A 143,229-nucleotide genomic window follows, 5' to 3' on the forward strand; every position below is an offset into this window, starting at 1 on the left:
GAATCTTTATTGGCTACTAGCTGTGTTTGATATTCTAAGTGCTTATTCTTGCTGGTTTATGGTTACTTGAAATGATCAGTTTCCCAAGAATACAATTATAGCCTACCCTTTCACCATGGATAGACATGTATAGATTTTTGTCAGCTTTTGCAGGAAGGTATTTTCCCATTTCTTTTACATCTTCTCATTCCATTCTGACAGAATAAAATAGCCATGTAGCTGTCATTCTCATTTTGTGTGACGACATCTGTGGACATATTGCAGTCTTCCTGCAAGTGGAATTGTGTCACAGAGAATGCATGGGTATGATGCTTGAGTACTTTTCATTTGCTTTGGGTTTTACCTCTGGGGATTTTTTTGCACAGCACCTGTCACTTTTGCTCACTGCAGAAGGTCTTGAACCTGCCTGACCTCAACTGACCACTGTAATTTCCTCTGTTTATTTGAACCTCCATGATAGTCCTTTTTCACAGAATCACAGAATCACCAAGGTTGGAAGAGACCTCAAAGATCATCAAGTCCAACCTGTTTTAATTCATTTAAAACATATGTAAAGAATCCACCCTGTCCTGCCCAAATTACAGTCTCTCGTCCTTCTGATTCCTCAGACCAGATTCTTTCTTTTCCTTTTGCTATCACATCAAATTCAAGTCTATTCTCCCTGCATGGCTTTGTATGATTGAGATCCTGCCAGTTTACCCTTTTTTGCTCTCCTCTATCAACAGGGCCGTCAGAACGAAGACAATTTGGTTTGTATCCTGAAACAGTGGAGTGAAGCAGGTGTTTCAGGAAAAAGAGCAAAGGACATTCAGAATCATATAACTGCCCCTCTTCATGCTTTCCTCTAACTGGTTGCCTTGTACACCAGCCACATGAGTGTCACAGCAGAAGCAAAGCTGGGCTGAAGCTGTGTAGAACAGGAATGCTGCCAGCAGGCAAGGAGATTGTGAGCGACAGATGCTCCTGCTGCTGCAGAAAGAGCCCCTTTCCCCACTGAAGCCACTGCCCCATGCCCCTCAGTCTTCCTAGATAACACTTTATCCATAGCTTTCCAGTATTCTGGCTTAAGTCATGGAATTATTGAGGCCATGGTGTTCTGGCAGCCTTGAGGGTGTCCTGCTTTACTTTTCTTACTGCTGATTTGTTGTTGCTTCCCACCTGCAGTGGGCTGTTCTGGTTTGGGCCTGCCCCTGCAGAGAGTTTGTGTGTAGCACACTGACTGGATTCAACAGATATCCCCAAAAAGATCTGTCATTTTCCTCTGGTGCATTTTCAGGTTAGGACCTTGCCTATTTTGTTCATAAAACATTAAGTGATCTATACATTATTATAATAAACTTCTGCAAAATACTGCCTGAAATGTCTTGAGAACTATAGTGAAATTTAATATATGCCTGAAAAATGGGAATACACTCAGATTTACAGCTTTGACTATTTTAAAATTGTAATTCTGTTTCAGTTAAGGAAAATGAGAGTAATTCACTCAGAATGCTGACCATAAAGGAAGGCAGACAGCAGTAATACACTTTGAATGCTAGCCTACAGAGATTTTTTAAATTGCTGTACTGTACACAGCAGCATAACTGTTCTATACTAAAAGTGTGTAAGGTTTATAAATGGAGTTCAGCTCAAAGCTGACTTGAAAATTCTAGAAGGCTGGTTACAAATACTAGCTGCAGAAAAAAATATAACCATGTGCTACTGTGATTGCCTTGTTTTTGCAGATCTACAGATTCCTTTTTTTTTTTTTTTTATTATCATACCCCTGTTCAAAGCATAGATCCTCCCTCTTGGGAATCTTTCCAGATGGTTTGAATTTGGCTCTCCAGATCACTCCTGCATTAGTAAACTGCATGATTTACAGAGAGAAAGTTTATTTCCATTGATACTGGAGTAGTTTGTTTACAGAAACATACTTTACTAAGTCATTCTCAGAATATTATTGCTGTTTGCCTCAGAAGACACCACCTGTGTAGTTACCTTTATTAATGGAAAGTGAGCATGATGGCAGTTTCAAATGAAAATGGCTTCAGAGAATGAAAGGAGGGAACCTTGATCTCCTATAGACCTAGTTAGCTATTCCCCAGTGCAGCCACAGAGATGGAAAATCTTTAGTGGATTTGTCTGTGAAATACTTGAGCACCGGAGTCTTAGTAGAGGCCCTGGGCATTTTGCTAACTACACCACAGTTAAGTAGCTTGGATGAGCAGTAAAGAGTGATGTCGGTGTCTCAAATGATTTCTATTTATTAATGCCAGTTTACTTTGGTCTGAACACAGGATGGGGGAAAAGAATTGCTACCTGAGAAGATACCACATCAGAATCCTTCATTATTAAGCCTGCAGAGTAGTATGATGTCCCAGAAAAAAAATGCAGTAGCTCAGCGAATATCATCAGCAAAAGTTCACAAAATTAAAGAGCTGAAGAATGAAATATTTGATTTACAACAGAAATTAGAAGCATCAAGCTTAGAAAAATCACATTTTGAAACAGATTCAGTGTCGCCACTCAAAAGCAATACCTGGCTATGAAAATTCAGAAAGTAACTTGCTGGATCTTTTAGCATGTCATTCTAATGAGGCAACAACTTTAAGGAAACACCTGAGGATATCTCAGAAGAATGAGAGGAATACATCCAGGAAGCTCAGAGAAGTTGAAGCAGAGCTTCAAAGCACTAAAGAAGCTTTGCAGAACTTACGTATGCTTTCAGAAGACAAAGCTCTTGCAGAGAGAGAGGAACTCCATCACAGATTATCAGTCCTTACAGAAAAAATGGAAGTGAATGCTAGGAGGATACAGGTAATATGTGTGTATCCTTGTGTTCACAAACAGTAATAGACGAGGTTTCTGTGCAAGAACAATGGAAAGGTTTTAGCTACTTCTTGTTGAATCCTGATACAATCCTGTAATACTGAAAATTCTTTTTAACCCAGTGCAGACCTCAATGTGAAGTACTAAGAATGGTAGGAGTACCTCCTTTCAGTATTTTAAAACCTGGCAGAAATGTGTGTGTAGATTAAGTTTGTCAATAAAGATCTTTTAGGAATTAAGTCATATGCTTTATCCCTGCTAGGCCAGAAGTGTTGCCTATAGCTGGAGAGTGTCCTTCAGCAGAAGGCCTATGCTGCTGCCTGCCAGCTGCATGGGGTAGTCAGGCTTGCTGGGGCCCTCTGGCCACAATAGCATGGACCCTAATTAATACTGGCAAAGCACAGGATTAGTCATACTTGGAGACCACTAGGCTGCTGCTGATCTACTTCTCTGAACAACCAAATCTGTCTCATCCAGAACTAGCACTGTCATTTTCATGTGGTGCTGGTGGGCACTATGGACATACCTACAGCTCCTGTTCACTAATTACTGTCAGTCACTGCATCTGGCTACAGGGCAGCTCCTGAATTAAGCAGTAGTCAGGTGTCCTAGATTTTAGGGTTGGTTCTACTGTTGGGTTTTTTTATGCAACTGTAGTAAATGCCTAGTGGGAGTTCAAGAGGAGATGATTCAGCTCATTTTAATATCTCATGCTTCTGTACTCATATTGAACTTTCCACAGAAAGACAGGAATACAATTTTTTATACAAAATTGGAAGACTGAGATTCCCACTGTCCTCAAGGAATTAATTTCTATTTTCTATGGGGATATTATGCATACAATGTAATAAAGAGCCAGGTAATCTTGGAGGCATTTCACCATCTGAACAGCTACATCTCAAATGCATTTGTTATATGAAAGAAATGAGTGTCAACAGCTAAATTCAGACTCCTTTTTGAAAACATTCTATTTACATAAATCTAGTGAGAAGCTATGGAAAGCATGTGGCAATGGCTGCTCACTTTACAGTTTTAGTAACTATAATTTCAGTGCATGGCACTGGATTCTAATGACAATATACTTGAAAAAGTACTCCATAAATTACCTAGTTTACATTTACACAAGGCATCCTTATGCTGCTGCAGTTACTAGATCTCAGTGTGAACAGAAGGGTTGTCATAACATTTCTCAAAGATGATTGTAGAGAGGTAATGTACAGTCTTATTTTTTGTGTTAGAATGCCAAATAAACTTCTGTGTATGTTTAGTAAAATTAGGTTTAAGACCAGTTTTTGCTCTTTTGAAAAATAATTTTTCAGAGACTTCATCATAATTTTATGTATTGTTTGCAATAAAATACAATCATTAGAAGCTTACTTTTCATTCTATTAGCATGCTTTTGTTAAAATCTGGTAAGAACAGGAATTTCTCAACACTCATACTGAGTACATCCATATGGTAAAATATGCCTGCCTTTTTTTTTTTAAAGAGCTTAGAAAAGCAGCTGAAGTTGAACAATAGCACCTTAAGTCATCAGCTGGCAAATGAGAACAAAAAAGCTGTGGAAGCTGGGATAATTACAAAGAACTTGCAAATGGAAATTAACTCTCTTCACCAAAAAAATCAAGGTATTCAAGCTTTTAAATAGGTTTCTGTTCCTAAGAGAAAAAAATCAAGTATTTAATGTTGTTTATTCCTTTTGCTTCTTTTATATTATGTAGTAATGGAACTTTTATTTCCTAGTTGAAGCTACAGTCTACCAAAAAAAAAAAGTCTTGTCAAATGATAAATTATTGCAGGTCCTATTTGTCAAAAGCTTGAAGTAGATCAGTAACTAATCAGCACAGAAATTAACATATCACAGTTTGAGCAAACAATTCACACCAACTTATTACCATTCTGATAGATCTAGGTCAATATGTTCATCTACTCACATTTCAAATGAGCTCCCTCACCAAAAAACATTCAAACCAAAATGAGCCAAATATTATAATCTGCAAAACTGGAGTTGAACAAAAAGACTTAATGTGAATGTTTCAACAGTTTGTTTAAACTCCAGCTTGGTTTTTAGACAAAAATTTTGGGGACAAATACGTACAGTTCAACACTTACTGTAATGCCTGCAAGCCAAAGATACAAGAAAACTCAAAAGTGACAACTACATAGAAACAGAAACACAACTGCCGTGAATGGTATGTCATATGAGCTGTAAACAAGAAAAACAGCACATGTTCCAGAAAACATTAAAACATTTGCAACTGTAACAGTTAAAATATACCCCTTTTTTTTTCTCTTTAACTTCTGTGTGAAGTAAACTAAGGAGCTTTGCACTAAGGAGCTTCCTCTTTCTAAACAGAAACAAATATCTGTGAAAGATGTTTTTAAGGGAATTTTCCCCAGACATTGAGAAGGGCAGAACAAGCAAATCCTGAGGATTCATAGAAATTTGAATTTCTGTGCAGGGGCATTGTTTGTTCCTGTTACCCGTGCAGCAGCTGTAGAAACTCTCCTCCTGATAGTTGGCAGCAGCCAGGCTGCCAGCTGCAAAATCCCAGTGAGCTGTTGGGAAAGCATAACAGTATAGTGCACTTCCTGGGCCCTGTATCAGAGGGCTGGTGTGGCCACGTCTTGAGTGTTGTGTTCAGTTCTGGGCCCCTCACTACAAGAAGGACACTGAGGTGCTGGAGCGTGTCCAGAGAAGGGCAATGAGGCTGGTGAAGGGCCTGGAGCACATGGCCTACAAGGAGCATTTGAGGGAGCTTGGGTTGCTCGGTCTGGAGAAGAGAAGGCTGAGAGGAGACCTCACCGCTCTCTACAACTACCTGAAGGGGGTTTGGAGCAAGGAGGGGGCAGCCTCTTCTTGGTGTCAACAAGACTAGAGGAAATGGTTTTGAGCTGTGCCAGGGGAGGTTCAGTCTGGATATTAGGAAATAGTTCTTCACAGAGAGGGTTATCAAACATTGGAATAGTCTGCCCAGGGAGTGGTGGAGATATGTTCGTAGCCTCAAAGAGGGAGAATTTTGTTTGGCTCACAAATGAAAATGACAGAGTCCTATTGATGTAAATGACAAAGTTACCACGTGGCCTGGCACAAAGGAAGATCACTGACAATGTTTTCCCAGGACAAGAAAATTAAATTGGTTAAAAGTAACTCAACACATTATAGAAGTTTAATAGTGTTCATTTCTTCTTAGGAAAAGGATTGGCAACTTAGTATAAAAAACATCTATGCAAATTGGATGTTTAAAGTCCCCAAAGACAAAAGTGATTCAGCACCTCATGAAAAAAGTAAGTGTACATTCATTTTTCTTTCTGTTAATTATGTTGCATTGTTTTATAACTGGGACATATATTCCAAAATAAAAGCCAATATAGTACTTCATAGGCTCAACAATATTCTGTCACGTGTCATTAAAGAAAAGTAATTGGGGTTTTTTGCTCATCCATTTTATGGCTACAAATACTCGACTTAGTTACAGCATTTAATCCAATTTTCATCATGAGTAGTGTTTAACATACTTAGCTTTAGTATACTAACAGTGACACTGAAGTAGCACTGCCATTTAAAGTGACTATTTGCCTTTGTTGTTCTTTGCCTATTTGTTTTTTAACAAAGTGAAGTTCTCAGTCCACAAAGCTTTTGCAGACTGATTTTTGTTCAGGCTGTTTTGTTTGACTTGACCTGGAGAAATGGCCACCTTATGATTCCCACAGTATGGCTCACTAACTCAAAGCACCACACAAACAACCCTCCTGTAGGAAGTTCCTAGTTTCAGTACAGAGTTCCGAAGTGCTATTATATGAACAAAAAACATGCATTGGGTCTTTAAAAACTGTTTTTTTTCATTTTCAAAGTCAGTAGACCCTGTAACTTAAAAATAGCAGAGATGTTTCAATATCCTTTATTGAAGCTCTTGCAATTTGTATTTTGTTGGGGTGAAATGAGAAGAGAAGTTTTCAGATACAAGGTTTAGGAATTTCAAAGTGCAGTCTGATGATCATACTGCTGAGAGAAGAGTTTTCATCCTTGGTTATCCTTTCTCAGTATAAGTAAGTTTAAATGGGTAACCAGAGATTGTAGTAACCTAGTTATTGTATATGCTCTCAACTAATTACATCTACTGAATTGATGCTGTTTAGAATAATATAAGAAAATGATAGAAAAGAACAACAGCAAGTTAATTCTATCAAGGAAGAAAAAAGTCTTTAGTAAAGAGCATTTCTCTCCAGTATTGGAGAGAAATATCTGTTACATGCAATCTTGTCTAGCAAACATTCCCAGAGTAGCTACCTTGTGTGAGATTCAGCTGCCTAGTTACAGGCATCCAGTGCCATTTGAGATGTGCTAGCACATTCTGCCTGGCCCTGTAGTTGTTGTTCCAGAAGGACACAGGTTTCCCATCAGTGCTATGTAACATTGGTCAGCCTTATGGGATACCTTGAGTACTTGAGGGCATCTCAAATGGCAGGAGGTACCTGTGTTCAGACACGTGGATTGCACCCTTTGAATAGAGGCAGCAATAGCTAAAACCAGCTCAAAGTCATACAAACCAAGAACTGTTAGAGAATAGAATAAACCAGGTTGGAAGAGACCTCCAAGATCATCATGTCCAACCCATGATCCAACCCACCCAATCAACTAAACCATGCAACCAAGCACCCTATCAAGTGTTGCAGTTTGAGCTGGGTGCCCCCCTGGGGTGTTCACTTCCTGTGTCCAGAAGTCCAGCCCAGAGGGATGGACACAGGAAATTGTGTATTTCCTACCATAATTCTTTGCACCACTATAAGATCCAGTGCGGAGTCTGGCACTTCCTCTTTCCTTCCCTCTCCGAGACTTGGTAACTGGGCGAGAGATCTCCTGGCCATGGGCCTGATTGGGCCCAAGGCCACAGGGGGATGGGCAGTCTCAGGCCTGGCCAGCTGAGACTAGCCCAGCAGAGGGAGGGGGAAGAAGGAGCCCTGGGGGTTTTGCATGCACCCTCAGGTGGGGATGGGATCTTTCTTTGTCACTGCGCTTTGGGTTTTCTGTAACATTCACTGCTTTCTATTTAAACTTTCATCACTTTTGCAATCCGTTTGCCTGAGTCGTTATTTCTGCCTGTGGTGGGGAGGGGATCTGACCCAACCCATTACATCAAGTCTCCTCCTGAACACCTCCAGTGATGGTGACTCCACCACCTCCCTGGGCAGCCCATTCCAATGGGCAATAACTCTCTCTGTGTAGAACTTCTTCCTAACCTCCAGCCTAAACCTCCCCTGGCGCAGCTTGATGTTACCCATGTGCTCACTACATTAGTCAGGGCCAAAAAAATTGAGTAATATAGTTTTCGTGAAGCTCTTACAAACACCTAATTGTCATATGCTTTAGATGTGGTGTCTAAAATTTGCTAATAATTTTGTTGCATACAGAAACTAATAAACAGATTTCAAGTACTCTCCCCACACTGAAAGTAGTATTTTGCCTATTATTCAGGATCATAAACATACAGGGGAAAGGTTGGTAATTCAAGCGGTAAAATTAAGAAACACAAATTCCAAACCAGACACAGGATTTTTTTCAATGAAATTCTGAATTCCAGTTTTAGTTAAGTCACATAACCAGCTGTGAGTTTGGTTTGTTGTTTGGGGTTTTTTTAAATTTATTTTTCTCACATATGGACTCGTACAATGTTGTTACTGAAATTACAGTACTTAAATCACTGTTTATTATTGACGTTCTTCTTTTCTTTAAGCAAAATACAGGAGTTGGAGAGAGCCCTGGTGTTTTGTAATGAAAAGGTTCCAAGCATACTTGTCTGATCTTTTGGTATTTTGGGCCAGTAAAGGTTTCATTCTCTGCCATGATGATGATTTAGAAATCTAGAACTGGAGTTAATGGAAACTGTTTTTCCTTTTCACTACTGACTTCACTTTTCCTATAACAGGCTTAGAAAGAACGATTTCTTCCAGAGATATTTCCTGTTCTGGTTTTCCCAACATTTTTACCCAGCAGGAAAGTAAAAACAGAAGTGTGAGGCAGCAATTTTTAACACTCCTGACAGCTGCAGGTAGACTTGCTTAGGTAATCAGAAAGCTCTATGTACATAAATAAACCTGATCTATTGAGCGAAGCCATTAATTTCATAAGCTTTTAATGAGAGCAGTTTGCTCAGCTGTGGGACAATCACACCCGCTCATCTAGAGGTACAGCTCCCCCTAGTTCTCAATCTGAAGAACGCTCTGATTTCTGTTGAAAAGCTGAAGAATCTTCCTGATGGTTACCTTTCAAAAGGGAAAACTAATTCCCGCCCCATCACCACAGCTAGTCCTTCAAGAGTAATACTCAAATTGTTTATTAACATCCTTTTCAACACAGAACTGCAAATATTTGAAAATCACCATTTTTAGGGAGAGTCTTCCTCTGACTTCAGAGATCAAGCCTGAGAATAAGGTTGAATGTTGACTTAAGATTGATCATATTTTTCCTGTAGAGCTAGCAACTTTCTCAGCTACTGTGCACATAGCATAATTATTCTAAAGATAGAAGAAAAGAACAATATACTCACCTACCCCAACTCATCTCCATTCAACTGTTTCTTTAAATGTCTCATTCAATCACTCCCTTGGAATCTCATTTCAAAGATCACAGACATTTCAGTGTTGAGCATTTCTTCAGAAGAGGCTGGTTCCATAAAGCCTTATATAAGCACTCAGCTTTGGGAAAGGTGAGTAACAGAGTCAGAGGGCATGAAAGCAAAACCCTTTATTGTACTCTGTAAGATCCAAATTTAGGAACCTGGGAACTGAGGCCTCACACCAGATCTCTTAAATTTACATCAGAATGTTACCACACAAACTAAACTCATGTAGGTTCTAGAGTATAAACATATTTGTCTGACTTTGCATGTTCTAGCTGAAAGGAATTTTGTATATCTAAAACTTAGGTGTATTTATGAGGTACTGATGTAAGACATGGAGCTGGTCCAGAGAGACACAAAAACGATCAGGGGGTTGGAGAACCTCTGCTACGAGGACAGGCTGACAGAGCTAGGGTTGTTCAGCCTGGAGGAGGCTCTAAGGAGACCTAATAATAACCTTCCACTACCTGAAGGGGGCCTACAAGAAAGATGGAGAGAAACTGTTTACAAAGGCCTGTAGTGATAGGGCAAGGGGCAATGGCTTCAGACTAGAGAAGAGCAGATTTAGATTAGATGTTAGGAACAAGTTCTTTACCGTGAGGGTAGTGGAACACTGGAACAGGTTGCCCAGGGAGGTGGTTGAGGCCCCATCCCTGGAGATATTCCAGGTGAGGCTTGGCAGGGCTCTGGACAACCAGATCTAATTGAGGATGCCTCTGCTTACTGCAGAGAGGTTTGAGCTAGATGACCTTTGGAGTTCCTTTCCAACCCAGACCCTTTCATGATCCTAAGTATAAAATGTCCAGAAGTTCAAGTAGGTATGTTTGTGTTCCAGTTTCAGCATTTATCAGGCAGAACAAAGAATTTCTTTAATAAAGGGCATTAAGATACGGGAGGGTAGCAGGGGAAATAAAGAAGTTTAAATCCTAGGCCAAATACCAGTACTATCAGTCATCAAAGATATCTTTTGTTTATACCAACAATATAGTTCCAGAAACTACTGTATTACTAATGATTGTCCTTTTTCAATAGGTCTTAGTATAAACAGATCAGTACAAGTAGATAAACACAGTTTTAGATCACTGCTGCTGTCACAGCATCAAACATGGGAAGCAGAAAAAAGTGCAGTTCAGCTAGCAAAGGTATGAAGTATTTGTATCCAGTCCCTTGTTTAAACTCTCAGCTAAACTGTATGTTATTCTGTGAATTTCAGTAATATGCCTGAATGGCTCAATCCCTCCTCTACAATGTGGATTGTGTGTGAATGTAATCATATTACAGAAAATATGTAGGACAAACTTTGTGATACAAAATAAGAATATCATAGTAACTGAAATTACTAATCTTCTTATAAGCATATCACTGCCTGTGTGCTTTTAAAAGTCACTAAGCAAGTGTTCCTTCATTATTTTTACTTTAAATTGCTAATTATAGGAGAAAAACTCTTCAGAAGATAAGAACCAAAAACATAAATCGAATTATGCAGATGCCCATTGTAGAACACAAAACTCATCAATGAAGAAAATACCAGAGCCAGAAACATTTACCAGAGCAGGTAGAGACATATTTTAATATTTTTCTCAGAAACTCTTTTTATAAGTTGAATGAACTGATGGTATCAGTCATTTACGTGGGTCTGACAGCCATTAAGCTGGCACCTGACCGACAGGAACTGGTTCAAGAGATTAAGAGTCACTGAAATCCAGCTGCTGGTGGAGGTGTGCTGACAGCAAAGCAACTCTACGCTACAAGACATCTCCATACTGCTGTACCTCTAAAAACAGTTCCTGGACATGTTGGTAAAAACCTGGTGCTTTATGTGCAAAAATGTGCTTAATAGTTTAATTCTACACTAATCAAATACTGATTTCAAATTGTTGGTTGTAAATCTTAATCATAGCTGAAGTCAAAACAGATTTCTGGCCTAGGATCTATTGCTGAGAAAGCAAAAGGGCTTCTTCAGGGGCTGGGAGTATCTCCTCATTACAATGATTACTGGAAATAGATTTTATGTAAATCTTGGCCATCAGCTGTATTCTTATACAAAAGTTACTTGCAGAGGACTAATCTATAAACATCTTTATTTTGAAGAAATTATATAGAGCATAAGAAAAGAGTCAGTGCATCTACTCCTTTATCTTACTTCTTTCTAAAAATATTCATGTTATATTCATTATACTAAGACTTGTAGAAAGAACTAAGATCTGAATGCCATCATGCTAAACACTTCAGAAATGGTGGGAAACATTACATGACCTAAAGGTCAGACATTTACAGAGGTGAAATGGGCTGCTGACGTCACTTACTAGATCAGTAACAGAACTAGTAATCTGGAACGTGTTAACTCCTGTGCTTTGTACTCCTTTACAGCCTGCAGTGTTCCAGACCCCACCAGATAACCCAAGTCACCATTTGTCTTCGAATCCCCTTTTAAACTGACAGAAAACATGGGTCGTCTTCTGATTCTGCCTGCAAATCACTCTCTTCTCTCTGACAGACTCTCATTTTCTTCTGGCTTTCACCCACTGCCTTAGACTTAGCTACTGAAGTCTTATTTAGCTATTTTAGTTATTGCAACTTCATACTTCTGCCTTAAGCTTGTGCTCTCTCTCATTTTGGAGATATTCTGTGTGTCTCTCCAAAACACAGGATCTATTACAATTTGTCCCCTGCAGCAGACAAATAGATTTACTGTAGGCATTCAGTACACACATACCTTTTTCTACTAAAGAGTGGAGTCAATTCTTTTACAGGCTGGAGAGTTTCAGTATATTCTGCTCCATGCAACAAACACCTGTGTTGTCAAGGGGAAGAAAATCATACACCTATTTTAAGTTCCATTTAAAAGCAAGAAAATTACAATTAGAGTTCAGCTCTCATGTAGTTTCTCTGTGTGTTGTACATGACTTTTCTGGCCCTATCTTTACTCATTACTGATTATATTTGCATGCTAATTCATTTAATAAATATCATGAAAAAGGTAAAAATAAAGCTATTTAGCTGCATTCAGTAGCACGATGATCTTGTTTAAATCTTACTTTGTCCTATTTGTTAGTAAATGAAATTGTCATGAAGGTGGAAATACCATCAATAGTAACAACTGAAGCAATTAAATAAGGAAGCAGAACCTGCTCTCATTAATGCTTCATGACTCTATGTTCTTAGGCAATTTAAGGACATTCCTAAAACTTACAATATTTCATTTTAGAGCACTTATGGGAGGACACACTACTGATGGAAGAATGCACTGGTTTGAAATTTATGGAAGAAGGAAAAAAGACAGATTTACTTAAACAGGAGCTGAAAAACTTGATGAGGAACGAACAAACTCCTTCAAGTGACAGTGTAAAAGAGAACAACCGTGAGGAAGATGCAGTAGAAAAATATGAAAAAGAAGAAAAAAGTCCAGATGAACAGCTAAATAACAGGGAGAAAGCAGGGAGTAAATGTGCAACTTCAGACCCAAGAGACAAAATATCCATTAGAGTGAAAAAAAAAAATACACATTCTCAGAAGCCACTGAGAATTTGCATCACAGGCTTTTTACATCGTGTCCACAATCAAGAAAAGGAAGTCTCTGCAACTACAGACATGCAGCTCAGGACTACAGTAAAACAGGTGACTCGAAAGTGAAAATCTCCTTTGGGCTATATGAACCATTTTTTTGCTAAAGTTACCAAAGCAAGGCAGGACAGCTCCACTGAAATGGAAGGCTGTACTCATATGGCATTTGCTGAAAGAAGTCTGACTAAAGAATTCTTTGGATCAGGCTGTGCTTGAAGAGATAGTCATTCAAGTTCTAACATGAGAGAAATGAAGAATGAGAAGTGAAAGGACGTGGGATTACACAAGCCAAATTTCAAACCACGGCTACTACTAGTTCATAATGTAAAGGATCTAACACCGATGAAATTGTTACAAATAACCCCATAAGAATACACAAATTAGTTTAGATAGTGATCAGGTTTTTACTCTAGAATTACAGATCATTTAAAACATTCTTTTAAAAATACCAATGGTTTTGCCTTTAGTAAATGCATATAAAAACTTACTGAGAATTTGTTTTTCCAAAATGATAGTCAAATCAGTTGTCACAACGAAACATTATCCTGTTCTTGGTCTGTGCACGTGATGCATCTTTCCAAAAGTGCTTTAACAATGCTGACTCTTTTACTTGTTACCAGTTGTCCAGGTTAGTCCTTGTGTTGTAATGTTCAGCTTTTTGCATTCTCTCTGCAGTTTGAAATTTGGAGCTGATTATTTCTTAGCTAGCTGAAGCGAGGAACCTACTTTCGTAAGATTCATCATTGGGTTAGTACCAACAATGCAGTAAAAGAAAACAATTTATTTTCTTCACTCCTGAAACAGCTTCCAGAATTCACACATAATAAAAACAATTTGCTATTACATTGTTTTCACTGGCCTTATAAAGCTCTAAAGCTTCATTCTTTTCCACTGTTAGAATTTATCAAAGCAGCTTGCCTGGTAGCTTCCAAAGCTGACATCCAAAGATGAATGTGCAAGAGCAAACTATTGTTTTGGAGAAGTCAGGCATATCCAGTTCTCAAAAAGCCTTTAAAAAAAAATCCTGCATTTAAGGTTATGTAAGCAAGGGTACAAAGATTATGTTTTGTTCCTCGCAGTAATTGATGAAATGCTTGCTTAAAATGATGTGAAGTTCAGGAAAGTTGTATTAAAAAAAAGCTTCAGAAATGTAGTACTGTAAAAGCTTTTCATGGTGATTAAGACATTTAGATTCTAACCTACTTGTGGCTTATTTATTTTTCAAATTTCAAAGGTGTTTTTTTTTTGAAGTAGTGCTTCAACTGTACAGGGGACAGGTTTCAAAGCATGACTTTGTGCACTCCTCTATGAACTACTACTTCCAAAGCTAAGAGCAAACAAGCATACATAATTCAGCATTCCTATTGGTACTTTCATACATAATCCAACATTCTTATTGGTACTTTGGTACTGACTAGGTGACCAAAAGCCTTTTTTCTTTGGCTCACCCAAATGTTTTGACTGGAGCAATCTGCATATTTGGTGCCCCCATGCTAAGTGTGGATAAACAGCAAACTCCACTGTGAAGATGTTAAATTGTGTTCCAACAGCATCTCCTCATGCAAGAACATGAAGGGAGGGTGTGGTTGATTTGAGTTTAGTTTTGAGTTTGTTTTTTTTTTTCTTAGGGAAACTAACATTGAAAAATGGGTTAGAAAACCTGAAGTGGGTTGAAAAGCTTTATTAAATAAAACCAAAATTACACAACATTCAGTCCCAACATATTATTACATACAGTACATCTATTTTGGTTTTCATGTTGGTCCATAATATTAAAACTTTTATTAATTAACATTAAAAAACAAAATAAAACATTTTGTGTTTACATACACATACTTTTGAAATTATTTCTACATGCAGTGCTACCTATGGAGGGGCCCTAGCCCCTTCCTTGCTAAATGATGGCAAAGGATCTGAAATAAAAGATGCATTCCACTGCAGAATTGGAAGCTGAACAAGAACGGTGAAAGCCCAACAGAGGAGGTAAAGGCATCCACTAGAGATTTGTTTAGGCTAATGTCAAAAACCCCAAGGATATCTGAATAGTAACTTTATAAACCCACCCATTTGCCTGATGGGGCACCAATCATCAAGGCTGCAGATCACAGAAGATAATACAACTTTGTCACTGTTCTACAGGTACAGTACTAAGATTTCTGTCCTTTAAATTCAAAGCATTGTGGCCGTTCCCTGTACCTAAAACACAGCAAGAAGCATTTATTCCAAACCATGTTTTTTCTCCTCCTCCTCCTGCTTGCTACTATTCTGTTTCTAGGTTTTTACATTTACATAGCTGTTTTGAAATATCCTGGACTGTCATTAATGTATGCTAAAGCCCTTAGAAATGTAGCCCTCTGAAGGAACATCACTGTCTTCTACTTTCTTTTTATTAACATGGAGCTTGAGAAGGTTGACCAGACCTTTCCTTCCAAAACATGGAAGGAAATTGATCCTCACTCAGTTTGGGAAGCAAGGAAAATGTCAAGAAAGGAAAGGTCAGTTGTCAATAAAAGTAAGAGAAAATTCAAGAGTTCAATTAATCTTAAAAATCAGGGAGAAAAAAGTATCCAGCTGTCTTGTATTTGGCCATTGAGTGTGTTTCTTATGAGATAAAAAGTTGATTCTCTGTACATAACAACATTATCTAAGACAGACCAGGAATGCACCAATTATAGTGTAAAAAAATAACAAGGAGGAGCCTCAATCTTTTTTACCCTAAGACACACAAACCACCTGCCTCCACTTGTCCATAAGTATAATCTCACTTTTGGGTGAAACTAACATCATACAGCAAAGAAACAGCAAAGCTCCCTAATTAATTCCTAATGCCAGTGTATTTCCAGCTCAAAAATAAAAATCCAATACTTCTAGATTTTGGTAAATACATGTCACAATAAAGTCTCACAGTTTTGCTTTCAATCAATGTTCATCCTTGTCAAAATAGACACAAAATGAGGTTCTACAAACAGCAATGCTGTTCTTTAAAAACTGACCACCAAATTGGCAAATAAATCCAAAGAAATACTGACTGAAGTAACCAAGATCACAAAAGACAACTGGTTTTTTTTTCCCCCCTTTTTCTTTTTATTAATGTAAAGTAGTGATAATTAAAACGTAGTTGAGGACTCTGTGGACTACCGGGTTTCCTTCAGCTGAAAGGGTGCAGCATGATAGCTACAACCTTATTACAAACCACAAGCCAACATGTAATGCCAACACCACCTGAAAGAGATTTAGAACACGGTTTAAGTCATTGCACCAGTAACTCTGAAGCACTCGTGTGTCTGAAAACAACTTTGCAAGTGTAAAAAACCCTTTAAAGTTGTGAGGTGAGCAAGAACAAAACATCTTTTTATATACAAAGTGATGGCAACTAACCCTACACCAGTCCCAAGAAAATCTGAAGACTGTCCAGGGAAGAGTACCAAATAAATGAGTATGAGCTAAAGCACAGCATACAGAACCCACAGCTAAAAACATTTGCTATGTGTCTAACAGGAAATGTCTAAGGTGCTGACACTAAAGGTTTGGCAAGTAACAGCATACTTTGTTAGAATCTAAATTCAAGATTTAAGAGAGGTAAAAAGCAAATTTCCTCTGAAATTCAGATCAGTCTTTTAAAAAGTATTAAATCCGTACTTCACTCTTTTCCCCTTGCTCCCCACAGAGTCGTATCAAGAAAGACCTTTGCTAGTGACCCAGATGCTTTGTGCCACTGCTGCTGAAAAGGGTCCTGCCATTCCAACTAGCAGCACAGAAATCTGTAGTGCTGTGATGGAACAGAGGGTGTGCCCAGGCCATTAACACTTGGCACTTTCCTACTGCAGACTACATAGTACCACAAAAACTACATTTTTGGTGATTTTGGGACTTTTTTTTTTATCACCTAGAACTCACAAGTGATCACTTTAGTGTGATTATCAGCCAGTACAAAAAAAGAAGGCAGACATGGATGTGAACCTTTTTCAATCCCTTCAAATGCCACCTAAATAAGCCTCTTCCAAACACTATTCTCCTACCCTGCATAGAAGCAGAGACTCTTCTCTTGTCCAGGAAGCATGCTGGATACAACCCATTCTCCTGACAGCTATTAAAGACACAACATACAATTCCAACAACATACTTTGGAATTCCTTCTAAGGCAATTAAGACTTAAACCTAACAAAGATTGACCAGCAGCATTTTAGCTTGGAAGTTGATTGTCACACTACATTGCCCTGTTACCACAGAGCCAGCTCACTTTTCACTCAGAAACACCCTGGGATATTGTTTCTACCATAAGTAATATTATAACAAAATATCACCATTTAGTTAAACTGCCCAAAAGAGAAAGGATTTACATAGGTAGAAATGCAACAGAAGTGTGATCTGAAAAGGGGTGGGAGCAGATGAGACAAAATGCCAAGAAAAAGCACACTTACATCATTCTGAAATTACAGTATTACAAAATCTTAGCAATCTGTAGGAAACACCTGTAAGCAATACAGATCTTTGAAGTATTTACCCACTTTTAAAACTAATTCTACTATTTCAGTGCACTCCTTAAGATAAAATATTTCTGATTTGAAATCTTCACCAGGGTCTGTTCAATATAGATAAAGACAAAGCTGCCTTGTTTGAGAAGAAATAAAGACGACCAATAGCCCATTTCATGGCCAGTTAAATAAACAAGAATGGAATACCCGTGAAACAGCTAATGCCATGTCTGAAACTCATCCTTGTGCTAATGGAGGTAAAAGGAAAATACAGAAGCAGTGCTTTTAATCTAGGTTTTCTCTTTATTACCACAGTGTTAGCATCTGCATGGGCTGGGGAAACATATTTTTCCAACGTTCAGTCCTTACCTGCCACCCCAGTAGGAAAAGCTACCAAGCGCTCCAGTGGAGCAAGCCATTTGCTTGGAAGCACTGTAACGGGCTCAGAATAGTACTTCCAAATCAGAGAGATCATCAAAGCAGCCTAGAATAGAAATTTTTATTAGCTTGGATAATAATACACATCAAAGTACACAGCCATCACTACTCTGAAACAATAAATAACAAACTCTAATTAAAGAGAACAGTTCCTTTGTCATTTTACACTGTTCTTAAGCAAGTCAACAATATTTTTTTAATCAGTATGACCTTAAAATTAATACACAATGCTAAAAGGCAGCAATGAGATGCCAGAAAATACTGCTTATTTCTGAGACCCTGGTTCCAATCTAGAATGGAAAAACATAATAGCTAAATTCTGATAACTGTTTTTAGCCATAATCTTTGTCTGCTAGGAATCCAACTCACTTTAACATTAGCCTGAGGACATCTTCACACTGACCACTGTCATCCTGATTAACAGATAATTGTTTGGCATCAAGTCTGAGCTACAAAGACAATCTGATGAGGCACCGTGGGGAAGCGTGTGACAGCTGTAAGTAGAGATTTGAATCCTCAGCAAAAGCATATTTTGTTTTCAAAAACATAAGTAAAAAGCATTTACATGTATTCTTGGGTCTAGTGCCATATATAAACAAACAAACTCTGATTCAAGAGCTAAGACAAACTCCTATCTTGCAATCTCAAAACCAGCAACAGAGCTAAAATGAAACACAGAACTCCTTCCATCCACAACTACCAGACCTTATCAGCAACATCTCTCCCTTCCATTTCAAGAATCTCTTTCAGTTTGGCATGCACTAGAATTGGAATGTCAAACACCTGTGTGACTAATCATCAAACATTAAATGCAGGAGAGAATTGTAACACTTCTGAGGATTTGGTTTAGTAATTTGCAGTCATAATTAAATATTTACTTACTTGTAAGATGTAGAATACAATATTTATAACCCACTTTATTTTGGCTAATTGGGCAGTGCGTGCTTTCACTGTTAAAAAGAAAAAAATTACCCTGTATTATTTATATTAATGAGTTATACTTACATAAAACTAAGCACTTATTAATATTTCACTCTTCAAATAAAGACATTACACTATTTAAAAACCTCTTTTCAAATGACTCATAGCTATATTGAAAGCATCCTTCTACAAGAGAGTGCTAGGCTCCTATCACACTTCAGTTCCTTGTGAACTCTACTCAGAAAACTTGCAAAATACTGATATCCCAGACAGAAATTTCACACAGAATCAAGAACACTATTCCCAAACAAGAACAGTCACTGTGGTTACTGATTTAGACAAAGCATAAAGTAAATTTTTCCCTCTTCTAAAAGGAGAGAATGATGGCTTTAGCAGATGCACTTTTTGCCTTATTTAGGAACACAGTTAAGACTATTCTTTCACTGAATGAATTGTGGTCAGGTTCAGTATCAAAACTTCTCATGCCAGTTTTCCTTGTTGCAGTATCTCAGACCAATATAAAGAAGGCCCGTGAAGACAGCCTATGTTCCAACATAACAGTGGCCTAAGTTGTCTAAAACAACGTTATTAGTTGCCAAGTAAACTACTCAAATACAGTTTAATTGAAATTATTAAGAATGATACTACTAAAAACAATCAATTGAAATTATTGCGTTAAGAATTATACTACTAAAAGCAATCTAAACCTGCTAATCGTAAATATTTTCCCTTCTCCAAGCAAGGAGCCTATAAACATGCACCCAAATGAGTGCAGTCTCCTATACTATTAGGATCAGTTAGTAAGTTTGGGCAAAGACAGGAGCAAAAGCACTGGTGCCAAAGGTTTACGTGTACTTTCTACCATAAGACGATAGATACTACTATAAAATCCAAATTGAGGCAAAGCATTACAGCTTTATGGCAAAAGCTGCTACATAAGATCAGACAGGATAGCAAAATGACACAAAAGATCTCATCTGCTACCTTATAGGCCAACACTTGCTGTCTAGCATTTTGTAATACACCAACCAAATAGCCCCAAACGAGCAATGCATCCTTTTGCAGCAAGGATACACAGCAGAGGACTTCCTCAACTTACTAAAAACATGATTCAGAGATAAGAATCACTGAGAAAGAATAAATAATTACACACTGAAGCCCAGGAAATTCCTCCTTTTTTTTTTTTTAATCTAAATCACTCTCTTATCAGTGTGTGCAGAACAATGCACAACTGAAAGACAAGTAAGCTCTTAGAAAAGTTTTAATAAGAAAGAGAAAGACAGAAACACACACACACACACAAAGTAGATAAAAGGGAGAAGAAAATAGTTGATGGAGAAATATACTTAAAATTGAAAGCCCTCCTTGCAAGATGTTTTTCAGAACCCAGAAGAGGGAATAAACATTGAATGCACTCTACCGTGAGTTTTAAGCTTGTCAGTCATTTTGTTAATCTTTCTTTCCAGGCGGGCATATCTAGCAAACTCATCCATCATACTAATGGTTGAGAGTTCTTGCTTCATAGTCTGAATTTCAGCTCTCATTTGGGATTCCTGCTCTGCATCCTTTTGTAACAATCTGGATATCTAAGAAGTAAAGAAATAGTATCAGTTATTTATCCAGAAATTCACAGACTTTATTTTCCATACGTATGAAGTATGACCTCCTGCTTCCACACTCAAAACCCTCCCATTAAAAAAGGTCCTTTCATTAAGGCACATGAAAACCTTGGCCTTAACATCTGCAACATGCTCTAAAAGTCGAAGAATTTTTACCCTCACTGTGACTGAAACAAACCGAAGAGGGTTTTAGCCTCCCTGCAGGGCAGCAATGGTCAGCTTTACTAACTATGGTTAACAGCCTTAGCCTTCTCCGCTTTTGCTTTCATTTCCTCACTCTCAGTGATGCTGCCTTCTGAGACCTTTCAAACCTCCCAAGCGCTGCCTACTGCCGCATCCTGGGTCGATCTGCTGTCCTCCCTCCTCGCAGTTCTAATCATGCACTGCTTGGGTGACAGGAGAGGAAGGAACAAGGAAACACCCCTTCTTATCGCTGCTCTTTCCAGTTCCAGCAAGGCCCCGTACTTTGCGATTTCCAGCATTAGCAGCTTTAGCAAGGGTCTAAACTAACACAGAAAGTTTTATTCACTGACGTCCAATTTTAGACATCACCAATGAAGTACAACTCACCAGCCAGGAATCACTCCTCTAGAGCCTAGTCCAGGCTGTTAAGAAATACATGAAATGCCACACTGGCCGAGAGCTGGTGACCCCTCTAAGGGTAGTAACTTAGCCCTGCCTCAAAACCACCAAAACAAATTTGCATTAGTTGTTTTTCTTACAACTCACGCATGCATTTAAATGTGGTTTTCTTACAACAACTTATTGGTTTCTTGGCTACAATTATTTCTTCCCGACAGAGACATAAAGAGGTGTGTTAGGAAACATTTTCTTCCCTTCATTTTTTCCTTTCATGAGGAACCACCTGTGTTTAAGCTCATCAATTCCTTCTACCACAGAAATGAAAATATAAAGAACATAAAATCTTCTTCTTGCTGTTCCTTAGCAGATCTTTCTAGCTTTCCCCCCCCCACAAATAGTGTCAGTACTGCAATCAATAAGAACATTACACTATTGTTGTGAACTGCAGCAGAACACTGAGCAGAGATTTTCACTTATCTACAGTCACATAGAATTCACCTTTCCAAATTGCTAAGAGTAATTTATATTTTAAAAGATTTTTATCCATTATCAAGCAGTGCACACTGATCTGTGTGGCAGTGAAGTTGTTCAGATGGAAGGCAGGCGTTGTAGCATGTCTCTCACACGTGAGCTTCCTTGGCAGACACAGGGTTTACTATTTCATTATTCTGTTATCTGTGTTTTCACAGAAATATTTCACATCAGAGCTGTGGGCATCCTGATTAATAACTCTAACATAAGGTTTACTCCTATGATGCCCAACATTTTAATCTCTATACCCACTGACCTCCCTTCTCAACAACGATGATGGCTGTTGAAAACATGGAAGACTGAGCAGAGCTCTCCTTTATTCTTCTGCAGTATCCCCAAGTGCAGTAACCTCAGGAGCATCATCAAGAACAGTGGTAACTCATTACTCAGAACTCTGCATCAAAGACGTTCTTAATCGAGGCTGCTGGAGGCACCCACTGTCACTGTTGGGTTTCACGAAGTCCAGTTCTTCCCACCCTCAGCCTCTCAAGCTTTTCTTCGAAAGCAAGGCGCAGGAACAGGCCCTGCTAGTAACAGCAAGGGATGCGTTACGGGTACAGCGGGACACGGGGAACCCCCTGAATGCGGCACCGCTCTACCTCCACTGCCCCGCTTCACCTCATCTCTCAGCTGCCAGGGGGGCGTGACGCCACCTCTGCAAACACTGGGTGCGGCGAAAGCGCCCCCCTGCCTCGCCGCCTCACCCCCTCCTCAAACACCCAAGCGCCCAGCTTGCCCACCACACTTTGTCTCAGAGTCTAGGTAGGAAAACCTGGGCTAGACCAGGCCCTCAACTACCCAGGAAAATGCGAGAATGGCAAAGGGCGCTCGACCGCAGCCACGACACACTACCAGCCACTGTCGCCCCCCTCCCCGGGCTGGCAGGGGGGCGTGTCTGGCGCAGTGACGTCACTTACAATGGAGGAACAGGAGGGTAGCAGTATCTTGAGAGCATTGCAGAGGAAGACCGAGCTCAGCACCAGCAGCCAGGCGCCGCTCTCCGCCATGCCGCGCGGCTACGCCCCCTCTCGCCCGTCCCTCTTCGGCACTCCCGCGCGGCTAGCACCACGTCGGGGCGGCGACCCCTCACGCGTGAGGAGGCAGGAGGGCGGGCGGGGGCCCGCCTGAGGGAAACCGGGGACAGGTGCGGCCATGTGACGGCGGCTGACCAATCAAGAGGCCGCCACCTCCCCTTCCCCTTGCTGGGGGAGGCGATGGTTAGGTGAGAGGTCCCGCCTCGCGCGAGACGGGGTGCCAGTGCGCGCGCGCGCAGTGGGGCAGCTGGCGACGGCGGGTCCCGCCTCGCGGTGGCGCCCCTCAGGCGGGCGGGGCCGGCGGCCGCCGGAGAACGGGGAGCGTCCCCCTGCCATCGCCCCCTCCCACTACCACCCCCCCACCCCCCTCCAATCCGGCTGGATCCTGTTGCGGTGCCGCTGGCGCTGCTGGGATGAGGGGGGGGTGTGGGGGGGGGGGGCGGTTATCCTACGCAGTGAGGCTGGCTAGCAGGCAGCCGCTCGCCGTGAGGCACCCAGCGCACACAGCAGTCGGGTGAAAAGCCGCCGCAGCACCTGGGATCGCGGCCGAGAGCCGCCGCCGCACAACTTCGCCATGCCGAAGAGAAAGGTGAAGCGAATGGGAGAGAGCAGAGCTCCCGATGGGCAATCGCACTACCCGCGGCGGCCCCGCGCCACCACCGCAGGGGAGGTTGAGGGAAAGAGGGCGGTCGACCGCGCTGGGATTGGAATTCGGAGGGAAGCGGACGCTCCGCGGACACTGGTGGCCGCGGCCGAGAAGGCTGGCTGGGGCCGGCATCTTTTTGTCAACCATCTCCGTATTGCCTGACGGGGAGCCTGCTAGGGGATGGGGGGAGCGGGCACGGGCAGACGGCGGTGGTGTCGTCTGGAAGGTTCCGTGAGGTCTCGCCGGACGCTTCGCCTCCAGGGCTCTAAATCCGAATGCAGCGGCGGCGGCGGGAAGGGGCGGGCGGGGGGACGGGCGAGCGACGGCGTCACGTGTCTGCCCTTCCTCCTTCCCGCCCCGACGCGACTCCAGGCGCCTGCGCCGCCTGACGCGCGCTGTTTGTGTTGGCAGGTGACGGTAGCGGACGGGGAGGCCCCAGAGGAGGTAAGTGACAAGGGCAGGGCGGCGGCGAGCCATCTGGGGCCCGCCTTTGGCCGATCCTGGCATGCCCGCCCGTTCGATGACGCCGTTTCTCTCTCTTTTCCCTGTCTAGCCGAAGAGGCGATCGGCGCGACTGTCCGCTGTAAGTAGAGTTGTGAGAGGAGGGGTCTTCTGCTGAACGAGGCGGGAAGGGGGGGTCATCCTGCATCAAAAAGTGAATTATCCAGGCTAAATCTCTCTCCATTGTTTGTTCTTTTTTCTTAGAAACCTGCTCCTGCCAAAGCAGAGCCGAAACAAAAAAAAATAGCGGCAAAGGTGAGAGTCACTGGCAGGAGGGGAGGGAGACGAGGTGGTCGAGTTCGTTTGTAAATGCCTGCTTGCAGCCCATTTTGTATATTCAATCCACGGTGTCACAACGTTTTACTCAAGGAACTCTTGCATAGGTGAAGTGTCCATTTCAGATGCTTCTGCCTGCTGTAAATACTTCTGCAGGTGCATTCCACCACTGAGTAGATCTTTAAGCATTCAAATCATTGTGTACGAAGTGAGGATGCTGATTTGTAGGTGTTAGACGGTGGTTTGGTACTGACCAGAACTACCTTGAATGTTGAAGCAGCTGTACATAAGACTGTATTTTATCATTGTAACAAAGATGGTACAATACAACAACTTAATGCAGTGTGTTAGGACAGGAAAAAATACTTGAATTAATTTGGACAGCCATTGAGAAAGGTCTGAGTTTCTCTTTGTACAGAGTAGCTTTCAGGTCTTTCTATGTATAAGTAAGCATTTAGTATTATCTTTGGTTTTTCACTATACATTTCACAGTGACAATAATTGAGGTGTAAAAGTCTTTGTTTCTTGGGAGAAACAAAAGGGGCTGTGTACCTGTTGACTTGTCGGTATATGTATTTTTAAGTGTTCCTTTTTGCTATAAACTTGTTAATGCTAGATTAAGAGCATTACAAATACAGTAGTCTAGAACTTTACAGACTTCTTGATGTTTCCATTTATTAATCTAACTAAACATTTACTTACCAGTAATGCACTTCCATTCAAATGGTTTTCAGTATCAGTGCATTCTCATTCTCAGAGCTGTAAACCTACACAATTTGTGGAAACTTTCCAATTCTATTTCAGTTGTGATTCTCTTTTTGTAGTGTCTTTGATCCATCTAATTCTTCATGATGCTAATTGATGCTGACTGACACACGTGATGCAGTCTTGCTTCCTGAAACTGCATTAGAGAAAGAAACATTTCGACAATGCATAGCTAGGAACATAGTCCTGTGAACCAAGTACATCACAAAGAAGCATCATCTTAGAATATTAAGTCTTGCATAAGGCCCCCATGGAATGCTGCTGTAATGTGAATATGTGAACAGTTGGATTGGTTTTTTAATTGCTACTGCTATTGGTAATTCAAATAAATGTGTAACTTGTTTTACATTCAGTCCTCTCTGTTGTAAAACTTAAGACTGTCACTACAATATTTTGTCATTAGGAAACTTTCTCATTGTTAATGTAAAAATGCCTTTTGTTCTGACTGCATTTTACTTCTCCAGCTTCAGTATTGTCTCATTTTACCATTCTCTGGACTTTCTTTAAGTAGGTTGCAGAAGTATTTCACTTTTACATGCCAGTGTTTTTTCTGTATTTGATCCACCAAAGGATGGGGTTTGTAACGTTTTAAACTTTTCTGACAGTGTTATTTCTGTTTGGGAGAAGTTTGTTTGTTGTGGAGTTACTCAGTGGGGCTTTTAAAAATAAATATTGGTGAAGAAAAATAAGTTGTCGACAATCAGAACACAGAAGTCTACGTGTTGTGAAATTCTCTGTTACCTGAACATGTAATAACAGAGTTTAGCCTTTATAAGAAAAGGGATTTTTTTTTCCCGTTAGCATGCTTCAACTATTTACTCTGTGCTTTTGAGGAGTGAAAAACTGTTTTCTTCTAGAATAAGAGCAAAGAAGCTGTGAAGTTCATGCACATTGGTTATTTAGTTACATGGCACAGTATGCTACAGCATTGGGTTTCTTAAAATTCTATTAATTTTGTTTTTGAATCTTGCTTTTCTTGTGTGAGCAATGTGATTTACTGTGTGTTTGTATCCAGTGGTTTAAAACACTTAAATTTTGCTTAATAGTTGCAGTTGGGTGACAAAAGTGTACTGTCATGAGAACACTGTTCATGTGAGCATTCATGCAGAACAAGAAGTGTATTTAGATAGTTATTAAGAAGTTGCATGTGTGAAGTAAGGAAGTGACATGGTTTTTCTAAGGAAGAAAGCTCAGAGTGAAGATACTATGTATGGTACTTGTAACCAAAAGAGTTCTAGATACACATGTCTACAATACCTAAGATATGCACAAATGAGAACTTTATTTCTTTGAGTAAGTTTTAGATCAGAGACTACTCAGGACATAATTTGAAGAACATGTTTATGAAATACATACATGATTTTTAATGAGATCAGACACATTTTAAGGTAGGTCAGTGTAGTGGTCCTCTGCTTAGAGATGTATGGTGTAAATGTATTGTGTTCTTTTGCTGTTTACATTGTACCTGCTGAGAAAAAGTGTTTGTCGTTTATTGAATATTTTTGTCAGTATCATCATGTCTGACAGAGGATGCCAAAACCAATGTATTTATGTAATTCTGAATTGATAGAACTGTTTCTGTAAGTAGTGGGATCAGCTGGAGGACAGGCAGACTTTTTAGTGTTTGGTTGCTGTAAGGAATGTCTGGAAGGATGTATTGAATATTTTTATGAAAGTAGCTCATGAACAAATACTTATTCCATACATATTTAAAAACAATTATAGGTACAGAGCATGTGACTGAGATACTAAGGAGCACTGAACATGATACTTTTCTGTGATGCATTTATTTAGGTTAGGGTACTGAATTTCCCACCTATCAGTATTACTAAGAGGAAAAAGATGGCTTGAAGTTCTTTGTATTTACAAAGTGAAAGGACTGCATTACTACTTTTTTTTGCCCCACTAAGTTGAAACATGTAATACAAATTGCTCTGTCTGACCACTGGAACCTATTATCTTCTCATTGCAGTTTGGTTCTCGCTTTACTGGCTATCTGAAACTCATTGTTCGTTTATATAATAGTTCGGAAAACTTTTTTGGCAGCTGAACTACGTTTTGGCTCACTGGTGGTTGATAGCAGCTCTTGCTGTTCAGCAAGTCTTGGTTTTGTGTTGTTTTTCTTATTTTTAGAGTTTATCTAGTAGGTCACAGGAATTTACTTACCGGAAATGTACTTCATTGTAGGATAAATCTGAGGACAAGAAAGCTCCATCAAAAGGGAGAAAGGGGCCTAAAGGAAAACAGACAGAAGAGACAAACCAAGAACAGACAAAGGACAACTTGCCTGCAGAAAATGGGGAGGCTAAAACTGAGGAGGTAAAGTTGTCTGTATTCACTGGTGCAGAAGAGCTAGATAACTCACTGCACTATATCACAAATGTACACAGTTCTTAGAGTAGAATCTCTCAAAAGAAAGATGTAAGTTATTGAAACATTAGTAACTATACCTGGAAAATTCAAGTTGCCCCCAAAACAGTTGAATTGATGCAATAACAGTCCTGAAATAAGGAAAAAGGTGAGACTTCTATCAAAGTTGTGATACAGCATGGGGCTGTTTTCTTTGTGATCTTGTCAAAATCCATACAAAATGCATGGAGGGGGTATTGTGCTAGGAGGGTTGGGAGGATCAAGGGGGTCTGTCTTTGGAACTTTGGTCTGGATTTTAGTTTACTGTTGCTGGCAGAGAGGTTACTTCATGCTATAAACGTTTTTTGACAAGTGCAGTATTAATTTTCCTGGGACTGGAGCAGTTTTCACTGAAAAGCCAAAGTTGAAATGATTTAACCAAAGATGAGATAACATTTATAGAAGTCACAGATACAGACACTGCAGATAGAAGGAACAAGTTGGTTCAGGGATGGAAGAGAGTGCAAGATGGATGTCGTTGCTGAAGAAACGAACATGCCAGATCAGTCATGGCTGTAATACGGTGTTAAAATGGCCACGTTGCTGGAGATTTTTGAGTCACTAATCACCTTAACTCCACACTGTATTCTTTTTCTGGAATGTGGACATAATTCAGTTTTAAATTTAGGACAAGATCTGTAGGGAGAGAAGCAGTGCCTCTTAATAAGGCAACTTAACAGCTAGACAAAACACAAGTTTTCAGGTGGTAACAGGCTTAGAATTAGTCTCTGGTTTCTGCAATATTGTTCATCTCATTTTAATTAGTTCAGTGGAGTTTGCAGATCACGTAGGTGATTTTTTTTTTTTTTATTTAAATAATTCATGCTTCCTGTTTACTTGGATTGAGAATTAGGGGGTTTTTAAAGATAGAAAAAGGTGTGTCTGAATTCTGTCGCACTGATCTATTAGTATGCAGATAGGCCTTCCAAGTAGAGGAAAGAGAGTATTTTAGTTTTAGGAAAATGATGGGTTTTGGTGCATGAGGAAGGTACAGCATGATACTTTGGGATAACAGGTGTTCATTTGCAAGCTTACAATGTGCTCTTTGTGACAAAATTCTAGGAATCCTTTACCTTGCTTAACATTCTGTGTAGCTCTGGCTCTGTATTACTATTGTATAATTTGGTCTTTTAATTTGTGCTTGTAGTATTTCAGCAATACCAGCAATAGTTAAATGTGGCAGTATTTCTCAACTGAGATCTGTTTAATACACTAGTGTAGAGATGATGTAAATTTACAAGGAATGGATAATGACTTGCAGGTCTCATCAGCCAAAGCTGCAGGTTTAATAGAATACCTAAGTCTAGAAGAGGCAGAGATGTATAGTCTGCCCTGTTGGACGTTACTGTTTTTCAGTCAGGACAATAGGGTCACCAGTGCTGTTGTTAATCCACAACCTGGTGACAGGCCAGTGATAACTTCTGGTGGTAGTCAAAGAGAATGGGAATGGAAATAGCTTCCATGCTTCATCCTTCAAAAGCTTCCCCCAGGTGGCAGTAAAGACTAGAAGGGATGTTAGGGTTCCTTTGCAGGTACTGCTGTGATTAAACTATTTATCCTGCTGGTGACGCTGCAAAACTTTTGGAATAATTAAATACAATTCTTATGTTCATACATGTTACAGTGCTTTTTTTTAATCTACATTACAAGTGCAGTGAGTTTTCTGATCTGAACCGAGTTGTAATTTTAATCAATGAAGTTTGTATGAACTTGTTGGGAAGTTGAGGCACAGCATATAGAGACTTGTCTTGAAAACAGCTGCTCTACAGTTCAGCTTCACTGAATGTGTTTTTGCAAAGTTATGTTTAATGCAATACTGTTTTGAAATCTTCATTACTTTAAAACATGACAGGATTTCAGAATATTATTAACTGTCCTGCACTGAAATTTAAATGCATGAAGTGTATCTATTAGTGGCTTTCCTAAACACCCTGTATGCACAGGTCTCAGATTAGTAGATTAGAGCAACTCACCTTTTCCTGTCGCAGACAGTAATTATTGAAATGGGCTTTGTTAAAATCCTTGCAGTGTGTATTGAGTAGTAACAATAGCAACATTCTGAAATTCATGCTGAGGCATCTGAGGAGACAGAAGCGTTTTCAAGACAGTTGGTCAGTTGGTATCCAAGAGAAACAAGCAGATTATGACACCAGTTTATTAAGACTGTAAATCATGGTATGTAGAAACAAGTCCTAGTTGTTGTGTATATCGGGTTACCTAACTTGTGCATTAAAAGTACTACAAACTAAGAAGCTGAGTCACTTAGAAACTTCCTGCACTGAAGTGTTCTGATTTTTGTCTTCTTTTCAGACCCCAGCATCTGATGCAGCAGTAGAGAAAGAAGCAAAGCCTGAGTAACATCTGGTACTAAGTCTTTAATTGGTGGTCCTTATACCTTTCTTCTTGTACAATTCAGAGGAATATTTTTATCAACTATTTTGTAAATGCAAGTTTTTTAGTAGTTCTAGAAAACACATTTTTAAAAAGGAGAGAATCGCAACTCAACCCATTTTTTTACATATTTAGATAAGTGTAAATGCTTTTTTTAAGTGGTAAAATCATGTACTGGTTGTCTGTTTTCTATGAAACCAGAAATTAATGGCATGTTACATTAAGGAGAGGATGGCTCTGAAGCCTTGACTAGGCTTCAGATTCCACAGACTGTGAGGGACAGTTTTTGTATCCTATTAAATTAAGCATAACACAGATTTGACTTTGGAATTCACAATGATATGTTGAGAATGTCTTAACATTTTGGTTATTTATCTATGGCTGTACCATCAGTAGAAATGCTTATCTAATAAAACTGCTCCCTAGTGTTGGATTTGTTGCTGAGTGACCTATATCTGTGACAAAGTTAATTTTGGTAGTTGCAGCTTTATTTTTTCCAACAACTTTGTAGCTGTGATGCAAAAAAGATAGACTGAAAGTTTCCAGTCTAAATACTGACTAAGTAAGAGTTTCTGCTTGGCAGGCGTAACTTGTTATGTCAGTATTTGAGACACTGGAACTTCACGTCCAATTTTAAAGGACATCTTGTCTATAAAAATGAAATTAAAAATATTTGAAATGGTCTTAGGAAAAAAACCCTAGAATTACAGTTTTTAGAATAAAAAAAAGTGAATAAAAACAACTGTAAAATTGTTCATAGTGTCTGTGATCACCAAATAAATCTTGATTATGAAAGGATGTTTCTGTAGCTTCTGCATTGAGTATGACAACTTGCAGTGGTGTAGTTCTTGATTCTTAAACATGTTCATAACGTTGTTAAAAATGTACTTAGCAAGAGATAGGTGGTAATGCACGGAGTGAGCAGCAAGTAGAAAACTAGTTGCAGTCTTAATCTGGACTTCCAGTTTGAAAGATGATAGCCTAGTGCTGCTGCTTGTTACCTTAACAACAAAAAAGTCAATATATCAGTAAGCATCAGATGTTCTCATCTTTTTGTTACCTAAGAGTCTGCATATGTAGACTCTTGTATAAAGAAGTGCTTTAAAGAAGATGCACAAAGCAGTCCTCTTCAATGGTAACTGATCAGATGGTGTTGCTGTTGTGTTGGAACCTTATTGGAATTTCCCCAAATACTGTCTTAAAATCAATGACACTTCAGATGTCTGGGGAGAGATGAACCTACGCTGTGAATCTGCCCAGGTAGCTCAGCCTGTGCAATGGAACCTATAGAGGATGAACTGTGGAAGAGCCTGGGCAGGAACAGGGAGAGAAGCAGCCGAAAACTTCCCTGTTGCTGATGATGAGCAACTGTAAGGTGAGCTCACCACGCTGTGACCAGATGCAGATGCAGGGTGCAGATTTACAGACAGTTGTTTCAAGTAAAACATACTTGTGCACAGAGATAATTCATGTAGCACAAACCTGTCCTGTTCTTCCTTGCTATATTAATGAAAATTAGATCAATCTTGTTTAAGATTTAACAGCCTTTCATCAGAAGTGAGGCATGTTAAGTGTATATTACTTAAGCTTAAAAGAAACACTTAAATCTAGTACAGCATTACTTCATCTCTCCCAGAGTGCAGCATCGTTTTGGATTGTTGGCTATTTTTCCATTTCATGATGTTTTGCTGAATTGCAGCAGGTAGTAGCATGGTTTTATCTTACCAGTTTATTTGATGCCAGTCAGCTGTCAACCTTGGTGTGGGAGGACTCAAGACCAAAAAGTAACATTTGTTATTTTTTTCCTACTTCACTGAGAACTTGTTTATGATCTGAAGTAACACCTGCAAGTACCGTATCTACTTCCTGTATGTTTCTGGTATGTTTTGGAAATTGTCATAGTTACTTTTAACACTTCAGTTTCACCTCTCATTTTCTTAAACAATGCTTTCATTTGAGAAAGCATTTTACTATTTTTACTTCTTCCATATTTAAGTAATGTTTAGCTTACTGTAGGATGTCCTCCAACACTGAAGCACAGTAAGCTTCTGGTCTATTTCCACCACAGCAACATTCCCAGCAGAGCACATCTGGCTTTGACAACAGCTTTGGCTTCAAGTTCTTGGATATTCTGAAGCTGTAAATGTATACCACTTTTTCTAACTCCCTGCTGTTCCCCCCCAAATCCCCTCTAGTTACCTTATTTATTGGTTTAACTTGGTAGCAGTATGACATTAGCTACATGACATTCTTTCTGGATTTAGCAAGTCAAAGCCACCAGTTAAATGACTAATAAACTTGCAGGTAAATAGCCCAAAATAGCCTTTCTTACCTCATTTTATTGATTGCCCATATTCTGTGTGTTTTGAGTCTCCAGTATTGAGATCCTGTTGACTTTCAACATCATCTCTAATATTATCCACTGTTTATTTTACAGTAACTGCTCCCTAATATTTACTGTTGGGGACAAAGACTTACTTATTACAGAATTGAAAGGACTCGGTAAGGGTAAATCAGTGGCAAATTCTCTTACAGGACGGGAATTTTCATGCTGGAAGAAGGAAAGGACAAAGGTAGTTGCATCAGGAGCCCTAGATCAGCTTTGAGCAGGACACAGCAAGCTTGAAGTGAAGGACGAAAGAGGCTTATGCCTATTTAATAAGTAGGTGAATCAGCTGTGAATTTTGATTGATTCTGCTGTAGACATTGCCTTTCTCCACAAAGCATGAAATGGTGACATGTAACCATAAAAACCCTACCAATTTGTCTACTGGGAAAATGAGGAATTATGTGTATTTGCACTAGATGTTAATTCCACCTGTGCCGAAGTGGGAGTGGAGGGCATTTAAACTTGATTGACAAGAATTTCCATGGGCGTGATAGAGAAAAATCATTCTTACCTGTACAACACCAGATATATTTGCTCTGTGCAGCTAAGGAATGGAGTAACAGCTAATAGAGACTTGCATACAGCACTACAGGAATGCACACATAACAGAATTTCAAAATATGAAGAGAACAAAGCATGTTTCTCTGAAGTTAACTCATTCATATTTGTATGCTGCTGCTAGTGGTCCTGCCTAAGAGAGTGCTGTTTCATACAAGTTCATGCTGCAGCTTTGTGGAATTAATTTTGTAGCATCAACTGTTATCACAGCTCTTCAAAACATCAACACCTCCAGGATGCTAAAGTGCATCTGTGCTTAGCTAATGAATGCTGATTTGTTTGGCAGTGAAATCTACAGGAACACAGGTGGCCTTCAGGAATGATGCAGCTGAAGCTTATGATAATAGAGGAAGCATAAACTCACAAATCTCTTACAGTGATTTTTAATGGACAGGATACCTGTTTGTGTCTTCTACCTGACCTGAAAGGCAGCATTAACCAGGCAGGAGGTGCTGAAGGGCAGGAAGCAGCAGTCTGCCTTCAGGGACGGGTCTGGGGACACTGCCTGCTGCTAAGCTTGTATCTGAGGGGTACAAAAGCTTTTTGTCATAAAATGAAAGCACGCCTGAGAGAGAGTAATAAAATACACATGTATTTCTACAATGAAGTGTAAAAATACTTTATGTCAAAGCTTCTAAAAATGCATACCACACCACCACCACAGGTGGGGAATACAAAAGCAATCAGCACAGCTTTAGAATACAACAGGAGTGCAACCATTGCTTACATCTCCATTAGAATTCATGCTGAGCAGAGGGAGAAACAACTGAGAAGGCAAAAAAGTCCCTCATTAACAGGCTCCCAAAGCCGACATGGGGTGGGGGCGGTGCTAGCACTCTTCCAGAGGTATGCAGAGGGTACTGGGGCAAAGCTGGTAATTTTGGCAAGGCAATGCAAATGAAGTTAGGCTTTCCTCTGGAGATAGGGGGGAAATGACTTTCCCTAAACCAAAGTTTTGGGTAGCTGAGGTGCCCCCAGGTACCACATCCACAGACCCTTGGCATTATCGGAGACCTCTTGCGTCCAGTTTTGGGCTCCCCAGTTTAAGAGGGGCAGGGATCTGCTGGAGAGAGTCCAACAGAGAGCTACCAGGGTTGTTAAGGGGTTGGAGCAGGTGCCCTATGAGGAGAGGCTGAGAGACGTGGGGCTGTTTAGTCCTAGAAGACTGAGGGGGTTTCATAGATGTCTATAAATATCTGAGGACTGGGTGTAAGAAGGAGGGGACAGGCTCCTCTCTGTTGCACCCTGTTACAGGACAAGGGGCAATGGATTCATACATTCATACAGCACAGGAGGTTCCACCTCAACATGAGGAGGAACTTCTTCACTGTGAGGGTCACAGAGCATTACAACAGGCTTCCCAGAGAGCTTGTGGAGTCTCCTTCTCTGGAGACTTTTAAGACTCATCTGGATGTGTTCCTGTAAGACCTGTGCTAGATGGAGCGGTCCTGCTCTGGCAGGGGGATTGGGCTTGATCTTTGAAGGTCCCTTCCAACCCTTAACATCCTGTGATCCTATAAACCTCTTCTGTGCGAGGAGTTGGGAAATCTGCCTGAAGTGGCAGACAGGAGCCAAAAAAACATTCGGTCACGTGTAAAAACACTGTATTTGGTAACGTGGTGGTTACAAACGCTCTTGTGCAGAGGGGGGCCACTACCAAACTTTCCCAAGGCATGCCTGGGAACCTGCAAGGCAACGTGCTTTAAAACGGAGGTTTGGGCCCCGCTTCGTCCCCTTGGTTCCACATCGTTCCAAGGCACCGGCGGCCCGTCAGCCGGTTCCCGGCGGCATGCTGCAAGCTCTAACTTGTCCTTGTCGGTCCCCGGCCTAGCCGCAGGAAGGGTCGCCAGGCGGGCTGGCCTGACCCGGCCTGGGCGGAAGCAGCTCCCGCGGCGCGCGCGCGCGCTCCCGCCTCCCCACTGCAAACGAACGGCCGCGCCGCACGCGCCTCGTAACACCGCCCTCACCTCACCGAGGGGGCCCGCCCACTAGTGTTCGTCACCCCCTGCCTTCCTCGAACAATCCTCCGCGGCAGGACCTCTCTTTCCCCTACCGGTCCACTTCTCCCCCGTCTACTGTACTCGCCCCGTCCTCGCTGCACATTTCCCGCGGACACAAACGTACCCTCTTCTCGGGGGCCCCTTAGGTGGTTTCCAGGCCTTTGGGCCGGGGGACTACTTTTTTAGGTCCGCCCACCCTGGGGGCGTGGCGGGCGCAGGTAGCAGCGGCAGCGCCGTGGCCGGCAGCGCGGCATCAATGGCGACAGCGCGGAGGCTGTGTTAGCTCCAGTGCGAGGGGGAGGGGAGCCGGAGCGCGAGAGCGAGCGCGGCGTCCGGCGGGGGGCGGGGGCGGCTCGCTCCCGCGCGCGGAGGAGAAGGGAGGGGGGACGGTTGGTGGTGGGGGAGGGGCGGCGCTGACAGGGCTATGCCGAGCCGGGCCCTGCCCGCGCCAGCCGCTGCCTGAGCTCTAATCCCCGTCCGGGCAGCAACGGCCGCCGCCAGCAGCGATTGTGCCGAGCGAGCGAACAAGCGAGCGGCAGTCGCCGGGCCAGGGCCGCTATGGCTGAGCCCTCGGCCTCATCCAACTCCGGTGGCGGCGTGTCCCTGTCGCTCATTGAATCAGGTAAAACCACAGGGGTGCGAGCGGCCGCGGGCCAGGGCGAGAGCTGCTGCCGGTGCCGCCGCCGCTCCCTGCCGCCATCTTCCTGACCGTAATAATGAATTACAGTCACTTCAGGGGCTACTCCCCCCAGACCCAGCCAGCCCCGGACTCATCCCCAGTCTCTCCCCGTGTCTCTTGCAGAGCTCTACTTCCTCATAGCTCGGTTTCTGACCACCGGGCCCTGCAGGAGAGCGCTGAAGGTGAGTACAGGGGTGCCGCACACTCACCTGGGCGCACAGGCTCTGACCCCCAGCCATTCGCTGGCGCAAAGAGGATTGAAAGGGGAGGTGTGAACAGCCGGTCCCCCCGGCCCCCCTCCCTAGTTCTTTTGCGGCAGCAGCCGCTTGAGAAGCCAAAGGCTCGCTCACTCCTAACTCTAATCTTTCCCTTTTCTCTGCAGGTGCTGGTGCAGGAGCTGGAGCAGTACCAGGTCTGTGTGGGCTCTGATGAAATCACTGCGCTTGCCGTAGTCAAAAGTTTCTTTTGCTTTTCAAGTCATTCAAGTTTCTGCTACTCCACTGTCTCAACTTTTTTCTCTCAACACGTTGTTGGGGATGCGATCTGTTTCTCGTTCCCTTTTAATTCACTTTGTTTTTCTCTCTTCCGTTTAGTTGCTTCCTAAAAGGTTGGATTGGCAAGGAAACGAGCATTACAGGAGTTATGAAGAATTGGTGAGACTTGTTTTTTTTCCTAAGGAAAAAACTTTTAATTAGGATAAGAACATTGATGATAGAGCCCTTATCTTTAAAAGTAGGCCCAAGCTTTACCTTCCAGTTTCATTCTGGCTTTTAAGACATTGGAGCTATTTTGGGAAGGGCCTTAAATTTCTTTATATTAGACTAACAAAAACATAAGTGATGTTTTAAATTGAGGATATTGTTTACATAGCCGAGGTGGAGCCTGGTGTTGTGCATTGGTACATGCCACTGCCTACGTATAGGGAAGAACCAATCTGAGGCAAGGTTTCATTTCGGAGTTGCATGAGCAAGTTTGTTACGTGCGTTTTGATTTGACGGTATTTATTTTCTGGTTGGCTTCCTTCATCGGTCCCCTTCCACAGATTAGGAAATGAAATCGCTGTTCAGAAATCAAGGGTTGCCAATTCTAGTGCCCATGATTATGCTCTTTATCTCTGGCTACTCACTGCTCATAGCTTTGTTTTTAAATATTAGAAAGATTTGAGTGTTCTCTCAACAGACTGTACTTTATGCCTTCTATGGCCGATGTTTGCTTGAAATGTTTTAACTTCTGTGTGTTTCAGAATGAAAGGCTGTCTTTCTCTTGGTGTTTTATTTTACTGCTTCTTAAATAGCAAAATATATTTGGCAGTTGAATCTTGTGAAGTGATGGCCTGGTGGTGCCTCCCAGTGAGGTTTTATCCTGCTTTATTGTAGTGGATCATGTTGTCTTTGAACAGATGCTTATTCTTGGTGGGTTTTTTTGTCCTCCTAAGATTCAGGCATTCCAGGTTAATTGTCTCACTTCTTCCTTACCTATCAGTCTATGCATTTTATAGTTAAATCCCCTTGTTCCTCTTGTGTAGCACGTAAAGATCTCTGATAATTGTGTACAAAAGAAATGAAATTTTAAGTAATTTCTTAATTATTTAAGTACTGCTTAAAATGATAAACTGAATTCCATTTCTTGTACTTGTCAGAGTGATCAGCTGAACAAATGAGATTTTAAATTAATGCTTTTAAGTCCCTAAAAAGCCTAGTCTGGCTAAACAGGAATACTTTCAAGCTCTGACTTGAATCTAGCAAACCTGAAAGTAGTGTTAAGATTAAAAAGGATTATTTATTCTTTCTTGGTTGATTGGTTGTTGGTTTGTTAGTGTTTTTTCCCCCCCCCCCCAGTTGTTCTGGTAAAAAGTGGTGATATTGGGAGCTGTCATGTGTGGATTCTTCTGACTCAAGTACAGTTTTTTCAACCGTGCTTATTATGCATATGCAGTTGTCAGATTAATTCTTTAATGTGTGCTGCTTCTACCTCCTTTTCTGACACAGTTTAAAAGAAATCTCTGCACAGGGTAGTAGTATTTCAGAACATCCAAATTAATCTTCTGAAGGCTTTAGTTCATGCTTTCAAGGGGCTTTGGGAGCCTCTTGTTTTCCCACTGGTTTCACTTTGAATTTGCAGAGACCACAGACAAATGTGGTCATGCAGTGCATATATTTATTTTCCTCTTTGTTCATCGTGGAATTGGAGCAAGACTTTAAAATCACCATTCCTTCTGAAATTTGAGCATAACTAAAGGAAATGAGTTGCAAGGTTTTGTATGCACTTCTCTATTGGGGATTGTGTTTAGAACATATACTTCCTGATGAAACATGCAAACAAAATGGTTTATAATGCATGGCATAAAGTGTGCTGAGCTTTCTGTCTTGAGTGTTGTGGCAGGTACTGCTCTATTCCAATTCAAGAGGTCAACTTTGTAAAGAAATTAAGAAAAAATAAATTTTGTGATCTTTCTCATAATCAGCCCTAAGTGTCTGATGAGCTGACTTGCTTGGATATGTTTGGCTGTGAGGTAATGTCAACTATTTGAGTGATATTACCACCTTCCCATGTCCCCCCTGGAGTGCAAGCTAACCCCCTCCAATCTTTTATACATTACTTGGATTTTTATAATTAAAACACATACTGGATTATGTCTTAACATCATTCTTTCGTGATACTTGGTGTGCATTTGGGAAACTTTTTACTGAACAGATCTTACATGACAGCATGTGGTATTTTTATTCCCACTGTTCTGATGATATCAGCCTTGTCCTCATCTAAGTTCAGTCAGTAGGCTGAGGGAGTATCAGCATAAGCACAAGCTACTTCTGTCTGTGTTCTGAGCTACGTGGGCAAGAGGCCACATACCTTTGTTGGTGTGGCCCTGTGCCTCTCCTGGATGTATTGGTTGAGAATATTCTGACTGCTGAAGTAGCAGTACGGCTTCTGTGTCTAACTGGTTTTTATGTGGCCAGATCAGAGAGTGGAGTAAGCATGGGGCTGTGTGTGCCTGCTGATTCAGACCTCCCCAATAGTTTAAATTTATAGCTCTGAAGGTTTGGTTTACCTGAGTCTGTATAAAATCTACGGTACGTATTTAACTACTTCCTTATTGTGATTGACTTTATAGTTAGACAAGATTATATTATTTTTTGTATTGAATTCCCAGAAGTGTGGGGGAAGGGAGGAGTAATCAAAAACTGCACAAATCTGTGTATGACTTGAGACATTTGAATGTGTGTATTTTTATTTTTACAGTGTTAGATGTAGACAGTATGGAATCCTTCCTGAATGGGCAGATGACTGTTTTGATCCTTTTGGTTAAAGGAAGTAGGGCAGTCCTGTGCTGTGTAGCACTGGTTCTTCAAGGAAATTATTTTCACAGTGATTGTACTCAAACCTACTAGTTTGCAGCTCACTGAGCAAGGGCTGTGTGAGTGAAGTACTAGTTGTGGAAATTCTTGTGCACGATTACAAAATTCTCCATGACCTTGAGTTATGAGAGTTTGAATTTTATTTTTAATTATTTTTTTTTTTTTTTAATGAATCTTTGCCCAGTTCACCTAGAGTGCTGCAAGAATGGATGCTGTGAATGTGAATACTGCAGGCTTCCAGCAGTAAAACACTAATGTGCAGTAAATACTTTTACTGGAGTTAGTTTTACTACAGCTTGCTCAGTGGTTTTACTAGATTGGAGCTTAACAGAATTGATTTTGTTTTATAAGTTAGAATTAGAAACATTTAAACACTGTTTAATATTGCTGCTTTTAGATTCATCTGTTCTGGATGTAGCATATCTATTTTTAAAACTTGAATTTCTGTCAGGTGCTGTCCAACAAACATGTGGCTCCAGACCATTTGTTACAAATTTGCAAGCGTATTGGCCCTATACTGGATAAGGAGATTCCACCCAGCATTTCGAGAGTGAATTCCTTACTTGGTGCAGGGAGACAGTCATTGTTACGTACAGCAAAAGGTATGGTTTGTTTATTAATTCAAATGGGTATGATACTTTTTCATAAGCATGGGATAAAGCCTTAAGTGGTGAGATTTCACCAAAACTGGTCTCTACCTCTGTACTGTGTTTAATCAACCAAAGCACCAGCAATCTGTGTATTAGTGGTGTAACTTTGTATTAATTGTTGTGAAGAGAAGGTTTTAAGTTGCATCACAAGAATACTGTTATACTGAGTGCTGAGGCTGCTCAACATAGCCACTGTTACTGCAATATAATGAATCATCTGGACACAGGTGCTACTTCTCTTACAGCTCCCAACACTCCCAGTAGTATGTTAGCCCGTGTTGGTAGCTGTTGTACTCAGTTCAGTGCAAATGTGGTAACACTGGTTTATGCAAGTTTTCTTGGTTAATGCATATGGCATCAAAAATAGTAGCTGTGAATTCTGTACATACACAGGAGAACTAACTTAAAGGAAATGTTTTGCAATGCATAAGCATTTCAAACTTTATTTGATAGATTTAGGCTTTAGATTTACCTCTTTGTATTTGCCTAGGAGGGAGGTGTTCATGGGTTCATATGAAGTTTCGGTGGGTAGCTGGATGCTATGATGTGGGACTGGTTTATGAGATGCTGTTGTGTTTCCAGTTATCTGCCCTAACTGCTGTAAAGGGTAGATGCTGAATGACAGTGACTGCTCTATCCTGGAAATCAGGATTGCAGTTGTTTCGGTGTGAATGTGTCAAAAACAACTGTCAATGTGGGAGACGTTTGAAGAATCAGGGGATTTAGGTCATCTACTTAAGTAGCTTCATACTAATATATAATAAATGTTTATACTATTTATGAACAAATATTCATGAAACAGTTAAAAATTGTAAAATGTTTTGCACTGAGAATGAATGGGAAAGCTTCAGTTGAAAGGTTAGTTTTGTCTCATGTAGACTGCAGAGGCATCACCATTTAGAAGTAATTTCAATGTTTGGTGGTTGCTTGTGTTGGAATTTGTTCCTCCTTCTGTTACTACATTAAATGGATTTTTGTCTTCTCAGATGCTACACTGTCCATGAAAAGTTTTGGGGGCATTAAGTGTTCCTATATTTGTAGTTGTTTCAGTGCTGTGTTTGAGAACACCTACAGATACATTCTTTACTGTGGTTTGGAACTGCAACTCTCTTGGCATTTTTAACATGTACTTCTTATGAGCTTCAACCAATTGGTTTTAAAGATTGCAGGAACACTGTTTGGAAGGGCTCTGCATTTGCTGCTCTTCATAGAGGAAGACCACCTGAATTTCCTGTGAACTATGGCTCACCACCAAATCTTGGTAAGCTCTCTTCAGTGCTCATGGTCACTGTTGTGAACATACAATGTGTATCTTGATACTGGCCTTGCTATGACGCTGAAAATTGCACCTCAGGGCTGGATCTGGAGACCTATCTGGAGAATGTCGTGTGACTCGCTGGAGTTACGTATTGGGTGCAAAGGTCTATTTACAGCATTAGTGAGACAGTAGCCTCTAGCTACTCTTATTTTATAAACCTGTAAACCTACAGAAAATACAGATCCTCCTTTTTCTTGAGGGTCTCCTTCATGATTCAAGGAGCAGAAAGCCATGGGAAGATAAAGATAGCATTTAGCACTTCGTATTTAGGGAACGAATTTTTGGTTGGAGCAAGTTTAGAATGCTGTCTTGGTTTCATACATTGGGAAAATTGCAGATACAAAAAAGCCTGACTGCTTGAAATATGAATGTTATTTCCAGTGAGTGCTCAAGTAATATATTAATGGAAATTAAATAAAATAATGTTTTTGAATGGATTTGTTTTAAACATCAGTACATTCATTTTTTTATTTCTTGATGTTCTAGTGGAAGTGTATCGAGCAAAGCAGTTAACTGGATATGCAAAGTTCAGTACTTCATTTCCAGGAAGTATGTATCAGCATGTCAAGATGCACAGACGAATTCTTGGCCACCTTTCTTCTGTATATTGTGTTGCATTCGACAGGACTGGACACAGAATATTTACTGTGAGTTGATGAAATAGATCTGAAACTCAATGTTGTTCTAGATAGCTACAAGGGAAAAAAAATTGAAATTTGTTAGGCTAAAACTTCTGGAGATGGTTATCATTAGTGTTAAAATGTATCTGATTAGCTCCAACATCAGGTCATGCTACTTAAGCATGGTGAGATTTAAGGGTTGGAATCATGTAAGAAATTGTTGATTACCCGGTTGGATGTTGACATTGGTGTAGGAGCTTTATTCAGAGATACAGTTCAATGTTAAGTATGCTTCACATTCTTTATGAGGTAGCATAGAAGAGATTGATTTCACAGAACAGTACATTCTTGGCCCTTACCATTACTGTAAGAAATCCCTTCAAATGTATCCTAGACTTTTTGCATTCTATGGTATAGGTATGTGGTGGTTGCAGTGTAATCCTGATCCATAAGTGAATATTTTGGATTTTTTTTAATCCTGGCTGTATGACTTATTTCACTCAACCTAAGTAATGTACAGAAGTTCAAAACAGAAGCATGATTTACCAAATTGTTGCAAAACATAGCTATGTTCTATGTCCTCAATGTCTTTGAAATCCTTGCTGAACATAATCAATATTTCTTTCTAGGGCTCAGACGACTGCTTAGTAAAGATTTGGTCAACTCATAATGGCAGGTTGTTTGCCACATTACGAGGACATTCAGCAGAGATTTCTGATATGGCTGTTAATTATGAAAACACCATGATAGCAGCTGGAAGCTGTGATAAAATGATCAGAGTGTGGTGTCTGAGAACCTGTGCACCAGTTGCAGTCCTCCATGGACACACAGGGTCCATTACCTCATTACAGGTATGAGTTTTTAAGTGTTTGTATATATTGAAGTACAAGTAATGTGGATGGATTATAAGAAGCAGGCAGTCTGCAAAACACAAAAACATAAGCTTGTAGGTATTTTAATAGTAAAAACAGGAAATAATTTTGAGGAAAGAAAAGGTGCAGTTGCACCTGATTCAAAAGAGTCTGCTTTAGTAGTAGGATCAATTGATGTGACACCCTAAGATTAGCTAGGTATCTCATTTGTAAGAAAACAGTTTCCTTAGTTGCTTGTGGCAGCTGAGAAGCATAGTTGCGTGAATGGTCTACACCAATGGAGTGCTCTGTCCATTGTAACTTCTTGAAAAAGCAGATTAGTACCACTCTTTGTGGAGAAAAGTAGTGGTTGCTGTTACTAGATTAAGAAGTAATTTGCTGAGTGTACATCTTACTTTTGCATGTCCAAGTGCAAGGAACTGATGTTCTGTTTCCCATGAAGACTGACACATGAATAGCAAATAACTTTCACTGTGCCTGTCATTGTGGTTTTCACATGACTGAAATTATGTCTGTGTGACTGCCTGTGGGAATATTAAAATCTGAACATTTAAATCTCTGTCAAAAATTAGTCAAAGCCGCAAGAGAAACCTACTTTAAAAAGAACAAACCAAACCAAGCCCCCAAAAACCTGCAACAACAAAAACAAAAGGGGGAGGAAAAAAAAAAGGTTCATTGCCACCCTGAGGTCTCTGAGTATTCAACTGAAGATAATGACAGTGACAGGACCACTTCACTAATAGTAATAATTAAGCTTTTACAACCAGAGGGTGTTTCTGGGAAATACCTTGTCCTCCTATTGCCTATTACTGGAGATACATGCTGTTTTATGTGGGTGAGTGTTCTGGTCCAGTGTGTGATTCTTACAACTTTGGTCATTTGGGTGTTTGCCTTACTCTCAAAACACAAGTTATTTCAAATATGCATAGATGTTCAATGTAATATATTACATATTTAAATAGGAAGATGTGATGCTTTATGCACTGTTGGTAGTCCTTCTGGATTCAGTCTCATTTTGGCTTCTGTAATTCCTTATTTAACAGATAAGCTGGTAGTTCATTATCCAGATTTGCAGTGTTTTCCAGTGAGACAAACTTATTTTGAGGGGTGAAGAATGGCTACCTGCCAGCTTCTGAAGTTCAGTATGAAAAACAATCTTGCAGTGCTCTCAAAATTATTACCTCCGAGAGTAATCTTCATATTTGCAGTTTCTGTGGCATTCACTGCAGGGTTCTTTTTGTTTCTTTGTTTTTTAGTGACAAAGCACTTTTTTTGTGGTAGGTGGTATGGTTGATAGTGGGTTTGGGTTTTTTTAAGCGTTTTTATTGCAGTTATAGTGTCCATATGTACAACTTCAATTCCAACAGCAGTCGTAATTGGTGAACAATTTAATCAACTTGTGTAACTTGTGTTTTACAAAGTTTTCTGAAGGATAGCTTTGTACATAGTAATAAATCTGTGTCTTAAAAGAAGTATGTGTGAGGACTTGCTGTAATTTCCTGTGCGATGCTGGGTTACACATGCTGATGCCCTGCTTAATTATACCATTAAAAAAACTGAGCCTGTGAACTTTAAAAAAAAAAACAACAAAACCTTTTCTTTCTTTTTTTTTTTCAGCCTGCCCTGCTCGTTATTTCATTCATTGACAAAAGTTTTAAGTGAAAGACTGTGGCTAGTTTAGACTTCAAAGCAAAGCAGTAAATTAATTGGTTTTTATATAATGCAATCATTGAAACTTGGACCACAAACTTACTTTAAAGTATAAGATGATGATTATTTTTTTTTAAACATGAAAATGAAAGTTACTGACAGCTGCTTCAGCAGTTCCAGTTCAAAAAATACAAAGTAAATCAAGATTTTACATAAACATTTTTAGCACTTAATAGGCAGTTTTTAAATATCTTTTTGTGTGTCTTATTTTGCTGTCTTTTCTGTAGTTTAGTCCAATGGTGAAAGGCGCCATGCGATACATGGTCTCTACTGGTGCAGATGGAACTGTTTGCTTTTGGCAATGGGATACAGATTCCATGAAATTCAAGTATGTGAATGGGTTGCTGATTATCTCTGTCATGCTATGGCCAATTAAAATGAATGTATTTAACTAGCTTAAAAAAAAAAAAAAGGTTTGGTTTGGGGTTTATTTTGGTGATGATAAAAATGTTGTGGAAACAATCGATTACATAATTATTTTAAAGCACCATCATTAGCTGTATTCTTCACAGATTTACATTATTCTGTCATCCTGGGGGTTTTAATCAGGAAGTACATTAACTTCTTACTACTAAAATTACAAATACAGGACAACTAGAATTGTTGCAAACATCACTATGTTGGAACATTTCAATAAAGCTTTTCATGTTGAGCTTTCAACCCCCCTGTAGGTTTAGGATTTCTTTTGCAGAATTTGCATGCAGGGTGTGTTCAGGTTAATTTTGGAATGTTCTATGTGTGATTGCTGCTTATCTGTTTAAAAAAAAAAAATAAAGAAAGAATTAGGTTAATATTGTAAAGAAGAGACCTGGCTTGATCAGTCTGTATCTAGTATTGTGCCATATACTCATAGTTGGTATGAAATGATCCATTTTATATTGGGGAAGCTATTTTTTTAAAAAATCAATACTTTAGAAAGCAGAAGATTAGCTTACTTTGTAATTCAAACTTGTGGTAGAATTGCAGCAATGATAATTATGAAAGGCATCATTTCAACTGAATAATTTTTTTTAGGGTTGCAAGCTATAGGAGGACAGTGTTTAAACTGGATCCTTACTTAGTCTCCTTCTAAAATTAATTTAGAGGACTTTGAGATGTAAATATTGTTTAAGTTTATGCATAGACTTAAATGGATTTAATCATTGACAAGTCTCAAAGCAGCATTCTTTGAATCCTTGGACTATGTGTCATGCAAACCTGGGAATTACACTGAGGGTCTCAACATTTCCTTTTAAAAACAGAAAACATTTGAACAGAAAAGCAGAAGAATGAGGAGAAACCTGTATGCCTGTAAATGACACATTTTGCTGACTTTCTCCTTAATGTAATTCTCCATAGGTACTTACTGTGAGATTATGGCCATCTCAACTGAAAGAGTGCATACATGACTTACAGAACAGGAAACTAGTCTTTTAAATCCCCACTTTGCAAAACTTTTATATGATGTGAGAGCAGGAGTTCAGTATTTTGTGGATATTTTATGGAGAGAGTAAATCATACTTGCTGCAGGATGACAAAGAATGCTAGTTCTCTTTCATGCCATTTTATCCTTGGTAGGCAATAACATCTTGCAGGAAAAGTTAGAAGCTGCGTGGGCTTCAGATACCATTTGTGTATGTGTGTACAGTAATTTTAAAAAGTAGGCCTTATTGCTCATCCTCCTGCACAAGATTTACAGATGTAACTAGGTATTTAAGAACTACCTATTGATGCAGGTGTTTGAAGAAATGTACTGTTATGTTTTGAAATGTTGATGAAAAGCCAAGTTCTGTGGCATGTCTTGTTACAAACATTTTTTTCTTTTTAAGCAATCGGCCAGTGAAATTCACAGAGAAACCCAGACCAGGGGTTCAGATGCTTTGTTCTTCATTCAGTGTAGGTAAGTCATGTACAGATGGAGATTAGCATTGTGATTTCTTATCTTTCTTTGTAAGTGGTTATTATGATACTCTGGTTCTGAGAGCTTTATCATCTATGAAAACAGTAGCTGTCTAGTTGGTAAGTCATCGTATCTATGTGTTTTGTTACTCTCTAAGGTAAATAATGTGATTTAACCTTAGCTAACAGCAAGACAGCTAAGTGGTGCTCTGTTCCTTTTGTCATTGGTGATTTTACAGAAGTCACCTGATGCTTGTTGACTTTTTATCCATCTATACTGGATTTTTAATTTTTGTTTAGTGCCTTACTATAATGTCAGGGATTTGCAAAATCAATTTTCAAAGATACCACAGTCCATAGCAGAGGAAGTTGTTACTGCCAATAGTTAGAGCTGCTGATTCTGTGCCAGCTGTATGCAGGGATAGTCATAAAGATCTCTTCTTTCTTAGGAACGTGCAAATGTGTATCTCTAAACGTGCAGCCTTCCTGGTTTGTAGTTTTCTTTCAGTCATGTGGGTGACCTGTGGGAAGGCTTACTAGTACCAGACAGCATGAACATAAGGAGAACCTTGGGAATTTCAAAACCAAGATACCAATCAAATTGTAGCATGTTGCTGTGGTCAGGATATAGCCCAGTGGTTTTTCTGGGCTTGGGGTTTTTTGAGGTTTCTTTTGTTTGGGATGGGGGTTTTTTTTGACAGCACTTAACAGATGCCAGGAGGCAGATCCTGGTACTGCTGCCACCACAGCAAAATACTAGTATACTTATTATACTGGTTTACTTGTGGTTCTGTCCCATTTTGAAGCCATTCACATGCCACAAATGAAACACATGCTATCGTGAACAAGTCATGTAGATAATTCTGATGATAGTAAGCCATCTTGCCTGTAATCAAAAGCTTCTGTGGGCAATCAGTAGTGTTAAATGGTTCACCATTCCCCTGTTTACATATTTTTAAATCTTTGCAACACAAACTATTTTTGCTATGACTGAAAGAGCTTTCTGGGGCAAGAAGGAGATTTCCTTTCATGTCTGTGTCAGTGAAAGCATAAAAGAAGTGACACTCTTCAGGTTGTTTTTGTCGTGGTGTTTTGTTGTTGTGTGTGATCGTTTGAGGCTGTGCCTTTAAGAAAAACAGTGCTGGGACACTCTGGCTAAATGTTTTCGGTACTAGAAGAAAAACATTCTGATATTCTAAACGAATTTCCTTGGTGAATAGATAAAATGCAACTTTAAACTGTAAAGCAGTTGGAATTTTTTTTTTCTCAGTTCAGTTTGGTTTGGGAGTTGGGGGAGTGTGGGTTTCAGTCTGTTCTCCCTGCCTGCTTCTTCGTGAACTGCTGGAGTTGGCCTTGAGATAAGCAAACACTAATCCTGCATGGGCTTTTGAAGCTTACTAACAACTCTTTTCCTTAATAACTTGCCTTTCTTTCTCTCTAACCCCTTTTTGGGAAAAAAGGGAGGTAGGGGGGGAGAGAGGGGGTTATAGGGAGGGGATCCCTCCTCGGGGAGGGATTTTTGTTGTGTTATTTCTCTCTGCTGCATATTTCTGTATATATGTTGTAAATACCTGTATATATTGTGTTATATATAACCTGCTTTCCATATATGCTTGTAAATATATAGCTTTGCTCTTCCGACTGGGTTTAGCTGTGGTTTTCTTACTCTGTGGAGGAGAGAGAGTTAGGCCCTCTCTCAACCTACCACAATTGTGTTTTGGGTTTTAGTTGTTTTTTTTAACTAGGCATGAGAAATATTAGTTCTTTTTCTTGTAACAGTAGCTTATTACTTGATTTTTACAGGTGGTATGTTTTTAGCAACTGGCAGCACTGACCATGTCATTAGGATGTATTTTTTTGGCTCTGAAACACCTGAGAAAATAGCCGAATTGGAAAGTCACGCTGTAAGTAAGATTGTTAAACCTAGTAATTACTCACTTCAAGCAGTATTGAAGTTGCAGGTCAATGTTGTTAGTGGGTTTGTAGTGCTGTTCTTTTATTGAATATTTTTAGAACTTAGGCAGAATTTCAGCCAATCATCTCACTGTGACTTAACCATCAAAAAGGCTGGAATGTATCAAGAGGATATTTAGAATCATGCCTTTTCAACCGGATGTCATATGTTTGGTTTGCTCAGTTGCTTCTCTCTGAGGCAAGTGTACTTAGCTATCCACATACAATATGCTATATACAAGACATAGATAGGCTGAAGTTTTTACCATTTGACATCTTTTGTGTTAAATCTTTAAATGGGATTTGCTTTCCAGAATTTTGCTTCTGTTCATCTTGATCTCTACATCTTCAGTCGCTATGCAAGCTAGTTTATACTTCCTGAGCGATAAGTCAGCTTGCTGGCTTAGTGTTGTTTCTCCATGTGCTTCATGTAATGTGTGCTGTCTGTCTTTACTTGCTTTCTTGATATTAAAGCCACCTGTTAGGAACAGAATTTTAGATAAAATACTCTCTTTATTTTTAAAGTTTTTGGGTACCTTAGTTGAGCAGACTGTCTTCTGAGGAATCTAAAGGAAATCTGGCTTACATTCATTTGCTTAAGGCTGAGTCTTTTTTTCCCAGCACTTAATGCACAAAGAATCTGTAGTTTTGTGATGGAGAACTTAGACTTAATTGAACCTTTAAAGCTGTTTCAAGGGCAGCTCTTAATACTCATCCTCATTTTGTTTCCATTAATTTGTTTTCTCTAACATTTAATCCGATTTCAATAATTTATGTTAATGATAAGGTTTGACCAATGTGTGCTTTGTATGCAGCACATTATCTGCTTTTCCTGTAGTTTTTATTATGGTACAAGTGAATAACTAATTGTATATTTCTTAAAGGAATGTGTAAGTAGGAGAAGGAACAACAGATTCCTCTCAATTATAATTGGCTCAGGATACTGGAAGTACAGGTTGGACTTGATGATCTTTGAGGTCTTTTCCAACCTTATTGATTCTGTGATTCTGTATATTCAAGCATGAGCTAATTGGTTGCTGAGTTATTTTATTAGTCTTTCATAGTGAGACATTTTTTAATAACCTGAGTTCTGAATGCATTAATGGTTAGTGAATTCTGGTAAGCAATTTTGGACGTGGATCATGCAGCTAAAACAGTTGGAAGTTACACCATATGCACTGTTTTTTTCACTGTTTCATATTTTACCAAGCTCCAAGTTGTCAAAACCATATTTCCTGTTCAAAAATGTAATTTCTAAAAAAAAAAAAATAAATGTGTTTTTTCTTGCAGGACAAAGTTGACAGCATTCAGTTTTCTAACAGTGGTGATAGGTATGTTGCAAGGTCCTCAATATGAAAGATGAATATGTTATTTTGGAATTGGGAATGTACTGTTCTTACCTTGAGGATTCCAGTTAGAAAATTCTATTCATGTAGCACTCAAAGGGGAAATTTGGACTAACATAGGAGAGCATAGTTAAGTTTCAGCTGTCTGTCTCAGCTTTCTATTAATCTTTGCTAGACAATGTCTTTGAACTGGCTGGAGTTCGATTTACCAGAAGTTATGTTACTACTTTTTAATACACCCAATGTATTTGTGGCCTCATAAACATCCTCTTCTCCCTCATTTCCTTGTAGTTTGAGGAAGTATTGGATCAAAATAGAAAATGGGAAAATGCAACACAAATGGTCTAAAATAAGTTTTAATCCTTTTCATTCTTTGTAGCCTACTATTGTGTTCTTTTTTTTAATGGAAATTGATTGGATAGAATTTTTAGCTGATTGGAGTGAAGGAAGATTGTGTAAATTCAGTTTGTGAAACTTCACCCATAATTCAGTACAGAATGGAATCAAAATTGACCTCTGATTTGCTTATCACTAAATCCATCCTTGAGGGTAAAATCCACATATCGGCAAACATAAGTTGCAGCTTTATTTCTGTTGTCTGCTCTTTCTCTTTGTGACACTTTCAATGGAAGGTGTTTTAAGATTTACAATGATTATTAAAACTGTAGCAAAATTGCGGATGATCATTGTATATCTAGCACATAAATTTTTCCTGTGCGGAAGCCGGTCAGCTGTCCTTCGAAGGGTTGTGATTCGTGGACTGCAGAGATTATCTTTGAGTGTTTTACAGTCTTTCAGTTTTTCTTAAGGAATTTTTGTTCTGCTGCATTGATAGCAGTCCAGGCTCCTATTTCATGAGCTGATGAACTATGGTTTACAGTGGTAAACCACTGGTAGTCTTCTCTTTTATGTATATTTGTGGGTAAGAACATCTCAGGTTTTGCTGTGCAGGTCTGTTCTTGCCTGTACTTCAGTTTCTGATACTCTGTGGTTTCAGAATAGATGTACTAAAGTACTTCATTAAAGTATTGTAATTGAGAAGTAGCTGAGGAATTGAAGTTAACTTTGGAACTCATTTAATAATGGCTGGACTTGATGATCTTCAGGGTTTTTCCAACCATCGTGGTTCTGTGTGTTTTGACAACGTCATTTAGTTTTTCAGTTCAGAAAAGCTCTCTTTCCTGGACTTACAGAAAGAAAGTTAATGGAAAGGTAACTCTAAGAGGTCTCCTGCACAGGAGTTTCACTTGTATCAGCCTTTCACTGCAGTGTTTTAAATTGTGGTGGTGTGTTACTCTGAATATATTTCAAAGCAAATTCTTTTGAAGATTATTTAACTATCTTTTAAAACTTCTTCAAGGTTCATAAGTGGCAGTAGAGATGGAACAGCTCGAATCTGGCGTTTTGAGCAAGCAGAATGGAGGAGTATCTTGTTGGATATGTCTGACCGATTACCAGGGTTGGTGAAATGTCTTTTCTTATCTGTTTTGTAAAGTCAGAAGGTTTGAAAAACTCATCAAACATGCTTACAGTCAAACTTGAGCAACTCTTAGCAACAAGTGTCTGGGTCTTTAGGAGACAAAACGAGTGTTTGGGTGATGTAATAATCTGCTAAATTTTAGTCCGTGCTTGGATCAGTGCCCTAATATTTATATAGCTTTCAAATGTACACTGTGCCAAATGAGTGACATTTTTAAGGAAAAAGGTTGAGTGCAGTACATCTTCTCTATCTAGTTTACAGTCAGACACCTGATGTGTCACAGGAGAAACATTTTTAGATCAGTGAAAATAAGGTAGACAATAACCTCCTTCAAGGACAGGTCAATGACTAGTAATAGGTGGGTTTTATCAAGCACTGATCTTACTATTTTCATTGATTCTTTTGTACTTTTAAAAAGTGTATTGATGAAATGTGTTGTGGCACACAGTTTGAATAGTGTCATTACTGGTGATGATCAGGATATTACATGGCTCTGGATAAACCTGAAGGGTGGATGATTTACAGTAGTGCAGAATGCTAAGTCAACTTTTGTAGACACTAAGCAGAAATTAATTTGTAGGTGATTAAATGAGGAAGAGGGAATCAAACACACAAACCAAACCTTGGGTCTAGGAGTTGATTGAAGTGTGATTGCAAGCTCTTCTTGTGATGCAGCCATGGGGGGGAAAATAAAGTGGTTTTACTAAGAAAAGAGAAGGTACTAATATTTGAGATTTGATTGTGGCACCTTTCTGAGTTAATGCTACAATTGTCATTGTGTGTAATTCAGAGAGCCTTTGTAGGGGAGGCTACTGGTTGATGCAAGATATAGACAGTACTGTGTGAAGATATGTTTCAAAGAAAGCTTGTTCCTTTGGTTGACTAAGATGATGAAAGGGAGTGTTACAGTATCCTATAAATGTATTTTGGGGGGAGAAATGAGGAAATATTTGGTATGAACATCAACCTATTATTTTTATTTATGTTAGGACTTAGAAAAAAAATGCTAAGTTAACATAGAAATTAGCTCCTGAAACAGAGTGAGTCAGAAATCTCTTGACTGTCAAAAGTCAATATTCTTAAAGGAATTACGGTAGGATTCAAGTTGTAGAAGAGACAAAACCTCATGGAGAAGGAAGGCAGGTTTGCCTTGCATCTCAAATGGGAAGGGCATTATCATGTCCTATGAAATAAGTATGTGAGAAATCAAGATTTGCTTTGTTGTTGATAGCTTCAAAAGGTATGAAGTTTATGGCCAGAAGTTTAAAACCAAGTGTAATTCTTAACATTCTCTCCTTTGCCTGATTGTTAACAATGGAAAACAAGCTATTTTTCTAATGAAATATCTCATGCCTGTTTAACTCCTTAAAATAGTGATACATGTTCTGAAGAAGACAAATTTATGAAGCCTAAAGTAACTATGATAGCTTGGAACCAGAATGATAACTATGTTGTCACGGCTGTCAATAATCATCTGCTCAAAGTTTGGAATTCCTGTACAGGGCAGTTGCTTCATGACTTGGTGGTATGTAATTTTATTTGCTTTTTGGAGTAGATGTTTTTTCTAGAATTGCAGTGGTGTGCATGCTGAGTTCATAATTAGATCTGATTTGTCTTTAAAACTTCATATGAATGGTAAGGACCCAAAACTGTCTACTTCCTGCATTTGAACAATCCTTCCCCTAGCTGCTGTGCTGAACTTGATTTTCCTGTGGAATAAATAAGTTTTTGTGCAGTGACATGCTTGCCCATTGAACAGTTCACTATTCTTTAGCAAGAGCTCTGTACTATTAGAGTTCTTGCTTTTAATCTAGAAAATTACTGAATTTAGAATGATCAACTGTTTCTGGCTGGCTGACTTAGTTTCCACAGCTAGCAGTCCAGATAAATACACTGTAAATGACCACGTATCTTTGGAGGCAGCTTGTACGGGTCTAACTTTCCAGAAGTCTGATTGTGAGGAGAGTATAGCGGGGTGCTTTAGGTTCTGCTGTAAATATCCTGTTGATGTGGATTTATATCGTGGTGTTTACATGTGATGTGCAATTTGAAATTCTAGGGACATGCAGATGAAGTGTTCGTCTTGGAGACCCATCCTTTTGATTCCAGGATAATGCTGTCTGCAGGTCATGATGGCAACATCTTTATATGGGACATTACCAAAGGCACAAAAACAAAGCATTATTTTAACATGGTAAGGTCTTTTTGTAAACTCTTTCTGAACACACAGCAGTGTGTTCACATACAATTTTAAGAAATTGTCATCAACATGCACACCTTCAGTCCCCTTTGGGGGAAAAAAAACAACCAAACCAAATCCCACAACACTCTAAAAGCCAATCAAACAAAGCCCGCCAAAAAACCCAAGACCAGTAAAATTTATAGGTTAGGCTTTTTTTCTAGAATTTTAATGTTTGAGGTTCTTGGTTCTTGTAACTATAGGTGCAAAGTGGCCAGAAACAAATTTCAACTGTTTCACGTGACTGAAGAGGAGGGCCAGGATTGCCACTCTTGCCTTCTCTCAGCTGGCCTCTTCCATTCTCTTCCTCGAATCAAGCGCCTCTTGGCAGACCTCTTACAAAGCTGAGACAGCTCAACTCATCCTCTGCAAAACTATTCCCTACTGCCTTCCACTGCTGCTTCTCTGAAGCACTTGAATTGAATTCAATTACAGAGAGAGAAATTGTGAAAATTTGCAGGTCTGTGCAAGGAAGGTGAAATACAAGGGAGCAGAACAGGACTTGACTTTGATTACAGTCAGTGTCTGAGCTCTTCAGACTCCACCAGTTGATAGGACTTCTTGGTCTGTGAGGTGGTATGAATAGTTGACACTAAGGCTATAGTAACTGTTTTCTTTGAGTGAGGTTCCAGCTGAAAGGTCCTGCTTTAGACCATTATTTCAAGAGTCTATGGACAAATATTTATATTCTCAACTTTCTTAGAACTGGTTATGTCATTACTATGAGCATTAGTGGATTTCTCAAGAGCTCCCTTGACTTTATGTCCATTTGATAGCTCATGATTAATACTTTAAAATGGATTGTGTTCATTGAGATTTAAATTGTGATCCAATCTTCATAGTAATTCTTTCATCTTTTTTTCTGGTTACAATCAATAGTGATTTATTTTTTTCTTTAGCTTTACTATTCCCTGTGCTTTCCTGGAAGAGATTTAAAACCATCAGTATACATTAGCTGCAGTTTATTTTTTCATCAGTATCCAAAAGCTTTTTTTCTTTACTTAACAGTGAGTTTCTACCCTTTAGTGCATCTTTTAGAACTGTACGACTTAGGACTTAAATTCACGTGTCAAGGGGAAAAGACATAATCAGAAGTTACAAGATTATGCTTTCATAGAGGTGTTTAAGAGGTGCATGACTGCTTTTGATAGTGTAATTTTTAATGCTGTTTGCTCAAAAAAAAAAAGAAAAGTCAAATAGTCTTAAATTTCTTTCCTTCACTCTAGATTGAAGGCCAAGGACACGGTGCTGTTTTTGACTGTAAATTTTCACCAGATGGGCAGCATTTTGCATGCACGGATTCTCATGGGCATCTATTGATATTTGGTTTTGGCTGTAGCAGACCTTATGAAAAGGTAAGTTCAGCTTTTTATTAGAACTGTTTAATCAAGCTTCTAACTGAAATTAGATGAGTTACATTCATTTCTCAAAAAAATCCCATGTGAAAAAGAGTTTTGTATGGGTACAGGATCTAAACATAACTGGTTCCTGATGTCTGAGTTCTCTTGCATGAATGTCCTGGCACAGCAGAAACAACCAGTGTTCTAATATTCTCTTGCAAGTAGCTCCCAGGAACTTTTCTGGAATATGTTTCTATCTTCCAGCCAGCTAATCTGCATATCAGTTATTCAACCTCAAAAGTCTTTTTATTTCTAATTTCTGGATATGGTTTAACCTTTACAGATTGGAATGTATCACAAAATTTAGTGCACTGCTACATCATAAAAAAGCTGACTGTATGTTAAGAATTTGCTAGCTTATTTCCATTAGTAGAACTTTCGGTTCTCTAGGCTTTCCCTTATTCAAACTGAAATTCACTGTAGTAATTTCATTAAAATGAGCAAAAGTAAATATTCATCCAACACTCTGGATTTTGAAATGTTAGAAGTATGTCCATGGACATACTTGGCTTCTGTGAGTCTTATCAGCCTATTTCCTCTTTGTTTTGATAAATACTTTTATTCCTGCTTTTTTCAAAATAGCTTTTAAAAGGGCAGTTCTGGCCTATGCTTTTTTCACTTCTCTCTCATTTTTTATTTTAAAGTTGCAACAGCAATTCCTTGTTTGTCATTGTCAAGACATTATTTTATTCTTCCTCTACGTTCCTAGCTGAAACTTACTCTCTTCATCTTGCTCATCATTGCTAGGAGCAAAGATTCTGAGAGTGATCTAATACTGTGCAGCCATTTTTATTCAGCTGTGTGGATTTCACAGACTTCCAGCTGCAGATAAAACTCTGATGGACATTGCATGATTTAAGATGAAGCTTTACTTTGAGAGCTTAAATTGAAATTCAGACAATGAGTTCCTTGCTTGGAGACCGAGGAAACTTTTCCTAATTATGTGTGGGGCGAAAAAAATAGAATGAGACATTAAAATATTTTAAAGTGTAAAGTAGTACTTTTTTTTCTGCAACTTACCTCAGTTCATTTGCTAAAAGCATTCTGTTGTCTGGAAAATCACTATCAAAAATGCAACATCCAGAAGGGTTAATTGTAGCTGTGTGTAACTCTTGTTATTGGGAACTTGCCCTTTTGTTCATACTGACGGAGATTTTAGGTATTCTAGTGCCACTTGTTCTTCCCTGTTTTCTACCATATTCTTTTCTTTTTGGTGGTTTTGGTTTTGGTTTTTGTCCCCTCAAATTGATGACATAAAAACTTCATTTCATTCTAGATTCCTGATCAGATGTTCTTCCATACTGACTACCGTCCGCTTATTCGAGACTCTAACAATTACGTCCTAGATGAGCAGACTCAACAGGCTCCTCATCTCATGCCCCCTCCCTTCTTAGTAGATGTGGATGGAAACCCTCATCCAACAAAGTATCAAAGATTGGTGCCAGGAAGAGAGAATTGTGCAGATGAACATTTGATTCCTCAGCTTGGATATGTAGCAACAAGTAAGAACAGTATGACGAAAGACCTACATCTGGAAGTTAGTTACTGTAGTAATTCTGAAAGGGAACAGAGTAGATAGAAGTGGTTTTAAAGTGTCTTTATTTTCTCACATGCTAACTATTGTGTATTTATGTTCACTAAAGATGATGAAAGGTCCCACAGTGAATACAATTTTAAACAAACAAAAAATCAGTCAAATGCATGTCTTAGTTATTTTCTGCAAGGACAAACTCAGTTGTAGACTCCCTAAATGTCTCATTCAGAATAAGTAAATGGAATCATTTCAAGAGTGGTTTTCATTGTGTTTGCTTGTAGAAGATGTCTTGCTGTGATGTGAACAATGAAATTAAATGATTTTATAATGACTTGTTAATTTGGTAATCAGTTAGTTCAATTAACTCATTAATTTTATTTGTATATTACACTTGCAAGGTGATGGAGAAGTGGTTGAACAAGTTATAGGCCAGCAAACAGTTGATCAAGATGAACAAGGCCTGGAGCCCAGCATTCTTGATGGTATGATTAGACAATTACAACTACAACAAGATCAAAGATTTGGAGTTGATCAAGAATCTGCTTCTGTTGGTCCACAGAATGGGGAAGGAACACCTAGAAGAGGTTAGTACTTGGTGATAAATTCTTAGGTAATTGCTTTGTCTCCATTTTTATCATGCTGTAAGATATTTGAGACAGTGGTTTTTACTTCAATGTTGTTCTGGGGATTTCCTTCAGATAGTGATATCTGGTTAAGGTCTTCCTTATTCATTAAAGCATTGCTGCTCCTGTGATTAAATCACAAAACAAAGCCTTCCACTTTTCCTTTTAAAGAACATGAATTATAGCTCTTGTAGAGTGCTAGATATTTAATAGTCCTTGTAAAGTACTCAAATAACATTTGTATGAGCTATGTTTACTTTCCTCTAAGGTTTGGAAAACAAATATTTTGACACTATTGAAAATCAGTTCCCTTTCTTTTCTTTACATATTTAAAGCAGACATTCTTCTGATCTGTGTCCTTATAGTTTTAATTACGTAAGCTCAGCTGCAGTAAAAATGCTTTTTTAGAACCTCCCTAGCCTCAGAACAACCTGAAATAGTCCAGAAAAACAGCTCTGTCCCATTACTTCTTTCACTGTATTAAAATAGTAGTAGATAATAACGATTTTAATACTATATGTGCAATCATGCTGTTTTCTACAAGACAAATAATTTCCTGAATGCAATGACATACACTTATGATCATGGCGATGAGAACATGCAAAGTATTAATGTTTTATCTGGTATTAAGAAGGATGAAGGTTCCTATTCTGTCTAGTATTGGAAAAAATATGGTGGGTTTTGTATATTTTAGCTTTTAGAAGACCAAGTTTCGACATCCAGTCTCCTCCCAACATCGGTCTGCGACGTAGTGGGCAGGTTGAAGGTGTGCGCCAGATGCATCAGAATGCTCCACGAAGTCAGATGGCTACTGAGAGAGACCTTCAGGCCTGGAGACGAAGAGTTGTCGTACCAGAAATACCACCAAGCGTACTCAGGTCTGCAGACTGCTTACTGGGCTGCAAACATAACTAGAGAATATATTATGCTATTTTTGTTGTTGTTGTAAATCCAGTGTCATCAGACCTAAGCTAAAAGAGATACATGGCGTAGATGGAAATACTTCAGTGTTATGTTCAACTGTGCTGAAAAACTTCTAATTGTAAATTCCATTCCACAAAAATAGTTCCTTTAGATAGAGAATGAATCTTCCATATTTCAGTATTTTAGGTCATATTAAAGGCTAGATCAGCTAAGTCAGCTAGCTGACCTAGACTTTTGCTTTTCCCATAATAAAGGCATATAGGTTAAAGATGTTTACGTGAAAGAGTTTGGAGAGGTTTGACTTTTGTGAGACTTTGTGGAGGGTGATGTGTTTTGACCAGGAGCAGAAATGAACACTTGAAATGCAAAAGATTAGCTGCTTTGAAAAGTACTATCAGTATGCACCTGTGAAGCGGATAACAAGTAGCAGCAGCTTAATACTTGTTTTTAATGGTACAGCCATATGCATGGCCAAATCTCTGACATTTTTGAAAAGCTTTCCCAGTGTTGTGAGGTAAGATCATTGCAAGGGAGAAAATGTGGATTGAAAACAGGGTTGAGAAAGTTTATTATGGTCTGATGTTTGCAAAGAAGGGTTTCTTACAATCCGTCTTCTTTTCTTCTGTCTTGAAATGACAGGACATGTTATAGGTGTTTGAGGAATAAGAATATCTTGAAATTAATAACATAGTGGGATAAGGTGTTAAAGCTAGAAGCTTTAAAGAGAACCATTTAGCTTTACACTATTGGCAAAACAGCTGCAGAACTAGATTTTTGTTACATTCCTCTAGGAAGCAGGAAGAATATCGAATTGCAAAAGGGGAAGAAGAGAGAGATCTTTATGCAACAGAGAAGAAAAAGTCATTCGAGTCATTGGAAAAGGTATGCAGCAGCTTCTAGGAAAATGGGCATTCTGTGCCCAGGGACAAGAGATGGTTTAAAAACTGAAATGAAAGCAGACATTTGTGAAGGTACAGTTTTCAAAGGCTCTTGCTGATCCAACTTCCATTTTTTGAAGGACAAGGTTTGATTTATTTTTATGAATACATTCTTTTTATTTTCAGTCTTGCTTCCTTACATCTAATGTGTATGGTAGTAATTTTTTTAAGGCATGCTTGATTACAGGCCATTCTGGTTTTACTGCAGTTAGTTTCAAAGACATTTGCTGTAGGTCCATGCTAAAGCATTGAGGCAGATGAGAATGTTCAAGGTTCTGTGTTGAAGAATTAAATACTATATTGCTATTCCCTTGTCATTTTACTTTAGGTAACAGTGTTTTGCATGGGGACTTGCCCAGTTTGGAATGATTTTTTTTCATTCACAGTATGATAGCAGTTGGAAAGGACCTCTGATACAGTCACCTAGTTCAACTCCTCTGCTAGAGCAGGATTACCTAGGGTCACACAAGAATACATCCAGACAGATTTTGAATGCCTTCAGAGACGGAGACTCCAAAAACCTCTCTGGGCAGCCTGTTTCAGTGCTGTGACACCCTCAAAGTGTAGAATTTTTTCCTTATGTTTACATAGAACCTCTTGTGTTTCAATTTGTGTCTATTGCCCTTTGTCCTGTCGTGGGACAACACTGGGAATAGTCTGCCTCCATCCTCCTAACACTTTCCCTTTAGATATTTAAAAGCATTAGTGAGATGATTCCCCCCTCAGTTTTGACCTCTTCTCCAAGCTAAAGAGACCCCAACTTTCTTGGCCTTCTGTCATAAGGTAGATGTTGAAGTCCCCTAATTATCTTAATGTCTCTCTGCTGCACTCTCCAGTAGTTTCTTGTTTATCTTGAACTGGGGAGCCCAGAACTGGATGCCCTATTCCAGATGAGGCCTCACCAGGGCAGAGTAGAGGGGGAGGAAAACCTCCCTGGACCTGCTGGCCATTATCTTCTTAATGTGTCCCAGCATGCCATTGTCTGTCTTGGCCATTGTCTGTTCATTATCTGGGATTTTTCTGGAGAGGAGGAGACTGGTAAGAAGAATCCTAATTGGTTATTGTACTGTTTTTATAAGACAGTAGCCTGGTTTCCTGTGTCTTTCAGTCCAAAACAATTTGATGCAAGAATTGTACTGCATGATCCCCTTAACTGGGGGCAGCTGAAGTTGCACTCTCAGATTTGCATGTTGTAAGCAGTTAATGTCTTGATTCTCTAGATGTATTTATCAGGTAATGTGAGCAGGCCTGTCAATTACAGTAGTTTATAAACATTTATTTCTTAGAGCAGCTACTACATCTTTACTTGAGTATAGCAAACTTCAAAGTATTGGCTTGCAGGGAAATTATTTCTTGTGGTAAGGAGTTTTGATCAAGCTGTGATGTGATGGGGCTGTTTCAGTTTTTTTTCCATTCAGCAGTGCTTTTAGCCACATTTTCACCCCCATAAAAGTTGTCACACAGATTCTTTTTTTCACTTCCTGTCTAAATTAGAGTGACTCTGAGTCTTCGTTAATACAATCCAAGCGCAGACTGCATAGGCGAAAATATGCCAGTTACCGAACACGGAATAACATAGAACAACTGGAGTCTTCTGATGAGGAAAGGGACAACTGCTTTGGCTTGATAGAGCAGGTAAGTTCTTTCCCAGGTTCTGTATTTTGAACTTCCTGGAGTAAGTGAAGTTTCATGTAAATATGCCTTTTCTCTTAGAACAAACAAGCAAACAAAAAAATGGCCCTTCTTTTCCCAGGAAAGTGTTCCTGTAAGCATCATCATCGTTAGCACTTCTGAAACCTGGTTATCTCTTGCTTTAATAATGGCAGTCTTTCCTTATTTTATAAATGACTGAGCTATTTTTGCTGAGAATCTTCTAAACATATCCACAGCTTAACAGGAAAACTAATAAATTGTGAGATTGGTTTGAATTGAAGTTTGAATTTTGGATGTGTTTTGCTGTTTCTCTCTGAAAAATTTCCAACTTCTTCAAATTTTTGCACTGGAAATTAGTAGGATTCTTCATGAAGCATTATTACAGCCTGGTTATGTGGCTCTTCCATGAGGTAGTTCTGTCTTGGCTGTGTCCTAGCTTGGGATGAGACAGGTCTTGCTGTGCGTAGCAGGAGCTGTTCATTATTGTGTTACCAGATGCTGTAAATCAGTGGTAGGACTGCTTGGACTGTAGTTACCTTGCCTTGTATATGAGGAAATACTCTCAAACTTGAAAAGGGGATGTGGAAGAGTAGAGAAGGTTGGACTTGTTGGACTAGTCACTTCAAGAAAGTGGTGAACAAAATGGGGATGTTCAGAAAATAACCTAATTTTGTAAGAACGTGAAGAGTGATATTCTTTGGAAAGGGATATTCTTTTTCCTAGTATGTTAATGAAGAATCACTGTGTGTTTAAAAACAATAAATCACAATTAATGAAAATTACAGGTTTTCCATATTTTGGGAAGAGGAAGGGGAAGTTAATAGGTACGTTCTGGTACCTGACAAATTCAAAGCACACAGATTGCAACTAGAGTTGCATGCACTGTCCTGTAAATATTACATATATTTAAATAGTTTTGAACAGTTATGTTTGATCAAATAATACTAAAACTAATAATACTGTAAGAAGCTGAGCTTTGATGGTAAATGAAATTGGGGGTTTTGATTTTAAGGTGTGGGGTTTTTTTTCTGCTAGTTTTATTCCTACAAGCAGTAGGATAAAGGAAGAAGTGACTCAGTATTGTCCATCCTGTACGCTGTATGAATAGATTGTAGGGGTAAGGCTGTTAACTTTGTTATTCTGGAAATTACAAACAGACACTATCAGTTGGACTAATTCAAACAGTATCAAACTTCAAGCTGCAAGTTGTCTTCTTTTCTTCTCAATTTTTCTGTTTTTCACTTCACAGTGTAACTTGAGACATAAGCAGTGCATTACACTTAGTCATTTCAGTTATGGAAAACACATAAACCCACAAATTTAAGGCAAATAAATTGAGCAACAATCAGGAGATTATTCATATTGTAATATATATTGATGTGTCTTGGCTGTTTAGTTGGGTATTTAAATAAATGCATGAATACACTTCATTAGTCCTTGGTCAACCAATTGGTAGTAAAACTGGAAAAATCACCTGAGTCTAACTTGTATAACTAATCAAAAAGAAAAAAAGAAACACAGAAGAGCTATTTCTGCAACTGAATATACCCATGTGTTTTGCATATGGGAGATGTGGTAATTTTTCTTGATTGGTTCCTTTTGCAGTCTTTAAATTCTTCCTTTTATAGTCTAGTGAGCTAGGTTTTATTGTGTACCTGATTATAACATCATGATTCTGGAATTTGAAGGAATTGAAGTCGCCCACCACTTTGCTCTCATAAACGAACTTATTCTTAAACTAGAACAAAATTAGAGCTGTCATACAGTAGGGGGAGAGAAGTGTTGCTTTGTGAAGAGCGGCTATAGAAGGTGGATCCATACATGGCTAAAAAGATGGGAATGAATATACAGAAGTGAACAATTAATAGTGCATTCCTGAGGTTAATAGTACAAGTGAAAATAAGTACAAATAGGGCCTAATTTTATTTCCATTTTAACAAGTCTTCTTACTGAATTTCATCCTAACTTGATAATATGCAGACATGAATAGAGAATGTTTTAGACCCTTAAAACATGTGCTGTGAGACATTTTTGAGCTTACTTTTCCATATTTTTAAATTCAGGAAGCTGAAGAAAGTGAGGGCTCTGGCTCATCTGATGAAGAGGAAGAGTGGAAAAGTGACAAGAAAAGCAACAGTAATAGTTCTAGGTAAAAGCAAGCAAACACATTCTGGCTTTCACTGTAACACATTTTGGCAAGTTAAAAGTTGCATGGAAGTTAGGTAGAGCTTCCTTTATAGTAATATATTGTATGGTACTCAGTGTTCCGTTTCACCAAAACATTTCTTATCGTTTAATGTCGTTCCAAATCCTTTTGGGTTTTTTGCTGGATGTCAAGGAGAAAGAAGATATTCTGGCATGTGTCTTATAGTGTGTTTAGTGAGGGGAGGTTTTCATTTGAGCTTGAGGGTTTTGTTGTTTGTTAATAATGCAGCAACAGCTAGCTCTTGCAAAGGTGTTTGGTTGCCTAAAAATAAAATTGACGAAGTTACAAGTTAATTTAGAACTGAAGCTACAGATAAATTTAATCACTTTACTAGGGCTTTTTTTAGATTTTTTTTTTTTTTTTAAGAACTCTATAGCAATAGAATTAAAAACTACTGAGATGCATAACTGTGAGATTTATATAACTGTCTCTAAAGAATGTAAATAGGGTTTTGCTAACTAGTCCAGAATTTCATTACACTTTCTTGAATATTACTGGTATTAGAATTCACCAATCTTGATTTTTGTGGTGTTGTTTTAAAGCATGCTTTGACCCACTGATTTTTATTAAAATAAAGGATTATATTAAACATTAAGTGAAGTAATTGTTACAACATGTCAAAGCAATTTTAGTTCTTTGGATAGTGTTGTCAGCAACAATGTGTATCTGCAGATACCTGGCTAAGGGAAGCTAACATTCTGAAATGCTAACAACTAAGTTGGGTTCCGTGTTTGTATTTTCCCTGACCTCATCCACTGTGGACAGTGATTCTTCAAGCAGATACTCTGACTGGATCGCCGATGCAGGGATTAACCTGCAGCCTCCTGTACGGACTTCCCGGCGGAAAGCTATCAGATACTGCAGCACGTCAGAAGATGAAGTGTCAGCAGAGAAATCGTCTCCTCCAAAGAGAAGAAGAAGAAAAAGGAGGAAAAAACCCAAACCGAAAAAGCAGGGAGAGGTATACAGTTAATTTCTTCTGCTCACTTTTCAATACATTTCTCTCTGAAGTGTTTATAGAGTTCTTCACTAGAAACTGTTAAAGTAATTGTTATTGCCATTGGACAAGAGTAACACTATAACTACATATTCTTTGAGACCATTACAAATGCAAAGTATCTCCTATTTTTTTTTTTTTTGAATGAATCTGCATTCCAAGTGAAGTAATTTTCACTTTTCAAGTAAATAGGGCTTTCAAGATTGCTGATATCGAAGGGGAATGTGATTGTTAAATAACTGTACAGAATATGAGACTAAAACCCTTTAAAATGTTAGCTGTCTAACCCTGTTTAAGCCTGTCTAGTTTTATGTAATACATCTTTTTGAGAACTTAGGGGTTAGTGTATTTGTGTGACCATTTTAAATTGTCACGTTACAGTAATTACTCTTTCTGAAGTTACTGAAGTTTTTCACTTCATTTAAATAAATTATCCCTGTACAACAACTTTTCTGCTATAAAAGGACAAGCATTTTATTTCATTTAATATTTGGCCTAATCTTTGTATGTTTTTACCCTCATCCTTTCACTTTCTTCAAAGTAATCTCAAAAAGATGTTTCTGGAACTGTTTTAATATGGATATTTACAGTGCAATATATCTCATAACTTTTCATTTCCATATAGTTTCTTCCAGCTTGATAGGTATTTTATTTTCTATTTTTTTTTTTATTAATCATTGAGACTACTGTTATGTAGGTCCTAAAAGAAACAAAGTTTCATAATTCAGATTGCAATCTTGCAGGTTCAAATCTTCACATAGAGAAGGAATGCTCAGTATTGGTACTACAGATACAGTTATAACTCGAGCAAAGACTTGGAGGAATTTTGTTAATATGATTTGGAAGTGTACATTAGTGGTTTAGAAGTTAAGCTTTTGTCTGCCAAATAAAAATGGAATGAATTGTTTTGATGTCTTGTCAGCAATATGTCCATTGTGTCTAATTTTTCCTCTCTATTAAATGTGAAGGCTAATGCTCCAACCCAACCAGTAAACTTGGAATTGTCTTATGATTGGCATCCTCCTGTTTGGATAACAGACACAGCTCTTCGAAGGTCCCCTTTTGTTCCTCAGATGGGAGATGAGGTAGGAATATTGATTACTGTCTAACATTATTATAGTTACTAAATGTAGGAAAATATTTACTGCTTGGTTTGGTTTTTTAGGTAATATATTTCCGACAAGGACATGAAGCTTACATTGAAGCAGTTAGAAGAAATAACATTTATGAACTGAATCCACACAAGGAGCCATGGAGAAAAGTGGTTCTTAGGGTAGGTCTGCATTAAAGATACTGTGGGTTCAATACTGGTAGTCTGTGAATGAAGAGTTGTATTACACTGAGAGCAAAACATTGTTTTGTGAGGTTAGGCTGCTTCCCATAACCTTTCCCTGTGGAGACAATAGGGGAAAGTCTCTCCAGTTGTCAGAGTGTGTTCGGTTAGCTCTGGTGGGGATCCCAAACATAAAGGGTTGCATTAAAATTGCCAAGTGGACTGTCTTCCACTGAAACTTCAAGTAGAGTTTCAGTATTTTGGGTTGTTGGGGTTTCTTTTTTTATGAATGCAACTCAAGTGGTCATTTAACAAACGTTAAATTACTAGCTCTGTGTGTAGTCCAGAAGGCAATGCTTGCCAGAACTGTTTGCTCTTACCTGTAGGATCAGGAATTGGTAAAAATTGTTGGAATTAGATACGAAGTTGGTCCTCCCACATTGTGTTGCCTGAAGCTTGCCTTCATAGATCATGCCACTGGAAAGCATACAGACAAATCATTTTCCATAAGGTACGTGTATCTTTAGTTTTCTGAAAAGCGTTGAAATACACTTGAAAAGCTTCTTCCTCATGCCCTACACTGCACACATGAAAGGGATTTTATGTATTTGTGTATTTCAATTTAGATACCATGATATGCCAGATGTTATTGACTTTCTTATATTGCGTCAGTTCTATGATGAAGCACGGCAAAGGAACTGGCAAGCGTGTAAGTATGCTTTCTAACTATTTGACTAAATTATCTTGAAGTTAAAAAAGAAAGTGCCCTTGGCTAATTGCTGAATATGCTAGGAGCTACTTGCTTAGAACTTCAGGTGGCACACTTGTAGGTAATGTCCCTTCTGCCCTTTAGAAATTTCAGCCTGCTAACTCCAAAATGTGTGAAGCATTTTGGAGCAGTAACTGTAGATCTAAGACACGGTCTTCAAAACATACCGAGACTCTCATGTTCCCTGATTTTTGTAGTGAAGTAGCAAACTTGCTTATTCCAAAAAGACACAAGTGCTAAAATACAATAAGTTGTTTCATCTCTTATTGAATATTGTGTGCTTTAGAATTTTAAGCAAAAACACACCGATCAAAAGTTTTTCTAGTTGCATGTAGAAGCATAGTTAAATGCCTTTGTTTAGTAGAATATCTGAGCAGACTTTTTCACTCTAGCTGATAGGTTCCGATCCATTATTGACGATGCATGGTGGTTTGGAACAGTGTTGGGTCAAGAACCGTATCAGCCTCAGTATCCAGATAGTCACTTTCAGTGTTACAGTGTTAAGTAAGTATAAAAAGATATTAAACTTCTGTTGTTAGTAACATGGGTTGCCTCTTATGTAGCTGGCATATTCACATGAGAATGTCAATCGTTCAAATGGGTTTACTGCATACATTATTGCTTCTTGATGGTTTCAAGTTGCTAGTCTAGCACAATGTGAATATGTTAATAACTTGTGGCAGCTATAACAAACAAGATGTTGGACACCATCAGAAAGGGTAAAAAGGACAAAGCAGTATTGCTGGCTACTTTCTAGTACTGGGATATGCTCATGCCTTGATGCATTTTGGGTCTTGGCATCTTACGGGAGATGTAAATGACTTTGGGATGGGTTTGGGGAAGGGCAAGTGAGATGTTGAAGAGTGCGTACCAGATGTTTTGTGGGTTAAGTCTGAAAAAAACAATGTGACTCTAAATGACTCTTCAGATGGTAGAGAAGAAGGGTGAAGGGGGTGTGTTCATAGTTCACAAAATCAAAGGTGATGGGCAAGGTGAAGAGAGTTATTATTCATCCAATTCTGTATTGACAGAACTAGAGGTGTGTGTTGAAATTTACAGGTGAGTCTTTTAAAAGAGTTTGGTTGTGTTTTGGTTTGATTTGTTTTTAACATCTGGTTGTGAACTTTGGAAACACATGTACTCAGGAGGCTGTGGAAACAGTATTAGCAGGCTCAGAAAGGTATTGGACAAAAACAGATACAAAAGGAAACAGGCTGGGAAGTATTTACAGACAGAATATAAAGACCATGAGTGCTGGAAGTGTGAATAAAATGGATTTGTACCAGGATCATACAGTCTCCATATATAGCATCTCCCAGTAATAGTTGTGAAGATGCAAATTACTAGTCTAGCTGGACTAGTGGGGTGTTAAACTGATCCAGTCAAGCATTTCTTATCTTTGAAATACTTTTGTGTTGTTATACAAACACGTAAACGTTTGCCCAAATCTCATAGGATTTGGAGAGATCTCCAAATTATATCTGTACCCAGTAGTTCAGTATCCAAGTTGTATATGCAGATGCACTGTTAGTATCACACTGTAAGAATCAGCTGTTTGACCTTGATTCCCTTAGTCTTACTTAAGAAACTAAAGCTTAAGTTTGTAATTACTCTTTTCTTTGTCTTAACGCAGTATGCCTTATAAAATGAACTGTTAATACACCAAATACATCCTTTGCCTGAAACTTGCACAGCTACTGTGTGGTTGGATTAAAAAAAAAATCCACTCTCCTGCATGTATTTTCTCCTGTATTCTCCTTGGTGTTATCTCATTTTCCCAAGCAGATGTCCTATTTTTCTTGTGCAGCTTACTTGGTACAGGCTTTGTAAAACTGATTTTCCTATTTGGTAATTTGCATATGGCCAAAATCAGGAGCACAGTTTTAATGTAAATTTTATTATGAAGAGTGTTTCCTTGTCACGCTGTGACAGCTGATTGCTAGCTAATGTTTGTATGTTTATGTTGTTATACAGTATATTTCGTTAACACCTAAAAATAACTGTGATGTAAATGTGCTTGGAGGGCATACTTCTGAGTATTGGTTTTGTTGTTTGTTTTGGTTTTTTTAATCTTGATGAATCAGATGGGACAATGGTGAGATTGAAAAGCTTAGCCCGTGGGACATGGAACCAGTTCCTGATAATGGTAGGTAGAATCGTACTTAGAAAACCAATTTAATGTTCTTCCTCTTTCCAGTTTCTTTGTTTCATGCAGGTAGTGGACTGTAGATGATTCCTATCTTTCTTGCAACTCTTGCCCAAAGCCATCTGAGTACAGTATACATTGTCAGCAGGGTGGTTTTGTGCACTTAGGAAGGAAAGATCTTAAAGACAGTCTTGCTTCAGATTGTTGAAACACTTTGTAAATACCTGTATTTTTTTAACTTTGCATTTTCCAGACTGTTTTGCAGAATTTGTCATCACAAGGTATGACTGAAGCAGCCAGCTAAGACTCCAAAGATTAGACAGACAGGTGGCTACTGAAGAACATCCACATCTGTACAGTGAACTTAGAATCATAGAATGGCTTAGGTTGAAAGTGACCTTAGAGATCATCTACTTCAACCTCCCTGCCATGGGAGGGATTTGTATGTAACAGATTCTTTGGATTACAGTCATTGTAACACATGCAGGGACCCTGTCCTCTTTCTTGCTTTCATTTTTAATGGACAGACTCTCAGTTGCTTATTGAGGTTCTTGCTGTTGTTTTCCAGGTATAAGCCTACATGCTTGTATCATTTACTAATTCTAGTTATTCCAAAGAATTGATCTTGCCAACCCACAGTGTCTGATCAGGAACCTTCACATGTTTGTTCCTTCTGAAGTGTTCAAATGAAAAGAGGAACCAAGCTTTTCAAAAACAATGAAAGTGCAGAAAATGCAGATGTACTAAAAACAGTCTGTGGAGTTGACAGGGAAAGACATCCATGGAAAATAACTTTACTCAATCACTCTGCACTGGTCAAATTGTGCTGGTCTTTGGGAGCACGACTCTTTGCACAGACCCATACATCACAGTTTTGTATTTCTACTGGTTCATACTCCTCTGAGCAATCTGCCAGGTCAAAATGTGCAAAAGACCAATACTGTTAATACCAGGAAAGATGTCACAAAGTGTTTTGCCTACCTTGCACAAGTTTGAAGGCTGGGGACACAAACTGACTCATTAAACTAAATCGCAATCCTGTGAAGTTTAAGGTATACATTAAACTCAGAGAAGTTGTTTAGATGATTTTATTTTAAGTCCTCTTTAAGTGTAATGCTTAGATGAAGAGTGGAAAGAGTCTCCGGAAATTCAGAGACAAATACATGATGTCTTTGCTGTGGTATGCATTTTCATATGCTGTTCCCTGTAGTCTTAGTATCAAACTCCACTTTAAGTCAAGAGTGTTTTTGTCAGTTGCAAGCATTTGAGTGTTTAATGAGTACTTAACATTTGGTCTTGTTTTGCATTGCCACTTCTTACCCTTTCCTAATTTCTGTTACTCTTCAGTTCATCAGCCTGAAGAATTAGGAGCTAGTGTTTCTGTGACTTTTGATGAAGTGGAGAAGCTGCTGTATAAACCCCAAGAAGGAGAATGGGGTCTGAGATCTCGTGATGAAGCGTGTGAACGGATTATCAGTGGTATTGATCAGCTTCTGACTCTTGGTGAGTATGTAATCTAAGCTTCAGGTAGTTTTCTCATATGTTACATTTATAAAGAAGTTCCTGGAATATCCACAACACCCTTTAAAAATTGCCTATGATAAAAATAGTATAAACATTCATATATTTTTATGTGCAGTTCTTGCTGTCTATACTGAGATCTTTGGGTTTATGCATAATTGGTTTTATCAAGAACAGCAGTTAACACATTGCAGTTAACACCTGGCTCAATTGTCATATGCATACAGGCCTCGAAGAAGTTTAATCTTGCTGTTTCTTACAGACATTTCAGCAGCTTTTGCTGGTCCAGTTGACCTTTGTACGTATCCCAAGTACTGTACCGTGATTGCTTATCCAACAGACCTGAACACTATTCGGACAAGACTGGTTAACCGGTTCTACAGGTTAGTGCTAGCAATGGTAACAAGGACAATTTGGTCTTGAGTTTGTCTACTCTAAGAAGATCTAAACTTTCTTGAGTAAGAATAGCAATTACTGTATTTCACAAACATTTTGATAGCAAATAGTCCAGTACCTGAATTCAGTATTACAAGTGTTTTGAAGCAGGTCTCTGATGCTTAATAACTACAATGTTGTATTAATTGTATTGTATTTCAGGAAAATGATTTCTGCCTACATTGAAAACAGTACCAGAGTTACACTAATAGTCTTTAGGAAATTTGCTATTTTAAATTAGTGATTTTTTTTTTTTTTAATGAAGTTTCTTCAGTGCTGAAGATTCAATTCAGATTTTGAAGTGCTGTACTTAAGCTGCTTTTGAACTTAAAGAAGGTTAAGCTTTTAGGCACTTGCTACTTTCAAAAATGGGCTTAAACACAGAGGTAAAACGTTAAATATTATCACCAGCATTTTAAGTGATAAAAACTTAGGGTAAAAAAAACTGAACTGTAGTGATGATAAAGCTCTGATTTGCTGGATGTGTCAGGTATCTATAGCTCTAAAAGAAACTAAGTGATGTTCTTCATCTGGACTTGGATTCAGTGTGTCTCTAAATATAGTGAAAAGACATTAATAGTTGTTTTCCTCTTCATTTATGACTTAAATTAAGACTTGGGAAATTAGTTTGAAATTCTGTATGTGAAGAAGTGCAAGCTTGAGGTAACTTACTTCATAACTACAAGGAACTGGGAAAATCAGTGATAGCAATGAATTAACAGCCACAGTAGCTCATTTCTGTCAAGTTAAAATTCTCATTTGCAGCAGTTTCTACAAATTGTTGTCTCACAGAGTACACTGTTTAGACTGGTCATGTGGCCCCAAAGAAACCTATTCGAGGGAAGGCAGAAAGGAACATAGCTGAGATGTCTTCAACAATTTAATTAGACTACGCTTCTTCTTTAATAGCTCATTCCTTGTGTTTGTTAAGAATTATCAAGATACTACACTATAGTTTGTTACAAACAAATTCTGATGTTTTCAGGGTAAATGTTATACTTTACTGTGATGGTACTTTCCCTCATTTTGAGGAGAAAGTTCTTCACAGAAAGAGTGATTGGCCATTGGAATGTGCTGCCCAGGGAGGTGGTGGAGTCGCCGTCCCTGGAGGTTCAAATAAAGATTGGACGTGGCACTTGAAGCCATGATTTAGTTAGTCATAAGGTGTTGGGTGATAGGTTGACTGGATGATCGCTGAGGTATTTTCCAACCTTGTTGATTCTGTGAATAATATCACATGTGAGCCTTTGGAAAAATAAAAGTGTGTTTGAAGAATCCAGGGAATCCACAATCCTCAACATTATCTCAGTGATACTTTATAATTTAGCAGCAACAACTGCTAGTGCTTACTTGGCTAGCTCTATTAACTGAATTTTACAAGTGAAATCAAAGTGTGCTGGAATTTGAGAGGCTTTCTGAAGAGGAATTATCAATAATGAGGTGGAAATGAATGAGCAGAGGCATTCATTGTTGATTTTGTTTGCTTGAGCGTGTGTCTGTCTCTGTGTGTGCATACATATACATACATACTTCAGTTTTCTGTGTGGATGAAAGGTTTGAGGCTGGTCTAATGAGACTTAAAAAGAGAACATCTATCTAATGTGGGCAAAAAATTACTGAGTTACAATTTTTGCAGATTTTAAGCTTTTTAGCCTAATGTTAAAAGTATGCTGTTTTTTTAATTGTAAGGAGAATCTCTGCATTGGTTTGGGAAGTAAGATACATTGAAAGCAATGCTAGGACCTTCAATGAACCTGGGAGCGCTATTGCTAGAGCTGCAAAAAAGATAACTACCCACCTCTTAAAGTTCATCAAGTAAGTGACATTTAAATCTAAGTAGTGCTTGAGTACTTATGCTTTTAAGTGATGGGAGAGTATAAGCATCTTAATATCCCTTTGTGAATCCTGCTTCTTTTGATTTTATTTTTTTTTCTGTACTATTTTGCAGTGCACTGCAGGGCAGTTGTATAATTCACTTTGAATATTTTATCTTAACTGGCAAAATAGTTAAATGATCAGCATAGAGGCATTTTAACTTTGTCCTCAGTAGTCTTCATTGGTATTTATAGAATCAAAATGTCATTTGACATGAAAGTAGCTCAACCTATAAAGTAAATTCTATGCTATCTAGCATATGTCTGGAAGTTCCTGCTGCAGTTTGTCTGACTTAGTTCAGCTGAAAGGTCTATTTTAAAAGAAGTTAGTGCAGGCAGTATTCCTTCAGGTAGATCAAATGTGAAGACTCCTCTTAAATCCCTAATGCTGATTTTACCCTTCCCCCCTCACCTCCTCTGAAATGCACAGTGCAACATCTTTTCAGACATAACATTACTTTGTTAATATCATAATCATCCTGTCATTTTTATATTTCATTCTACTCTTAGTTACTGTCTTCCACTTTATGTGTAGTGTTTGGTTGTGGTTGGGTTTAATCTAGGAAATGACAGCTACGTTGTGCCATTCCAGTAACGGATTTAATTGCATTCCAGTGATGAGGACTGTACAAACATTTTTGAACTATGTAGCACCACAGATGATGAACAAGATTATCTTGATACTGATCTGGTAAGCTTTTCTTGTTTTATGGTGGTAAAAAATTACCATCAGCCTTCAATTTTTATTTTATTTTTTAAAATATTGCTCAATTATGTTTATGTAAATGTTTGTGTGTATTTATATGTCTATACAGCTAGCATAAATATGGAATAGATCATGAATGTGGGGATTGATATGAGGAGATGCTTTATTAAAAGAGTTTTAAGCTGTCAATATTTAAGTATAGCAAACACACATTTTATACTGTGTGCTTTCAACTAGAAATAATTCTTCCATGTTTTATGAGTGGTACTGTATTTCTGAAGCATGCTAGTGTTCAGTAATGTAATACTAATATTTCAAGAGTACACTAATACTTGTCTTTCACTGTCATTTTAACTATATGCATCTGGTTATTTCTAAGGTCAAAGCTGTCATTCATATAGTCACAAATGCTAGAAGCTGACAGTTTGAGTAACCATGACAGTGATGCTTTGTCTCTCAATTTCTGTGTACCACCATATGAATCATGCATCAGATTTGCAGGTCTCATTGAGAATTTAAGAAAGTGCATTTATCTTACATCTGGCAGAGGAAGACGTGCACTGTTGTTATGCCATGAATGTTATCTGAAGTGCTATATGTTTATTACTCTAGTGTATTCACAACTGTCCAACCTGATGTCTTCTTCACATTTTGATGTCTAATTTGACATTTATTAACGTCGTCATAAAGTTGCAAAGTAATTGCTTCCCTTGCAGTTTAATATGCAGAAAGTACATTGAGTTGTTTTTGTTCATCTGGCTGTTTCTGTATCATCTTAGTACTTTCATATTGTAATGTACTTCTTTTTACCAAAAGTGACTTGATCACAGGATGTCTTTTCCTAAACTCAGGGCAAGCAAAAATCAAAGTGTTTCCTGACAGTTTATTATCAGTGAATCGAATTACTAATCTTTGGTCAGCTGATGGCTGTCATCTTATTGCAGTTTCTGGTAATAGTTTTTGCTTTGTATTAAGGACCAGAGTTGGTGTTGGGAGTCTTCAGTGGTGATCTTGCTTTTCAAGTCTCTCTGCTGCTGTGCTCTATATTTTGATAGGCTCATATTGTGTCCTATGAAAGAAATTAGAATGCAAATCAATTGTTACCATGGTATCACATCTGCTAACACTTTGAGCACCCATTTCCTATTGTTTCATAAATAATTTTTAAGATGATTGATTCTATTTTGTGCAGGATGATGAAAAATGTCTTCCACGAACATCATATAGAAGAAGAAAAGTGAGTTCATTAATCTTTACCATATATATCCAAATCAGGTCTGGTAGGAAGTTTGGTTAAGAGACTGCAATTCTGTGAGGAGTGATGGCAGATTTTTGTTTTAATTGGGTGGTTTTGTTTGTTTAACAATCATAGAACAGATCTATTTATTTTTTTTCCCCCCATTGGTATTAAGCAAATTAAAGTTTTGACTAAATAGATCTTTGATTTTATTGTGCTTCTGTCCTTGTTCAGTGTAGTTGTCTAGGAAAGTCTTACAGGTTTCATAATGGTTCTGTTCAGTGTAGCAGTTCTTAGTTACCTGTATGATACCGAAGTGAAAGAGTTCTTCAGATGAGATACTTGGAAAAAATATCCATCACTTAGAGTATTATTTAAATGTTTTGCAAATAATTTTATCTCAGAAGCTATACTTGTCTGGGCCTTAATTTTTTAGTATCTAAAAACTGAAAGATTGTTAAAGAGAATGTTATAATTTGTCACAGTTTATTAATGAAGATTAGGAAAAAATCTGCTAGTAGAATAGTGCCCATTTTGTTATAAAAATGGTATGTTTGTAAGTGCATTTATTTTTCTGCTACAGAAATAATTCCAGGCAGATTAACAGGTTTAGTTTTCTTGCTATATTTCAGTAACCCTTCCTTTTTTCTAACTTTTTTCCTAAGGGACGGGGCTTAAGAAAAGGAAAAAATGTCAAAACTGGCTATGATGAAAACTGTTGGAAGAAGCAGTGTATGGAATTGGTGAATTTAATTTTCCAGTGTGAAGATTCTGAACCTTTCAGGCAGCCTGTTGATTTGGATCAATATCCTGTAAGTTGGTCATCTTAACTATGTAAGATATAATTTTGGCATTTTCCTCTTAACAATTTGGTACCAGAGTAAGCTCTCCACATTGCTCTTGGAGCTATTTGTTCTCTTCATGGCTTTACTCCCAGACCATTGAAAGAAATTTGCTTTGCTTGGTGCTTAGAATTGTGGGCTGCATGCTCTACTGTGTCAAGATAACATCACAAAACAGTTGTAGAGCAGTAGTGGTGTCTGCAATTATCCTGATACCTTAAATCTGGTTTGAAAACACTTGCAATCTTTTTTTGCTTGCTTTCTTACTGTCCCTTATAGGTAATAACATACAGGTTTATCTAAAACTAATTAATTAAAACTAGTCACTCGAGAGACATTGTACAAAACTGATTTACTGAGCCTATGCTATAAATGTGATTTGTTCCTTCTCTTAGCTGTTCATGCTATTCTTGCTAAATCTTCAGTCTCCTTTTGTCTAAAAGCCAAACTTGGAAGGAAAAGAACTTAACAAGCATGCAGTGGTTTTGAGTGGACTCCACAGAGTGAGTTTGGGTATCCCTTAAGGTTTTAAGAACATCTAGAGGTTCTCTAAAGGAGAGAACCTCAACCGGAGAGAAAGATTGAGGCATTTTGATGTGGTTATATTTTTTAAACCAGACTAGTTTGTTTGTCATAATAAAATGCATCAGGGAAAGGCTTACATGGTGATTTACAGCAGTCTCATTTTATCATTCTGATTAACAATAAAAAACAATTAGCTCGTGTGTTACGGTCACTGGGTAATTTTCACTGAAGAAACTCAAGAGAATTGAAACTGGGAATCTGCACACACAAGCACATGACATTCTATAAACTCATGATCCTTCAGAAATTCCGAAGGCCACCTTGAAAATGAGCAGGAGTTTGTATGGCATAATGTAGTGGAGACTAAATCAACTACACCGCTGTCTGTTAATGGTAGATGTTTCTGTTTTCAGCAGATGGTTAAGCTGATCTGTGATCATCTTAGCTACCCTTAAATTAGAGAAATAAAAAATGTTGTTCTTCCTTTATACCTTATTCAGTCTTTTTTTCCCCCCTTACATTCTGTCTAGGATTACAGACATATTATAGACACTCCAATGGACTTTGGTACAGTGAAAGAAACTCTGGAAGCTGGAAATTATGACACTCCAATGGAACTGTGCAAAGATATAAGACTAATATTTAGTAATGCAAAATCTTATACTCCAAACAAAAAATCAAAGGTAACTGTTAATAGTGGAGGGAGGTTATGCTTGTCTTAATGAGGTGAGGTGTTATTTTGCAGTTAGTTTCTTCACCAGTACTTTTGATAAAGCTGCTGGTTGAATAGATAGTGGGGAGAGAAGTATTACAAAAATAATGATGTTCGTTTCTTGTTTATCTGCTGTTGCATAGGATTGTGTGCTCTGCTTGTTCTGCTGCTTTTTTCTTTACATATTTGCATTTTAGAAATTATATACTTGGATGAAGGGTTCCTTTTTTAATACAAGCCACTTCCTCACCTAGATTTATAGTATGACCTTGAGACTGTCAGCATTATTTGAAGAGAAAATAAGAAGAATTGTTTCAGATTTCAAAAATGGTCAGAAACAGAATGAAAAACTACGAAGAAACCAGAGGTATACTAGAAGAGTTCAGAATCAAAGCTCAGTGCAGCATCCTACCAAGATGCTCAGGTAACTAAATTATGAAGATGTATCACAGCTGACTAGTATTCACATTGACTGTTTAGTCTATGAAGACAAGAACAATCTGTTTATCAAATAGTTAGGCAACTCCAGTGAGATTTTCTGTCTCAGTATAAAAGATATGCATAAAACCTTGGGGGGGGGTTTGCAGTATAAAATTGGCCGTGAAACAGCAAAGGGAGCAAAGACTAGGAAAGGGATTTTTGGCTTCTTTTTAAATCAAATTATTTATTAACTGTTTTTCAGTCAGGAAGTCAGTATTTGATGTGACTGGAATAATGAGGAATGATCAAATATTTACTCATATATATTACAAAGATTATAAAGCTGTATATGTTTTTGTCATATGAAGTCGGTCAGTCCTATGGAAGGTACAGAAGTTTTCACTTACTGTAGCAGACTCTTGGTAGCAAGACAGACCTTTTCTTTTTTGCAGAAGAATAAGTGTTTGGCCTAACTGCTGGCTGACATGATTGACTCATGTATTCTTAGTTTGCCTATGGGATGAAGTGAGACAAAATACAAAAGCTAAACATGGTGAATTGTTGAGCTTATACCTTTTTGCTACTGTCCAGCCTTTCTCCTCTGGCAGTGCAAGGATAGAAATAAGAGTTTTAAGGAAAAAAAGAAAAATTACATTTGTTTGCCTTGTATGGCTTTTTTCCTCTTAGCATTTCGGTGGATTACTTCTCCATTTTCAAAATCTTATTATGTATACATGTGGGATTACATTACAGTCAGTCCTGTAGATCAGCTTCAAACTTTATTGGGAGGAGTATTCCTTGGGTTCTCGTTTCTTCTCAGAATATAAAGAAACGCATCAGAATAGGCAGAACTTTTCCTTTGAAATGATGCTTCTGCTTATGTGGGACTTGTTTACAAGTTAGTGCTACTCAGCTGGACTGAGTTTTAGGGCTATCTAGGGAGAGTGTTTGGATAGCAGAAAGATCGTATGCATCTTACATGCCCAGATGATTATCTGAAAGCCTATGACTGTAAGGAAGAAAGTCGTTATAAATGTGAGAATAAGTTCTTTATCAGGACTGCATGTAGCACTCTGCCATGTATAGAAAGGAAAAATGGAATCAGCATGTTTATCTACAGTGCATTTTATTGTAGACAACAAGCTTGCTTTAACAAAACACCTTTTTTGTGCCTTTGAAACTTAGTTGATTGTGGAATAATGTTAGTGTGCATAGCACGCAGTTTGAGGTTTACATGCAATTAATGACAGGCTCAGAATTGAACAGAAATTGAGGCTGCTGTTGCAGTTTCCTGGTAAACAGTAAGAGGATATTGCTATCTAGAAGGCATTCAATGTTAACTTCCTTTTTCTGCTCTGAGGAACAAGTGTCTCCTCTTGTATAACTTTACAAGGAGTGTAGATTATTATTTTAATGAAAGTACTTAATACTTGTCTAAGTTAATCTTTCCCGCATCATATTAGCTTCACAAAGCTAACAGACTCTTCATAAATTTAAAATCCCTTAGCTTAGTCCTACAGTTATTTAAGCCTTCAGAGAGAAGTATTGTTAAAATACATAATTGCTGTTAATTCTTAGTTTTACAGTCTGTCTTGTTTTTACTTCTTTCCTCTTCATTAGAAATATGAAGCAGAAACCATTGAAGTCTCAGGCAAAAATTGAATCTGAGCAGGAAGATTGTTTTACTCAGCCTACCTCAAGCAGAGCTGCCTGTGTTGCAAGCCATAAAATGAATGCTAGCAATTACAACCGTAGTTCTTCTGGTGAATCCTCTGATTCTGCATGCCTGGCTTCTTTTGAAAGGAATGGAAAAGCTAGATCCACAACACTAACAAATTGTTCAGCGTTGTCATCAGGTGGGAAATGAATCTATTTTAGATAAGCATTTTCATTTTGATCTTACCTATGAATTAATTTCCTTTAGCATTGCTATAATTTTGCAATTGCATTCTCAGTTGTTAAAGGAGGTTTGCATTTTTAATGATAGGATTTTTTAATATATGATTTCTATGCACTTTATTTTTGTGTTTGTGTTTTTTATGAACTTCGAGCAGTTTGGGCACATCATTAAATGTTATAAAAAGATCTGTGTACTAACCATGGAAATTTCTGCTTTAAAGTCCCATAAAATTTAAACTTACTTAACAGAAAGCTTGCACCTAACTGGAAATCTATCAGTAGATTAGTTTGCTTCTTCAAGGTAGAGCTCTCTTGGCTGCATATCTCTTCTCCCAGGCAGCCAGCACCAGAACAAGAGGACACAGTCTCAGGCTGCACCAGGGGAGGTTTAGGCTGGATGTTAGGAAGAAGTTCTGTACAGAGAGAGTGATTGCCCATTGGAATGGGCTGCCTGGGGAGGTGGTGGAGTCATCGTCATTGGAGGTGTTCAGGAGGAGACTTGATGGGGTGCTTGATGCCATGGTTTAGTTGTTTAGGTGGGTTGGATTGGTTGAGGGGTTGGACACGATGATCTTGAAGGTCTCTTCCAACCTGGTTGTTTATTATTATTATTATATCCATTTTACTGTCAGGTAGATGGCATATTTTTTGCAGCTTTCATGTGAAGCTTCACCAAAAAAGCTGAATTGAGTAAGACTGATAAGCAAAACCAGACTGGCTGGCTACATGGTTACTTGATGCTCTTAAGTTGTTCCAGAGAGAATAATAGAATTTTTCCATTTCAAGCAGCTGTTTTAGGAACATGATTGCAGTGAATGGATGCCTCTTATTTGAGAGTATTATTTGTAGTGTATTTGATAAATGGTGCTACATAAAATACAGGTTATACAGAAGTTTTCCAAGACACAAAAAACTGTGTCCTTTCCTCCTTCCCCTATGCCTCACCTTGTGTGACCGTTTGAGGCTGTGCCTTGAAGACAAACAGTGCTGGGACACTCTGGCTAAATGTTTTCGGTACTAGAACCAAAACATTCTGATATTCTAAACGAATTTTGTTGGTGCATAGACAAAATGCAACTTTAAATTGTTGAGCAGTTGGAACTTTTTTTTCTCTCAGTTCAGTTTGGTTTGGGAGTTGGGGGAGTTTGGGTTTCAGCCTGTTCTCCCTGCCTGCTCTCTCTGCAAACTTCTGGAGTTGGCCTTCAGATAAGCAAACACTAATCCTGCATGGGCTTTTGAAGCTTACTAACAACTCTTTCCTTTAATAACTTGCCTTTCTTTCTCTCTAACCCCTTTTTGGGAAAAAAGGGAGGTAGGGGGGGAGAGAGGGGTTACAGGGAGGGGATCCCTGCTGGAGGAGGGATTTTTGTTGTGTTATTTCTCTTTGCTGTATATTTCTGTGTATATATTGTAAATACCTGTATATATTGTGTTATATATAACCTGCTTTCCATATATGCTTGTAAATATATAGCTTTGCTCTTCGACTGGGTTAGCTGTGGTTTCTTACTCTGTGGAGGAGGGAGAGCTAAGCCCTCTCTCAACCTACCACACCTTGATAAAAATTCAGCCTTTTTCTAAGGATAAGAATGCAAGTAAAAGATTATCTGTTAGAATATGATTTATGTTGGGTTTTAACATTTTTCTCTTATTTCTGCTATTTGGAAACAGCTGTGTTACTTTACTTGAAACTTAAATACAGGTTAAAGAAGCATCCTGTCACTGAATAGTGTATCCATTTGGAGTGGTATCTTTTGTAGAGCTCAATTGTATACATGTTAAGGTGTGATAATGTATTGTAAGATAATATCATGAAGGTATTTTGATGTTTTCCTGGAAGCTAAAATTGGCAGTGATCTTTTTTTTTAACAGAAAGTGAAATGGAAGCTTCTTTGGTTTCTTCATCTACTTCATCTTCAACTTCTACAAGTAGTTCGGAAGACAGCAAAGAAAGCTCTGTGGCTCTTGTGTCACCTCCACTACACAATGGTGTTTGTAGAAGAAAGAACAGCAATCGTAGGGTAACAAGAAATCGGGCTGCTCAGAGAAAACAAACAGGTGAAGATTGATAGTTTTCTTGGGAATGGCACACTCTGTGTGTGCATAACTGAATGTAACTAGTATGTTTTAAATTATGTATTAAGATACTAACTTTGTAGTTGGTGGTGGTGGTTCGAAAGCTCTCAAAGTACTGATGTCAACTTTTTTAAAGTGGTTTTGTTGCTCTTAGGTTTTTTTGTGCGTTTTTAGTATTCAGAGGAGGAAGATAGAAACAAAGAGCCCAGTGATAGGGAGTGTCTTGCAATGTTTTATATCTTATTGAAAGTAAGTGCAACAAGTTCTGATTTTCACAAAACTAGAAGGAATTTGAGATTTACAACATAGCTACATAATTTTTTGTCATCAGACAGCTAAAGCACATAACTATTAGTGGGAGTATATGGCATTTGTTCTCTCTGTGTTGAACCTATTCCAGGCTTGACAAGATTTAAGAAGCTGCTATTGATATATTTTATTGTATTTAAGATCTCTCCTTTCCTTTACAGGAACACTTCTTCAGGAGAATGGGAATACAAGAAAAACTGTCAGGAAAAAGTTGTATGGAAGTGACTCTGAAAATACTTTGGTGGCGACATCTGAATCGATCAGTAATAGTACTGGTAGACATAGAAAAACTCCACGCAGAAGTGCTGCTGTGGCTGCTAATAAGCTAAGGCTAATGAGTGATGTGGAGGAAGAGGTTTCAAGCTCAGAAAGTATTGGCATTGGATGCAAGAACAGAAAACTGCCTCACCGAAACGCCTCGGCTGCAGCAAGGCGTATGCTACTGGAAGGCTCTGAGGATGACGTAGGCTTAAAGTCTGAAAGTGAAAAAGAAACGGAGGAGCAACTTAGCAAGAGGAGAATTGCTTCTCAATCTGGTCCATCTGCTGCACGAAGAAAATTTGTTAGTGAATCTGAAAATGGAACTTCAGATTCTGAGAGAGACACACAGGCAAAGCAGAAAAACTGGCAGAGCAATGGCCACAGGCAGTTACGTGGGACAGTCCATTCTGTATCTCCCAAAATGAAAAGTCTCGCCCTAGACTTTTCAGAGGAGGACTCCAAAAGCCATAATTCAGAGGATGGGAGCAGTCAAAGAGTTTCTGACCAGGCAACATCTGCATGTAAAAAGCCTGCAGTGAGCAACTCTGAGGATGAAGTGGATTCTGAATTGGATGGATGGAATGGCAGAAAAGTAACGAGTCTGCAGCTTGCTCCTCCCTTAAAAAAAGCAAAAGTCTTAAGTGATTTAGAGGACACAGCAGAATCTGAAACAGAATACAGAGAGGATGGGAGATGCTTTCTCTCAGAAAGCTTGGTGCCAACTAGAATTGTAGGGAATTCAAAATCCGGACCTACTTCCAGCTTCAATCACTCCTCTGGTACAGAATCTGGGATGGATTCCAATAACAGTGATTATTGTGAAACTTCTTCAAAAACAAGAAAGAGGAAGAGAAAAGGAAAAACAAAACTGGTTAGAAAAGGTAACATTTTTAAAGTTAATGCATCTGACTCTTGATACTGACTAGGTGAAGGAGATAACACAACATGAATGACTGGGTAATGACTGGAAGGTTTTGGACTGCAGGAAGTGAAATAGTGTTCCTTGCTGTTGTGAAATAACTATAAATGGAGGAAGAGCAATTGTATGGGATGATGATGACAACAGTGTCTCAAGTCTAGACAGTTTTGGAGCCAGGAGGTTAACAAACACAGCACTGAGAGAAAATAATTACAGTTTGGTGTAGTTCTGTGTTGCTTAGAATTCAGATTGAATGCAGGCTGTTCTTGTACAATTCAGGTGATAGATTTCCCCGTGAAAAACTTGCAATTAAGTCATCATTATTCTTTCCATATTTAACTTGTATTTGCTTATCTGTATAGCAATAGGGAGTAACTAATGCTGAAATACCTATGCTGAAGTAATATTGTTCTGTCTGTGTCAGAACAGTTACATTTGAGAAAACTCTTCTGGGTTGTTGGTAGAAAACTAAGCAATAGTCTACAGGATGTTGTGAACGAGTTCTACAGTATGCAGCTCAAGATTGCAGAAAATCTCAAAAGGAGCATTAGATTCTCTTGCTTTGGCCTGCTGCTGGTTTTGACAATTTGAGTAATGAAAATCTTCTGGGTTTGTAGTCCTTTTACCTTCAGTTTGTGAGTAAAGTAATAGTTCTTACTTTAGATTATCTTTTCTGTTGAAATTTTCTGTGCTAAAGCAGACTTGGAACCATTACTTTCAGTTGAAGTAACTTTGTGGCTTTCCAAAATGAATTTGGTTGAAAGATGTTTTAATTATTGTTATTTTCATGGTGTACACTGGAACCTGAAACTTGATTTGACTTTTGGGTTTTACTCTGTCAGTGATATGCAATGCAGAGGCACTTCAGTGCTGCATTGGTAGTGTTCTGTGGCATCTCTGGCTTTTCTTTTAATATACAGGGGGTTGGATAGTTGTGTGTGGCAGTTCTGTTAGCAATATAATGCTCACCCTCCTATTCCTTACTTGCTTTAGTTTCATAGGTTTGTGGGTGCCTAAACAGTCTTGTATCTAACTGGAGAGTCATGTCACATCTCTAACTATATTATCATACCAATGAGACATTATGTGAGAGGATCACTGTAAAGCAGTTAACAACAGGCAATTGAAGGGCAGAAATCCCAGGCAGTTGCAGAAACAAGACTTGCCTACCCCACTTATTTCAGGAAGTTCAGTTCTTGGCTTTATGTTTTTTCTATCATTTTGTCAGTCACTCAAATGCTTGTGTATGCTGACACCTTACAATTTCATGGTTAGTTTTTTAGGGCTTGATTTTTTAAACTTAACAGACTAATGCTAAGATTTATTGAACACAATTCTGCATGTGGTATCTCTTCATATTGTTAGGAGGTGGTCCTGACTTAGAATTTGAAAGACTGTTCAGAGATAGCTGTTTGGTTTATCCTTCCAAACCTGTCACTCAATCACAGAGACCACTTCATGAACCTCTAAAAAACTCCTCAGCTGTGGCTGAGGGTTTGCATCATTTCCCTTCCCCCCAGAAAATAGTGAAAGATGTTAAGTGCTCTCTAAAAGACCTGAGAGAATACCCCTAAGTGGCAATAGATGCATCATTAGCTTCTTCTGTATTTAACTTTCTTCAAGTACAAGGTGTCAGTATGCTTTACAGTGATATTTTCCCAGGCTTTAAGCACTCTCATGATTTGCAGTTATCCTATAAAGGAAAATGAGTATGTTCAATGTACAAGATTATGTTGTGTGAACTGTTGCACATACCTATACATAGTATTTCATTTTATTTTCAAGACTTCATCATATAACTTCTGGTTTATTATTATGGTGCAAAGACTAATCTTTCTTTCTGTGGTAGGTTGAGAGAGGGCTTAGCTCTCCCTCCTCCACAGAGTAAGAAACCACAGCTAGCCCAGTCGAAGGAGCAAAGCTATATATTTACAAGCATATATGGAAAGCAGGTTATATATAACACAATATATACAGGTATTTACAATATATACACAGAAATATACAGCAAAGAGAAATAACACAACAAAAATCCCTCCCCGAGGGAGGGATCCCCTCCTTGGAACCCCCTCTCTCCCCCCACTACCTCCCTTTTTCCCCAAAAAGGGGTTAGAGAGAAAGAAAGGCAAGTTACTAAGGAAGAGAGTTGTTAGTAAGCTTCAAAAGCCCATGCAGGATTAGTTTTTGCTTATCTGAAGGCCAACTCCAGAAGTTTGCAGAGAGAGCAGGCAGGGAGAACAGGCTGAAACCCACACACTCCCCCAACTCCCAAACGAAAACTGAACTGAGGAAAAAAAAAATTCCAACTGCTCCACAGCTTAAAGTTGCATTTTATCTATTCACCAATGAAATTCGGTTAGAATATCAGAATGTTTTGGTTCTAGTACCGAAAACATTTAGCCACTGTCCCAGCACTGTTTGTTCTTAAAGGCACAGCCTCAAACGGTCACACTTTCTCATCCACCTCCCTCAAACATTGTTTAGCCTTAACCAGGGTTTACAGAAGCTTAGTGCCCCACAGACAGTTATCTAAAGGCCTCAAGGAAATTAGGAAGTTACTCAGGCTCAAGGAGGGGGTTGGTTGATTTCTATACCAACAAAACAAATCAGAGTTAAACTTTGCTGGTTCACATAGTACTCGGTCAGAGTGGAAGCCAGTCATGTTTTGGAGCAAAAATTCCTCTTGGTGTTTTCAGTTGCTTCCTACATCAGTTAGTTTGTCAACTGAGAAAAGAAAGAGCTTTCTTCAGTACTGCATTATAAGAAAAAGAAAAATGTTTCCATGTCCAGGCAGATTCCTTTCCAGTGAACCCTTTCCAGTATGCAGTGCTAAAAAAAAATAAGGTGGGGAAAAGGATTATTTTTTTTACAGCCTTTTTTTCTTTTGTAACTTTAGACTTGTCAGAGCTATGTTGTCATACTCACTTTCTAAAAGCTACAGAAATTGGGAGGGTGAACTACCTTTTAATAGTTTCAAATAGCTTTGGCCATCTATCTCAAGTATGCTTTAAATGTCAAAACTCTTGAGTCAAATATGAAACTTCTGGGGAGTTCTTTTGGAGACTTGTGCCATTACTTTGAGAGTATTTGAAGAGACTTCTAATACAGCAAAAAGGGATGATACTTTTACAGATACTTAATCTAGTGGGAATTTCACAGAATGCCAGGTTGGAAGGGACCCCAAGGATCATCTGGTCTAACCATATTAGTAATAATATAGTTTAAATGAGATGGCCCAACACCCTTTCAAGCTGAGTCTTAAAATTGTCCAATGGAGGACAGGAGGGGAATCCACTATTGCCCTTTGGAGACTATTCCACTGTCTAACTCTTCCCATGGTGGAAAATTCTCTTCTGGAGTCCGATCAGAATCTCCCTGGGAGTAACTTGTCCCCTTTGCCCTGTGTCTTTTCCATGTGAGTCCCTGTAAAAAGGGGAAGAAATTCTACACAGAGAGAGTGATTGCCCATTGGAATGGCTGCCCGGGGAGGTGGTGGAGTCACCATCACTGGAGGTGTTTAGGAGGAGACTTGATAGGGTGCTTGGTTGCATGGTTTAGTTGATTAGGTGAGTTGGATAATAGGTTGGACGGGATGATCTTGAAGGTCTCTTCCAACCTGGTTTATTCTATTCTATCATCCTGGTATCTACCCTTTATGTACTGGTACATGGTAATAAGGTCTCCTCTAAGCCTTCTCTTCTCAAGGCTGAACAAACCCAGTTTTCTCAGCCTTTCTTCATATGGCAGCTCTTGGAGTAGGCAGTTGGTAACATTTCCCTTCTTATGATTGTCTAGCACCTCATATTTAATGGGAAAACAGAACTTGTTCATTTAAAAAAAATCCTTAGACTTTTTCTGTAAACATTTCCAGTGAAATATGCAGAAGCTGTCACGCTGGGTAGCCAACACAGGGCTTCTGGCCTCTTCAGCTCGGCCTTTGAATGCAATATCAATATGTTAACTATTTGTCTTGTAGTGTTTTAAACCTCAATGAAAATATGATTTCTCTTCTTGACATTTCTTTGCAGTTTAGCCAGAGTGTTAGCTTCTACTGTATCATACCTTCTGTGGGCATGGGTGTAAAACATTGATTTGTCTTGCAGCTGCAGTTGGAGCAAAACTAATCTTAATCATATTTTGTCTTTGAAACTTTTTTTTTTTAATTACTTTTTGTGTTTAGTTGGGTTTGTTAATTACTTCATTGCGATACTGTGTTTAGTTGGGTTTGTTAATTACCATCCTTATACTTTGGCACTAGCTTCTTTAGTAATCAACGCTCATCCACCACATAAATTTGCCAGTCATAAACGTAACTTCATCATTGTTTTCCATGTGCAGTTGGTACCACACATGGGCAAGCATATTCTAGTAGTTTGTTGCAGAAAGGTTGGACTCCTTTATCCCCTAATTTTGTGTTCTATCCTATGAGATAGCTGCAGAAACTTTGGAAATATGCATTATCTTCATCATAATAAAGGCCTTTCCTTCTTTTCCCCCCACCTCCACCCCCTCCAAACATGCATCTATAAACACCTAAGCACCTATCTCTGTGAAAAACTGCCTCAAATCACTGTGTACTTCCTTTACCCTAATTTTTTTAAACTGCTTTTCTTGGAATAGTTTCAGGTGATGTCTTTAAGCATTTATTTCTCCTGATGGCCAAAGGGGATTAAGTTAATTCCACATTAAGTCTGGGCAGTCTTCTTCACCTTTCCAAACTGCCCTTCTTGAATTCAAGTGTAGCTCAACGCAGATGTCAGAGAATATTAATAGGGCTGGATTATCCATTTCCACATTTATGAACGGGTCAAAAAGGTTTTGTGCCAGTAACTTGTGTGCTGTCCCTTATGATGTATCCTTACATTTACTTACACTTTGAAACGGGAAAATACTGTAATTTAACATGTTAGTGCTCTTTGCTCCTGCGTGTTCAGACTTGCCTCATAGCAGCAGTCATATGTTGTGTGTCTGCTTAATAGTACTGGAGGACAGTGTATAATTCAAGCTTTAGCTCTTCATTTTTTAGGTATGTGCATTTGTTCACCTTTTATACAGTGTTATGTCATATTCAGCAGAAATGTGGTACCTATTGGCCATAAAAAATCACATGGTACAAATAGTGATAGTAATGTTCACTTGTAAGCTCTGGAAATCATTAGAACAAAACCCAGTAAATTAATTATCATTTTGAAACATCAACATAGGTATATATCTGAGAGTACATAAAAGGCTTTACTTTGAAATAATGACCAGCTTTGGTATCTGAAGATATTTTTAATATCATGTGCCATAACTTGAATAAATGTAATGAGTATTATGAGTATTAATGTCAGAAGTAAGAGAAAATGTTGCCCTGACCTACCTCACAGGTGACAAATTGGGGAACATAAGAGCACAAATGATTTGCAGTGTTGACGCTTCTGGTTAAGCTGACCAGAAGGAGCAGGAACTGAAACTTGTTTGGTTTTAAGTCTCAGGGTAGTGTTCCAGTGTCTGGGTGGTTGTCATTCTGGGATGTTTGGCTGTTAGCAGTTGGAACGAAGTTAGCAAGACAAGCTTGTTTCTTCCCTCTGGAAAGGAAGATGAGACAGCATGCCCTCTATAAACTCTTCCTGATTCCATAAACATCTCCTTGAAAAATTGTTTAGTTGCCTGGTGTTCTGCAAGTACAGAGCAGCTGACGTGATTTTGCCCTCTGTTTGCTGAGTACATGTAGAGAATCATTAAAAGCACATGAGTAAGAACAAAGCTTACTGTTATCAGGAGATAATAGGCTAAGTGTACGGTAGGGGCTTTAATGGAGAGCATTTTTCTCCATTTCACTCATCAGTAACAGCTGCAAGAAAAACAGGAGGGGGATGATAATCTTGGAAAAACAAACTTTGTGAACCACTTCTTTGCTAAAACAGCAAAATGTTGGGTTATCAAGGATGTAAATCTTCAAGAACTACTGATTTGCATTTTTATTGATACATGTAAGTAATTCTATTTAGAAGGTAAAAGTTGGAACCACTGACCTTCCTAGCATCAGCCCTATGATTTACAGATGAACTATTTGTTTCAGAATTCAACACAAGAAGCAAACACCCTGTTAACAATACTGAGTGGAATATTCACTGTTAGAAACAATATTACTGTTTTAAGTTGCTGAGGAGCTGACAAGTTTCAACGTTCTCCAATTCTGGTTCTCTAATTCCAGTTCTAAAATTCCAAAATCCATCCTGAATTTCCTCTTTTTTTTTTTTTTTTCTTAGAATAAAAGGATCTCTAATGTGTAAAATTTGTTTTGAAAGGTCATTCTAGTAAGAAAATTACAGCTTCTACCAAAGGAAGTATTAGCAATATGAAAGCACTTGTTTGCTAAGTAAGGTGATTTGTAATTTTTAAGCTAATTATTAACCATGATGCTAAAGAATGTCACTTTCAAAGCAAAAGAGCAATCCTGAGAGTAAAAAGTGTGACTGGGACTGACTGACTGTTTAGTAAAGGCCTAAGATGAATTGAAAGTAACAGTTGACATTTTAAAAATTAAGAAGAAAAGAAAAATGGTTTGGTTTATTACAGCTTGCAGTGTTTGTGCTGAATGGATTATTTCAGAGTGTAAGTTGTTACTGAAAAGACCTTTTAAATCTTTATTTTGTAGGATCAACATCTGAAGAGACTGGACAAAATGCCAAGGTGCTCAGGAACAGGACGTGTGTCATTAACTACAAGAAACACATAAAGCTGTCTAATGTGACTGAGAAGAAGAATCCACGCAGATGTGCCACTTTGGCAGCTAATAAGATTAAGATAATGAGTGATACAAAGGAAGAATTATCAAGCTCAGAAAGCGTTCACACCGTAAGAAAGAACAGAAGGCAGCTTCATGGCAATGTGTCTGCAGCATCCAGGAAGAAGCTGATTGGCAGCTCGGAGGTAGATGCTTGCTTGAAGTCTGAAAATGAGAAAGAACAGCTTTCTGGTGGGAAAAAACTTTCCTGCCCTGAATTGTCTGCTCTTAAAAGAAAATACATCAGTGAGTCTGAAAATGAAAAAACAGAATCTGAGGCAGAGATAAAAGTGACTGAAAAGCAGAACGATGATAACCACAAGCAGGCACACAAAACAGTCTGTGTGGTAGCTCTTAAAAATCTCAAATGTGATTCTTCAGAGAATTCCACAAACCACAAAATGGAAAATGGGAGAGACTGGGGAAGTTCTAGTCAGTCAACTTCAGCCCACAACCATCATGTGAGCAGTTCTGAAGAGGAGGTAGATTCTGACTTAGCTAAACATGAAACAAAAAATACCAGAAAAGTATCAACTAAAAAGTCTAGATTTTCTTTCAAGAGATCAAAATTACTGGATGACTTCAAAGAAACGGAAGAATCTGAACCAGGGGGGAAGAAGGATGAAAAAAGCTCAGCATCAGGGAATATGGAAGCATCTGGGACTGCAAGGAATTCAAAACCCACTTTCAGTTGTTCTTCTGATTCAGACTCTGAAACCGATGACAGTATCTATAGTGATGCCACAGAGACAAGAAAGAGGAAAAGGAAATTGGAAGTCACTAGAAAAGAAATCAGCAGTTCCAACTCAATTAAGCCTTCCAGAAGACCCCAGCGAAGGAAACGTTGGAAACCCAGCCAAGAAAATGACTCTGAAGATTTGGATTACACCAAATACAGAAGAGCTAATCGGCGCTCTAAGATACGAACTCGGAACGGTGGCAGACGGACTGTGAGATACAACGATTGCGACGAAGACGACTATGAGAGAGGTTTAGATGATGTAGCTCGTGAAACGTAACCTTAGAAGGAAAAGCCAGCCCACTCTTTTTTCCTTTTTTCTTTTTTTTTTTTTTGTTCTTTTCCCCCCCTTTTTTTTCTTTTTTTTTTTTTTTAATGGTAATAGCACTAGAACTCATGATGGACGCTGGCTTTTCTTTGTCCTACATTTCAGGGAATATATTTATATTTTTCTATGAAAAAGTTATGAATGTGATTAGATGATGACTTTCTCCTTTTCATATTTTGACTTGCACTTGCCTGCCCATGTAGCAGCCTTTAGCACAGATGCCAAAATGTGCCTCATTATAGGGGCAATTTTTTTGTCTTTACTGGTATTTTATTACATATAACAAGAGTTAAAAAAAGAGGGGGGGGGCGGAGGGGGGGAAGAAGTTAAAACACTGCGCAACAGGTTGATAGCAGTATGTTGAGTATTGTTATGGGTGCTGCAATGGAATACTACCTAGGTCATACATCATTCAAGAACAGACTTCAGACATCTCTAACGCTGTATGAAACCATATACAGTAGTCAAACAGGCTTAGAATTAATACTACACACTACAGAAATCTGGTGGATGCTAGCATTGCATCAAGAGAGTGCTGAACGGTCACTAGGCTAGTAACTTGGCAACTCATGGGAGCACAGATGCTAAGTGTTCTGTGCTTCCATCGTTGATGAACTTGCAACCAGAACCAGTTACCAGTGGAAAAAAAGTATTTGCCAATTTAAAAAGTGTATTGGTGCTGGTGAAGAGAGGGTTTATGCTGACAGGTAGTACTATCATTAATGTGACTTCTACACTGTAAAGTGAAGAATACAAAATGCAGGTGAACTCTTGGGCCTAAGGGGGGGTTGTGTGTTTTCTTTATAAAATAGAAAAAAAAAAAAAAGAAAGAAAAAAAATTAAAACAAAATGCTTGTTTCTGTTTTCTTTATGCGTGAAAGGTTTGAGGTGCAGGATTCTTAACATTCCAGACCTTTTTTGCTACGTTTCTGTTGTTCTTCCATATTTAAACTTTTAAGTGCTTTAATGTTAGACTTCCCATTGATTAAACCTTACCAATTTCTGACTATTGCAGTACATCTCCTATTCTTGAAATGTTTGAGGTGGCTGTTGTTATCAAATAATTCTCGTGTGGACAGTGAGAGAAAATTCCTCCAGGTAAAATGTATAGATTGGTTGGCCGTGTGCCAGCTACAAGAAGGTAGAGCATCTCGGAACTCTGGCCTTGCTTTTCCCTGGAGCTGTGCTGGCCAAAGCCTCACAGTTGCTGCCTTCAGTCCAACACCAGGTGCTTGATTTTTCTCTCCTTTCCTTCTCTCCACTCTAGGGTTTTTTCCTGTGCTCTGCTGGTTCCCTATCTCACAGAGATTTAGTGATTCTTCACTCCGATGTCTCACTCAGATTTAGTGATGCCTGATCTAGTTGTTCCAATAGGAAATAGATTACAATATTAGATTTATTCTAAACTAGCTCATTTTAACCAAAATAGCTATTTTATGAATTAGTTTTCCAGCAGATTGGACTACTGGTAACACCTAGAAGGGTTCTGAAGAAAACTTTGTGCAGCTACATAATCAGAATCAGTAATGCCAGAACTGTTTGTAGAAATGGAAGTGAAGTAAGGGAGAAAGGAGTCCCACATGCTGCTTGCCAGCACTTAGTGGGAATCACTTCAACAACATTGCTGGCATTGTGTGCCAAAAGGTGTATTACCATCATATCATTTTGGGGTCTAGAATGTTACTCAGTATAGAGACAATTTATTTTTCCCTTAAACCTTCTATATGAAGTCCAAACAACTTCGTATCATTCTTGCCCCAGGAATTTATTTAGAGCATAGTCCTTAATATGATAAAGTTTTGTAAATTCAAGATACTTGATTATCTGAATATTTAAGTCGGTTTCTAAAATATGTTTAGTGATGAAACTTTGAGGTGGCTTTGTGTATCTTACCTTTTAGGGGCAACTTTGTTAAAAGAGAGCAAGTCAACTGGTATTTTTATATTATCCATAAACCAAAGGCATTGTTCAGCAGCTGCTTATGATCAATGTTCTATGGGGTATAGCCTCCAGTATTGGAATAAATACTGGTATAATAGCTCTTGAGTGAACGTCAGAGTTGTCATTTATCTTGTCTAAAGAGCCAAAATGGGGCTGGTAGGTTTCCATTTCTAATTCAGGCTCAAATTTAAGATGTTTTTCCCTCTTGCCCTTTCTCAGTTGTGTGTTCTGTGTCACACTGTGCTCATGCACTACATGCTCACAGTGACACCTGAACCTCTGTATTCGTGTATCTGAGAGGAAGTTACTAGCCTAGGGACCATAACCATGTTTCCTAAGCAGAACAGATGCTGATTTACGTTTCCTAATTGTATGCATACAGATTGCAAAGAGCCAGTAGGAGAACAAATGATTAAACTGGAAAAGGATTTTCACTGGCTTAAGGTTTGATTTTTATTATTATTTTTAAGAATTATTTATTTATTGAAGTATACTGACTCTTTATCAGAACTGGCTCTTTTAAGCCTTGGAGAAAGCAGTTCTTTCATTTTCCTGGTACTTTTAACCAGTCGGCATTCTTTCTTTGGTCTGGCTGTACTCAGGGAAGTAAAGCGAGGTAGTAGACCTGTAAACGTAACTTCATTTAAAGCCGCTTAATGCAGTGCGGTTGTAAGCTGGTGACCGGGGTGGGGGGGAGGGGGGGCGGTTTCAGGGTGAGGAGGGTTATTGTTTTAAAGCAGGGTCCGCATCTGGGATAGTTAATAGGCTAAAGGGCAGCATCGACGGAGAAAAATACTAAAACTAGCTCAGAGGCATAGGCGCATCAGATCATTTAGTATCGAACACTTTTATGATGTATATGTAGAAGTGGACCAAAGTAAAGCTGTACACAAAACTGCACTGTCACTGTACTCTTATTTGCATGTCTGGTACATTTAACCTTGCTTTGGAGTTTTGTCCACGTACCCTACACATGCGACCACTCCCTCAACGCTCCGGACCGCGCTCCCCGATGGAGGATCCTCCGCGCGTGCCTCCACTTACACGCTCACACGCTGTGCCCCACCAGCCATGGGCTCCCCACCTTCACCCCGCCTTTCCCCTGCCCCGCTAAAGTGCCGACGCTAGTGGCTGGTACGGCAGCATGGCAGACTCCCCCGGGCGTCGAGGCCCGCCCCGAGGCCGGAAGGAGCCGTACCGCTACGGTACAACGGCGCAGCAAGGCGGGGGAGGGCTCAGCGGCCCTCTCCGGGGAGCGAGCGGCAGCAACCAGTGGGAAAAGGAAGTCTCCGGCAGCCCGCTCTATGGTCTGAGGAGCCAGAGCGTCCCCGGGCGGGGCGGAACTCGGTGGTTCCGGCGAGCCAGAGCGTCTCGGCGCGCAGGCGTGCTGCCCGGTGGGGCTTTGCGGCGGGGCGGAGATGGCGACTTTCTTCGGGGAGGTGGTGGTGGCCCCGTCCCGCTCCGGCGTGGACGATGAGGAGGAGGCCCGCGAGGAGACCCCCGAAGACCGGGAGATACGCAGGGAACTGGAGAAGAAAAGGTAGTGGCCCCAAGGGGCACCCTCGCTGCACTGCTCACTGCTGTGGGGCGGCCTTCCCACGTCCACTGCGACGGACACCCCTGGGGCGTCCGGATCTGGGACATGGGGCTAGGGCCCGCGCCTAGGCCGAGCAGGGCAGGGTAGCGCAGAGCAGGGCGAGCGCTGCTTCATTTCCTTCCGTCTCTTCTGCTAGGGAGGTCGACGTCCACTGGACCTTGAAGTCCGGCGCGACTACAGGGAGCTCTCCCGGCGAGCCGTTTGTGTGCTCTAAATTTATATTAGCAATAGGACATAACGCTGCAGGTAAGTGATACAGACTGCGAAAACAAACCGTGTGACGCTCCTAAGATGCTGCTACTGTTTTGATGTTGGCTACATTTGAGAAGGCAGGAGGGTAGAAGAAAACGTGTGTTGGGACAGTCCCTTTCCTACAGCGTATTTTAATATTCTCTGCTCTAAGATGGGCCTCACAGGTGTCCAGCTCTCCATTTAGGGGGCAGAGTTTTAATGCCGAGGCAGCTGAGCTGTCTAGAGAAAGCCAAAGTTAGTCTCCTTATGTGTGAAACTCTTGTTGTTTTCTTCTGTTTGATAGACTCTCACAGGTTGTTAATTGACAAAAGTTTCCTTCCAGTACTGGCAAGTGCTCAGTGTAGTCAAGTATTTTGAAATAGGGATCTGTAAGACCTGAATTACGTGTCAGTAAGCTGTAATTAATTTCTAATGAATAGAGAGTTGGTTTTTTTAAATACTGTTTTCTTGTTAAGACCCTCCATTGTTTCATATTCTAATTCCCCACTTGTTCAAAAAGCCCTCTTTTCAGGTGGCCACCTGGGCACACTGCTGACTCATATTTAGTTGACTGTCAACCAGTACCTCCCGGGCAGTTGCAGCTTTCCAACCACACATCCCCAAGTCAGTAGGTTACTGTGGGGTTGTTGTGACCTGGATGGAGGACCTGGGTCACCACTAAACCGTGCCACTCAGCACCACATCTACTCCTCTTCCCCATAGCTTCAGCATACTGTAGTTGAGTTGTTAGAGGGAAAAATGTCAGCTGGGTCCACAGAACCCTCACTCTCAGTGCCATGTGAAGTGCTCAGATCTGTAAGAATGAAAATTTGCATCACTCAGACATTGCTCAGATCAAAGGTCACCACAGTAATGTAGTTCCTAAGAGTACCTGCATTGGGTGTTAGGGATCTCTACATGTAGAAATGGTCTTTTAAGTCTTGATACCATGAGGTTATTCACATATTTGGTCAATAAATGTATGTGGCTAAAAAAAAAAAGTTGCTGCATTTTCTTGAGATTGCAAAGACATCATTTCATTTGGGTTTTGTTTGTAGAGATTTTATTCTTTATGATTTAATGGTATTCATTGTTTTTTTTCACAGCTTTCCTGTCATCTTTTATTCTGGATTCTGTATGTTGGGAAGTAGTTGGAATTGTGAAGCTCTGGAATGAGTGGTGTCGAACGTCCAATACAACAAATGTCCTCCCTACAGATTCTTACTGTTTGTTCTACCGACTAATATCAGACCCAACAGTAAGTGACTTATGCACACATTCCTTGTCTTCATCCACCCCATACCCTGCCCAGGGCAAACCAAGCATTAAAACTGCAGTATTCTGGATTATTTTCACCCTTTGAAGGGTGGTGGATCTCACTAGAACTGTCTGAAGTTCTGATGTATGAAGTTCAGTACGAAGAAGATGTATGACAGACTGATTGCCGCACATGAGTTGTAAATGAAAAGTTCTTGCTGAAATAAATATAGAAGCCCAGGAAAACCAGACAAGTTCTGGCTGCAGTCACTTCATCTTGACATGTGATTGAGTTGTTGTTGTGGGCTTTAAGCCACTTGCTTACTCAACTTCTGTTTGTTTTTTTCACTTTAAGGTTTTGCTGTGCCGGTGCAGTTGCTACGTTGCTGAGGATCAACAGTTCCAGTGGCTTGAAAAGGTAAAACTGGCAAGACAATAAATTGAGTAATGAAGTCTTAGGGGTGGGGACCCTTCAGGCTAGTGTAAATGCCTCTTCCTTACATTGTAAATGGGACAGCATTGTAGACAACTGTTTTCTCTGTGGCTTCCTTTTCTCAAATATTCAACAGATTTACTGTCTCTAGATTCTATGAAATCCCTGTCTAGACAGTGCCACTTGTATCTGCTGTAACATACCAGCTTGGTGCAGTTATCTCTTTTGTTTTCATTTGTTGCTCTTAACTACTTTCCAAACCTTTTTCCTTTTTTGCCTTAAATTTTCTGTGGCTTCTTTAAGCTGCTTTTCAGCTCTGGAAGAATCTCCCTCCTTAAGAAAGAGTAATATAGCTGCATTTGTACAGCTGTCAAAACATCACCAGACAAACCAGCTGTGAAAATTACAGCGGATAGTATCTTTATTGATGGGTGTGTTCTGTTCCTTTCACAAGGAGGAACTATCTGTCCTATTTGTTCATAGACTTAATATGCTAAATCCTTAACATAGCATCATTCAGGTGCACAAATGCTGCTGAGTCATTCAGGTCCCTTCATATAGCATTATGTTGACTTGAGTAAGATAAACCCAGAAAAAAGATGTTCTGGCTCTTGATTTCTTAATGGGTTGGGATCACTGATTAGCCTTAAGGAAGCATGGCTCATTTTGTCTTGCTGTCTGTCTGCTAACCTTTCTTACTTTAAAACTCTGCTGGTCAGATGAACAAGCAGAGATTCTTAAGTTATTATGTTATGCTGAGATTGTGTAAGGCTTGGCTAGAGATATAAAGAGTGAGATGAGAACCGGTGTCCTCAGCCTGAGCTGGGTGCTATCTGCTCCGTGTAGCTTGCCAGCTGGCCCAGCCAGCATGTGAGAAGGATTACATGGTTGTGAGGGAACCAGAGAGATTATGGGAGTAACTTCACCAAATGACAAAGCATTTTCAGACCCAAGTTTGTGCAGCACTGGGTTTTTAGGGTTCCTTGGCTTGTTGAAGAGTTCAATGTGCAGAGTAATGGTGCACTTTGGAGTTCAGAAGCCCTAAGACCTAGGACACTTTGGGTTTGCTATATCCCACACATTCTTGCACTTCATTTAAACTGGGATTACAAAAGAGAGATTATTGTGAGGGTTGCACTCATCCCCCTTTGTAATTTTCCAGCTGTTCACTCACATGTGTTATTTTAAATGTGGGTGGTCATGCACAGTAGGAGTGTACAGATGTACCAAATGAATGTTTTCAGACTTTGTGGTTGGTATCTCGGAAACATTGTGCTGTCAATCTTTTGTTTCTAGTGTGAATTACAGACCTGTTCTGTATTCTTCATAGATTGTGATTCACCAAGCATTTTCACAGTCTTCATGAGTCACATCTCTACTTCTCTATGTGTTTTCTCAGTTGGTGACAGCACGCAGATGAAAGTTTTGCACTAATGCATACCAGGCAGTGTTTCCAACAAATTGAAAGTGTGTGTGCTTCTGAGCAGTGCTGTCAGTTTTATGTAACAGTGTTGTGAGGGAGCAGTCAGCTTCCCTCTGTGATTGGTACCATATACAGAAACAGGTGAGTTTCTGTCAAGTTGGCCAGATTTCCCTGTTTACTTATCATAAATCTGAAGAAGACAGTGCAAAGGGAAAGAGCAGGTTTATCATGCTTCTGCTCATGTGGACATGTTCCTTAGAAACAGCGGACCACTGTGCAGCAGGTTGGTGTATTGTGAAAGCATGCAATGGACCCAAAAGTATGTTTTCCACAATATTTTTTTAACTCTCTTTGAATTTGAGGAAGAGTGTGGAAAAAAATATTAAGATTCTTTTTCTCAATTCAACTCAAGTATAATTAGGTAAAATCTGATTGCTTAAAATGAAGACTTACTTCAAGTACTGTAGAACATCAGGGGAGCATGATTGTAATTTCAGCTGGCTTGCAGGTTAGCAAGATGCCTTCCTGTCATAAACAGCCTGGTTTTCTTTCTTCAAACATCATCAATGAAAATAGTAAGTTGTGATACATTTGCATCCCTGAAGGTGTTCAAGCAGTGTGTGGTGCCGGAACTTAGAGACGTGGTTTAGTGTTGACCCTTTAGTGCTGGGTTGAAGATTGTACTGGATAATCTTGCAGGTCTCTCCCAACCAGACAAATTCTGTGGTTTTGTGAATAGGAAGTACTGAAAATCCAAAGCTTCTCAAGAAAATCAGTAGAGTTGCTAAAGATGTAAGCTGTTCTTTGGGTTTTTTTCTCTCTATCTGAAAAGCAGTGCATGTGAAATTTCTAGCTAAAGGTTGTGATTCAAATTTTAGTTAGTCCTGCAAACATGAATTAAACTGTCATTTGCCATCTGCACTGAATTCTAAATTAATCTTTGTGGGTTTATGCTGTTGGTGTGAGAAGATAAATTTTGCTTATATATTAACGTTTTCATTTCAGGTTTTTGGCTGTATGCAAAAGGAGGGCTTGCAAGTAACCATTCTTTCCACGTGTCCTGTGGCTGACTATAAAACTCAGGAATCCACTTTAACGCTCCCATCTCCCTTTCTGAAAGCCTTGAAAACAAAAGAATTCAAAGAGCACGTCTGCTGCCCACTGCTGGAACAGCCCAACATTGTGCGAGATCTTCCTGCTGCTGGTATTTTGCAATTCCAATTACTTAGAAGGCTGCTGGTGGCAACAAAAAATCCACACTGAATTCCAATTAGAATTTTTACTTCGTTGTACAGACTGGCTAACAGCTTGACATTTTACATGCTACCTTTAAAAGCAGGGGAAAGTTTCAAAGTCCTTTTACCCCTTATGTGTGGGACATAAGTACTAGCAAATTATTGAGTGTAGCCTCACAAAGCATATTGTGTATTGGGATTTGGGGGCTTTTTCCTTGTGAACTAAGTATGCTTTATTAAGAGTTATTCTCATCTGAAAATCCCAGCTGGGGCTCATACTGGAGGTAAAGCAGGCTTCACAGTGCTACTGATAGACCTCATGTAAAAGTTAGATTCAGTTTTATTATGGCCTGTAATAAAAATCTCAGGCTTTTCGTTACCAAGTATAAAACTAGTGCTAGCATCATGAAGGAAAACTTGATTGGCAGGAGCTAAAAGTGGATTATTTTTCTAGAGAAAGTTCATCTTCATACTGTGGTTTGAGGTTTTGTGTTTGGTTGGTTGTAGGGGGAATTTCTTTTTCATTGTTTTCTTCACAGAAGCTTGGATTGGTTTTTGTTTATCAGTAATACACAATTTCCATTTAAAGTATTTGCCAGAAAGAAATACCAGCTGCACTTGGCTAATTTTTGGTGGTTTGTTTCCCTGTATCCCTGAGGAATGAGGGATGCCTGGTCTACCAGTCAGGGTCTGGAGTAGTTAAGATACAAACTTTGAGACTTTAGAAGCTTGTATCATTTTTGTTTGCCAATAGCATGCAGTTTCCCGTTAAAGTAATTGCCAGAAAGAAATACCAACTGCACTCTACTGGTTTGGAGGATTCACCTTCCTGTGTACTTGAGCAATGGGGGATGGCTGGCCTACCAGTCAGGGTCTGGAGTAGTTAATACATACATTTTGATGCTTTTGAAATTGTGGCCAAAGCAAGTGTGATTTTATGCATGAAATCCCTTCTGTGCTGAATGTAACACACAGTTTCTTTTGGCTTGTATTTAGTTTTGAGCTACTGTCAAGTATGGCAGATTCCTGCGGTGTTGTATCAATGTTACACTGATGTCATCAAACTGGACACGGTTACAATTGAAGCGTTCAAGCCTCTGCTTTCCTCTAAAACCCTGAAGAGTTTAGTCAAGGTAAAATGTTATATTTAACAGTGAATAGGAGATTTGGCCTAGTTCTGTCTTTCATCTCTTGCATTCTGCCGTTGATGTATCCTGGAAAGGCAGAAAAGCACAGACTTTAATGACAAAGGACAGTGATTTCTGGTGTAGTACCTGCTGTAACATAGCATGGATCCGCAGCTTCCCTCAAAACTTCATGACTTTTCAGGCTCTTGTAGCGGTATTACTATACCAGGAGGTAAATTCCTGTGATTGTTTAGGCTGCAGTTTCCTTTGGAGGTGATTTGTGTTAAAACCTTTAAGGGTATTTTTAAGTTATTTTTTATTTTCACATCCATATGCAAGATGTCTCTGTTGTAGTTCTATATATTCCTGTCTTGTGCCATACGTGAAACTTCTTAAGAAGTTCGTTTTTACCTGTAACTTCTTTCTGGAATTACAAGACTGAATTTATAAAGGTGATTCCTGACAGTTTTGCACTAAACAAGCAGCTGTGAAATCATGGCATTATAGCTACTAACATAAATGTTTTGCTTCTTCTGAAATGTTTTCAGTTGAAGTGTAGTAGTTGATTCAAAACACTCTCCTTAGTTTTGCCACTGACGGAAGAGCTTTGTGTGTACTTAAGTATTTATTTCAGCTTTAAATGTGGGAACTGTGAGTTGGTTTTCATTGCAGCTTATACCACTCTGCTAAGTGAGTCCAACAGACTGATACATAAATATTGAAACCCTAAAGGAAAGCGACAGCAAGCATGCAGGTTCTTCCTGTTATATATGAGCAAAGGGGGAATTAAAATTTACGTGTGTCCCTGCCCATGGCGGAGGGGTTGGAACTAGATGATCCTTGTGGTCCCTTCCAACCCTGACTGATACTATGATAATCCCGTTCTGTGGTTGAACTGCATGTCCCTTTGGTGCTTTTAGCAGGTCTATGGATGCCTTCATTTGGAAGACCTGACTTTTGGTCACAGTTAACATTTTAATAGAGCTGGTATTTAGACTAATGAAAACTGGAACAGAGGACAGTGAAGCTGGTTTGTTTTGTTACCAGCAATGTAGCTAATGCTGATCATCTCTTCCTTTTCCTAGGATGCAGCTGAAAGCACAAAGCTTTTGAAGAAGTTACTGACAACCAATGAAGCTCACAATAATATCTACATCTAGAAGGGACATTTGTGATGCAGACTGCACTTTTGTAAATTCAAGTTTCTTCTTTAGAGGACGTTTTGGAGTTGTAGTTGTTTCTTTAAAAGTGGAATAAATTCCAGTAGATTTTTACTTCTGCACTCATTTTTGTTACTTTTGAATGCATCACTACCAACACATACATTTCCTCTGCGTGGCTTGGGAGACTTTCTTCTGGAGTGATTTTTAGGAAAGAGGTCTTGGATGTGAAAAGAAACTTCTTTTTCTCCTCCTGAAGGGATTGTCTTACTGAAACATAAGCCTTTTTTATGAGTAAAAGAGGAAATGCAGTTAAGGAATTCTCTTAGGTAATGAGAACACGTATTTTTTGCTTTACTTTGAGACAGCAGAGTTTTCTTTGTATTCAGTCTTCTTTTAAGATTTGTCTGTGGTGGAGAAAATGCACTCTGCTGCTTTTTACATAAATAATTAACGTGTCATTTTGTGTGTGTGTATTTATGAATGATTGATCCAAAATATAGTCAGTGAACTATAGTAGACGCTTTTAAAACACTTACTGGTGGAAAATAATCTGAAGCTTGCTTTGCAAATTAGTAAGAGGCAAGAATGTGAAGCAGTTTTGAATTGCATGGAAGGGCTGCAACTTGGATTCACTGAGTAGATTGTCACACGTGTTCAGCGTAGCACCGCCTGCAGATGTGACAGGAAGAGAGATGTGTCCATGCTCCTCTGTTGCAGCTCCCATCTGCAGTGCCTTACTGAGAGCTTGCCTTTGTCAGGTTGTTTCAGCTTCAGACCTTGAGCAGGAGGTGCAGAGGCACACGAACATTCCCTGCTGCCACATCTCTTAACAGTGGTGGGAGCTTTTCCCAATGAAACTGGATGCTAGATTCACAGGCTGCTTCAGCTGGATTTGTCAGGGTACACTGGTTGTATCTGTCCACTTGAAAAATTCCAGATTGCTGACAACGGTAGGAGTAGTCCAGGGTCTCCTGTGCAGACTGTGTGATTGGTAAAGTTTTAAAGTGTCTGCACAGATTTTTAAAAGTTGGTAAGGACTTCAGCAGTGCATTTGAAATATGCAGTTCTGACTTGTGTGTCTCCTCTGTTTGATTTAACATTTTGTTTAAGAAAATGATGTTCAAGGTATTATTTCTTGCCCTACCAGGTAATTAGTTGGTGGTGTCCCTGGACAGGCATCTTTATATTGCATGTTGCTTATCCTTTTGGAAGAAGAGGATAACGGCTTCAGACTTTTCTTCTAGGTTTAACTTTGACTTGACACTGCTCAGTGGACATTCTTGAACAGTGTATTCCTTCAACAGAACTGTCATCCCTTCAGGTTTGAAAGTAGACAGTTTAGTCAACATCCATTGAAGCAAGTAACCCTTGTTCTTCAGCAGGTCTACCTGCAGCCTCTGGTTTGACAAGTTTTTAACTGCTCCCTGTATTGCAATTTCAGCAGTAGTAGGACACTCCTTATGTGGGTATCGAGTTGGGTATAATTTAAAACACTGATTTAATTTTCTGTTAATGTAATTGCAGGTAAGCAAGCAGCTGTTGCTTTACGTGGTACTGTATTTTGGAACAAACCCCAAAGTGTAAGGTACAGGATATGGACATGGTTCCTTCTGATTTTTTGGGGGGTTCTGTTTTGTTTTCCCATTTCTGCACAACGTTTTAGTTGAAACCTGTTTGTATGTATGACCTGAGCTGAGAATTCTGTTGCTCTGGAAGAGCTGTGTGTTGGCTGTACCATCTTGTTGCTTGCGTACTGACCATGTTTGACTCACAATAAATAAAGTATCTAACAAGAAAGATCTTTAATAACAAATGTGCAGGGTCTTACAGGATCTGTAAATACACTTTTAGTGTTGGTTTTATTACACTTGCAATTTGAAGTGTTTCAAAACAGTTACTTAGTTTTTATTACCTGGGTTTATGCTGAGGGGTGAGAATGCTCCTAAACACCTTGAATAAAAATGTCAAACAAAACACTCCAGCATCCTGGAGTTTAGACTGAAAGCTGATATATGGGCAGAATGCTCAAAGGCTAATTATTCTTGCTTCAGAGGGTGTGATAGCTTTCCAAAGTCAGAAATGTTTACGTAGGATGAGATGCTTTTTCTGTTGGGTACCATCAAGCTGGTGGTTTCAGTATATCCAGGGATATTTCTGTGATCCACATTACAGATAAGGTCAAGCTTTGTGCATGAAACTGCACAGGTCAGGGCATGTGCATGCCATCTAGTCCAGAAGACTCTTCCTCATCAGTGTCATGCAGATTGTGCTGTATAAATTTGAAATGTCCACCTTTTCCAGTACACAGTAAGTACTCTAGGGCAGTGAAAGAAGGTATTTTAACTTTAAATTTCTTCTTTTTTCATAACTTGATGTATGAAATGGCTTCATGCTCTCCCTCCTTAAAACAACTAGTTCTGGAAACAGAATTAATTGATGTCGGTGTGTCTTATGTGAGCACTGGATGAAGACTTTTTCATATTTGTACATTGCTAAGTTGGGGGTTTGGTTTTTTTATTCTCTCCAGTACCTTGTAAGAACCTGCAATAATGTTTTCTCCTGGGTTTTGCAATACTTGTAGGAGAATATAAGCTTAAAGCTCTTGTCAAATGTGGCAGATGGCTTCAGATAGGGGAAGAGGTGCATTCTTGCCTGCATATCTGAACTGTGATTGTATAAGATTTGTTTCCTTAAGGTATTGGGCTAAATGCAAATACTGGAACCTGAGAGAGTAATTATTAGACTGGAAGAGCTTTATTTTTCCAGTTTTCACATCAGCTAAGCCATATTTTTTTCAGATAACACTGAGCTGACTTCTGGAGAATGTTGTCTTCCAAACCAAGGACATAGTCACTTCCCAAGCCTAATCCACTTCATCATTCTGCAGTCTATTCAGTAGGCCTTTTCTTTGTCCTTGAAGGATCTGGCACAGCTGATGTGCCTGACTTCATCCTTAAGTCTGAAAATACAGTGCTCTTAGCTTTTCACAGAGGGTTTTTAGCTTTTAGCCTGTAACATGTTGGTGTGTCTCTGCAGTTCAGGTCTCGTGTGTGAGTGCAGGACTGTAAAGACAGAGGTAATGTCCAAGCCAGAAGTTTCAAAACCTCCACATCTGAATGCCCAAACCAGCAACATACCTGCTCTTATGCTTTCATTTTCCCTGTGGTTGTTGTGGTCATGTGCAGTGCAATGACTCTCTAGTAACGAAACTCTTGCAGTCTTTTGAAAATCCAGCACGAACACATTGTGCCCTGTTCTGCTTCCTGAGCACTTTTCTATTCCATTATGTTCCTTCTGGATTTGATGTGATATACTAGTTCTTACTGTGTGAGTTTTCCTTCCTGTGTGCTATCACCATAAACACTGGTACTGTGCACAGGAGCAAGAGTCCAGATGTTCCTGCTGGACTCCAAGTGCCTTTTGTAGCATCCCCAGCAAAGCAGGGAGCCTTGGAGCACAAGTCCTGGCGGTTGCTTTCAGTGACTGCTTGCCTCAAACTGCAGAGATCAGCATCTGGAGCCAAAACGTCCCTGTGGCAGTTTGGCGGAGCGGCACTGCTTGGCAGACGCGGTCTGATTGTTTCTGGATGCCAGGATAAAGGTGCCCCTTCACCGAGCTGGCTGCTCTCCCGAGACAGGTGAGGCACAGACACAGACACAGCCTCAACAAGATATCTAAATATCCTCTAAAGCTATCCTAGGGCCAGATCACAGAGATCAGCCTCCAAAAGCAGCATCAGAAGTGGAACTGGCCCTGTAGCAGTTCGGCAGAGCAGCAGTGCTCAGCAGGTGGGGTCTTATTTTTTTCCCCGAAGCTGGAGTACGCTTACTGAGCAGAGCAACCCACTTCACACACAATAACAGACTGGTTTGGGTCGGAAGAGACCTCCAAATGTCATCTAGTCCAACGCCCTCTGCAGTAAGCAGGGGCATCCTCAGCTAGATCTGGTTGTCCAGAGCCCTGTCAAGCCTCACCTTGAATATCTCCAAGGATGGGGCCCCAACCACCTCCCTGGACACCTGTTTCAGTGTTCCACCACCCTCATAGTAAAGAACCTGTTCCTGACATCCAATCTAAATCTACTCTTCCGTAGTTTGAAACCATTGCCCCTTTTTCTATCACTACAGGCATTTGTAAACAGTCTTTCTCCATCCTTTTTTTAGGCCCCCTTCAGGTACTGGAAGGCCTCTATTGGGTCTCCTGGGAGCTTTCTCTTCTCCAGGCTGAACCTCAGCTCTCTCAGCCTGTCCTCATGGCAGAGATGCTCCAACTCCCTAGTCATTTTTGTGACCCTCCTCCGGACCCACTCCATCAGGCCCATGTCCTTCCTATATTGAGGGCTCCAGAGCTGGATGCAGTACTCCAGGTGAGGTCTCACCAGAGCAAAGTGACAGAATCACCTCTCTGGATCTGCTGGGAATGCATCTTTTGATGCAGCCCAGAATGTGATTTGCCTTTTGGGCTGCAAGCACACACTGTCTTCTCATGTCCAGCTTCCCATCCATCAGCACTCCCAAGTCCTTTTCCACAGGGCTGCTTTCTATCACCTCATGCCCCACTCTGTATTGACAGTGAGGATTGTTCCAGCCCAATCACTAGAGGTAGCAGTTTGCTGAAAAGGTGAAGGGTGAATGTACAGCCTTGATTTAGAAAAGAATAAGCCTATAGGTAGAAAGGGTGTAGCTGCAAAGTTGCATGAGAACAGAGGCAGCCAGTATGAGAAAGGTAAGAGCACAGTGAAAAAACCCATCAGTGTCTAGTACAGATTATCTTATAAAAAATCAGGGTTTGAGATGGCGGTTCTGAAAAGAATGTGAGGTGTAAGGTGGGTTCACTGTTCCCTGCTGACTCTGAGTAACATTCTCCCAGGTCACAAAGAATGCCTTTGTGCTGCTCTACTTAGCTCACTTCCAAATTGAATTGAAAAATACATTTATTTTTGTGCACAGTGAGCAAGTACAAAATACCCTGCCTGGCACTCTCCACCCTTAAACCCTGGAAGACACTTGCAAAAAGCCCTGTGGATACTGTCAGAAACAAGCAGTTCTTTTATTCATTACTTAGAAAGTGCCACTATAAAACTCTTCAACTGGAAATCAGAATTGCAAGTGCCCAGCATAGCTCCATCAAACTGCTGGGATTTTTTTTCCAAGTGTTAGGGAAGCAAGCACAATTAAGATAACCTTATAGTGCCAAGTATGAGGAGATGCTCTGCAATAGTGGATCGAGCAGAAAGGGTGTTTCAGCACCTGCCCTTACAGGTTTTACCATTTCCATCTTCTGCTTCTTTATAAGCTGTATGAGTGAGGATATTTACTTTTAACAACTACTGAAATTTAGGTCTTTGGTTGTGTTGGGGTTGGTTTTGTTTGTTTTTTTAACAAAGCAATTCAGTCTGTAGAGTTTTTATAAATATTTATATGTAGGTGTTGTGGTATGTGCAGTTTCTATCTTTATGGAAGTGAATTTCATCTTCTATCAGACTTATTGCAGAATCACAGAAACATTCAGGTGGGAAAAGACCCTCAGGATCACCAAGTCCAACCAATAACCCTACTCTACAAAGTTCACCCCCTAAACCATATCCCCAAGCACCACATCCAAATGACCTTCAAACACATCCAGGGCTGGTGACTCAGCCACCTCCTTGGGCAGCCCATCCCAGTGCCTGACTGCTCTTGCTGTGGAAAAAAAGTAATTTCCTAATGTCCAGTCTAAACCTACCCAGTGGCAGCTTGAGGCGATTCCCTCTTGTTCTATCATTAATTACCTGGGAGAAAAGACTGGCACCAGCCTCTTTACAATGTCCTTTCAGGTAGTTGTAGAGAGCAATGAGGTCTCCCCTCAGCCTCCTCTTATCCAAACTAAACAGTCCCAGTTCCTTCAGTTGCTCTTCGGAAGACTCGCTCTCCGTGCCCTTCACCAGCTTTGTTGCCCTCCTCTGCACTCACTCCAGCGCCTCCACATCTCTCCTGTATTGAGGTGCCCAAAACTGGACACAATACTCAAGGTGTGGCCTCACTAGAGCTGAGTACAAGGGGACAATCACCTCCCTACTCCTGCTGGACACAGCATTTCTAATACAGGCCAGGATGCCATTGGCTTTCTTGGTCACCTGAGCACACTGCTTGGTCATATTCAGTTGCTTGTTAATTAGAACCCTCAGGTCCCTTTCTGCCAGACAGCTTTCCAAGCACACTTCCCCAGGCCTGCAGCGTTGCCTGGGGTTGTTGTGACCCAAGTGCAGGACCTGGCAGTTGATCTTACGCATAAAACCCAAGTATGAATCCTCACAATTCCTAGCTGACATTCTGTTTGGCAAGATGGTGCAGGTTTTTCTAGCATAATTTTAAGTGAAGGTTTTTTGGCTTTAATTGAGAATGCTCTGGTTTGTGTCCTAGTGGGCACTGATCCTATCATTTGCATTTCTCAGCATCCTAGGATGGAGGTAACTGAGAGTTCAGACAATCAAAACTGCAGACTGTTTTTTTTCTGTAGTGATCATTCATGGCAACACTGTTCATGTAAAGTTTATTTTTAATCTAATTAGTAATTTAATAATTGTCTTTAAAAACATCTGTATGGAAATATTCCCCCGCAACTCAGTGATGGAGATCAGATTTGGTATTGGCTCAGTTCTCAGATGATTTTTGACTCTGTTTGGATCCAGGCTTAGCTGTGTCTGATGTTACTCTACTTAAAGCAGTAATAGTCCTGTCCTTGATGTGGTTACCCTGAATATGCTCAAAATTATGTGTGGGAAAACAAAACATTCATGAATGGGGTGGCTCACAGCAGATGGGCCTGCAGCATGCAGCTGCTCCTTCAGTGAGTATCATCCCAACTTCCTTTTGCATATAGGCCATTCCCTTTCCCGATTGTGGGTCATGCCTTCACAGGGATTGCATGGAAGCAGAAAGATATATGCTGGCTCTTAGGAAGTAAACCAGCAGAGGTACTAGCTGAGGTCTCAGGTCCAAAGATCTCAGGTGGTGCTGTAGGGTGCTTCTTGAGGTAGTGGTATCCACTTCTACACTATGGAGCAGAGGGAGTCGAGCATGGCAAACCCTCCTCCCTCACAGCAGTGTAGCTGGTTCTTCCACCAAAGAAAGTACAAAAGTTCCTGCACTAAAAACTGCTTTCTGTGGTCATTAGAGCAGCCCAGTAAAACCACAGGCTGCAGAAGTGGGTTTTCATGTTGCACACACTGGTGTGAATCATGCACTTCCTTCCATCCAGAACTCAGCCTCCCCAGCTGTGTCCCCACAGCTCTGTACAATGTCAGTGCATCAGGCAGAATTCATTCATTAACTCGCTCAAAATAGGAATAAATACTGTGCCTAAGTGACTGTAAGTAGGGCTTTTTAATATTACATTCATTTAACTTTCCCTCATGTAGCTTTCATGGTGCTTTATGAACAAAGAAACAGGATCAAAAGCAATGGTTTGACTTTGTATGCCTGAATTTTCACTCTGCATTACACTTGCAGTGCGCACTTCAAGTCAGATGTTAAAATTAAGATCAGTTGGTAAAGGTCTTGACATAGTCAGTATGGGGTAAAGAAAGTAATGCTGTAATGTTCATAGAAACAGTCACTTGTCTGAAAGGAAAGTAGCTTGCCTTCAGTTTTTACATCACCTCTGCCTAGGGGGTGCTGCTAAGTGTTTCTGCAGAGCAGCCTGCTGCCACAGCTGTGATGCTGTGTAGCAAGTCTGTAATGTTTTGAAACTGGCCTTTAATGTTTGAACTTCCAGCAAGCCAGCTCTCTGTTTTCAGCGTCGACATGTGGCTTCCAGACTTTAAAATCCAACGCATGTTATGAAAATGCATGAGTGTTGAATTTAAACCATATTTTAATAATTTGGCCACCTGTACAATGTCCCAATAATCTTAAAATAGAGAACTTGAGATCCTCTGTAAAATTATTTGTAGCAGATGTTAAATCTTTGGTGTATTCCACACATTTACACGCTGAGGGGCAGATATTAAACATTAGCCTTACAAAAATAACCCCAAACATATTTGTTTCAAAGAATTGGAATGGTTCGTAGCAGGAAGTGGATGCAGGAAGCTTTGTCCATTGTTGTGGTTTGTTTTAAAGGTGTGCTCAAAATGAGATGAAAAAACGTTTCACTCATTACTGCAGTTGGCCAAAATTATTGGAGTGTTTAAAAGATAAAAAGAATTTGTTTTTCTTATTGTTTGTTCCAGCAACTTTCTCAGCTGTTAATTTTCCTAGCCCAGTTTTTTTATTATTTTCTTTAAGTACACTTCAACTATCTGACCTTAAAGATGTAATTATGGGGCACTAAATCCTAAGCGTCAAACCCATTCTCTGGTGATTGAGAAATTACCCTTTTGGTCAGAATGTGAGAGCCAGAAATGAAAAAAACTTGCTGGGAAGGGACAAACCTTATAGTCAAGTGTGACCGAGCATTAAGTCTCTTTAGTAGTGAAGTGCTGCTTTTAAATATAAAGATGTTGCTGACAAGTAAGTATGCATATCGTCTCCATTTATGTAGGTAGTCCCAAGGCTTGAGGTGAGGAAAAAGTTCTTCACAGAGAGCGCTGTTAGCCATTGGAATGGGCTGCCCAGGGAGGTGGTGGAGTTGCTGTCCCTGGAGGTGTTCAAGAGGGGAGTGGACGTGGCACTTGGTGCCACGGTCTAGTAGGCATGAGGTCTGGGGTGACAGGTTGGACTTGATGATCTTTGAGGTCTTTCCCAACCTTGTTAATTCTATGATTCTAAGTGTGCAAATGCTGAATCATCTTCAGAAAAACATGACACTTGAAATCTGAGTACATTTTGGGATGGCTTTCTTTGTCTCCTGAGGTTTTGAGTTTACCCTAGAACTATGAGGGATACACTTTCTTTCCTTCGAGGTGAAAGTTAAGGTTGTGGCAGTCACTGGCATCCAGGAGGTAGGACTTCAGGAAAATCAGTAAATGTGTCTTAAGACAGCGGCAAAAGGAGGACAAACTTGTACCCACACCCTGAGCTACTGCCTCTTCCTCTGTAGGAAATACCACCTCTGGTTTCTTCAGTTTGGGATATCACTCTATACGCTTATCCCACTCTTCCATTTTCCTTTCCCCAGCTGTCTCCCTTGCCCACCTCCCACCCTCCCCACTCTTTGCTGGCATCCTCATCCCTCCCTTCCTTTCATTTCAGGTTTCCCTGCCTCAGGTGCAAGGGCAAACTCTAGACTTTGTTATTCTGTGGGAAGATTCCCAGGCTTTTCCCTGGTACTGCTGAGTGTCTTTGTGCTGGCAGCAATGGCAGTAAGTGCCAATTCTGGAAAGAAAAAGTTGATGGAAGGCTCTTAAATGCAAAGAACAAATACTAGATTGATAGCAATTAGTAGGGCAAATCCAAGGGGTGTTGCTGCAGACTGTCTCAGAGCATCTGTCCTTAACCTCATCATCTGCCGTGTGCTGAGGTAAAATGGGGTGCTGACTGAGACCTCACTTTGACCACCTTCTACTCCTTTGATGTTCCCAATGATGTGGAGCTACAGGAGCAAGTGGTGGACACCCCTTTTGAACTGGGAGCCAAGCAGTATTGTCCTTGCATACTGCAGTTTGTGCTAGTATTTTCTGCAGTAGGAAAGTGTGTTACTGTCACAGAAATGATGTTATGGCTGTAAGCTTGAGATCCTAACAGGATTAGGAAAAAGGACCAAGTTTTCAAGAGACCACTTGTACTGGCTTCAGTTTTTACGTCTATGTGTCCAAAGACAATTTGGTCATAACTTCTGGAAGAGCAGAGCATGCACAGGTCTAACTAGGTTGTCTCCCCCTGCTTTGGCCTCCAGGAACTGATGCAAGGTGAGGCATGAAAAGGCAGGTGCTCAGCTTTGGGCCAGAGTTGAAGTGTTTTGCTTAAAGAGCAGAGTGGAATATACTAGAGACTGATGATTAATTGAAACTAGTAGTTTTGCTACATTTTTTTGAGTTCACAAGGGAAACAGGAGCATCAGTCAGTGAGCTGTGCTGTCTGTGTGTTTAGAGGTTGTCACTGAAAATCTGGCTTGGGGACTGAAAAGTAGAGTGCTACTGCTGCTAGAGTTCATAAAGATATGAACAAGATATTGGCTTTTCCTGCAGAAGGTGTGGTGTCAACTTGGATGTGACCTTTCTGTTTCTGGAGGAGAATGGGCAATGGATGTTAAACAAGTAAAAAATATTTGCAGCTGAAGACAGGGTTGGGGCAAACTTTTCCTCGTTTATCATAAATTGGTGCAAAACTTTTTATGATTAGACTAAAAATGCATTGTCCTGTAGCTTTTTGGTGCATGAGGTGATGCCGAAATACGATAACCACTGATTTGTCCTGAAATAAACTAAAACTCATCCCAAAAGGCTTCTTTCATTCCAAATTATAGTGAATGTAAGCTTGCATGTGTGTGTGTACATATATATCTATATATATATATGGACTTACATAATCACAGATTTTTGACATGTAAACATTAAAATTGCTGAAATAGTGAGAGGCCTTTGGACACAGAGATTCTGATCTTTTGCATGAAATGTTATTTGTCTTTTGAAGGTTGATTTATTTAACCACATAGATCATCATTATTGTTTAGCATTAAAGATGCCTGTTAGGACTTGGTAAATGGGAGATAAAATGGCAGCCAGTGGTCTTCAGGTCACTATTTTGCATAACTCATTCCCCTCAGTTCCAGAGTTGCCAGCTAACCAACAGAATCACAGAACGTTAGGGGCTGGAAGGGACCTTGAAAGATCATCTAGTCCAACATCCCTGCCAGAGCAGGATCCACCTATACCAGATCACACAGGAATGCATCCAGGTGGGTTTTGAATATCTCCAGATAGGAGCAGCCTGTTCCATCACCCTCACAGTGAATTTTTTTTTCCCTCATGTTTACATGGAACCCAAACAGAAATTATGAAGGGAAAAAAAATAAAAATCTCAAAGGCCCAAGGAAATGGCATGCAGACATGGTCAGTAAATGAATGATGCTATTACTCACCCTTGCCTGGAGTGTTGTATTAGCTCCGGGGTCCTCAACGTAAGAAAGGCATGGACCTGCTTGAGTGGATCCAGAGGAGGGTCATGAAGATGATCAGGGGGCTGGAGAACCTCCTCTATGAGACCAGGCTGAGAGTTGGGATTGTTCAGTCTGGAGAATAGAAGGCTCCAGGGAGACATTATTGTAGCTTTCCAATACTCTTTAAAGAGGGCCTGCAGGAAAGCTGGGGGGGACTCTGTCAGGGAGTGTAGTGATAGGACAAGGGGTCATGGTCTCAAACTGAAGGAGAGTAGATTTAGTTTAGATATTAGGAAAAAAAATATTTACTGTGAGGGAGGCAAGACACTGCGACAGGTTTCCCAGAGAGGTTATGGATGTCCCCTTCCTCTAAGTGTTCAAGGCCAGACCAGATGGGGCTTTAAGCAATCTCATCTAGTGGAAGGCAACCCTGCCCATGGCAGGGGAGTTGGAAGTAGATGATCTTTAAGGTCTCTTCCAACCCAAACCATTCTGTGATTTTGCGATTCTAGACATTTAAAATGAAGGGACAAAAAAATGGAAACTGGGTGGCTTAGGCATCAGTTACTATCCTGATCAAGAATTGCCTGGTTTCTACTCAGTGCAGTCAGGATTCCAGAGTCTCTCTGACTCTGATAGGTGTGTGGCATGTTTGGGTTTCTCTGAACACCTCTCTTACCCACCCCCCACCCTTGCCCCCACCTTTGATGTTTCTCAAACATTTTGGATTTGGTGCTCGTGCTCAAACTCTCCTCAGGTGCACACAGGCCCCTGTAAACAGACAGCTGCAGGCCTAAAGGGCCAGGGCCCAAAATTCACCAACAGTACAGTCATAGAATGGTTTGGGTTGGAAGGGACATTAGAGATCATCTAGTTCCGAACTGCTAGCCATGGGCAGGGACACCTTCCACCAGACCAGGCTGCTCAAGGCCCTGTCCAGCCTGGCCTTGGATGGTGTTGTTAGGGACTTCATGTTTCAAGTAGTGCCGGCCCTGATATTAACAGCAGGAAAGTGTGCAGAGTATGAGCATGCAGGAATCTTCCTATCAGGATCCTTCAGGAAGAGTGAAGGAAGTGTTTTGGGATAGCCAAGGCTTTAATGAAATATATTATTTTCCCCAGAGGGTCTTTCTCAGAGTCAGAGTAAATGCCGTTGACTTCTGTGGGCTTTGGAACAGTCTTCCTTGCTCGTAAATCATACATGGATTTAATAAACACAAAATCGCTGCTTTGGTCTTCATATTACTGAAGACATGAAGTGAATATGTAGAAATACACAGAACCAGTGAAACAGTTCCTGAACTGTCACCAGCAAAAAGGAAAGCTGTAAATCTTGGAGTTAATGTGGAAAAGCTAATGCCTTTTCCACAGACAAAAGTTGTTTAAAAAAAAGAAAAAAATCAATTCCCTGTATCTTTAAAATCATAACATTAAGAAATGAAAGATTAGTAGCTCAGGAGATGAGAATACAGGGGATCTCATTCCCAAAAGACCATAGTAGCACAACCTAGACGCAGTCCTGTGTTTTAGCTTTCTGGATACTGCTTTTGCACAGAGTGCTTCTGTCCTGGAAACATTTCAGGCACTAATTAGCAGAATGAAATGTGGCCTTGGTGGCTGTCAGGTTGCTGGACAGACGATGCTTCAGCATGTTCTATTATTTCCTTTTTCTTTTTTTTTTCCTTGCCTTTGGGACTGAAATGGCACAGATATTTGTTCTTTTTGTTTTTAGTTCACTGGCTGAAGCTAAAGAACTTGAACAAGTGCCTGTTTCGGGTCTCCATCAACACAAAACACTTCTGTTTTCTCAACAAAATGAAAACTAAAAAAAACCAACACCCAACCCACCCAACTTTAAAATTATTTGTAGTTGACCGAAAAGCTTGAGTTGTTTTGTGATTATTTACTCGTTTAAATTGTGTGTTTGGGTTAGTTTATTTTGTTTTGTCAAATCCAGATGGCGTTAGTCTTATTTTTTTATTTGGAGGGGAAAAAAAATCCCACAAACGGTGAAGGTATGAAAGCACTGCAGGTTAGAATGTCCCAAAGCGGGGGGAAAGGATTGATTTATCCTGCTTCTTCTGTCAAGACAATAAATAAATTAGTCCTAAATTCAGGAACCCTTTGGGTTTTAGTTCTATATAGTTTTGCTTCCCGCTCTCTGAAGGTGCCCCGCGTGTGACAGGGGGGCAACCCCCTCCTAAAGGCGGGAGGGAGGCGGGGGGAGGGAGGCCCAGAGGGCGGACGGTTCCTCTAGGCAGGGCAGTGCGCGGTGCGGCCGCGCGGGGGCGCTGTGTCACAGCGCAAGGCAGCCGTTGGCAGCGCATCGGGACTCCGGTGGCCGGCGGGGAGCCGAGCCCGGCCCGAAGCGCGGGGCGCTCTGAGGGAGGTGGCGGCACGGCCTGGGCGCCACCGCCTGAGGCGCTTGACACCGGGCGCGGAGCCTGCGCCCGCGGCACCGTTTCCCCGCGCGACCGTCTGTGCCGGGCCGCCGCGCCAGTGGGCCCGGGGGTCAGTCCGCAGTTAAAGCCCCAAGCGCACCGGAGCTCGAAATTGGTTTTCCCCACATGTAAATGGTTGCAGTTTCAGCCAGTTATGTGTGGCCGCTCCAAGGAGACAAAACGATGGCAGGTGTTTCTAATAAGATCACAGCCGTTAGGGATTCTCCGCCCCTCCCCCCTGCCTATTCTTCGCTTTAGGGGCCCTCGGCTTTGTGGGATCAGCAGCTGTGCCGAACCAGGAGGGCTCTGCAAGTAGATCTCACAGGCAACACTAGCTGTCGGCCTTCTGCCTTCGTGAATGCATCTCCGGTGCACTTTCTCCCTCTCCGTCTTCTGCAGCGTTTCATCTGAAACCTGCTGGTATGTTAACTATTTTAGTATTTATCAGCGCCATCCGTCAGCAATTTGCTGTTGTGATTGGCACCGGTTTCACAGCGCTCTGGTTCTTCTGTTGCTGCGATAACATACGTCGTGCCATGTTGCAAGATCCTGGCTGATTTCCCCATATGGTTTCCATATGGGAACATGCTGCTCTTGTTAGCCACCTTCGAAGCGGCCCGTCAGCCAGGTCCCTGCTCAGAAACAAATAAATTGTCTAGTGTCTACTGTATTTCCTTTCAGACCGCACTCTCCACTTTAAACTTGGCAGCGTTTCAGAACAATCAAAATCCAATCAGCAGCCGTGCTAACTCCATATGTTTTATTTCCAGACTATGCGAGGCGGAGGAAGCTGAACCTATTTTCAGCGTGTAGCAATGTTTAGGGTGACATGCCACAGATCGCGCTGCACGTTTTCTGCTGACTGTTACCCAAAGCCCCATTCCATGAAGATTGGTGCTCGGGTTTCGTGCAGATAGCTGCGGCCAGCCAAGTGCTGCAGATCAAATTAGTTTTCCTGGAAAGTAGAGCACTTCTAATAGAGAGCGAAACGAATGTAAACTACAATTAGTTCGATGTGTTGGAAAGGTGCCGGAGTCTTCTGGGACCGAGCCTTCTGACATAAGCAAACTTGACAGGTTACCTTTCTCTAAAGGGTGCTTTAAATGCGGTGATTACCCCTGTCATAGGTCTGTTGCCATGTTCTGTTGGGCTGTGTGCTGATGTCCATCAGTCAGTCTCCTGCTTGTAAAAATGGTGCAGCCTGTGGGTATAAAATAGTATGTCAGGAGGAATGCATGTACACAGGCAACACTGATTTCTTCAGAAGAGTTGCCTGGCATCATTCTGGCATCAGGCTTCTCCCTAAAGTTTGAGTCAGGTCTGTTTGTTTTGCCATGATATGGTAAGTGCCAGGTGACAACTTCAGTGCCTGACCTGTGTTGGTGGCATTGCTTGTGTTCACAGGAGCTAACCAGCCCATGCTTTGTGGAAGCTGGATGTAATTGGGGCGGGTCAGTGCCTGTGGTGTTGCAGCACCCTGTGCCAGAGGCAGCTTTGATCCTACACAAGGTACCTGACTCAGCAGCAGGCAGCAATGAGGGATGCAGAGCTGAGGAAGGTACTTGCTTAAAATCAATCAGGAGGTAGGAGGCAGCTTTGGGACTTGGGCTTGCATCTCTGGAGGGCAGACACCAGGAACCAGCTCTAGGAGCACAGAAGCACTCATGTTATGGTGCACAGGGGGGGAAAAGTCAAGCAAGCGTAAATCAGACTCTCACCTTGCACACAGGAAAGCTGGTCCTGATCCCAGAGGGATCACATCTCTCACATAGGGGCATGCATGAAGGAGAGTGAGAGGGTAGCTTTGGACTGATAGCAAGTCAAACACCTTTTTTTCCTTGATTCAGTTCAACCCATCACACCAGCCACGTACACAAAGAGCTGCAGACTGATTCATAGAGGCTGAAAAGCAGAAGCAATATCATATCCCATCCTGTGGCCCTGTTGCATTGCACCATTTCCCTCTGGCTGTGGGTTGCCAGTCTGGTGTAGTGCAAGTGAAGCCCTCCATTTTGAGATTGTTCCTGGAACAAAGTTGTAGCCTGTTCCATGAGCGTACGACAGAGTGAGGAGATCTCGCTGCCAAAGTGCAGGAAGCCCCAGCAGAGCAACATTAACAAATGTTAATCCCTTATTTAATGTTCAGTGGGATGCCAGCAGTTATAAAACCGTTCGTATGATTTGATGGCTGTATACAGCTTTCCATGGTTACTTTACATCTGGCTTCAAGAGTGATGGATTTGAAAATACCACTAGGATGTCTTTTAGGAAACACTGTGAGGCCTGAGGAAAGCCAATAAACCAAGATTTGTCATTGTCAGGGAGCTGGCTTAAAGGATGCTTTGAAAAAGCACTCTGTGTGACCTTCGAGTGCAGAACAAAGTCAAGCTTCCAAGGCATCAAAGTAATGCCACATGTCAGGAAAACCCAACATGCATGGAAGGCCTAGAAGGTGATAGCCAGCATGAGGCAATTGGGCAGATCAGTGATAATTAAGTGAGTAGTAATGTTTGAAAGTAGGTATTGGACTATTCAGTTGGGGTGTTTTGATGGTGTAAAATGCTGGCAAGCATGGAGGAAGCAACACACAAGCAAAACTCTAAGACTTTACTCCTCTTCCCCAGGCCACCTGGAAGGAAAATACAGTGCTGCCCATATGGGGCTCTTGGAGAACATGCGCTTGGTGAGAGCAGGGGGGGTGCACCAGCAGAGAATGTGGCTGTGTTGATTCTTGTGTGCTCACAAACTGGAAAAAAAAAAAAGTGGTTAAAGGTAAATGAGGTATGGGAGAGAGTGCTTGAGTGGATAGTTTGGGGATCCATAAATTGGTAATGGTTTTGGTTCATATCAGAAAAATGTAAGTGCTTTGGGGTGATGAAGTAGGTGAGGCTAGTACCTACATCTGCTTTTTTGAATGATTTTGTTTTCCTTTGGAAGTGGAAATGTCCTTCCTAAGGCATACAATGCACAGATAATTTTTACCAGGTAAAGGTTTTACCTTTAAAGTGTGTTGGTTTATGTGACAACTGAGCCAGCTTTGCATGCTCAAAGGAAGACAGAAGTCCAGGGGAGTTTGGGACACAGAAATATCAGGTGCTTGGGTTTGTTAGCAGCAGTACCTGGGGCCTGATCTATAGGAGCTTGGAAAGAGGGATTATTTTTGTTTTCTTTGTGAATCTCTTTTTTATTTTTTCTCAGTTTCTCAGTCTCATTCACCTCCTGGGTTCAATGGGCCTTTTCAAACTTTTTTTTCCCCTGCATCTTTTGAGTCTTTCCAATCTAAATCCTGACCCATGTCCTCTCTTTGTGAAGCATTTTCCGTTCCTTCCTCATTACCGCTGTTGTTTGTTTTTCACAATTGCATTGCAAGCTGTTCCTTCCTTCCCTCCTGTTTTCTTGGTTTGTTTGCACATCCCAGCTTGTTTTTCTTTCTGGAAGGAAAAAACATAGAGGCTCATGTAAAGTATTATGCAAGATAAAAGGTATGGCTTCCATCATCATTTTACATTTCAGTAGGTAATCTCGTTGTCATACAGTTAAGTGAACCCTGGATTGCCTCGCTGATGTGCTCAGACTTCACCCTGTCCTTGGGCCATGCAGGGAGCAGGATGTGTCCTCTCTTCTTTTTCTCACTTTCCTCACTGTATCTGCTTCATGGCCTATAGTGGAAAATTACTTCGTTAGGAGCAGATAGGAATAGGTCAGAGGGATTAATATTTTTAATTGCATTTTAATTAATTTTTTTAAAAATCAATTTTGAAGTTAAGAGTATTTAAAAATTAGACTATTGTGTCTTTCCTTCCTGCCATTCCCCAAGCACTGAATGCAGAAAGAGCAGGATTAAGACTAATCCAATCCAACGATCTATTTCTCCTGTTTTGGTGTTTGTTTTTATTTTTCTTTTTCTTTCTTTTTTTAATCTTCTCTGTTGTGTTTAAGCTAATAAAAAGAACAGATATAAATTATTTTCAATTCTAAGATGAATCAATTGTAGTTTCAATATTTGTTGTTAAATCAATTACAAAGAGTTGTGTTGAGTTATAAAACCTGAAGCTGAACCCAGAAATCAAACAGTGGATTTTGAAATTATTTTTATGGCTGCTTGCATTCCCCCTGAGAAAACCATGAAATTAAAGTTTTGAGCTTTTATTATCCTCTCTTCCCTAGTGAAATGCATCTTTGCTGCCTTCACAAAGAGAGTTGAGTAGACTGAAGGAAATGCAGAATAAGTGCCTCACTGCTTTTGTGGTAGGAGAAACTGCCTGGGACATCTCTTAGCCCAAGAGAAGTTGAATCTGAGAAAAGGGCAGGAATCATTAGGAAGCAGGAGGGCAGTGTTGCTACATGGTAGGAGTTTAAGCGCTCTGTTTGCTTTACTCTAGACCCCTGTGACTTTCCCAAGCGTTGATACTTAATGTGGTGGAGCTCTGCGTGGGGAAACTGCACTGCTGGGTGAAGCTGCAGTGTTTGCTCCCTGCTCCTCTGCTCAAAGTTCAGCTTTGGGTCCCCACTGGGACATTTTCTTTATGAAATGAAATTGGGGTTTACAATGCATAGCCACGAGTCAAAAAGTTTTTCTTTCTGGCAGCATATTTTGTTTTCCTGTGTAGTACAGAATGATGTTTTTAGCAACAATTTTGTTCATATTGGATTTCTGGTTTTACGGGCTAGGCTTCTGAGCAGCCCTGCTGTTAGCATAAAGACGCTGTTGCTAATTGTGCCCCAAATGAATTTGGTGGGTTCCTGCAGAAAATACTTATATTTTTTCAATTGAAGGAGGACCTACTGCATTTGTATCTTTTGCCAGAGGCTTCTTTGAGGGGAAAAAATAAATAATGTGCTGTTCAGCATTTTAACCCATGCTAAGAACCACAAAATTAATTTAGCCCTTGCCCAAGCACATACCTAAGCAGACTTCTGCATGTCTATTATGATAAGGAACATTGGGCTGATTTATAGCTTTATTTTTTTTTGCTTGCTGCAAAATGTCAGCTCTACACTGACTCACATCCTAGAGAAATCAAAATCTCACCTTTCAAGCTATTGTGGCTGTCATCCTGCTTGAATTCTCTTCAGTATTTGTGAAATCAGTAAGAAATTTGTGTTTAACCAAATGATCTAGGGTTAGGCACTCAGAGCTACATGGACTGTAGCTGTGTTTTCCTTTTTCACATGGGTTTCTGATATATTTGATATTCAGCCCGAATGTCCTTCATATTTAGATGCAAACCAAAATACATATGCAAATGGCATAACAGTGAAACCTGGGAAATGCTTGCAGCTTAAATAAGTGCCTCTAAATGTGTAAGGTGCAGCTGAGTAGAAATAGAAAACCAACAAGTAAACCTTCATGGTAACCGCTGCCCTCACAATACAGGCAAACCTGTCCTGCATCTAGTGAGCAAACTTTGTGGTGGGTACGAAGAAGGAACTCTTGAGTTGAAGTGGCAAAAAGTAATTTTCAGCACTAGCTTTCCCCTGTGGGTGCTGTACTTCTGGATTTGGTGAGGGTGTTGGCTTCTCTAGAGGTTTCCTGAGTTCAGAACTTCTGGTTGTTGCTTTTTCAGGTGCGGTGAGGATTTTGGAATGATTAGTCTGGAAGCCAGGGGCTGTTAGCAGAGACCACTGAAGCCTCACGCAGAATGTAGCTGTCTGAGATCTTGGGAAATTTACATACAGGATACACAGGGTGGGATCAGAAGTCCATTAAAATGGCAGGGTGCAGACAGAGAGGTGGAGAAACAAAGAGAGCTAGACTGCAGTTAGATTGTCTGGCCAGGACGTTTCAATCCAGAAGAAGGTCTAATGGGAAGGGCAGGATCAGTAGCTGAGCTTCATCCTGTATTGACTGGGCACTTGTGCTGTACACACTGCCTTTTCCTACAGACCCCCAAATGAAATGGTTTGTCTTGACTTCCCCCTGTTTATGTCCCTCTGTTTTTAAGAGCACAGTCTTCATGGTGACCACACAGTTCCTTGTTCCCATAGGGCCCCCTCATCACTCCCCAGCTTCCCTGGCTGCTATTTGATATCAGCACAGTCCACCTGCATTCCTGAGCTGGGACCTTGTCATGGTGGAGATGAGGGCTGGCTCCACAGAGCTGATGGAATACTCTTGCAAGAAAGGGTCTGGTCTGAGGCATAGAAGGTGGCACACTGCATTTGTGCAGCCCACCATTATTCTGGCAGTGGGACTGATGTGGCTTTAGCGGTGGGAGGGAGTGTGGCCCTGTCTGCCCTGGGGTATGGCTCTTCTCTTGGTGGCACTCATGGTCATCTTTTACCTCATCCCCTGTCCCAATTTCCCTTTCAATTCCAAATCCTTACAGCTGCCTGTCTTGTCTTTTTTCAGCCCTGTTACTAAGCCTGAGGAATAGAGGTGCTTGTTCTGTCTCATCTCCAGAACCTGGGCTCTCTTGCAGGACTGCTGGAGGCTTATGGCCTCTCTGATGCTTTTGCTCTATTTGTATGTGTGCCCTGTTTGGTGTCAGTAGCTCTGGGCCCATGAGCTGCTTTAAAAACTAGTGAAAAGAATGTGTTCCACACTGTTGATTATTTTCTACTGCCTAACATAAGCTATTTGAAATAGCAGCAGTATTTTTGATAGTGTGTGTAAAGTGGGGTGGAGAGACACCTCATTTTAATGCTGTAAATTTGTCTTTCTGTGTAGAGAGAACAAACAGCAAAACCCTTTACTGGCTTAAGTCAGTGCAACTTTTTGGCATGTGTGTCAAGTTGTCTTCCACTAGAATTCATACTACAGCTCTAGGAGTAAATACAGCAGCAGAGGACAGGTGCAGCGTGAAGCACACTATTTGACACAGCAAGGACTGAGGCTTAGCTGAATAGTGCTCAATGTGTTCTTTGGGTGGCATTCAACATCCCAGCTGAAAATAAACATCAGTCATGTTGGTCTCTTCGCTGCATTGAAACACAGCCTGTAAAAAAATACCCAGCAGTTGCCATCCTGTATGGCCAGGGCACAGAGACGCTACCTCATGGTGCAGGGGCCAGTGACAGTAAATCTGCTGGAGATGTGATGAGTGATGACTCTGAAGGGAGAGCGATCCTGCTGCCCCAACTCTAGTGGCTGGCAGGCTTGGCTAGCAGGGATATAGCTGTGCCAGCCTGCAGCAGCCAAGAACGGCCACCCCTTGGGCTGGCACAGGAGGATGGTGGGCAGGGGCTTCAACTTGCAGCTGTGGAGGACAGCAGGGGGGGCAACCCTGGAGCAGGAGGACAGGATGTGTTTTGCAGTGAGGTGTGGTCAGATGGCATGTGGCCTAATGGGGGAATATGGGGAAGGAGGAGTGAAGAGCTCTGCAGATGGTGGGTTTTGTGAGTGCTGCTGTGTGGCGCATGGGGTTTTAGCCCTGGCTGGAGGAATGCGCATAGCGTTTCGCTGCTCCAGTGTTCCCAGCAAGCATGGTGGGACTGGTAATGTAGACTGTTATTCATCTGTTACCAGCCTTTTCTGTGCTTCTGGGTACTTTCCTAGGAAATGGATGACATGTCCAAAGGGTTTCATCATTCAGACGAAATTCCAAAACAATAGAAAAAGCACAGGATAAAAAACTGAAAGAAGAAGCCAGGAGCATGACACTGTTACGTTGTTTATGAGTGTGAAGCATCAGCTCTAAAATCACTGAGGCTGAGGGATGTGTTTTTAACACTCAGAAACACCATCCCAAAATTCAGCATGTGCTTTCAACAGCAAAGGAACATTTTATATTTTACAGGGTAGATCTTGTCACTTAAGCATTTCAAAGGCCTTATGGTGAACCCAGGCAAGGGGCCAAGCTATTTCTTTTTGTAATTGCCACTCATCTCAGTTACATAGTCACTTACTGGATGTTGTTAAAAACCCCATCCTCATGCTCAATTCTTCTAAGGCCTGACCTTATCTTATGCTTCTGCAGAGTCACAGAAGCAGCATAAAACTGTTCCCAACTCTGTCCAAATTGGGCTTCAAAAGGGATGCCACATCTACATGACAAAAGCAAGGTTGTGTCTCCAACCTTCTAGCCTTTTAATCATTAATGGATGACTTTTTCAGAAGTTTTTTTTCAGGGGGTTCAGTATTTGGGTGTATTATAGAAGGACAAAAGTCTTTATGCAATAAAAGCGTAAATGCTCAGGGAGAGAAAAATAACACGTTGTAGACTGGTTGATTATTTGTCACATAAGGAATCTGTATTTAGAGGGTTGCATAAAAAATGTAGTTTCCATAGTGAAAAGTGAGAACACCCACTGGTGTTAGGCAGTTGGGAAGAACAACCAGTTTATATGCAAGCTTGAAGGAGAAGAAACATAAAGAATACTGTTCAGCTTTCCCAACTGCTGTTTTACTTGGACCACAAGGTAGTCTAAATGTTGCTGAGAAAACTTAGAACTTTCTCCAATGTGCTCAAGAATTCAGATCCACATCTTTCATTGTCACTGTCTGACTGCACATATTTACTTGTAGGGCCCTTTTATACAGTGTGATGGAGACATTAAGCTCAAGCCTGGACTAGTATTCTGAAAATAACTCACCATTTGGGAGCAGAATAAAGAGTGTTAATCTCAGCTTCTTGGCTGAAATTCCTAGTAAAGTTTTTACTTCTCCATTCCTAAGAATAGGCACAGTGTTCCTCAAGATGTAGTTCGTATTCAGAGTGTTACTCTGTATATAAAGTTTCAGTGCACCAGTGCACAACTAATCCTCAGAAGGAAAAGTTGCCCTCAAAAAATCTAGCCAGCTCTGCAATACTTGAATGTATATGGACTTGAATGATAGGCAAAATGTTGAAAGAATTAAGTTAAATGTATTTCAGGAGGGGGGAAAAACAATTAGGAAAACTCTTGGACAAATCTTTTACAGATGGTAGACAGCTTAATTGCTGTGGTAAACTCATCTGACATTTTTGGGGAAATTTGGGTGCTACAGTTATCCACAGAACTCAGCAGACCCTGGTTTAAATGCCTTGAAACAAAGACATGCACGTCTTCAGCTTAGCTGGATTGCTAAAGTTTCACCTGGGGTTTTGAGGGTGAGTTTTTTCCTTCCTCTATTTTTTTCCATTTAACTCCATTTAAGCAATTGATGGGAAAGCAACAGAGGCCTTAAATGAAGTGAATTAGGTTACAGTATTCCTTTACACCAACTATCTTCCTTGAAAGTCTTATGCTGTACATAGCTTTAGGGAAAAAAATATATGTTTTTTTCATGGAACATTATGCAGGACACAACAGTAACCGAAGGAGCACAGCCTCTGGCTGTTGGTGGAAGCGTAAGCATTCAAGTGTGACTTCTTATTCCATGCCCACCAGTCTGGTGACAGAATTGATGTTGGCTTGTAACATGGCTGCTTTTCCCATGTCTCACTGAACATCTCTTTTTGACAGGCTGAGGGAACTGGGGTTGTTCAGCCTGGAGAACACAAGGCTTCCGAGAGACCTAATAACAACCTTCCAGTACCTGAAAGGGGCCTACAAGAAGGATGGAGAGAGGCTGTTTACAGAAGCCTGAAGTGATAGGATGAGGGGCAATGGTTTCAAACTAGAGGAGAGTAATTTTAGATTGGATGTTAGGAACACGTTCTTTACCGTGAGGCTGGTGGAACACTAGAACTGATTGCCCAGGGAGGTGTTTGAGGCCCCATCCCTGGAGATATTCAAGGTGAGGCTCAGCAGCGCTCTGGGCAACCTGATCTGGTTGAGGATGTCCCTGCTTGCTGTCACTGTGCATTTTTCTCCTTTAAGAACAGTCTTCCTTGGAGTGTATGATCCTCTAAAGGATAATATGATTTCAAGACAAATATAAAACTGGAAGGGAAGTGGGGACATGATTATAGAATAATATAATTTCTCAAAGTATATATATACATAAAAATACTCTTGAATATTCCATTAACTGCCTAGGCAGATCCCCTAAGAGGTGTCATTTTCAGGGTTTTCCTCTGCAAGGTGAGCAGCTGGCACTGGTTGTCTGCAGGTCAGTGCCTCCACGGCCATTGGACAATGGATGTTTTCAGAATCCAAGGCAGGCACTGCATCCCAGCAAGGGATGATTGATGTTGGGATGCTCCAGGAGTGGATCTGTGCTACATTGTGATTTCCTTAACAAGGCTTTGTGGGAGCCTCAGAGGCTACAGGCATGGTGAGGCAGCTAGATTGGTCATATGGGGTCTCTGGGGAGGAGACCTGGATGGTGGAGAGAGAGCAGCAGAGCCAGCAAGAGGTGCACTGGGGAAACCCTGTTATTCTGGGGACAAAGCAGTGGGAAACCCCATCATGGTATTGGTTGGGGAGTTTTGGGAGTTCAGGCTTGAGGTACATGGGCTGCCTACAGAGACCCTGCACTGGGTGTATGTGCTGTGGGCTGGGGATAGGTCACCATGGGCACAATTTCTGGAGGAGATGAAGATTTCCTCCAGACCTTTGTTTGGAGAAATCAAATAGAATGTACTGAGCAGTGAAGAAGAACGAGTTTCAAGTATGTGGGTAAGATTTAAGGGATAGTCTATTATTGGTGACATTGTAGTGGATATTCTCTGCAGGCCACCTGATCAGGAAGAGGAAATCGATGAGGCCACCTACAGTTTAAAGTAGCCTCATGATCACATGCTCTCATTATCATGGGGGACTTCAAACACCTGTTGGAAGGACAACACAGCAAGGCACAAGCAATCCAGGACATTTCTGCAGTGTGTTGATGATAACTTTTTGACACAGGTGGTGGAGGACCCTATGAAGAGAGATGTGCTGCTGAACCTTGTGCTAATGAACAAAGAAGGTCTGGTCAGGGATGGAGATTGGTGCCCAGTGATGGCTGGAGGCAGCCTTGGTTGCAGTGTCCATGAGATACTGAAACTCAGGATTCTGCAAGAACATAGTAGGGTAATAAGTAGGATTGTAATCCTGGACTTTAGGAGAGCCAACTTTGACCTGTCCAGAGACCTACTTAGAGGAATCCGTTGGATTAGGGCTCTAGAAGGTAGGGGACTTAATATTCAAGGACCACCTCCTTCATGCTCAAGATTAGTGCATCCCCATGAGTAAGAAATCCAGCAAGGGAGGCAAGAGACTTGTGTGGATGAGCAAGGTGCTTCTGGAAACATTCAAACAAAAATGAATGTTGCCAGTGTATATAGGGATGCTACAAGGAAACCTAAGGCACTCTTAGAATTAAATTTGGCAAAAGATGTAAAAAGTACCAAGAAGGGCTTCTTCAAGTACATCAGCAGGAAAAGGAACACCAGGCAAAAAATGTAGTCCCACTGCTGAATGGGGTGGGTGACCTGGTGGCAGAGGATCCAGAGAAGGTGGAGTTACTGGATGGCACCTTTGCTTCACTTTTTACTGCTAAGGCCAGCCCTCAGTCCCTGAGGTAAGAGAGAAGATCTGGAGGAAACAAGACTCTCCCTTAATTTGAGTGAGAGATCACCTGGACAAGCTGGACACCCACAAATCCATGGTTCACAGTGGCATGCACCCATGAGTGCTGAAGGAGCTGGCTAAGCTTACTGCTGAGCCACTCTCCATCATTTTTTAAAGGTCACAGGGAACAGGGGAGGTGCCTGAGGACTGGAGGAAAGCCCATGCCACTATGTCTGCAAAAAGGGCAAGAAGGAGTACCCAGGAAATTACAAGCCAGTCAGCCTCACCTCCATCCCTGGAAAGGTGATGAAACACAGGTGATGGTCTCCCAGCACCAGCACTGGGAAAGGGCTCTTTCCTGCAAGATTTGACAGTTGCCCCAGGGAAATATCTCCAAGGTGCCACTGCTTTGGTTGTGGTGCAGTCCAAGCTCCACTGACATACTCATGAAAGCAAAGCTGCCAGTTGCTTCCTGTTTGAACTGAAACATGTCTTACATTTCTGTCCTCTCCTCCCCTCTCCTCTCCTGCACATGTTGATTTCTCTGCAGTGTGGCATGTTTGGTGCAGGTCACGGGCTTTGGGAGCAGAGTTATTTCTTTTCCTCTATGAACAATCTTGCATAGCCAGTACCTTTCTGGATGTGTTTTCTAAACATCTGAACAACCTGCTGCTACATCTGCTAATGTGTTTTCAAATGCTCTTTGCAAGATTAGCTGTTCTGGTAATGAGCTTCAGCTTCTGTGAGGGAGAATGGCCCTGGGGATTTTGTGGTCCTGTGGGAAACAGATGTTTCTGTTTGAATATGCTATTTCTTGGAACTTTTTTCCCTGAATACAAAACACAAGCTTCTGCAGAGTGGTTGGCACAGCCATCTGTGTATGGGCATCAGGAATATCACAACTGTGACCCTACTCTAGCTGGAATTTCCCCATTGCCTTACTGGAGAGAGGTATCAGCTCTCCAGAAGAAATGGGAATTCTTGCATGAATCTTCTGCTTGTCTACAACCCTATCCCTGTATGCCTGAAATAAGGCAGCAAGTGCAGGCTGCATGAATGGAGTAAGCATCTCTTGTAGTCCTCTTGTTTTTCTTCTATCAGCATTTATGGCCAGTGGTGGAGGAACTCTTCTGGTTGGCACTCTTCCCAGTAGGCTGGAAGACAGCACTTCTGCTGGACTCGTAGGTGGTGTGAGCACCACACAACCTTCCTAGAAAGGAAGGGGAGAGTGAGATGGAAAGTACAGATTATGCCCCTAAAAGGATGAAGAAAGTGCCTTTTTGGCCATCGAGTTATGAGGAAACTGCTTGATGAGCAACCCTTTGACTCAGCTGGAGCCCTGCAGGAGTTCCTGCAGAAGTGCAACCATCCAACCCTTCTACAGGACCAGCTGTGACATAAACCCACAGTTTCCCTAGCAACACTGGGTGAAACCTTCTAGTCGAGTGTTTTGGTAGTGTCTTGAATAAGACTGTGCTGTCACAACAAAAGGCTGTTGTTTACTATGATGCCTCACATGAAACCCCGTCTCTAGTCAATGGAGAGAGCCAGGAACTTCCTGAGAGTGATTAATCCCAGCTATTTTAGACACTGACTTTAGGATGGAATGGCTCATCTGCTACAATTTGCTTATCTTCTTCATTGAAGCCTCTGCTGCTAAGATCTCCGTCTTGCATGGGGTGAGATACGTGGTTGCTTTATCCCATGAGTGTGGGACCATAAAGATCTTTCCCTCGCTGAGATGGTTTTGTTTCCTGTTTTATGTCAAAGTTGTCATTTGCTTGGTGGGACATAAACCGCAAAGATTGTTGTCTCCTCCGGAGAATCCGGTCCCGTGTTTGTGGAATAAGTAACAAAATCCTAATAAACTGCTTTGTTCATCATTGTCTCTGAAAACAGAGACAGCAGGCACCTCCAGAAGGGTGCATTTGGGTTTACAATGAGTAACGATTCCATTACAGGAACCTGAGAAGGGTGGAATTCTTTTTCTTGTGGATTAGCAGAATTCACACAGATTTTTATTTCTTTTCCCGTAAAGGAGGTAAACAAAGTTGAAAAACTAAGGGCAATATGGAAGTGATTGTACCTGATTTTAAAAGATTACTTTGAGAGTCTGAAAATAAAAAGGCTGGGGGACATACTCTCTTTTCTTCCCTCTTGTAACATGGAAAGAAATTGATCCAAATGCTTGGTAAGTGTTTTTTGAGAGCTTCAGTAACTAAGACATCACAGTTCTCCAAGGGTCATGGCATTTCTTGCAGAGAAAGAGGGAAGACCTGGGTCTTGTAAGGCAGACTGTCTTTTCATGGTACCCTCTGATCTTTTACAGACTGGCTGAGTTATACAGCCCTCTTCAGTCTTTAAGTTTGCAAGGAACAGATATAACACACAGCACCCAGACAGTATTTGCCTGTAAGAGATGACAGAAACCTGATGCCTTTGTGGCTTGGTTTCAGGAATACAGTGCAGATCCTTGCAGAGGATGAATGGTGGGATGAGCAAAAATTGAAATGCAATGGGTATTTAAGAGGTGATTGAGCAGCAGGCTTGGCCTGGGAATCAAGAAGCCTCCACCATCCTGTTTCAGTCTGGCTGCAGTGGCAGCCCTGGGGACATTAGTCCTGTTGCTCACAGGTTGGTGGTAGCATCAAACAGCAGTTGCACAAGGTTGGCCATCCCATGGCAGCATGGCATCATGTCCTGCTTTGCTGCTTCTGTTGAGCCCACTGCTGGTGTGGGTAATCAGATTGAGGCACATGTGATTCTGTGAGATGAGATCTGAATTGGTTTATAGCCTTCAACTGGCAGAGTTGACTGGCTGCATTTGAATGCTTGGTGAGCCATGGGCAGTAACACGGTGACAAGAGAGTCTCATAAGTAGAGGCAGATTTTCTCCCTCCCCCATCTTTTAAAAATGGTAAGATATATAAATTGCTGTTTAGTAAATTAATTAATCTCATCTGGTGTTGTAGATGAATAACTGCATTTAATACTGTATACATTTATCTGGTCTGTGGGTTTAATCTGCTGAGGAGGGTATTTTCAGCAGGTGACACAGCATGTGTCATTCCTGCTCCCTAAGCATGTTATAAAACCAGATTTGCCTGAATCTGGAAAATACTATTTTTCAAACCTGACTGCTAAGCATCTGCTGCTCGGGGAGACTGAAAGCATTTTCTATTCAGAGATCTGCAAGTATTTAGTAGAGGAAACCCGTGCTCCTTTTTCCAGTAAGGAAGTGGGAGCAAAGGGGTACAGACAGGCACCCTCAGAGCACAGCCTGGGAGCCACTACAGTGCTGAGCCTTTGCTCTGTAGGTTGCTCGGCATCAGCACTCCCTGCTTTAATAATGACATGACAAATGATCTTGTCATCCTTAAAGTGCCATAGGCATGGTGCAGGGGCACTGGTAAGGAGAAGTAATACTTTTAATTAGGAAGTGAGATAATAGAAGAAGATTCTAGAGGCTTTCCAGACATGAGATCCTTTCCCCTGTTCTGTATTCTACTGTGTGCCTAACCTGTCCCATGGCATTTATGCCTGAAGCCTTTTGCAGGCTGTTGTTACAGTATCTGTAGGTACGAAACAAACTCCAGAAATAGGATTGCCGTTCTGCCACCCACCCAGGCCAGGGCAAAGCAGGAGGCAGTGCCTATTGGAAAGTGGTGCTTTTATCAGCACTTTAGAGAAAATCTGAATGCCTAACAGTGTGGAAGCTGTGAGATTTGTTATGCCTAAGACAAGAATGATTTACCCACTTAACAACTTGTGGGAGAGATTTAATTCTTTACTTTTGTGTTTATGAGATGAGTTTGGTTTAATATTAAGCAGATTATGGATAAGTGCAAAACAGTTCATGGTCTAGTGTAATATCCAAGTGGAAATAGGAGTATAATGTGCTTAATATACCAAGAGTAGTCAAAGTAGGATATATCTCAAGGTATTTCTGTTGCCAAGGCTCCTAAAAACCAAACCAAAACCAAACCAACAGAGCAAAAGATCATGTCAGAAGATTCAAGTTCTCAGTTCTCTATTGCTTTTTCCTTTATACTATCTTCATCCTGGTCTCCAGTCCACCTCATTCTGCTATATTGGCAAGCTGCAAAGCAATAGTGATTTTTCCTGCTGTTTGCATGTCTAGCAAAAGCCCCTTTGTTTGTCAATATGCACTTCCAGAGCATACTTGACTACTGAAGTGAATAGGAGCTTTGTAAATGGAAGCATAAAATGATTCAGCTGTGAAAGGTGTGGACATTTCATCTTTAGATACTCAGAGGAATATGTTCTGAGTTGTTTTTTCCTGTATGTACCCAAGTCACAGTTAGTTGACAGCTAACATTGCTAGCTGAGTGTATTTCTCAGAAATTATACACAGAGGATTTCTTATGGGTTTTCTTCAGTCCCTATTTTTAGAGCTGTATGCAATTCACAGAACTTCTCTTTCCATTATAATCAGGCAGTAGGTGTTCAGTTAAACTAACTAATTGTCAGATGTGATATTCTTCTTTTTTACAGGTGAGGCCGAGAGACAATTTTCTACAGTTTATTTGGGAAGAGAAAAAAAAGAGAGTTCAGCATAATGGAAACTCATATGGATAGAAATAATGCAATGTTCTCACGGAACTGTGGAAAGATTTGGCTTGGAAAGGACCTCTGGAGGCCCCTAGCCCTGTCCTCACATCCCAGTACGTGCAACTGCAAAGCCAGATGGCTCAAGCACTGGTCCAGTTGAGTTTTGACACTGGAGTTTGGAGACTGCTGGAGGTTGCAGAGGAGTTTGTTACAGCTGTCTAAAATTAACCCAAGAGGAAACATCAGGTGAGTGGATGTTCTTCCTGAATGGGTGCTTGGCATGATGCAGAGCCTGCAGGCCTGAGGAGTGGCCTGCTATGGGCAGCTGGACCATTTCATGACTTTGTTACTCTCTTTTAATGCAAGGGTTTCAGCACCTCTTTGATGATCCCATGCTCCCTATAGCTTTGAATGGTCAAAGTCATCATATTTTCCTGTGCATTCAGATCTAAGCTTCAGGACTTTGTCAAATTACTAAAATGCTAAGAAATGTGGGCTTTTTATTTTTATACTCCATGGCTAATAAAAAATGCTTTCAAGCAGGATCTCAGCAGCCGTCTGGCTTTGACATTGAAAGCATTCTTGCAGAGAGCAACAGTCACACAAAAATTACTGTAATAAACTGTTCTATCTATAGCAATGTAAACAGTATTTATGTGCTATTGGTAGCACTTGGCAGACAAGTGGTCTTGTATTTGAAAAAAATAACAGTGGAGGAAGAACATGACACAGAGAAAGAGCAAGGACTTGATTAAAACTTTGCTTGATGCAATGGCCTCAGTAAATTCCTGTACTAATGCCAATTTTAAATGTTCTTGTGTTTGAGACTCTAGAAGAGCTCCTGATATTTGTCAATTTCTAATCACCTTTTTACCTTCTGAGAATTACTTTCATGAAGCATCTTATGCTGATCACTTTGAAAGCAGTGACTTTCAAATACAGTCCACCACTTTTCGCCATAAAGTGATTAAGTTAGTAGTTTTTTTTAATCCTGAATTATTCTCCAACATCTGCCTGTGCATAATGATTGATCAGAGTAAAACTTAATTCTTTTGCAAAGGTTACTGTGTCTTGGAATTGTAGAGTCATTTAGATTGGAAAAGACCTTCAAGATCATTGAGTCCAACCATTAATCCTACTCTACCAAGTCCACCACTAAGCCATATGCCCAAGCACCACCTCTATATTAGGTGTGGGGGATTGGACACGGCACTTGGTGCCATGGTTTAGTAGTCATGAGGTCTTGGGTGACAGGTTGGACTTGATGATCTTTGAGGTCTCTTCCAACCTTATTGATTCTATGAGGCTTTTAAACACATCCAGGGATGGTGACTCAACCACCTCCCCAGGCAGCCTGTTCCAATGCCCAATATGTATCTTAAGTATATTTACCAGTTAGAGAGCTCTTTGTTTTTCTGTCCTTTTTTTCTCTCTGTCACATTTTTATTAGATTCATCCTGTTCCTTCCTGGTATCATTCTCCTGTTTTGTTTGGGACAGGGAGCTATAGAAAGCAATGCTCCCTTCGGTGGAATGTCAGAAGTTTACTTTTGAGTAGACCTTTTTATTGTCTTCATAATTAAGTGATTGATCTTTTAACAAATCTGTGATAGAGCAAGGTCCAAATGACTACATAGAGTTACTGGAGAACACAATAAAGTTTTAGGTTTAATTTCTAGTCATAAGCCCATTTCTCCATCTATTCCTAGCTCTGCCCATCTATTTTTGGCCAGAATGCTCAGTGCTGGTCTCTCTTGGCAAAAGGGAAATTCAACTAAGTGAAATTTGAGGAGAGCAAACACAGCTTATTCTTGCTGTTGTGTTGAAGAGCACTTAATGAAGAGTTTATATGTGGGTATCACTTAGAAACCTTAGACAAAAATATCACTCTTGCCTTATTTTGTGAAGATCATCAAGCATGTGGTCCAGGAGATATCTTCAGAAACTTTTTAATGGTTTGAGTGTGTAACTGTGGCAGGTTCTTCAGTCTTTCTTAGGGCTACATGTGTCCTGTTGGTTTACAATGTACACAAGAGACTAGAGCACGAGGTAAAATCCTGAGTGGGTTGTTGCATTTGGTGGGTTATAACAGAGGGTGATGTTATGATCTACCCAAAGGGGCTGGAGTCAGAGCCAGGGAGGAGACAGCTCCTGTGGTCTTGTGGTTGCCAGAGCATTTATTTCATAGAAAGTCTGTGGTTTGGTCAAAGTAGGATGTGAGAAAGCAACCTGTGCCTTTGTATTTTCTGAAGGATCTAAAGAAGCAGCTGGACTGGAAGAAGGGGTTGCTCATCATATGAATGAAAGCAGAAGGTTGGTGTGAAACTCAGACTCAAAGTTACTAGGAAGAAGGAGAGCTCTGACTGGAAGTGTGGTGATCGATGAACAAATGAGAGAAACCTTAGTAGGAAGAAATTTGTGCATTAAGTTAATCACAATTTGAGCAAGTGCTTGGAGAGGGAAATCACTGAGCTAAAGTATTTTGAATGTTTCCAGGAGGAGGAGAGTCCCTACCATGGTTCTGCCTATCACACAGGTGGCAGCTGTAACTATCCATATTGAATGATCTGAAGACTAAGCTTGCACTAGGGAGAAAAGAGTAGAAACCATGGGTGTCTGTGTTCCTTAGGAAATACACATCTTTGGTCTGTTAGCTTTTAGCTTTTCAGTGGTTTCTTTTAAATTAAAATCTCATCTTCAGAAAAAGCTTGACTTCATCTTTAACATCTCAAGTTATGATGAGCTTGTAGTGAGAAATCTTTCTAAGGCCATCTGTGTGTTAGCTAATGTTGCAGTAATTTTGGGGAAAGAAGAGTCAGGTCTTTCAGTTCTCCACAGGGATCCCTATCTGTTCTCTTCAGGTCCTCTTTTTAGATCAAATGGTTATGGTCTCTCAACAGGATTCACAGAGGCCAGGAGTGATTAGTGCTGAAAATCCAAGGGTGGTTGATCAAGTAGTCCCAGCTAGTTTTGAAAGTGAGTCTGTATAAAGATCCTTGTCCATACAACAGTAGAGGATATGACCTGGGCCTACTTACAAGCCATAAACTTTAGGATCACACAATTGAAATGAAGAAGAGGGAGGAAGCAGACTTCTTTCACTAGGTGTGGAGGAAAGAGCTTTGTGTATGCATTAGAAAAGACATCAAGGCCCTGTGGCCAGATAAATACCAAACAGCAGGGGCACTGACAGCTGGAACATGATCTCCTGATCTCAATGGGTCAGGTATGTGATATTGAGCAAGTTTCTTTTAACTGGAAGGCTTACAGCATATGGTCATTGTTGCTTTCTTCACCTGACTAAAGGTGTTGACTTAAAGGATAGTGGGCACTAGCAACAAGTTCCTGGCTGGTACAACAGTCACTGCAGGCATTGTGTCCCTAGTAACTACCCCACCTTACCAGCTGCCCTTGCAAAATAGTGCACTTCAAGGGGAAGTGAATGATGACCGGGATGACCCAGCTTGGAGATGTTTCAAAAGTTCAGTCAGTCTGCACCCCACATCAAAATCTCCTCAGTAAAGAATAAAAGGTGGTCATTGTCATAGGTGACTCACTTCTGAAAGGAGTAGAATGCTGGATATTCAGACTGGACCCATTTTTTTTAGGGAGGTCTTCTGCCTCCCTGGGGCTCAGTGATGTAAGTAGGAAGCTTCCTTCCTTGGTGCAATCCTCAGATTACTATCCACTATGGATCTTTCAGGTGGGCAGTGGTGAAGTAGCAACAATAAATCCAAGGGCAATGGAGAGAGACTTCAGGACCCTGGGACTACACGTGAGGGGAACAGGAGCATAAGTAGTGTTCTCCCCTACCCCTCCAGTTGTGGAAAGTGATGAGGGAATAAGCAGGAGGAGCCAGCAGATCACAGGATCACAGGATGTTAGGGGTTGGAGGGGGCCTATGGAGATCAAGTCCAACTTCCCTGCTGGAGGAGGATGATATCATCTAGTGCAGGTCACACAGGAATGCATCCAGACAGGTCCAGATCAATGCCTGGCTCCAAGCCTGGTGTCACCAACAGAATTTTGGGATCTTTAATCATGGGTTGATTTACAGGACATCAGGCCTATTGGAAACAGATGGGATACACCTCTCAAAGGGGAAAAAACTAGTAGGATTGATTGAAAGAGATGAAGCTATATTTGCAGGGGGAAGAGCACAAAACCCAGGCTTGCTAGAAATAAGCCAGAGGGAAGCACACCAGTATTTGAAGACTAGACATTAGGAGAAACTTCTTCACTGAGTTATTGAATGCTGGGAGAGGCTTCTGTCATAGGTTGAGTTGAATCTGCTGACATGTATTCAATACCATGCTGCCCTCATGCCAGCTTCAAAATGAAAGTGGTGGCTGGAGCAAAGTATCATGGGGCTTGAAGATCAGATTGCAACACGAGAGGCTTCCTGTTCTGGTTGATGTTTGCAGTTTCCATTTGTGAGGTGTTGGTCTTTTCCACTGGGGAGGATGCGGGTCAGGGGGTGGGAGGAGGTCTCTGGCTTCTGCTGCTGCTTCTGCATTTTTCTGCAAATAGGCTGAAGTCATTGCATATCACTTCCAGTAGAAGTCTTTATCTCGACCCTCCTGTCTGTGTGGGGAGAACAGGGCTTATGAGAGCAGGTTGTGTTAACCCAGGACAGCTCCCCAGGGAGCCAGTTGAATTACCATCTGTGCTGGTTTAAGGCCAGACAGATCCTCTATTGCCCCTGAAATGGACAAAACAATGACACACAAATGGATTGGAAAGTTTAAATGGAAAAGCAATTGGTGTTTTACAGAAAACTACAAAACATAGTGGCAAAGGTATCCCAAAGCCTACAGATCCCTTACACCACACCCAAAAGCCTCCCAACACTTCCCTTCTCCCCACATGAGGGTATACCCAAACCCCCCAGGGCTCTTTCTTCCCCCCCACAGCTAGGTTAGTCTCAGGCTGGCCAGGTCTGAGACTGCACCCTCCCCCTTCTCCTCCTGGTATTAGGCCTAGCCAGGCCTAAGAGGCCTTGAGATATTCCCCCACCATTACCCGATAGGGAGCATCTCCCATGGAAGCAGAGGGGGAAGAAAGAGGAAGAGAAAGACTTTGCAGATGGATTTGTAGGGCACAGGATTTATGAAATATGATGTCTCCTGTGTCCACCTTATTGGGTTGGACACTTGGGACACTGGAGATGTAACTGATGTGGCAGTGACAGGAGGCACCCAGCCTAAACTGCCACACCATCCTTGGAGGTGTTTAAAAGATACATAAATGTGGTGCTAAGGTTTAGCACCAGACTTGATATAGTTAGATAATGGTTGGCCTCGATGATCTTAAAGGCCTTTTCCAACCAGAATGATTCCATGACCTTGTTTTCTCAGAGGATGGTACAATCACATCATATTTCATGGGCCTGTAAGGAACATTTAGTCTTGCAACATGCCAGGACAAGATGAAGAGGAAGGACTAGGTTATGTTTGAAATTATTGAGTAGTAGCTGGAAAAGCTTTGCCATCCCTCCAGCTCATGAGTCTGTAAAGAAGACTTGTTACTGAGTAGCTAGGTATTTGGAATGCAGCCCATAAAACTGTTGCTGAATATGTATCCTTACCACCTCTGCAAGTTGAATTGTTCAGGTTTCTGAGGGCTGGATTTTCTCATTTGTCTTGCAATGGGTTCTTTTAATGTTCTGGAATTAAAACAATTACTTGCTATCCCACCTGGAATGAAACAGAAAGAAAGAAAAGTGCTTGCTGACTTCAGAGGCTTCAGATGCTAATGCTTCATGAAGAGACACTTCTTGTCTAATGGTAGGCCATGGTTGGTGGGTTCACAAGCATTATGGAGAGAGGGTCACCAACCTTCACACAAAGCCTTTGCAAGAGATATTTCTGGCAAGAAGCAGCCAAGCTTGGACACCTCTCAGATGCTTCTGGGTGTCGCTGAGGAAACTTAATTGTGGCCTCCCAGTATCTTAAGAAGGCTTACAAGAAAGCTGGGGAGAGACTTTTTAGGGTATCAAGTAGTGATAGGACTAGGGGGAATGGAAAAACCTAGAAATGGGTAGATTCAGATTGGATGTTAGGAAGGAGTTCTTCACCATGAGGGTGGTGAGACACTGGAACAGGTTGTCCAGGGAGATGGTGGAAGCCCCATCCCTGGATGTTTTTAAGGGCAGCCTGGATGTGGCTCTGGGCAACCTGATCTAGTGTGAGGTGTCCCTGCCCATGGCAGGGGGGTTGGAACTACATGATCCTTGAGGTTCCTTCCAACCCTAACAATTCTACGATTCACAGGTTATATAGGGAAAGGAGCTTGTCACAGCCTTTGCTGTGACCTGCCACATAACACACACCATTAAATTTCACTCCATCTGAGGTCTGGAGACTATAAATGTTTTCTCTACTTCTTCCTGCCTGCCTGAGCAACCTGCTACTGTTTGTCAGCAGGCTCTAACATATGCCACTGTGGAAAAGAAGGTGACATACCACAGAGGTAAAGGAGTTCTTTCTTTATTAAGCTTTGTAGCACACAGCCCACCTCACTTGGGTGCTGACACAGGAGGAAGGCATGGACAAAGAGCTGAAAGCAAGCCAGAGCCGTGGCTGCAAGTATCAGGTGGCGGCCCCATTGGTGCTTGCTGTGTCAGAGGTATCAGCTGCTGTCAAAGGGCTGGCTCTTTGTGAGTGAATTCCATGAAAATGTAATAGTAGGTACTATACACTAACTTAAGACCTAATGTGTTATTCCTGGCTTTTACGTACCTGGTTACCCATGGATAAAGTTATATGATATTTATTATAGCAGGGCAGGACTGCTTTGTAATCTGAATATGCTGCATTCACACCAGTGACTTGAACAAAGTGTTTCTTCATTTCTCTAGCCATTAATGGTTTTCTCATAAGGAACCATGAAGTCAGTTTTGTTGTGTTTGTCAGCTGGGTTTTGACTGCATGTATTTTGTTCCACAAAGGGGTTATTCAAAACCTTCCCTTCAGTCTTAATTAATTGCAGACCCGGTGGAAGGCGAGCCTGGTGGGGCTGGAGAGGTTCCCGTCTGGTTTCCATTTCTCCCGCAGGCCGTGTGTGGAAGCATGGCTGACTCCCAGTGCCGAGACCTTGCCACTCTGCACGCTCTCACCAGCCTGCCACTTGCACCAGCATAGTGACAGGCATTACTTCCCTATTGTTTGGCCTCCACCCTGCAGCCCAAGTGCTCGCTGAGGGTACCTGTCTGTAGGCAGAAAAAAGCTTTGTTCTGGCAAAAGAAGATGAAAACCCCAAACAACCCTACCACCTATGACCCCATCTCCTTCAGATATAGGCCCATGTGGCTCTTCTGGAGACAAGCTCACTATTCACAGCACTTAAATCCTGTGATGTTTAGCTGTGCTTTCTTTCAGCTCTTGATCTCTTCCAAGGTTTTCCTCTCTGCCATCTCCCAGTGCCAAGATCTCCTACCAGGGAACCACTCAAAGTGAGGGTTTCACAGCAGTTCCACTACTTTCAAATGCCACTGTGTATTTTACCACAACTGTGAAAGTTAGATGTGAAACAGTTATACTCCTTGTGAAAAAACCCTATCCTTAGTAAATGTATGTAGTGTGTGAGTACTCTGGCTAGCTTAAACTCTTTGGAGCTTCTACCTGTCCTTTTAATTTATGCATTCTATTTGACTGCTGTAAATGTACACAAAGCCTGGAGAATATGTCTGTTTCCCCAGGAGAGCATCTTCTGTTGTGTTTGGCTGTGCAAAGTTTGGCTTTCACAGATGAGTTATGAAAAGCAAGCTAATAAAAGTAGGAGGCTCCTCCAGACATTACACAATGGCACAATAGGATGAAAATTGGACCCATGGTTAGGTTGCCCTCTGGGAAACTGCATCTCATTGCAAAGCATCAAAATTTAAGAAGTACAACAGAAACAAGCGCCTTCCAAATAAGAGTTTTATGGAAATACCATCTCTCTTGGGTAGAAAGGGGTCTCCTTGAATGAAGTTTGAGGCTCGCATGTGCTTGTGGGAAGAGTGGAATATGGAGAGCCACACACTGCAAAACAAGAGGTGAGAAATCCTGCTCCCACTGTGCACAGCCCTTCATGGTTACACAAGGGCTCCCACTGTATTGGGTGCCAGGGTGAGAAATATGGGCAAATGTGCTTTCTGCTTCAAGCAGCTTTCAGTATAGAAAATGTAAAGTCAGACATAAAAATGTATCAGGAAATGCTAAGGATGGTTGTAGCTTCGTGCTCTACAACAATTTGTTATTTGGCATCTTTTGCACAGATGGGAGGATTTCTGAGCTTTGCAGGAAAAGTGGATGCTCTGAGAAGGATGAAACTAGTAAAAGGACTAAAAATTATCACAGCAAGCAAGCAGACAGCAGAGGCAGAGTGCAGAACTGAGGCAGGATTTACTGACTGCTAAGTTCAATAATGATGTTGAAACAGGACGGTGCCAGGTCAGAACACTTATTGCAGCACCTTCCTCTGATAAGTGATTTCAGATGCTTTCAAGGGCAGAGCAAGAAATGCTGTAGTAAAATGGAGTGAGATGGGGAGAGAGGTGAAGGTATTAAGGAAGATCTGAAACAGGATAAGGAACTTCAGTTTGCTGTACAGGAGATAGGAAAACTGCCTATCCTGGGTAGGATGCAACTGCCTGTTGTTGTACCCTGTACAGCTGGGCAGGTCTGTGACACCAGGGTCAGAAGGCTCTTGCAGCAAGGGTTGCACAATTCACCCTAGACAAAGAAAGCTGTGCTGTATCAGTAAAGTGCATATTGCAAAGGTCCTAAGGAGATCAGCTCTTCACATGTGAAGACAAGCAGGAGATTATTCAGGCCACGTGGTATGGTTATTGAGGGAAGCTGACACCCACAGCTGTTAAGAGAGCTGTGCCTACGCTCTCCTGCTATGCGTCAAGGGTACCAAACAAGAAGAGCTGGGAAAAGGATGTTCAGCTATACATCTCTGTGGCAGGTGGAGTTCATCAAGCTGAGTGTAAAAGTGATGCTGCCAAGAAAACCGTGCTGATGCCACGTGAAAGAAGGCATTTCTGTGACTTAAGACCTGTCCAACACAGGTCAGGTTGCTTGAGCTTGGTCTAAAAGTGTTTCGTGGGCCAAAGCTGTTTAGGTCTTTGTGCACATCTCTTCTTGGCATCCTGACTGCTCTGAATGCAGACTGTGCTACTGAAAGAAATTGGTTCTCATTATGCTGATGCTCTTGTGACAAATTGATCAGTGATCTGATGGCTTTTGAGGTTAAAGGGATTTCTAAGCTAAATGGACTTTCCATATATTGTCTAAAAGTACTATACAATTACTACTACTACTACTACTGTCTATTGTCTTAAATTACTATGAAGCTCTAATTATTAAGAAACCTATTACACAAGCACAAGATGCAGCCGAAAACCCCACAGAAGCCTCTCCTTTGAAAGGGCTATACTGAGTGTCTGATGCACAATGAACTCAGAATGAAAATCAGACACTTCAGAAAGGATGAACCTGCTACTTTCAACCTCAGGGGGTGGGGGGGAAGGAAAAGCCATGCAGGAAAAATCAGTCTTCAGCAGAGGAGTGCTCTTTCTCTTCTATATGTACTGCAGAAAAACTACTGAGTATCCACTTGAAATTACTAAATTCAGAGGGGGGAAAGATGCCTCCAATCTGTTTCTGTTTTCCAAAGCACCCCCCACCAGAGTTCAGGCATGTGAGCTCTCTTGACTCCACCAAGTGATTATGGGAGCTGAGGGGTTTAGGCATCATGTAGACACAAAAGTTCTGGCAGAGTAACTACCCATGGTTGGCTTTCTTGTTGCAAATGGTGCACTCAGGCAAAAATTCTCTGGCAATATGTGTTGCAGGCATGGTGACCAATGCAACATGCACAGAAGCAAAACTTCTGTATGCTTGATGAGTTGATGCTGTATCAAGGCTTTTTCCGTCACTAAAATGTTGTAACAACAGCAGCAACAGAATTATAGGAGCTATAACTGAGCACAAGTATTAGGCAGAAGTTTCATGTGGCCATTTACTTCAAAAACATCTCACAGCCTCAGCATCAGTTTTGGGGATTCATTTACTAAAGAGATGAGGCAAGTGAGTAGAGCTTAAGTGTTGGGTGTGAGAAACATGAAAAAGAAGAAACGTTGGAACGATGCTTTTTAGGCAAATGAAATATACCTTCACTGTTGCAAGGCTTTAGGAGTGATTAATAGATGCCTTACCTTCTAGCTTCTTTTTCAGGAGCTCATTCCATTTGTTATTTGGTATATCTTGTACTGATTCTGGAAGACACAGGCATGAAGAGTCTCTCTCAGCCTCTGACTCAGCTGTGCTGGAATTGCTGGGGGATAATAACTTCTGAAACTACTCTTCCCATCAGCTTTCTTCTTCACTGGTAACAGCCTTGAACAGTTGTTGACGTAGTGCTACAGAAGAAGAAATGTTTTCTACCTGAGAGGCAGAAGTGGGGCACCGCTCTAATCAATGCTGCAGAGAAAGGGAGAAATACTGTAGCCTGTTAAAGAAAATAATCAGATGAAGTATCTCCCAAGCAGGGTGAAGAAGTGGCTTCAGCCTTGACGAGATCACCTAATGAGAAGACAAATAATTCCAGAGCTACTACAGAATACACCTGAAAATGTTTTCAAGTATACATTGAAATGACAGTATTTCAAAACAGATACAAAGTCTGTTGCAATCTGGTTAACTTCCACTAAGTATTGGCCAAGCTTTTACTGCAGGCCACAGCACCCAGCAAGTAGCTCTGAGGAATTCTCACAAGCAGGATGAAAGGTCATGAACATTACTTTCAGGGAAGAAAAAAGCCCAGCTAGAAAACTGATTAAACAAGATAGCCATGTGTAAATAGGACACCAAATAGTATCAGAAGCCATTAAAACACTTCAGTAATCATGTTGGTAAGCCATTTGCCAAAGGAAGTAAAAGAGAGAACTGATTTATTCCTTCAGATTTGTGTTTTAGGCCACAATATTGTTGATAATGCCTGACTGGAGGAAGAACAAAATGATGGAGCTGAGACACTGAAGAAAACCCATATCCCCATTCATCCGACCCAGCAATTAGTGCAGGATTTGGCCGCCTTTAATGCCTGAGAAATGTCAGCACAAGCTGAATCTGATGCCTGAGTGATGTTTTTCTTGCCAACCTGTGTTAGCATCTCCTTTATGACAAGTTTAATCATGTTCCCACGAATGAGTGTGCAAAGGCAGTGCTGAAAGCCTGTGGGAGATTTCTGTAACAAGCTATCCTTGAAGTGGAACTGTCCTTGTGGTGTGGCACTGAGACTTTCTCAGAAGCTGATGGGACATGGAAAATCTTCAACTGCTTGCTAAGATACCTGCAGAAAGTCAGGGCAGTTGCACTGGTCTTATGACTTTCCTGGTCATTGCTGATTTGTTGCAAGAGTATTTACACATAAAAATTTTGGTTCATGATGCTATGGCCAGCTCTCTCCTCCTACCAGCAGCTTTTGGGATGAGGCAGCTTGATTTCACCTGCTGATGTAATTCTGCAGAGGAATCAGTCTGATTAAGAAACGAGAGAAGTTTTGTTTCCAGACAGCTCCTTTGGGAAGGAGAGATGATGGAAGGAACAATCCATCAGCTGGACTTCAGGAAAATTATTTCAAAGTTTGCCAGTGTGTGGCAGTGGTCCTTTAGTAATGGCAGTAGCACAAAGTGAAACTGTTAAGTTGCACACTTTGCTGCCGAGGCTAACTTGGAAGAGGAGACAGCCATTCACAGGGCTTGCACAGGATTCAAAACAATCTTTGATACACCAGTGGAATATGAGAATATTTTTCAAACAAATAACTGCAAGGTTTACAGTAACCTAACCTGAGGTGTGACAGAAATTAATTGCTAGTAGAACCTGCCAAGGAGGAGCAGTTTAAAGGATGCCTTTAACACTTTTCACAATAAAATAGCTTTCATAAACAGCTCATACATCTCCCAGGCTCCCTTGGATGTGTTGCTGCTGAATGATTCTGCAGTCATTAATGGATTGCAAACTCCCCTTGCTCCTTGCAGCCACTGTCAAATAATTAACAACTTACTCCCTTCCTAGGCTGATAGCTTCTTTGAAACATGCTTTGAAATGCACTGAATTTGAGTTGTGGACACAGCTGAAAGCCACCGAGGGCTGAATATCTCAGTGCTCTTTTGGACCTCTGGGAAACTCCCTTGGAAAATCTGCCTTGTTTACAACCCAAGCTCTCCACTGCAGGGGCATTGCTTTGGCAGCAGCCTGTAAAGCTGAGAGTCAAACATGAGGACAAGTCCAGATCCATTTAAAGATTAAGTTTGAATCTGTGATAAGGATAATTTTCAGTCAACTTCTGACTCATCCTGGAGGCATCTAGTATGTACCATTCACAGGGCTTGAGGAGTGGGACAGCCACTGAGGCTTCTGCTCACATGTGGTCTAGAGATCTCTTTACTGACCCAAATGTTTCCTCTATATTGTATCCAGAGGCTGTTGCATGTAAACCAGAGACACTGCTGATATTTGGGAGTGAATGTTCTTTGATGTGACTGTCCTAACCATTGGGAAACAGAGAAGGATGTGGAAATAGCAAGGTGAAGCTGTTTGCAAACATGGCTGGGAATCAAGACAAAGAAAGCCCTGATGTTAGTCCAGGCATCTGAATGGAAATCACATCATCAGTGAGACCTGTCTGTGAGTTTGCCACGCCAGACATGAACAAAACTGAAGTGCGAGGAAGGTGCTCCATGCAATCATAACCTTCTGGTGCTGCTTGGATGCGGTTGGTGCAGGGACACTGGTGGCCCAGAACTTGAACTTTGGTGGGAGGTATCTTACTGTGCCATTTCAGGGATGATTGAGCATGGTATAAACCAAGACATGTCTAAACCTAGATGGCGCAACTGTTTAACTAATCATTAAACTGTTCGTTTTAAAGCTGTGGCTCTAAAGCTGTACAGGCTGCACTCCTTGAACTCAGTGTCTGCACAGGTACAACCATCCCAGTCTGAAAATGGACTGTGTCCAGAGAAAGGCCACGAGGATGATCAGAGGGCTAGAGCACCTCTCCTCAGAGGACAGACTGAGAGAGCTGAGGTGTTCAGTTTGGAGAAGAGGAGGCTCCGAGGAGGCCTTATTGAGGCCTTCTAATATCTGAAGGAGGCCTACAAGAAAGCTGGTGAGGGACTTTTTAGGGTGTCAGATCTAGGGGAACTAGGGGGAATGGATCCAAGCTAGAGGACAATAGATTCAGATTGGATGTTAGGAGGAAGTCCTTCACCATGAGGGTAGCGAGGTTGCCCAGGGAGGTGGTGGAAGCCCCATCCCTGGATGTTTTTAAGGCCAGGCTGGATGTGACTCTGAGCAACCTGATCTAGTGTGTGGTGTCCCTGCCCATGGCAGGGAGGTGGGAACTAGCTGATCCTTGAGGTCCCTTCCAACCCTGACAATTCTGTGATTCTGTGATAAGCAGCTAGGGAGTAAATCCCTAGGTCCAAACAAAACATTGCATCTGTTTGTTCCCTGAAACAGGAGTCTCTGCCTGACCACAAGCCTGTTGGCTTGAAGTCATGCCTTAAAGTGCAGCGAGAGTTTGCCAGAGCCCTTGAACCTTCTAATTCCTTATGGCAGTTATGGGATTTTACCTTCACAGTCACCCTCTGATAGGGAAAGCATGCATTCTCCTCTACCAACTGTAAGCAGATCTACAGGATTAATTAAGTGACTAGAGTAAGGGCATACAGGAAGCTGTGGTGGAACTGGAACTTTTGGCGTGGGTTTGAGTCCTGGCCTGCCTCCCTAGTCATCAGCTAATTGCCTGTCTGAAGGAATAAAAGGTAAATTTGCATCTTCTAAGTGCCTATCATATTACTGAGACTGGAGTTTTGCATTGCTGTTTCAAGTTCCTGATTTCTATTATTAGGTCTATTAAGTATTTCTCTGTGCTAGGTTTGCCATAATGAGAGATAATAAAAGATACAAAGAGATAGTGTTATATCCTCAGATACTCTTTCAATGTGACTGTGACAGCAAGGGTGTAAAAACTGTGCTTAAACCAGACTATTATTTGAATACAACTGCCTTGCCAAGCTCTAAAATCCAGGAAGGAACCGTAACTAGAGCTGGTTACAATATATACCCACATGGAGTTTCACTTTAAATGAATTGATAGAAAGCTAGGTAGGAGCATGGCTGAATGAACAGGGAGATAAATACTGTTGGGTAATTTAGTTTTTCTTTCCTTCCCTTTGGTGGATGTGTGTTCTTTTAGTTGCATGTCAACAGTGAGTATTTCACAATGGAGTGTTCTACTGATGTGCGTGCAGATCTTTCTCCTTTGCTAGCATGACATCAGAGGTTTGCTTGCCTTATAATGTTTATTTTGAGAAAGTCTCATTTGAATGTAGAAGAGTATGCCACAAGCTCTTACTTGTTGTATGGGCAGAAAACTGAATTCTCCTGGGGTGGGGTGTGCCAGGAAGAAATGGCAGTGTGTGTTGATAGCTCCTCACACTGGCATTTATCTGAAGGGCATACATTCTGCAAGTCACACCTCTTCCCCTAAGAAACAGAGACATTTCCTGTAATGTTTAGCTCTTAAGATTCTTCTCTGCAATTTTTTTTCTAGAAAATGTCCAGAAAAAAAAACTTGCCTGTGTTATCCTCAGGATTGACCCCTGTGTAAAGGAGAAAATAATCACAGATGTGGGCACATCAGTTGAGTGGCTGAGAGGCATCAAAAGAGCAGTGTAGCTGCCTCTGCTGTGCTGAGG

The 143,229-nt window shown here is 40.5% G+C and overlaps 5 protein-coding genes across 6 annotated transcripts; 4 read left to right on the forward strand and 1 right to left on the reverse strand.

The window, feature by feature from the left end:
- The first annotated feature begins 2,279 nt into the window (after positions 1-2,279).
- LCA5L (lebercilin LCA5 like) lies at positions 2,280-13,344 on the forward strand. The gene is given in 9 exon segments (XM_054165869.1): positions 2,280-2,474; positions 2,476-2,799; positions 4,301-4,447; positions 6,006-6,099; positions 10,464-10,573; positions 10,866-10,986; positions 12,640-12,920; positions 12,923-13,090; positions 13,092-13,344. Coding segments are annotated over 9 exon segments (1,539 nt in total). The 5' UTR covers positions 2,280-2,351; the 3' UTR covers positions 13,263-13,344.
- A 1,933-nt stretch (positions 13,345-15,277) lies between these two features.
- Positions 15,278-22,666, reverse strand: GET1 (guided entry of tail-anchored proteins factor 1). Its single transcript, XM_054165872.1, has 5 exons — positions 22,479-22,666; positions 20,250-20,415; positions 18,791-18,858; positions 17,840-17,954; positions 15,278-16,217 (listed from the first exon to the last, which is right to left on the reverse strand). Exons 1-5 carry the CDS (start codon positions 22,566-22,568, stop codon positions 16,144-16,146), a joined length of 513 nt encoding a protein of 170 aa, XP_054021847.1. The 5' UTR covers positions 22,569-22,666; the 3' UTR covers positions 15,278-16,143.
- A 215-nt stretch (positions 22,667-22,881) lies between these two features.
- On the forward strand, positions 22,882-32,572 carry HMGN1 (high mobility group nucleosome binding domain 1). The gene is made up of 6 exons (XM_054165914.1): positions 22,882-23,184; positions 23,653-23,685; positions 23,795-23,824; positions 23,947-23,997; positions 26,971-27,102; positions 29,503-32,572. Exons 1-6 carry the CDS (start codon positions 23,170-23,172, stop codon positions 29,548-29,550), a joined length of 309 nt encoding a protein of 102 aa, XP_054021889.1. The 5' UTR covers positions 22,882-23,169; the 3' UTR covers positions 29,551-32,572.
- Positions 32,573-34,920: 2,348 nt separating this feature from the next.
- BRWD1 (bromodomain and WD repeat domain containing 1) lies at positions 34,921-88,655 on the forward strand. Its single transcript, XM_054165772.1, has 41 exons — positions 34,921-35,152; positions 35,333-35,391; positions 35,592-35,621; positions 35,803-35,862; positions 39,017-39,167; positions 40,378-40,476; positions 41,020-41,180; positions 41,783-42,004; positions 43,963-44,063; positions 45,544-45,614; positions 47,417-47,517; positions 48,857-48,897; positions 50,273-50,371; positions 51,767-51,917; positions 52,452-52,586; positions 53,858-53,986; positions 55,308-55,533; positions 55,964-56,149; positions 56,883-57,066; positions 57,904-57,994; positions 59,545-59,685; positions 61,767-61,852; positions 62,675-62,870; positions 63,875-63,991; positions 64,072-64,179; positions 64,566-64,690; positions 64,806-64,888; positions 65,341-65,452; positions 67,033-67,094; positions 68,442-68,597; positions 68,878-68,998; positions 70,740-70,865; positions 71,540-71,615; positions 72,823-72,867; positions 73,533-73,679; positions 74,765-74,917; positions 75,201-75,370; positions 76,987-77,222; positions 79,138-79,323; positions 79,812-80,792; positions 87,474-88,655. Exons 1-41 carry the CDS (start codon positions 35,089-35,091, stop codon positions 88,619-88,621), a joined length of 6,936 nt encoding a protein of 2,311 aa, XP_054021747.1. The 5' UTR covers positions 34,921-35,088; the 3' UTR covers positions 88,622-88,655.
- Positions 88,656-91,988: 3,333 nt separating this feature from the next.
- On the forward strand, positions 91,989-99,752 carry PSMG1 (proteasome assembly chaperone 1). 2 transcript variants are annotated; one of them, XM_009905832.2, is made up of 7 exons: positions 91,989-92,150; positions 92,344-92,453; positions 93,545-93,696; positions 94,051-94,113; positions 96,557-96,755; positions 97,783-97,919; positions 98,999-99,752. In XM_009905832.2, exons 1-7 carry the CDS (start codon positions 92,029-92,031, stop codon positions 99,071-99,073), a joined length of 858 nt encoding a protein of 285 aa, XP_009904134.1. In that variant the 5' UTR covers positions 91,989-92,028; the 3' UTR covers positions 99,074-99,752. The 2 variants fall into 2 exon arrangements, with proteins under 2 accessions (XP_009904134.1, XP_054021992.1); XM_054166017.1 differs by lacking the exon at positions 92,344-92,453.
- The last annotated feature ends 43,477 nt before the right edge of the window (positions 99,753-143,229 follow it).

This window comes from Dryobates pubescens, chromosome 12, assembly GCF_014839835.1.
Source record: "Dryobates pubescens isolate bDryPub1 chromosome 12, bDryPub1.pri, whole genome shotgun sequence".
In the NCBI taxonomy this organism is placed as follows: domain Eukaryota; kingdom Metazoa; phylum Chordata; class Aves; order Piciformes; family Picidae; genus Dryobates; species Dryobates pubescens.

Coding starts and splice junctions, on each gene's coding strand:
- GET1 (XM_054165872.1), bottom strand. CDS start 22,568: ATGGCGGAGAGCGGCGCCTGGCTGCTGGTGCTGAGCTCGGTCTTCCTC. Junction 20,416..22,478: donor TACCCTCCTGTTCCTCCATT/GTAAGTGACGTC, acceptor TTTACTTCTTAG/ATATCCAGATTGTTACAAAA. Junction 17,955..18,790: donor TTGTATTCTACATCTTACAA/GTAAGTAAATAT, acceptor TTTCTATTCTAG/GCTGCTTTGATGATCTCTCT.
- HMGN1 (XM_054165914.1), top strand. Junction 23,686..23,794: donor ACGGGGAGGCCCCAGAGGAG/GTAAGTGACAAG, acceptor TTCCCTGTCTAG/CCGAAGAGGCGATCGGCGCG. Junction 23,825..23,946: donor GATCGGCGCGACTGTCCGCT/GTAAGTAGAGTT, acceptor CTTTTTTCTTAG/AAACCTGCTCCTGCCAAAGC.
- BRWD1 (XM_054165772.1), top strand. CDS start 35,089: ATGGCTGAGCCCTCGGCCTCATCCAACTCCGGTGGCGGCGTGTCCCTG. Junction 35,153..35,332: donor CCTGTCGCTCATTGAATCAG/GTAAAACCACAG, acceptor TGTCTCTTGCAG/AGCTCTACTTCCTCATAGCT. Junction 71,616..72,822: donor ATTATCTTGATACTGATCTG/GTAAGCTTTTCT, acceptor TATTTTGTGCAG/GATGATGAAAAATGTCTTCC.
- PSMG1 (XM_009905832.2), top strand. CDS start 92,029: ATGGCGACTTTCTTCGGGGAGGTGGTGGTGGCCCCGTCCCGCTCCGGC. Junction 92,151..92,343: donor AGGGAACTGGAGAAGAAAAG/GTAGTGGCCCCA, acceptor CTCTTCTGCTAG/GGAGGTCGACGTCCACTGGA. Junction 94,114..96,556: donor AGTTCCAGTGGCTTGAAAAG/GTAAAACTGGCA, acceptor TTTTCATTTCAG/GTTTTTGGCTGTATGCAAAA.